We start from the raw sequence: 144,179 nt of genomic DNA, 5'->3' as shown, positions 1-144,179 counted from the left end.
ATACATTTTAAGATAACAGGATTATTCAGAATGTAGAGAAAAAAAGATGTTTGTCCTTTCCTCCTTCTCAAGAGCCCCAGACCTCTCTCTCCTCTTCAGGGACCCCGGGCTTCTTATCAACCTGCCTATGAATTGACTCTCTCACTTCCTAAGCCATCAGTAAAGCCCAAAGTAAAGAGTTTAGGTAGAATGTGTGCATATGGAGAAATGAAGTGAAGGAGACCCTAATGCAAGCTATGAAGTTTAGTTCATAATAATGTATCAATACTGGCTAATCAATTCTAACAAATATGTAATAGGGGAGAACCTTTGTATTCTATTATAAGTTAATTATTAAAGGGATGCTGCCTATAAACTTAAATTATACATAATGGCCCTGGGAATCTCTGGGAACCCTGCCTCCTGGATAATCTTAAGCTAAAATACTTTTGTTTAGCTCCACAGGAAGCATTTTAACCATGCTCACCCTTCCTGCAGGATAGGAAGAAACTAACATATCCCTCCTGAAGACTGTCTAGAACCAGGAAATGTTTGACTTTACTTCCTCCCCTTTTAGTTTGAAAGAAGCAGAAATTCTAACTCAGGCAAGATGGTTCTTTGGGACATGAGTCCACCCTCTTTTGGTCTGCTGGCTTTCTGAATAAAGTTGCTGTTCTTTGCACCAACAAATCGTCTCTCAATTTATTGGCAAGCAGAATAAGCTTGGACTCAGTAACAAACACACTACATAATGTAAAATGTTAATAATAGAAAAAAACTAGGGAAGGCAGAGGAATTTTATGGGAACTCTCCATGCTTTCTGCTGAATATTCTGTAGACCTAAACACTGTTCTAAATAATCACCTAATAATAATAATAATAATAAAAAGACAGTGAATCATGGGGAGGAGAAGTGAAGTGAAAACAATTGAGTTAATTCTGTGCAGTGTTTCACCTGTTCTGGTAAAGAATCAAGTACACATGCACCTCTGAGCTGTGAAATATGAATTGTGTCTTTTCAGAGATTCCACATGTGAGCTCAGTGTTCTTACATTTGCATTTAAGACTGAAAATGCACAATGTAAACTTGAACAAAACTCACACCGATAATTTAACATTCTGATTTTTCTTTACTTAGAACAACATTAAATAGCAAGTAAAAACCATCATGATAAACTGAGATTGTGAAAGAAAGGAAACATTTTGTATTTTAGTACATTACAAAGGCATTTTTCTGCTGTGTTTTTTGCTTTTTGGACAAAATTCCCACATTTTCATTTTGAACCAGATACTATAAATTATGAAGTCAGTCCTGAGAGCAGAACTTGACTGAAGAGGAGTCTCTGAATTCTCCGGGCTCCAGATGACAGAACAGGGGCCACTGAGCAGGGATAAAGGAGACAGATTTGGTGGCGATTCTGAAAGTCCTTTGAAGAAAATAAGTGATTCACAGTGGAATGAGTATCCATGACTTAAATAGTGGGGCCTCTGGTTCTGGAAGCTTCTAAGCAGAAATTAGAAGATCTCTATAGGGAATGTAGTAGAAGAGATTCTGGACATGAATATGAGTGACTTTAGAGACTTTTTTTAAAAGAACAATTATGCAAACTTTAAGATTTTTAGTTGTGGGGGGAGAGGCTCACAGTCCCTTCTCTGAAACTCCTGTGTGACAGAATAGGAAATAGACAGTTTTTGACCCTGGCTCCTGACACGGAGCTTCTAAAACCTTTGGAATTTCCTGAGTGATAGGAATGCCTATTGTTATCCATAACCTTACCAGACTTTATGCTAATGAGGTGACTCTTGGTAGACTCTTTGTGATCTCAGGATGGGGCTGGTTGCCAGAGGAACTAACTATGTGACTAGAGGATTGAACATTCAGCCTCACCCTTGGACCACTTGGTAGGAGAGTGGCTGGAAATTTAATTCAGTCACCAATGGCCAATAATGCTGACAAAGTGGAATCCCCACAAAACCTTTAAATGACGGACTTGGGGGAGCTTCTGAGTTGGGGAGCACATCCACATGCTAGGAAGATTGTTGCTTTTATTGTTGTTCAGTCATTAAGTCATGTTTGACTCTTTGCGACTCCGTAGTCTGCAGCACATCAGGCCTCCCTATCCCTCACCATCTCCTGGAGTTTGCCCAAGTTCATATTCATTGAATCAGTGATGCCATCCAACCATCTCACCCTTGGCCACCTCCTTCTGCCTTCAATCTTTCACAGCATCAGGGTCTTTTACAAATAGTCAGCTCTTCGCATCAGCTGGCCAAAATATTGGAGCTTCAGCTTCAGCATCAGTCCTTCCAATCGGTATTCAGGGTTGATTTCCCTTAGGATTGACTGGTTTGATCTCCTGGCAATCCAAAGGACTCTCAAGAGTCTTCTCCAGCACCACAGTTCAAAAGCATCAGTTCTTCAGCATTCAGCCTTCTTTATGGTTCCAACTCACACAACCATACACGACTACTGGAAAGACCATAGCTTTGACCTTTGTCGGCAAATCGATGTCTTTGCTTTTTAATATGCTGTCTAGGTTTTTCATCGGCTTCCTTCCAAGAAGCAAGCACCTTCTAATTTCATGGCTACAGTCACTGCCCACACTGATTTTGGAGCCCAAAAAGAGAAAATTTGTCACTGCTTGCATTTTGTCCCTTTCTATTTGTTATGAATGATAGGACCAGATTCTATGATCTTAGTTTTTTGAATGCTGAGTTTCATGCCAGCTTTTTCACTCTCCTCCTTCACCCTCATCAAGAGGCTCTTTTTAGCTCCTCTTCACTTTCTGCCATTAGAGTGGTATCATCTGCATATATGAGGTTGTGGATATTTCTCCCAGCAATCTTGATTCTAGCTTATAACTCAACTAGCCCAGCATTTCTCATGGTGTACTCTGCATGTAAATTAAATAAACAGGGTGACAATATACAACCTTGATGTACTCCTTTCCCAATTTGGAACCAGTCAGTTGTTCCATGTAAGGTTCTAACTGTTGCTTCTTGACTCTTATACAGGTTTCTCAGGAGATAGGTAAGATGATATGGTATTCCTATCTCTTTCAGAATTTTCCACAGTTTGTTGTGATCCATAGTCAAAGGCTTTCCTGTAGTAAATGAAATAGAAGTAGATGTTTTTCTGGAATCCCCTTGCTTTCTCTACAATCCAACGAAAGTTGGCAATTTGATCTCTGATTCCTCTGCCTTTTCTAAACTCAGATTGTACATCTGGAAGTTCTCAATTCAAGTACTGCTGAAGTCTAGCTTGAAGGATTTTGAGACTAGCCTCACTAGCATGGGAAATGAGTGTAATTGCCTGGTAGTTTGAACATTATTTAGCACTGCTCTTCTTTGGAATTGGGATGAAAACTGACCTTTTCCAGTCCTATGGCTGCACATATTGAGTACAGCACTTTAACACTATCATCTTTTATATTTTAAATAACTCAGTTGGAGTTCCAACACTTCCACTAGCTTTATTCGTGGTAATGCTCCCAAGGCTGCCTTGACTTCACACTCCAGGATGTCTGGCTCTTATGTCCTAGAGTGACATAACCTCACACCATCGAGGTTATCTTGGTCATCAAGACCTTTTTTGTACAGTTCTTCTGTGTATCCTTGGCAAATGATTCTGAAAGCTCAATTTCTCTACACCAGTGCTGAATCATATCTCAGAGACAGAGCTATGGGTCAAGTAGAGAAGTATAGTTTTATTTCTTTGTCCAGGGGGACACAGCATGTTAATGCCCTCAGAACCATCTGTCCCAATTTGAGGAAGATAGTGAGAAAGTTTTATAGTAATTGTTCAAACAGCTCATGGACACTCTTCTGATGGGTTAGTGGTGAGGTAAGTAGAAGTCAGCATCATCAACCTTCAGGTCTAACTGGTTTGGGGTCTGCATGCTTGTGGGGTCTACATGCTTAACTTCTCCCACCTGGAGGAGGTTTCAGTATCTGCAAAATATCTCAAAGATACTGTTGCACATATCCATTGATGGGTAAGAAGGACCTTGCCCCATGGCTGCTCTGGACTGTTTGTTTCTCCTTGATCTCGCATCCCCTTCCCTCCCTAATTAACAACTGCTTGAATCTGCCCATTGGAACTCAGGGAAGGTCATGGAGGCTGAATGAAGCCTGTTTCCTGTAATCAAAAAATGAGGGGCACAGGCTTTGTGCCCAGGAACCCCACCAGGTGTGTGCAGTATCCCAAACTCTACGGGAACAGAAACTCCTGTGCCCAGGATTATTTTAGATAGACCTTGTCCTGCATACATCTTCATGTGGTTTTTCATTTATATCCTTTTTAATATCCTTTAAGATAGACAAGTAATGGTAAGTAAGGTATTTTCTGAAGTTTTTGTGAGTTGTTTTAACAAACTATAAATCTAAAAGGGAGGGAAATTGTGGGAACCCTGAACTTGGTAGCCAAGATGGACAGAAGCACTGGCCACTTGTGACTGGCAATTGAAGTGGGAGCAGTCTCATGAGACTGAGCTCTTAAACCTGTTGGTCTGAGGCTGATTCTGAGCCACTGAGCCACTGAGCTCAGAATGGAGCTGCATTACAGGATACCCTGTTGGTGTCTGGAAAGGTAGAGAATTGTTTGATGCGGGGAAGAAAGCCCACATATTTTGTGTCAGAAGTTGTAGTAACTGATTCCTCCTTACCCCTTTTCTGCCATTCCTTGTGGCTTGCAGGATCTTAGTTCCCTTACTGGGGATGAAATCTGGGCCCCCTGCAATGAAAGCATGAAGTCTTAACAACTGGAGCACCAGGGAAGTCCTCAGAGGTGTTATAAATCGATACAGCTCATCCAGGGATCAGATTATTCCAGAATTCAAGACTTTCCAGATTTTTAGAAAAGAGACACTGTGCATATGACATACATTATGTAATACCTTTAGGCAAACTTGAGAAACTCCCTAAAATGAAACACTAGTATTTCTGGAGCCAACCATATGATGATAATAAATAAACCATGAAGAGACTCACATCAAGATTTGTTGAGAAAGGAGCTCATGCAGGTCAAATCATCCCACCAAATATGGGATGTCTTTTGGAATTCAGAGCTTTCAGACTTGGGCTTTGCAAGTGAGGGACTGTGAATATGTGTGCACTCTCGGAACATTTTATTTTTATTTAAATTAAAAAATTTTTTATTGGAGTATAACCGATAAACAATGTTGTGATAGGTTCAGGTGAACAGAGAAGGGACTCAGCCATACAGATCCATGTATCCTTTCTTCCCCAAGCTCCCCTCCCATCCAGACAGCCACATAACATTGAGCAGAGTACCATGTGCTGTACAATAGGTGCTTGTTGGTTATTCATTTTAAGTATAGTGTGCATGTCCATCCAAAACTCCCTACCTATCCCATCCCCCTTCAGAATACTTTATTGACTTGAAAACAAAACTGCCAAACAGCATTTAATTGGAGGCATCTGAGCCATTCTTAAATTTCATGATTGGAAGAGAGAAATCAGCCCCTGTACAAAGGTTTAGACCTGAAGAAAGTACATACCAGAGGCTCCACTGTGTGTTTGATCCTCATGACAACCTGCTGAGGGTGACCCAACATCCTCCTCCCTTAGCAGATGAGGAAACTGAGGCCAGCCTCACATAGCCAGTACATGTTGGTGCCTGCATGGGAGTCCAAATGCCAAACTCTCTCCATATTCTCAAAAAGTCCCCACTGGTGCCCTGTGAATGCAGGTCAGGCAGCAGTGCTATTCAGCCAGATGTCCCAGTACAGCTCTGATGGATGTTGGACTTCTTCCTTATATGGTGACAATTAACAAAGACTGTAAGCGTCCCAAGGCCTCCTGCCTTACTCTGCTGCCCCAGCTCCTCCCCTGGAATCCTGCAGACTCCAATGTTGCATCAACCAAAGGGCAGACATAGGCTGGAGCAGTGGTTCTCTGGCATCCTGCTCCAGTTCTAGAGGCCAGAGTCTGCCTTTGGCTAATCATACCTCTCAGAGGCGTGCTAAGGTTGATTATCCAACTGCCTCAGGGGGTCAGAGGCCCTGAGCATATTGCCTTCTTCCAAGAACAATGCTCCCTTCTCCAGAAAGTTTGGGGACTCTGCACAATGCACCCTTGGACTAAACCCTAGTTTAGTCCTTGGTTTCCTGAACATCAAAAACCATCTAGTTCCTCAGTTGTGGCTGACTCTTTGTAACCCCATGGACTGCAGCACGCCAGGTTTCCCTGTTCTTCACAATCTTCAGGAGTTTGCTCAAACACACGACCTTTGAGTCAATGATGTCATCCAACCATCTCATCCTCTGTCATCCCCTTCTCCTTCTGCCTTCAATCTTTCCCAGCATCAGGGTCTTTTCCAAGTGGTCAGCTCTTTGCATCAGGTGGTCAAAATATTGGAGCTTCAGCTTCAGCGTCCGTCTTTCCAATGAATATTCAGGACTGATTTCCTTTAGGATTGACTGGTTTGATCTCCTTGCTGTCCAAGGAACTCTCAAGCATCTTCTCCAGCACCACAGTTTGAAAGCATGGTTTTCAACACTCAGCCTTCTTTATGGTCCAACTCTCACATCCATACATGACCACTGGAAAAACCATAGCTTTGACTATACAGCCCTTTGTTGGCAAAGTGACATCTCTTCTTTTTAATACGCTGTCTAGGTTTGTCATAGCTTTTCTTCCAAGCAGCAAGCATCTTTTAATTTCATGGCTGCAGTCACCATCTGCAGTGATTTTGGAGCCCCAGAAAATGAAGCCTCTCACCATTTCCATTTTTTTTCCCATCTATTTGCCATAAAGTGATAGGTCCAGATGCCATGATCTTCGTTTTTTGAATGGTGAGTTTTAAGCCAGCTTTTTCACTCTCTTCTTTCACCTTTATCAAGATGCTCTTTAGTTCCTCTTCACTTTCTGCCATTAGCTTGGTGTCATCTGCATATCTGAGGTTATTGATATTTCTCCTGGCAATCTTGATTTCAGGCTGAGCTTCATCCAACATGACATTTCGCATGATGTACTCTGCATATGAGTTAAATACTTCAGCATTCTCACCTTGAGAACCCCATGAACAGTATGAAAAGGCAAAAAGATTTGACACTGCAAAATGAACCCCCCAGGTCAGTAGGTGTCCATATGCTAGTGGAGAAGAGCAGAGAAATAGCTTTAGAAGGAATGAAGAGGCTAAGCCATATCAGAGACCATGCCCAGTTGTAGATGTGTCTCATGGTGACAGTAAAGTCCGATGCTATAAAGAATAATATTGCATAGAAACCTGGAATGTTAGGTCCATGAATCAGGATAATTTGGACATGGTCAAACAGGACATGGCAAGAGGGAACATCCACATTTTAGAAATCAGTGAATTAAATGGATGGGAATGAGTGAATTTAATTCAGATGACCATTATATCTACTACTGTGGGCAAGCATCCCTTAGAAGAAATGGAGTAGCCATCATAGTCAACAAAAGAGCCTGAAATGCAGTACTTGGGTGCAATCTCAAAAATGACAGAATGATCTCCGTTCATTTCCAAGGCAAACCACCTGGAGCTCTTTGTAAATCACCAGCTTCTAGGCCCACCATGACCCACTATAGGCAGGGACCCAGGACAGTGTATCCTGCACAAACTCTTCAGCTAAGTTCCATGATTGAGAAAATTTGGGGATCACTGCACCATTCCATTGATTTTGGTAAGAAGGCCTGGCTCATTCAGATTTGAGAGTGTAACAGTTAATAACTAACTCTCTCTTGTTCTCACACATGAGCAAATTTATAGACAAAAATTCCCAACTCTAATGATTTCCACTTCTCTACAGCCACTTCCTCCCTTTGTCTATATATATGTGTACGTTTCCAGACTTCCGGTCCTACCCCACTTCCTGCAATGGCCTCTCTGCTCAGTCTCTACTGGATGGTCGCCGAGCATTCAAAGGAATTCAGTTGAGTTCAGCAATTCAGTCTCTCATTTCTCTGCCTTTTCCTACCCCATTGTTGGGATCTTGGAAACAGCAGGCTGTCCTGCAGGCATGCAACCCCAGAAGTCTTCATTGTTGAGCTCAGTCCCAAATTTGCTTGTTTTGGCAACGATCTGATAAAGTTTCTAAATGCAGGGAATTTTTCCTTCTGTTATCTTGCCTGGATTTTTTAAAAATATTTATTTATTTAATTTATTTTTGACTATGCTGGGTCTTCACTGCCTTGCACTGGTTTTCTTTAGATGCGGAGAGCAGGGGCGACGCTTCGCTGTGGTTCGCAGGCTTGTCGTTGCTGTGGCTTCTCTTGTTGTGGAGCACAAGTCCTAGGGCATGGGGGCTCAGTAGCTGCCGCTCATAGGCTCTAGAGCTCAGGCTCAATAGTTGTGGTACATGGGCTTAGTTGCCCCGCGACATGTGGAATCTTCCCAGACCAGGGATTGAACCCATGTTCCCTGCATTGGCAGGTAGATTCTTAACCACTGGACCACCAGAGAATCTTGCCTGAATCTTGAGATTGCTACTCAGGGACAGGTAGCATAGTTACAGAGACAAGGCAATTTTTCCTTCTCCCCGGAGGCTGTGACTACTCACAAACATTGTAGCTGCATCCATGGACACTCACGTGCTTGTGTATCCCAAACAGCTCTTGTAAACAAACTGCTTGGGTTTTTATGTTCTTCTTTTTCTGAAGGATGAAGAAATGTGGGGCCAAATGGAATATTTGGAGGGAAAATTCTTAGTTCGGATGCTGCCAGAGGAAGTGAAAGTTTCTGTTTAGGTCTCAGGAAATAATCTATCACATTTGAAATTGTTTCAGAAATATTTACTGCCCATAAACTTCCTGTTCCTTTTTCTTCCAATCGGTTGATCCTGTAACATTACAGAAAGAAGGAGTAATGGTTTTGACAGCACGAAATACTGTCAGTTCAGTTCAGTCGCTCAGTCATGTCCGACTCTTTGCGACGCGATGAATCGCAGCACGCCAGGCCTCCCTGTCCATCCCCAGCTCCCGGAGTTCACCCTGACTCACGTCCATCGAGTCAGTGATGCCACCCAGCCATCTCATCCTCTGTCGTCCCCTTCTCCTCCTGCCCTCAATCCCTCCCAGCATCAGAGTCTTTTCCAATGAGTCAACTCTTCGCATGAGGTGGCCAAAGTACTGGAGTTTCAGCTTTAGGATCAGTCCTTCCAATGAAATCCCAGGGCTGATCTCCTTCAGAATGGACTGGTTGGATCTCCTTGCAGTCCAAGGGACTCTCAAGAGTCTTCTCCAACACCACAGTTCAAAAGCATCAATTCTTCGGGGCTCAGCCTTCTTCACAGTCCAACTCTCACATCCATACATGACCACTGGAAAAACCATAGCCTTGACTAGACGGACCTTTGTTGGCAAAGTAATGTCTCTGCTTTTGAATATGCTGTCTAGGTTGGTCATAACTTTCCTTCCAAGGAGTAAGTGTCTTTTAATTTCATGGCTGCAGTCACCATCTGCAGTGATTTTGGAGCCCAACAAAATAAAGTCTGACACTGTTTCCACTGTTTCCCCATCTATTTCCCATGAAGTGATGGGACCAGATGCCATGATCTTCGTTTTCTGAATGTTGAGTTTTAAGCCAACTTTTTCACTCTCCACTTTCACTTTCGTCAAGAGGCTTTTTAGTTCCTCTTCAGTTTCTGCCATAAGGGTGGTGTCATCTGCATACCTGAGGTTATTGATATTTCTCCCGGCAATCTTGATTCCAGCTTGTGCTTCTTCCAGCCCAGCATTTCTCATGATGTACTCTGCATATAAGTTAAATAAGCAGGGTGACAATATACAGCCTTGACGTACTCCTTTTCCTATTTGGAACCAGTCTGTTGTTCTATGTCCCGTTCTAACTATTGCTTCCTGACCTGCATACAAATTTCTCAAGAAGCAGAAATACTGTAAGTTCCTTAAAATGACTGCCTACATTTTGTTGAGGCAAAGTTTGGAACTGGAGCCTGGCAGCTCTCTCTTTTACTGGCTGTGTGACCACAGAAAAGTTACTTAACTTCTCTGAAACTTGGTTTTCTTTTGCTATATAAAGGGAAGATAATAACTGTGGTAGATTAAAAAATGGTCACAGTCCTCCACCTCTCCCCACATCTCACACTTTCCAGTGTACTCTGTCGGTCCTCCCATCAATAAAGTATCCATTTCCCACCCCTCTGAATCTGGTTTCACCTTTTAATTTGCTTTGGCTAAGAGAATGGTGAATGCTAGTTTCAAGGCTCAAGAAGCACTGTCCACTTCTGCTCCATCATGGAACCCTGCTCAACTGACATGTGAGCAAATATATGATATCCTACTGGAAGATGAAAGGCATATGGGGCAGAAATGAGCCGCGTGGGTGGAGGCCATCCGAGATCAGTCAGTCTTTAGCCTACCAGCCATTGAGCAGAGAGGCATAAGTGAACATGGTTTTGGCGGCAAGAGGACCTTGGTCTGTATCTTCTTTAAAGAAAGAATTCCACAAACAGACAGAGATTGTACTGCAGGCACAGCGTATGTTAGAAGCACAGTACATGTGCTCCTAACAGTTTTCTTTAGGGCAGAAACTAACATTACACACTTGGGGAAGAAGAGTGTGGGCATCCTTGCTAGTGAGGAGTGTATGATGAGGGCAAGCACCATTTTCAATCTTTCCCATGAACGTCTGAGCAAAACCCATGCGGGTGGGGGTGACGTCAAAACTTCAGTGCTGCTGATATTATAAAGATATGATAATGTGGCTAAGGTTACTGGGGGACACCTTGAGACCCCCTCTGTGCATGAGACCCCCCCCTCCGCCCCGTGTCAGGCTGGAAAATATCCTTGACCACAAGAATGAGGAGGCATGGTGGGCTGTTTTGTCTTTCCTCCGATTATCGGCAACGTGTGCATTTTTCTCTGCACTTGTTCCATGGTTCTCAATGTCAGTTTCTTGCTCAGGTCCTACGAGTTTTCGTTTTCAGTGCCATTCCTCCCTGTGTCATGGCCTCATTAAGTGTCGATTCACTTTGTTGTACAGCAGAAATTAATACAACATTGTAAAGCAACTATTTTTCCAATAAAAATTAATAAAAAAATTTTTTAAAGGGACACAGCTAAAGATGAGATTCCCCTTGACCACCCTTACCTCTGCTTCCTCTCTTTCATTCTAGAGGTAACCATGGTTAACGGCTTGATGAGTATCCTTCTAGAGCTCTCTCTCTCCATTTACACAAACTTATATGTGCTCACGAAAATAAAATAAATACATCTCCCTGAAAACATCTGACAACAACATACATGCAATGTTTTAAAAAGAACTTATATAACTTAACTATCATCCTACTGCCTCTAAAATCAGATGCAGTACAGTGTGCACACTGCTGTATTTAAAATGGATAACAAACAAGGACCTATTGTAGAGAACACAAAATTCTGCTCAATGTTACATGGCAGCCTAGACAGAACTGGAGTTTGGGGGAGAATGGATATGTGTAAACGTGTGGCTGAGTCCCTTTGCTGTTCATCTGAAACTATCACAGCATTGTTTGTTAATTGGCTATACTCTAATACAAGATAAAATGTTTAACAATAATAATATTTGTAAGTTTATGTTTGAAAGAAAAGTATTTAATTTTTACAAAATTTCCACATTTTTACATTTTATTGGTACTTATTTTGCTCTCACTAACCAAAAAAAATAAAAAAAAATCAGATGAAGTCCAAATGCCTTAGCAGGACTTGCAGAATCTTTCAAGGTCATGAACTAGCTGCTGCCTTCCTTTCTGCCTTCCTGCTACTCCTTGTTATCTTCAGCAGGTCATAAGCAGGCATATCTCTTTTTATCGAACTTTAGTTTATTGTACGTCACAAATACTGCGTTTTTTACAAATTGAAGGTTAGTGACAACCTGTATTGAGCAAGGCTACTAGTGCCATTTTTCCAACAGCATTTGCTCACTTCATGTCTTTGTGTCATATTTTGGTAATTCTTGAAATACTTCAAACTTTTTCATTATTTTTATATTTGTTATGGTGATCTGTGGTCAGTGGTCTTTGCTATTACTATTATCCGAAGTCTTTGACTCTCCGAAGGCTCAGATGATGGTTAGCATTTTTTAGCAATAAACTGTTTTTAAATTGGGCTTCGCAGGTGGCACTAGTGGTAAAGAACCTGCCAATGCGGGAGACGTGAGAGATGTGGGTTCCATCTCTGGGTCAGGAAGATCTTCTGGAGGAGGGCATGGCAACCAACCCCAGTATTCTTGCCTGGAGAATCCCATGGGCAGAGGAGCCTGGTGGGCTACAGTCCATGGGATCACAAAGAGTCAGACACGACTGAAACAACTTAGTGCATGCAAGCATGCATTTTTAAATTAAGGTATGTACATAGTTGTTTTTTTTTAAGACAAAGCAATATTGCACACTTAATTGACTTCAGTATGGTGTAAACATAACTTTTATATGTCCTTGGAAACCAAAAATTCGTGTGACTCATTTTTATTGTGATAGTCATTTTATTGCAGTGGTCTGGAGCCAAACTCCCAGTGTCTCCGAGGTCTGCCTGTAATTGACTCCAAGACATTCATTATGTAAAATGCCTGCTGGTTTGTCTCCTTAAGGAAACAAAAGTCTCACAAATGAAATCTATTTTTAATCAACCTATCGGAGTATAATTTACATACCACAAATGTACAGTTGGAGGGATTCAACAATTGCATACACCCTACACCATGTCAGTCAAAATAAATGTATTTCCAGCTCCACATAAGTGTCCTTTGTATCTATTAAGATGATCACTTGGCTTTTCTCCCCATTCTATTGATCTGAATTATATTGACTGATTTTTTTAAAATAGGTTTAAGTTACAAATAACTTTATACTTACATGGAATTCATCTCTTTCAAGTACACAACTCAATGATTTGTATTAACTTTACTGAATGGTGTGACCATCCCCACAAATTAGTTTTAGAGCATCTTTGTTCCCCTCATAAGACCCCTTCATGCCCATTTCAGTTGATCCTTGACCCCCCCTTTGTTCCTGGGCAACTACTAATCTACTTTCTCTATTCATACATTGGCCTTTCCTGGACATTTCATATGTAAATTGAATTATACAATACATGGTGTCTTGCATCTGGCTTCTTTCACTTAGCATATTGTTTTTCATTTTTACCCATAATGTAGCATGTTTCAACAGTTCATCCCCCTTTTAACTGCTGAATAGTATTCCATTGCCTGGATATAGATAGATAGATAGATAAACTCATCACTGATGGGCATTTAGGTTGCTTTCAGTTTTTAGCTTTTCTGAACAATGCAGTTATGAATATAATATGTGTAAGCATATTAATTTCCCTTGGATAGATACCCACAAGTGGAATTGCTGGACTTTATAGTAGTTCTGTGTTTAACTTTTTGAAAAATTGTCAAGCTGTTTCTCCAACTGGCTACACTGATGGATTTTCTGAATTTGAAATCAAACTTTATGCCCTGGGATAAACCTCCTTTGATCATGATATAGTATACTTTTCTTTTTTACTCATATTGTTAATTTGATCTGTTAATTTTTTGAAAGATTTTTGCATCATATTCATGAATAAAATTGATTTGTGCTTTTCTGAAAATGTCTTTGCTTATTTTGGAATCAAGGTAATGTTAACCTTATAAAACGAGTGGAAAAAAGTTTCCTCTTGCTCTATTTTCCGAAAGAACTAGTGCAATACTGGTATGATTTCTTTTTGAAACATTTAATATAATTCACCACTGAAGCAATTTGAAGCTGGAATTTGTGTGTGTGTGTGTTTTATAACTAATTCAACTTCTTTAATAGATACGTAGGGTCGTTACATGATCTACTTCTTCATGAATCAGTATTGGTAAACTGAGTGCTTTGAGTTATTGGATATATTGGCCCTACATTTTTCACAATGTATCTTAATTTTCTCTAAATGTTTGTGGCATCTGAGGCAATACTGTGGCTCAGACTGCAACAAATCTGCCTGCAATTCTGCCTGGAGACTAGGTTCCATCCCTGGGTTGGGAAGATCCCCGGAGAAGGGAAGGCAACCCACTCCAGTATTCTTGCCAGGAGAATTCCATGGACAGAAGAGCCTGGTGAGCTACAGTCTATGGGGTCACAAAGAGTCGGATATGCCTGAGTGACTAACGCTTTTGGCATCTGGAGGGGATGAAACTCTAAGATCGCCAAGCACCACTCACCTGGGGTGTCTTAATTCTGCTCTCAACCCCACAGCAGCTACTACCTGGAAAAATTGGGTAGTCTCAGCCTGCACATATGCAGCCAAAACTCATCAGAGGACTTGTGAGTGAAACTGCACAACCCAGACTGGGACTTAAATCTATAGACTGGGACTCAAACCCAGTCAAAACACAGATTGGGACTTGAACCAATTGTTTTTTAATTGAGATCACATACCTGGTCTCAGAAATTAATAGAGTTCAGGTTCTTTGTGTCTGATCACAGAAAGAATTCAGTAAGATAAAGAGTGATAGGTAAGAAATGGATTTATTTAAAGACAATACTTTGGCCACCTGATGTCAAGAACTGACTCATTGGAAAAGACCCTGATGCTGGGAATGATTGAAGGCGGGAGGAGAAGGGGACGACAGAGGATGAGATGGTTGGATGGCATCACCAACTCAATGGACATGAGCTTGAGTAAGTTGGATGGACAGGGAAGCCTGGTGTGCTGCAGTACATGGGGTCACAAAGAGTTGGACACGACTGAGCGACTGAACTGAACTGAACTGAAACATTTCATAGGTAGAATGCAGTCTATCTCAAAAGATGAGAATGGCCCTGGAAGAAACATACTCCACAGAGTGTGGGCCATCTCAGAAGGTGAGAGGTCCTGAAATGTGGGGTAGCACGTTTTATGGGTTCATTTCATAGGCTAATGAGTGGGAGGATTATTCCAACTATTTGGGGGAAGGGGCAGAAATTTCCGAAAATTAGGCCACCGCCCACTTTTTGACCTTTTATTCAGCCTTGGGACTGTCTAGGTACCTATAGGTGTATCATTTGGATGCTAATGTGCTGCATTGAGCGCATGATGCGGCTCAAGGTCCCCTGGAAGTCGAATCTTGGACGTAGCTGGCTATGACACATCTCTGTTATATCCTCAAGGGCTATGTCATTCTTTGAGAGGTTGTGCCCTGCCCCCTCCCCTCCTGTTTCACGAAGACCCCAAATACAGGCTTAAACCCACCCCTCTGCACAGTCTGCTCCTCCGTGATGCTCTGTCCCACAGATTCCAACCACTTCAGCTTCTCTGAAGGCTGACTCTGTTTCCTCAGATCAGAGGTCCTACGTGGATTGTTTAGTCTCCAACTTGCTGTGACAGTTGGGAAAATGTCCCCTTGGAGAAACTGTTATTATAAAAAGGCCCATCCTGGAAGTTCTCTTCTTTCAGAACCAGCATTCTCACACTGCTTGAGGGCAAATGCTGACAAGCAGTTGCTTCATATATTCTGTTCAGCCCTATGGTTGATTATGGGGTTGGTAGAGTTACTCCATTGTGGCCAGAAAGCAAAATAAGCTTTTAAATTTTAACTTTTTTTCTCATAAGTAAGTGAAAATATCTTCATGTGGTCATCATAATTGTTTAATGACTATATCTTCTTTCACTTGTTTGATGTACCATGTTTTAATGATTCATCTCATAATGCACATTGGGACTGTTTTCAGGAATCAGCCTCTGGTAGACAACAAAAAATGTTTGTTCATGTAGCCTTTGGCTTTTGTTTGGTTATGTCTACGGAAAAAATTCTTCAATGTGAAATTTTTGAGTCAAAATTATGAACAGCTTCACAGCTCTTTACATATTTTCATATATTATTTTATGTATATAGTTTATATGTTGTCTTATATATATATTTTATGAATTGTTTTCTGGAACACTCTTAATGTCACCACTTTATTAACATTGAGTTGTTTTCATTTTTTTAAGTTTTGTCCATTTTATATTGATTTCTAGTGGAAATGAACACGTTTTCCCCCCTTTGCTATGTTGTTTGAGACTTTAAGTTTGGACGAAGCAGACACTAAGATTTCATTTTTTCCTTTTCACATTATGAACTAAAATAATACCTGCAACATCAGTAAACAACGGATGCTGCGGTTATCAAGTCTTCACATTACCGTCACCCAGACAGTGAGCCCTGAGGAAACTCAGGATGAGAAAACACAGGATACTGGCCCCAGATAGCGGAGGAGCACATCAAAGGAATGATTTCAGCGAGCCCAGACTCTTGCATCATCCCATACAAAGAAAAAGTCCTTAATTCCTTAACTCGAGCTGTCTGGATTTCTTTTGTTAATGGGAATCTTTTGAAGTTCCGACAACCTGGTCTTTTGTTGCAAAAAAACAAAACAAAACAACCTATATATCTTAATTCCTCCCTTGCCTCTTTGAAATGGTCTCTCAGAAATATCTGAGATACTGTCCCGAACTTAAGTCCTCAGTTTTGTTTACTGAATGAAACACAAGTTCCAACTTTTAGACTGGGCTTTTTTTTTCAGTTAACAATATCCACCTTGTTTAATTTCTGCCTGCTTTTGTTATATCCTCTCTTAGAAAATACACTTTTCTTTAACTCTATGGCCATTCTAAACAAATTTATTTTATAGTCTTATCATATGTGGTGTTTCATAAAACTTTTTTCATCTAGAATGAAGAGGCTTTTGCTCAGCATATTGATTTCTTTCTTTTGTTTTTCATGTATTTCTGATATTTGGTTTACAAACTCAAAGTAAATTTGAGTGTTTTTTGGATTTGCATCTTTTATGCTTCTCACTTTCCTTATCTATGTGCTTTTTTAAAAATTATTATTCTGTTGCTTCCACCTGGTCCATGGACTGTCAGAGTAAAACCTGGACCTACATTGGGTTTTGGAGCTCTTGCCTCTTGTTGATACTAAGGATACCACAATCCAATTACAGAGATAGTGAGATAAAAGTTGTGATAAAGCTATAGTCACAGGCAATGGGCCATTTTTTCCCCCAACTCCTTCTGAATTGAGCCCTCCAGGTCTGTTCCCTCATCGCACCACCCTCAACCCCAAGCCCTGGCTTTAGCTTGTGAGTCTAGCTCTGAGCTTCTTTTTATTACACTGAATGTCATTCAGTGCTTTGCGTGTCTTGTTCTCTTTCTAGTAAAAATGTGCTTCTCTTTCTTTTGCATCTTATTATGTCTTCTTTTGGAGAAGGCAATGGCACCCCACTCTGTACTCTTGCCTGGAGAATCCCATGGAGGGAGGAGCCTGGTAGGCTGTAGTCCATGGGGTCACAGAGTCGGACATGACTGAGCGACTTCACTTCACTTATGTCTTCTTTGGGTGTCTCTTTCTTATATTTTCTTCTCTTGTTGCTACCCATCTGGGAGTGATGTTCAAGCATGGACTCCCCCATCTCCACCGAGGACCCAATGCTTAACCTGACCCAGGTAGAACTCATTCTTCCAGAAGGTTTGTATGCCACGCCCCACCCTAACTTGGTCCAAAACCCAAGCCCTTTCCCCCTGGGATACTTAGCACAGGAAATGGTGTTTGTTTGCACAATCTGGCAAACCCGATAATTCAAGTCTGCCCTTTTGTTTCCACATGGGATGACTTCAGTCATTTGAAATCAAGAAATGTTTATTGTAGGCTACTATGTTTGGTTGGCAGGATTCAGGCCTAAAACACAACAAAAAGTTCTTTTAAAGCTTGTCGACAGCTCCTAATAAGGAAAGGTAACAGTTACACGATTTATCTTCCCCAAATATAAGCAGCTCTTTGCTGGAAATCGCCCTCAGCCAAAAGCCCCTTTCTTATAACTTTAGCAAAGCTATATTGTAACTAACTTTTAAACCAGACACCTCCATGCTCTATTCATCTCCTGCCCAAGCACACCTTACAAATCTTTTAATCACACAATACCTTGCCTAACTTGTTGGTTCTTTCTGTAAATCAAAATAGAAATGAAGAATAAGTCATTAAGAGATGACCAGATCTCTTTCCTAGCTTCCCTTTAAGTAATCTCATGAAAAAAAAGGGAGTGAGCAGACTGTGTGAACAAGATGGCATCTAGAGGAAGATTGTCAACAGGCGGCCAATGAGCCTCATAGAAGCCTGCACATGGCAGGAGTGGTGATGACGATGACTGCCTATCTCAGTGATTAACTGAGATTAATTAGTTCAGTTAGTTTAGTTCAGTCGCTCAGTCGTGTCCAACTCTGCGACCCCATGAATCGCAGCACACCAGGCCTCCCTGTCCATCACCAACTCCCAGAGTTCACTCAAACTCACGTCCATCGAGTCAGTGACGCCATCCAGCCATCTCATCCTCTGTCGTCCCCTTCTCCTCCTGCCCCCAATCCCTCCCAGCATCAGAGTCTTTTCCAATGAGTCAACTCTTCACATGAGGTGGCCAAAGTACTGGAGTTTCAGCTTTAGGATCAGTCCTTCCAAAGAAATCCCAGGGCTGATCTCCTTCAGAATGGACCGGTTGGATCTCCTTGCAGTCCAAGGGACTCTCAAGAGTCTTCTCCAACACCACAGTTCAAATGCATCAATTCTTCAGCATTCAGCTTTCTTCACAGTCCAACTCTCACATCCATACATGACCACTGGAAAAACCATAGCCTTGACTAGATGGATTTTTGTTGGCAAAGTAATGTCTCTGCTTTTCAATATGCTATCTAGGTTGGTCATAACTTTCCTTCCAAGGAGTAAGTGTCTTTTAATTTCATGGCTGCAGTCACCATCTGCAGTGATTTTGGAGCCCAACAAAATAAAGTCTGACACTGTTTCCACTGTTTCCCCATCTATTTCCCATGAAGTGATGGGACCAGATGCCATGATCTTCGTTTTCTGAATGTTGAGTTTTAAGCCAACTTTTTCACTCTCCTCTTTCCTTTCCTTTAAAACGTTCATGGCCAAACAGAATCTTTGGAGGCAGTTTAGGGGGGATTTGAGTCTAACATCTCCTTAGATTGACAGCATTCTAATGAAAAGTACCTTTCCTTTCTATCAACATCTGTGAGTATTGATTTTGTAAGCAATGAACGGCAGGATCCAATTCATTCAGTCACTCAAATGGCACTTCATTTGAAGTCTTTGGTGGCCTCCAGAAAACCTGCTGCTTCTTGGCACTTCATAATCTCACTGCTTGTCCAGACTTCTTTCTCTTTACTCCCTAATCCAACTATACCTATCTCCTTCTACCATGGTTAATTTCTGCCTCTGCTCCTTGGCTCCAATCTGTGAGATTTTTGCCTGTGAACTGACAAGGCAGGCTGTTGGATATTCCAGTCTGCACTTAGGGAAGTCATGTGAGCTGGGGACATGTATTTGGGATCTTCGACATAGAAATCTGTGTAGGTTTGCTAAGGCTGCCGTAATGGAATATCATAGACTGGGTGATCTAAACAACAGAAATTTGTTTGCTCACAGTCCTGAAGGTTGGGAGTCTGAGATCAAGGTGACACCAGGGTTGGTTTCCTTTGAGGTCTCTCTCTTTGGCTTGCAGACTGCCACCCTCTCACTGCTTCTTCACCTATTCTCCCTATGAACACAAACCCTTGTGAAACCGAGCAGGATCACGTGGGGCTCCTGGGCGTGGAAGCTTTTCTGTGTCCCCCATTTCTTATTTGCAGGGAATAGACTCCAGCCTCCATGACCTTCCTGGAGTTCCAAAGGGCAGGTTCAAACCATTGCTGATCAGGAAAGGGAGGGGAGGCAGAGACAAGGGAGGAGCAGCCAAGAAACAATAGTGCAGCCTTGGGGCAGGGTCCTTGCTCTGCCTCAGGGATACACAGAACAATATCCTTGAGATCATCTGCAGAAAGAAAACCCCCACCACGTGGAAGATGTTAACTTCTTGATGAAGCACTCTTCCTTCCAGAGAAGGTCACAGTTTGATAACCTTGACAAGCTCATCAGGAGACCACCTGAAGCCAGAAGAAAGGATGCAGGCCCTGCACACACCCTGATCCTTATCAGCAGCCTTGCCCTTGGACTATTGCTATAAGGTGGAGTGAAGTCGCTCAGTCATGTCTCTTTGCGACCCCAGGGACTGTAGCCTCCCAGGCTCCTCTGTCCTTGGGATTTTCCAGGCAAGAATACTGGAGTGGGTTGCCATTTCCTTCTCCAGGAGATCTTTCCAACCCAGGGATTGAACCCGGGTCTCTGGCTTTGTAGGCAGATGCTTTACTGTCTGAGCCACCAGGGACACTCAGTGTTAAGGAGCACAAGCCTGCTGTATCCCCTTTTGCCTGTCAAAACAATAAAGCTATTCTGTTTTCCTTCACCCCAAACTCTGTCTCCAAGATTCAATTCAGCACCAGTGCGCAAAGCCGAGTTTTCAGCATCACTTGGTGTCTCTCTCTGTGTCCTGATCGCCTCTCCCTATAAGGACACCAGTCATGCTGGATTAGAGCTTGCACATATGACCTCATTTTAATGTAATTGCCTCTTTAATGGTTCTATCTCCAAATACAGTCAAATTCCGCACTAGGGTGGTATGGCTTCAACCTGAATTTGGGGGGAGCCCAATTCAGTCCATAACAAGGTGGTAGCTGAAGTCATGGGAATGGATGATCTTACTGAGATAAAGGTAAAGGGTAAACAGAGGTGCACACTCAATGGCCTAGAGATTAATGAACAAATCAGTACTAATAGTAACCCAATAGCATCTCAAATTATACTTTTTTAACATAGGGACATTTTAATTTGACTGCATTTTTTTTTTAAGTCATTTTCACAAGAAAATGTTCTCTTTGTTAGTTTTCTTGAAATCAGCTTCCCTTCTGGTATACCTTCTGGCTTACAACTTTTGATGGAGGCCTTAGAGAACAATTTCTCTATCAAAAGGAAAACAACGCAGCAAGCAGATACAACTGAGGCATAATCTGAGCTTCCGGGACACGGGAGGGTGTGGCAAGGACGTGAAGAGCCAGCAGAACACACAGCATCTAAAGCGTCGGCCACTTGTCAGATCCTGTAGACTGTCACCCTGTGGAAGGGCTGACCCAGCACAACACACTCACATTTAAATATTGGGTCAGGGCTTCCCTGGTGGCTCAGTGGTAGAAAATCTGTCTGCCGGTACAGGAGACACGGGTTCAATCCCTGATCTGGGAAGATCCCACATACTCTGGAGCAACTAAGCCTGTGTGCCATGGCTATTGAGCCTGTGCTTTAGAGGCCAGAAACCATAACTAGTGAGCTCCTGCCCTGCACTACTGAAGCCCACATGCTCTAGAGCCTGTGCTCAGCAGCAAGAGAAACCATCGCAATGAGATGCCCACATACTTCAACTAGAGAGTAGCCCCGGCTCACCACAACTAGAAGAAAGCCTTTGCAGCAATGAGGACCCAGCACAGCCAAATAAATTATTTTTTAAAAACATATTGGTTCAACTGTTTAAAAAACAGCACTAATTTTAAATGCAATACATCCGCAGGCTATATTCAGAGAGTGAGACACCAATGTCTAACATTACATATAAATGAGGCACAAAAACTCAGCTCAAGGCAATCCTGTCTTTTAAAAGATCAGCGGGAATTTTGCAACCTCCCATGACCTAGTTAAGAGCCACCATTGGATGTTAAAAGCATCAAGGTTAATGAGGGATTTCGTATGGGGAGACATAACCCTACTCACCTTACGTGTTTCTGGTAAATGATGCAATAGGAAATACCCAGGACCACCTGTGAACTCTTTCTGCAAAAATCATTCAACCTGAATATAATCACGCATCCAGACTAAAGGTCCAGCTCACAGGAAATCCAAAGATTAGAGGAAACCATTAAAGGAGATTACAAGGAGGTAGGAAATTCTACTGGACAAATGGCCTGATTTTCCAGAGAGGAAAGGGGAGAAAGGAATTGGTATAGCGTCAAAGAAGTTTAAGAGACACATCAACCAAATGCAATGTGTCAACTGCATTTGAATCCTGATTAGAACAATAATGAGACACTTGGAGGAATCTGGACCTTGGCTATGTATTAATGGCTATGCTTAGGAATTACTTTTAATTTTATTACATATGACAATAATTTTTTGGTTGTATATTTTTAAAAGCCTTATCAGTTGGTGATACAAAGAAGTATTTATGGATGAAACAATATGATATCTGGGATTTGCTTTAAAATACTCTGGGAAAAGAGACGAGGATGAAATTAGATGAGCTCAATGTGGATAATTATTGAAGCTGGTGATGGAGAGATCATTATATAACTCACTCTACTTTTATGTTTATTCAAAAACTTATAAGATAAAAAGAAAACAGAAGCCCAACATAGAGCCCAGGTAAGCAGGGAGCCCTTGTGACAGATGGGAGGAGCCCTGGGCAGCTGCCCAGTCTGTCTGCTCCCTTCTCTGGCATCTGTTCAACATCAGGCTTTGACTCTCTGCCTTGACATGCAACATGCTCTTGCAGGGCCAAGCCAAGAGTATGGGCAGCTAGTGTTCCAAAGGTAGCAACGTGGGCTACCTTATTCTATCTTTTCAATTTATCCTTTTAGCAAACTCATTGAGCTCTGCTATGTGGTAGGGCTGGGAAATAATTGAGTATATATATATACATATTACATATAATTTTAGGATTCCAATTCCAATGTGTGAGTTTTTCTCCCCACATCACCATACAAGTCTCTGACACCAGCTGGGTGTGTTGCAGTGAAAAGGACAAAAAGAGGAATGAGTTTTTTCTTTCCCTTTCCCGAGAACAAAGAAGATAAAGAGAACAGTGAGCAGGCCTGAACATTTCTAGGTTTTGTTTTTTTTAACTGCTGCCAACTCTGCATGTCTGTAACTAAGTTTGCTTTTCTGCCCCCTGACTCTGCAGGAGCTACACTTTGCACCTATTTTCCTTGGACTCTACGCTAGATACATCCCGCATCTGGTGTTTACCCTTACAACATGCTTCCCCTTGTAGTTCCATATCAGAAAGGAGGTCACAGAGCCACCCGACTGCCAGACTCAGTTACTGGGTTACTGATGCCAGTCTGTGACTGTCTTTGAAACAATGCAAGAGAAGGAAACCAAGATCCGAACACCTTGGTTGCTCACCGCCAACTCCTGACTGCGAGCCCTCATCGTACGTAAGTCCCTAGACTCCTCGTGGAGGGGAGGGCCCAGTTCCTGAGGCATGAGCTTACTCCGTGTCCCTCTCCGTCAGCTGAGAATTAAAGCCACCTTTCTATTTTCTCCAAGCTAGGTCTCCGTATTTTTCATTTGACTTCAGTGTCAGAGAAAGCCAAGATTCTGGCTGGCAACAGGTGTCCTCCATTTCAACTTGGTCCTGACCTTGGAGATAGCATCAGATCCCATGTGGTAAAGGCCCCACTCTAATTCCACCACCACCACCCTCCACTGATTCATACAGCAACTGCAAGTCCAGGCTTTCTCCTGTGCTTGTGGCCAACTGGCTACAGATCAGAGGTTTTAACTGTTACTGAATCAAACTTAGGCCCACTCCCTGCCGGCTGTGCAGCACAGCCGGCCCGCTGACACTGTGTGTGGGGAAGGGAAGTACCGCTTTGATTGCAGGGCCAAGCCAGGAGTATGGGCAGCTAGTGTTCCAAAGGCCTGAACTCCCCCAAGGCTTTTAAAGGCAACATTTGGGGGTGAGGGCTGCAGGGTTCATGACTTCCCTCTGCTTGGTGGGTGATGAGATAACAGGGTGATGTTTCAGGAATCTTGATCATCAGCCTTCTGGTTTGATGGAGGTTTGGTTTCTGTGTGCCTGTATTTGGCATGCAGTTACGATCCTCCACCTGGATTGGTGGGGGTCAGGGGCTTAGTTTCTGCAGAACAACTGAAGGGTACATGTCACATTGTTAAGTATATCCCCTGAGGAGGAACTTGGAGCCTGCTTCATTGCTGAACTCTCATTTCTTGACTGCTGCTGCTACTGCTGCTAAGTCACTTCAGTCGTGTCTGACTCTGTGCGACCCCATAGACAGCAGCCCACCAGGCTTCCCCATCCCTGGGATTCTCCAGGCAAGAACACTGGAGTGGGTTGCCATTTCCTTCTCCAATGCATGAAAGTGAAAAGTGAAAGTGAAGTCGCTCAGTCGTGTCCGACTCTAGCGACCCCATGGACTGCAATCTACCAGGCTCCTCCGTCCATGGGATTTTCTAGGCAAAAGTACTGGAGTGGGGTGCCATTGCCTTCTCCGATTTCTTGACTACTTTCCCTTTGTTCCTGCATCCTCTCACTTCCCTAATTAGCAACTGCTTCACTCTGCTCTTTGGAGCTCAGAGAAGGCCCTAGGAGACTAAAGCCTTTATCTGCAAACAAGAGAAGAGATGGCACAGAGGGGCCTTTGTACCAGGAGGTCCCATGGGCTTCTGTTTGTTTTCAGCGACATTCTTTAGTTGGCACACCTCAGTAGTTTAATATGGAAGCCAAGTTGGTTAGGGGCTTATTTATCCAAAAGCTGTAAAGACAAGCAAGAGATGCCCATGCAGCACAGTCTGAGTTGTGATGGGAGAGGGAGTGACTTTCTTCCCAAACTGAGGAAGAGGAGCAGAATACGCCACCCCCCAAAGATGCCATTTTGCAACATTAATTATTTTGAATTGTAGGTACTTGAGAAACAGCAGTACAAAAGGATACCCTGACCTTCCTTAGTGTCCCAAAAGCAAGAGATAAATCTTTCTTGTGAAGGTACCCTTCCTATAGTAGGAGGGTTAGAGCTATGTTTATCACCAGATACAGGGAATTTAAGGCCAAGAATCCTATATAAACAAGACTTGTCACTTATTCAGCAATTTACTACTTTGAGACCAAACTCCTTTGTCTTTTCAGTTCTTCTTAAATTTATTGTTTCTTTGTCTAAAAGATATAAAGGCTTCTTGCTTTGATCATTTCTTTGAGTCTCATATTTTTATGGGGCTCCTATATATACATACAAAATTAAATTTGTTTTCTCCTTTTCAATCTTATGTCAAATTGATTATTCGACCAGCCAAAGAAACCAAGAGAAAAATGGGGAAATTTTTCCACCCCTACACTGATACCCCTGACAAAGCGTGATTTCTCTAAGACGTTCTTGAATTAATAATGGCAATGGTTCTCCCAAGAGGAAGGTGTTTGTTACTAGTATTCAGTGTAAAGGGAGGCTCTGGAGAGCAGATGGTAGGAGTAAGTTTTCTGTCTTTGTTGTATTTCTTGCTGTCTGCATGTGGAACTGTGAAATCCTTCGGTGTCAGGGATGAGGCATTTCATCTTCATGTCCACTGTGTCTTGCACTTAAAAGTGTCTACGAAAAAGAAAAAAGATGCACAAGTGGGAGCTTCAAATTAAATTTTACTTGGGGCAAAATGAGGAGTGCAGTCTGGGAGACAGCACCTCAGATAGCTCTAAGAGACTGCTCCAAAGAGGCAGTGGGGGAAGGTCAATACATGTGATTTTGGTGAAGGGGAAGTTCATATAACCAAGCACTTATTTCACACAAGGTCTTCTGCTGGTATGAGGAGCTGATGTCAGCATGAAGGGATTTAGTGCTTTTCTAGATACAAGGATGTGAAGAACTGACTCATCTGAGAAGACCCTGATGCTGGGAAAGATTGAAGGCAGGAGGAGAAGGGGATGACAGAGGATGAGATAGTTGGATGGCATCCCCGACTCAGTGGACATGAGTTTGAGTAAACTCCGGGAGTTGGTGATGGACAGGGAGGCCTGGCGTGCTGCGATTCATGGGGTCGCAAAGAGTCGGACACGACTGAGTGACTGAACTGTACTGAACTTAGAAACAAGGAGGTGCAAGGATTGGGATCATGAAATCGGTTTCTGAAAATATCTAACTATCCAAAACCTGTTCCACCAGTTTCCCTGGAGCACAAAGTGCCTCATTCTCCATCTTGAAGCCCCTTTAGGCCTTGTTGATGTACAACAGCTGCAGTAAGACAAGATTCAATCAGAAAGAGAAAGTGTCAGTCCCTCAGCCGTGTCTGACTCTTTGCCACCCCATGGACTATGCCTGCCAGGCTCCTCTGTCCAAGGGGTTCTCCAGACAAGAATACTAGAATGGGTAGCCATTCCCTTCTCCAAGGGATCTTCCCAACCCAGGGATCGAACCCAGGTCCCTTGCATTGCAGGTAGATTCTTTACCGTCTGAGCCACCAGGGAAGCCAGTCTCCACTACCGTCTGAGCCACCAGGGAAGCCAGTCTCCACAGAGACAGATGCAAATGCCCTTGGCAAGCACCGATTTGTAGTTGACAAAAGGTAGAAGAATATGCCATCCCAAAACATGACTCTCTGACATAAGGATTATTTTGAGAAATGGAAGATACAATAGAGGCTCTGAAAACAGACTAGTTGTCACTCTTTTGTAAGGAACATTTACATTTAAAGGAAATCTCTACTTCTAAGCATGTCTGTCTCTTGCTCTGTGCCAGAAAGAGAATGGCTATAAATCCCTACAAACTTTTATCAGTGGAGAAAGCTTGACTTCAATCTGCATGACATACCCTTGACCTCTTTCTGATCACATTCTATGACTGTCCCCACTCACACTTTTCTTTGTCTTTTGTTGAAGATGATGGTATTTAAGCTGGTGGTTTAAGTCACCTTGAGAAATTTCTTATTTTTTCCCTGGATATTTGCATGTACACATGAAGTATACATGTTAATAAACATCTGTTTATCTTTCTTTTATTGGGGGCTTCCCAGATGGTACAGTGGTAAAGAATCTGCCTGCCAATGCAAGAGACTCAAGAGACACAGGTTCAATTCCCAGGTCAGGAAGATCCTCTGGAAAAATAAAAGATTTCTTTCATTAATCAGTCTTTATTAAAAGAGGTCTCAGCCAGGAGCTCACAAGTGTAAAAGAAAAATTAATTTTTCCTCCCCTACACTCCTCACAGCACTTAGTAGGCACTCAGGAAATGTCCTTTGAACAAATGAGAGAGAGAAGGTGCTCTTGCCTCTTTAGTGATTAGTGTGGGGATCAGTGCACAGTAGGTGCTCAAGGAATGCTGATTCAATGGGAGGCCGAAAGAATGATTTTTCAGGAAATTGGAAATTGAGAAGCATTTGACTTGAAAAAGTACAGAAAGGGACTGATAAAGAGGCTTTCAAATACCTTCCATTAGACCCACTGCTAACAGACTTGCTTCCAAATTGTTAATTTCCCCTTTGATACAGGGCCTCTCAGAGCAGATTAAGATGTTTATCAGCAAATCCCTGGAGGAATCCTGCAGCCAGCACCCAGGCCCTTGGGAGAGAGCCCAGGAGCTCTGAAGTGTTTGGCCTGGGGCAGGTGGCGGCCCCATGACTTTGGGTCTCTTCTCCCACTGCAGCCAAGTGGGATCCTGTAGAGCACTCCTGGCTACAAAAGCCCGTCTGAGCCCCCCATTTCTGGTTTGCAGAAAAAGACTTCAGTCTCCTAGGCCTTCCTCGAGTTTCAAATAACAGACTCATCAGTCCTTAGGGAAGTGAGGGGAGGCAGAAACGAAAGAAAAGCAGTCAAGAAGAAATAGCTCAGCAATAAAACGGAGTCCTAGTTCTTCCCCAAAGAATATACTCAACAATCTAATGTGTGTCTTTGAGTCCATCTGCAGAAACGAAGGCTTCCAACCACGTGGGAGATGAGGACTACAAGTTGAACACCATCATGCAGACTGATTGGAACCAGAAGGTTGATGATCCATATTCCTGAAATATCACCCTGTTACCTCACCACCCACCTATCAGAGGAGAGCCTTGCACTCTGTAGCCCTCATCCCAAATATTGGCTTTAAACACTCTTCCCTGAAGACCATGGGGAAGTTCAGCTCTTTTGATCAGGAACTGCCCATCATCCTTGCTGGGCCCTGCAAACAATGCTGTGCTTGGCTTCACCACAATGCAGTGTGAGTACATTGGTGGGCGAGGGCCCCAGTTTCGTTTAGCACCACTGCCTTCTGCATCTGTCAGCAGGGAAGAACATGAAATTCTGCTGACCATTTATAAGGATGACCAATATAAGGATTATTCCCTGAAGTATCTAATTTAATGGGCTTCCCTAGTGGCTCAATGGTAAGGAACTCACCTACCAATGCAGGAGACGTGGGTTTGATCTCTGGGTCGAGAAGATCCCTTGGAGAAAGAAATGGTATCCTACTCCAGTATTCTTGCCTGGAGAATCCTATGGACAGAGGGATGCTTGTAAAGAGTCAGACACGATTTAGCAACTAAAGAACAACAACATATCTAATTTAATCCATATAAACAGGTGGAGAAATGTTTCCTTTCTCCCATCTCTGTTCTTTGGCAGCTCTAATAATTAAACTGATATAAGGCAGATTAGCAGGAGAAAAATACATGAAAGTTTAATAACAGGTATACCTCGTATACCCAGAAGATACTCGGAAAGACTGAGTGACCCCCCCAAATGGCCCAAGCCTTCACCATAAATACCACCTTCAGCTAAAGACAGCGGAAGCTGTTGCGGTGGAGTCAGTTACGGAAGGCGACCAGGAAAACACAGTAACCAAGGGCATGGCTGCAATGCAGATTGAGGTCCCTTGATGAGAATTTCCAGAGATTTAGAGTCATCCAGATTTTCCTGGTACAGGAAGGGAGATACCCTTACAAATGGAGATTTCCTTTATAAACGTCAGTGTTTCTTACAAAAGTGAAACTCCTTCAGAACCTCTCTCAAGTCTGATGCTTCTTTCCCTCTGGGTACATAATTTTATTTTAGATTAGGAGAGAAGACTTACCTTTTTTTTCCTAGCAGGCTCTGAATACCAGCTTCTAATCTGGCCAACTTTTGACTTTGCTGTTGTCAATAGTTGCTAAGTCATGTCTGACTCTTTTGTGACCCCATGGACTGTAGCCCACCAGGTTTCTCTGTCCATGGGATTTCCCAGGCAAGAATACTGGAGAGGGTTGCCACTTCCTTCTCCAGGGTTCTTCCCAACCCAGAGACTGAACCTGCGTCTCCTGCACTGGCAGGCAGGCTCTTTGCCATTGAGCCATGTGGGAAGCCCATAACTTTTGACTTACAGAGCTACGAAAAGAAACCAAACCTTTAAAATATATAATCTGGTTAGCTTTCAGCTGGGACAAAGAGTAAATATTCAAACAGTATTAAACAATTTCATAGACCAACAAGGCATCCTCAAAGAAGCTGTAAAAGTTATTAGCTTCCCAAGATCCAGAGTCACTCTCAAGCAGAGACAGAAGAAAGAAGCAACAGCCTGCATGTCCCAGGGAGGTGGAAAGCCAAGCCAAGCTCGACACAAAACGAAGAAAGCAAGAAGGCAGTAGCTGTCCCTGGGGGAGAAAGGATCAATGACCAATGGATCTGGATTTGGAAAGGGAGGAACAACATGAAATTTTATTTTCCTTTCCCGACTGGGTGCTGAAGACAGATTTAGGGAAGCTGATTCTGGCTACAATTTTCACTCTTGGCCAGTTTCGGTCAGCTCTCTCCAGATCCCCTCTGCAGGCTCCGAGTGGGGTTTAAGGCAGAGAACACAGCTTTGATATTTACCAGAGATTGGCAGGATTTAAAAAAAATTTTAAATTCTAGTTTCCCCCGGGGTGTTTAAGGGAATATTGTATCCACTTACTAGAGAATTTCTGAGTCATCGACCCTGGGAGGGCCCCAAATGAGGGCCTTCCTTTGAAGCTAGACATCCGGGTATCTGTGAGGCTCTTAGTTTGGTGGATTTTTGTTTCAGGTCTTGTAGTCTCTAAGCTTTTATTAACCTTTTGTAGCAATATTTTAAATGAAGCTATTTGGGGATTTTGAAGCCTTTTAGAAGGTTCTGCTGATAAAATAGGTATCCCATTCTGTTTGTTTAATTGGGGAATTCTTACTTTCAAATGCACTTCTTATGACATAAATGAACTTATCTACAAAATAGAAACTGACTCACAGGCATTATGAACAGACGTGTGGTTGCCAAGGGGACGGGGGATGCAGAGAGATGGAGTTGGGATTAGCAGATGCAAACCATGACATACAGACTGGATAAGCAAGGTCCTACTATATAGCACAGGGAGCTGTATTCAGTATCCTGTGATAAACCATAATGGAAAAGAACATGAAAAATAATGTGTGTGTGTGTATATATATATATATAACTGAGTCACTTTGCTGTACAGTAGAAATTAACATTGTAAATCAACTATTTTTTTATAAAAACATATTTTTAAATGCACTTCTTATATGATGGTATCTAATTGGAACATCGCTTTTAATGGCCATTGTAACTCTAGGTTGTTTTTAGTAATATTTGGCCATTTTTGTAGATATTTACAGCTTCTGGGATTATAGTTCTTAGATATAAAATAAGCAGGTGTGCCAGAAAGTGGTGCCCTTGACTGTTTTGAATTAAATATCTCATCTCTTTTAGTTAGACCTCATCTGCACAGAACAAAACAAACACACGTGTGCGCCGTAAGCAGCCAGCAGTGACCAGTTACCGCAGCCTGTCCAAGAAAAAGGGCGTCTGCACACCACCCACAAGTCCGTAGATCAGTGGAACCTGGGACTGGGGAAGGGATTGAACCAGTAGACCTCAAGCGAGGCACCATAGCTGCCTGCGAGGGCGCCCAGTGTGGAATCTGGGACCAGAATGAAGGGCTGGAATTTCCAATCCAATGGGGAATGTAGTCTAAACTAGCAGAAGCTCCCAATGTGGAACTAGTGATTCCAGACAAACAGGGAACTGACTGGAAAGCCAATGGTATAAGGAGCTCGATGCAAAGACAGCAGAGCTCAGAACCAAGAGGAACTTACCTACAGCCCTCAGGAATGGTGAGAAAGACAGTGAATTCAAAAAAGGCTTGGTGGGTACCACGCCTGCCCTCCTCATTGTCCCTGAACACCATCAGAAGTTTACACCAGCCACCTCTGTCACTGCCACCCATCTGTTAAAAAACAAAATTCAACTGAGTAAATTTTAAAGATCTAACTGTCTTTATTGAATGATTCATAAGTCAGGCAGCATCCCATCCAGTGAGTAGAAGGGAGCTCTCAAGGGCTACAGAAAGAGAAAGGCTTTTAAAGGCAATACAAAGACATCATAAACAAAAAGGGTTTCAGGCTTGGGTAACCTACCCTTGGGGACCTAAGTGGCAGATGACCTCATCTTCCTTTGGGAGATGGAAAAGATGACCTCACTGGTGCTGATCAGAATATTCCACACTGACTGGTTAGGATTACATTCCTGGGGATGGTTATAGCTGCAATAAGGTTAAGTATTAAGCCTTGGATTTAGCACAAGTGACTCCATCTTCGGGCTTCCTTGGTGGCTCAGACGGTAAAGTATCTGCCTGCAATGCAAGAGACATGGGTTCAGTCCCTGGGTGGGGAAGATGCCCTGCAGAAGGGAATGGCAACCCACTCCAGTATTCTTGCCTGGAGAATCCCATGAGAGGGGCCAGGTGGGCTACAGTCCATGGGGTTGCAAAGAGTTGGATATGACTTAGAGACTAAACAACAACAATCAACAACGATATGAATCTTGGGGGATGGGGGCACATAGTTCAGCCCAGAGCAGAAGAGAACTAAGAATGGTGGCATTTGAGACATCTGCAGGGGAGAGTTTGCGGGTGGGGTATCAGCTTCCTGAGATCCCTGGAGAGAGTCCCTTTTCTGAGCCCTGATGCGTCTGATTCTTCATCTATAAAGTGAGATTATACACCTTCCTGGCAGGGTTGCTATAAGCAGACAAGAAAATATACCTAGAATGCTTAGTGCAGGGCCTGGCACACAGCAGCGGTTCCTATTATTAGAAAGGTGAAGTGGAGTCTATTTCCCGCCACTTGAACATGGGTTGGTCTCAGGGCTTTGGCTGATGGAATGTGGTGGAAGCAACACTGAATTTCAGGGCCTTGAGAGGCATGGCTGCTTCCACTGTGATTCTCTTGGACTTCAGACACCCCCACGAGAATAAGCCCGAGTTAGCCTCTTGGAGGATGAGGGCCAGGCCAAGGAGCTCAGAGTTGTCACACTGCAGACACACGAGTTCAATTATTCTGGACTATCTGGCTGCCCGCTGACCAGACTCGTGGGCAAACCCAGCAAACATGAGCCTGGCTGGCCTAGAGCAGAATCATCACTCAGCTGACCCACAGGTTTGTGAACTAAATGCAAAGCTTGTGGTTTTAAGCATGGCACTTTGGAGTTGTTGTTTTTTAATCCAGTAAGATAAAGAGTAAGGAGCAGTGCTATTATCTGCCCATCTGAGTGGAGCGTGGGGATATGTAGTTTCTATGTGGCAATCAGGGTGTTTGTCTCTATTGTCAAACTAGATAATGAAATGACATCTGAGCTGGTATTGAGGTGTGCAACTTGGGAATTGTTCTGTCACCTTGTTTTCCTTCCCTTCAAATGTTTAATTGACACAGATAATCCATGCATAATTCTCTTTGTAAAAACTGGAACATTGGAGTCTGTGGGCTTTGACCACATCTTCCCTCTAGCTTTCTTTCCAGAGGTAACCGTGGTTACCACTTTTGTGCATTTGCATTTATATCGAGGGAGCCAAGAAGACTGGACTAACACTGTCATGTCACACTTGTTTTTTTACAGCTTGTTCTTTTACCCAATGCTCGCATCTTGGAGATTCTTCACTTCGGTGCAGCTAAATCCCCTTCCTTTTTAAAACTGTTCTTCTTATATCGTGGATCAATAGACAGCGGTTCCAGTTTATTGGTATTTCAAGCCATGCTGTAATAAAGTCTCTGTGTGAATCTTCTGTGCATACGTGCAGAGATTTCTCCAGAGTAGATACAGCTGGAGGTGGAATTTCTGGGGGACAGGGCTGTAAACACATTTAAAAGTTTCACAGCTCTTTCAAATCTGTCCTGATAGGTGACTTTAATTGTGTTCACATCTCATTGCCCATACCCTTCACAATGTATGATATTATCCTTAATCTTTGCGTGTGTGCTGTGTGCTCAGTCACTCAGTTGTGTCTGGTTCTTTGAGACCTCATGGACTGTAGCCCACCAGGCTCCTCTGTCCATGGGATTCTCCCAGCAAGAATACTGGAGTGGGTTGCCATTTCCTCCTCCAGGGGATCTTCTCCACCCAGGGATTGAACCTGAATCTCCTGTATTGCCTGCATTGGCAGGCAGATTCTTTACCACTAGCACCAACTGGGAAGCCCCAGTCTTTGATTTTTTGGCTCGAATTCCAGGCATGGGAGGAAGCTTTGCTATCTCACCGGTTCAGCCAGTGGCAAAATGGACCGGTCTTGCTTTTCTCTTCTTTGTCGTATCCACAGCGAGATGAGCTTATTTCTTTGTGCCATGTCTGTCTCCCTGTCCAGGATCCAGCGCACAGCACATGCTCAGTAAGTCTCTGTGGCAGGAACTCCCACAGCATCACCATCCCTGCCTGAACCACACCTGTGCCTCCCAGGTATGCACAGTCCTGTCTCCAAGGTTAACTGCTTCCCCATCACCCAAGAGCTCCTGAGAGGAGTCCCCTATGCATGACCCTGGCAACTCTTGGGAGAAGGAGAAGAGGGATTTTGAAGCCCACAGTCATTGCCATGGTCACTAGGATGAATGTGCTTGCTGAGGGTGGGGGAGCAGAAGGGCAATATCAGCATTCAGGGGAGGGGAGTCTGGAAAGGCAGGGAGCTCACCTTCAGAGGACCAGAGTTCTGTTCTGCCTTGTCCTGATCTGGGCTGGGGACATCTCAGGTGCTCTGGTTTAGGTCTACATGTAGGTGGTGCCTATTATAGCTTTGAGGAAAGTTTCCTTTTCCTAAAGGAAATCAACCCTAAATATTCATTGGAAGGACTTATGCTGAAGCTGAAGCTCCAATACTCTGGCCACCTGATGCAAAGAGCTGACTCTGATGCTGGGAAAGATTGAGGGTGACAGAGGATGAGATAGTTGGATGGCATCGCCAACTCAATGGACATGAGTTTGAGCAAACTCTGGGAGATAGCGAAGGACAGGGAAGCCTGGCATGCTGCAATCCATGGGGTCGCCAAGAGTCAGACACAACTTAGCGACTGAACATCAACAGTAGTTCTGAGGATGGGATTGTGTCTACCTGACCTGAAAGCCAGGCACCCCAGACTCCTGTGAGTACATGGTGAGTCCCACCTCTTCTACTGTGGTCTTCAGCAGTTAGACTTATGCAGCAACCTGGTCACTGCATCCACACCTGTTAGATGCCACACAGCCCATCTTCTGCCTGGACTGTGTTTCCACGAATCAGTCACCCTGAGCCTGTGAATCTGAAGGACATGAACCCCTTGGGGATGCTTCCTCCTCTCCCCTTTTCCCCTCCTTCTCTTCTTCCCTCCATTCTTCAAAACAATATTTACTGAATGCCAAGTGTATATCAGGCACTGCAGTGGGTACTGAGGATTCAGATGGATAAAGCAAAGATCTACTCCAGGACACAAACATCATATGTAGTTTGGTTTTGGTCACAGCCTGTAACACAAGAGGGAAGGGAGCAGCAACACCTACAAATCAGCCTGTACAGACGAGGTGGTCAGGATGCCTGGACAGGGCCTGCCGTGGTACCCCAGAAGGAAGAAGGTTCTAGGCAGAGGGGCTGAGGCCAAGCAGAACTGTCTGCATTCACAAGATGGCTCCCAACCCCAAATAAAGACACCTTTCTGGAGGACAGTCTGGACCCTATGGGAGCCACAGTGGGGTGGGCTGTCTTGGGGCTGAGGGCTGAGTCAGGTGACCAGTTGTCCTGGTCTACCCAGACTCAGGGGCTTCCCTGGACACGGGGCCTTCAGCACTAAAACCAGAAGGGTCTCCAGCTAACCGGATGAGTCAGTCACCCTGGGGGCTGGGCACCGTGCAAAGCCGCTGGGGGAGGGAGGGCTGTGGCTGGTCCAGGAAGGGGGTGGGGCTGAGCCAGCAGAGGGAAAGCATGCGTGGGTGACTCTGTTCCTGCATCCTGCGTGGTTTGTTTTTGTAGGGACTGGCCCGGCCTGCCGGCCACCGATGACCAGTCTGAAAAAAACTTTTGCTTTCCTCTGGCTTGCTGCACTTGGAACTTTTTACACAGGCTGTTGCATGTCAACAAGGACTTTATTGCCATCCTGGCCCACCTTCCATGGTTTGGCACCTCTGGAAAGGGCTAGGGGATGTAGTTACTGTCATCTCCACCATCCGGCTGTCTGTGCCCTCCTGTCCTTCCTCACACGGGTCAGAGTTCACCCCTTATCTTCCCAGAAGCTTCCTGGGATGGCAGTCATCCCCAGGGTCAGGAGGAGCAGCAGGGAAGGGAGGGAAGGTGGAGGTGAGGAGGCCTGGTTATCACTACAGTGTCAGCAGCTCCCATTACTGAGTTCCACGTGGTACCCCCAGGTACTGTATGTTTAGGGTGCTGTCTCTTTCATCTTTAAAACCATCCCCTGAGAGAGGTGCTTGTGTGAGTCACCTCTGCTGCCTGTAAAAGATCAACATACCTTTAGCAGCTGAAAGCAACACAAATGTAAGATTTTACTGTTCTGGAACTAGAAGCCCAAAACCAGTTTCACTGGGCTAAAGTCAAGGTGTTGGCAGGGCTGCCTTTTCCTGGAGGCTCCAAGGAAGAGCCCTTTGCTTTGCCTTTTTCAGCTTCTCAATGCATCCACATTCCTTGGCTTGTGGCCCCTTCCTTGTATCCGTCCTTCCTCTTGCTTCCCTCTTCCCATCTCTTACTACTCACTCTGATCTGCCCTCCTTGTATAAGGACCCTGGGATTATATTAGGTCCCCTGGACAATCCAGGATCATCTCCCATCTCAAGATATTTAATCACATCTATGCAAGGGCTTCCCTGGTGGCTCAGTTGGTAAAGAACCTGCTTGGAGTGCAGGAGACCCAGGTTTGATCCCTGACTCAGGAAGATCCCCTCGAGGAGGAAGTGACAGACCACTCTAGGATTCTTTCCTGGAAAATCCCATGGACAGAGGAGCCTGGTGGGCTGCAGTCCAGGGGGTCACAAAGAGGCAAGGCACGACTTAATGACTAAACCACCACCACCACTCAAGGCAACATAGGTGTAAGTGTGAGGGGCAAGGATGAGCACATATTTGGGGGCCTTTATTCAGCCTATCATAGTGCTGCTCCTTTTGCCATTTATAGATGGGGAACCTGAGATTTGGACAATGTGTGTTCTCTTGCTCAAGGTCAGGCCTAAGACTGCAATCACAACCCTGGCTGCCACCGAAGCCACCACTCTGGCTCATAATAAGAATTAAAAAGTGCCCTCTTCTCTGGACAGATGTAGCCCATGCCAGGCACACGGCTTGGTGAGTGGCCCAAGCTGGATATTAACACACCAGATGCCCCCTAGGCCAAATGCCTTCATTTCATGATAACCTGTGCAGCCTTATGTGGCCACCAGGGTTGCCTCCATGGATGTTCCCTCTTAACCCAAGGACTGGTGGGTGGGTTATTTGCGGGAAAGATGGAGGAGATGGATGTGGGGTCACCTTCCCTTTGCCAGTTGAGCACAGATCTCCCAGTCCCAAGGTCCCAGGAGTAGCTGCCCCCAAAGATGGCCAAGAGGAGAGGCAGGAGCTACGGCTGTGCAGGCATTTTGTAGCTGTTATTAACGTTTGCATAGTAGATGCCAAGGAAAGCAGATTGCCCTCCATAATGTGGGTGGGCCTTACCCAATCAGTTGAAGGCCCTAAGAGCAAAGACTGAGGGAATCTTTTCCCAGGAGAAGAAGAAATCCTCAGGCTGAAGCCTAGAGACCCTGCCTGAGTTTACAGCCTGTTGAGTTGCCCGATAGATTTTAGACCTGCCACATCCCACAACAGCATGAGTCGATGCCTTGAAATAAATCTATCTATATTCCCTTGCTTCTGTTCGTCTGGAGAATCCTGACAGAGTCGACATGGCTCTGTGCTAGAACACAGTCTCCAGGGAGAGTGGGCTCTGGCCTGAGGCTTGTACCCACTTCCTACCCTCCCTCAGATCCTGCACATCTGAGTTCCAACCAATGCCCCTCTGTTCATCTCACAGGCAATTGCCCTCAGCAACTGGGTCCTGAGTCCTAAGGCTGCAGACCCAACCCTAGGTCCTAAGGGTGCAAACACCTAAGAAGGCAGTTATCAGCAACTCTCACCACCCAGACCTAGCAGAGAGCACAGAGTCCTGGGGTCCCAAGCCAGGAGTGTGGTCTATGAGGGAGAGTGGGGGCTCTAAATGGACAGGTCTCTTTGGACCCTTAATCCTACAGGGCATGCAAAGGAGAACAGGGAAGGGCTTTTTGTTTTGTTTCATTTTATTTTTACCGAAGTATGGTTGGTATACAATAGTATATAAGTTACAGGAGTACAATATATTGATTCACAACTTTTAAAGTTTATACTCGATTTGTAATTATTCTAAAATATTGGCTATGATCCCTGTGTACCTTGTAGATTATTTAAAGCCTAATGTTGTGTGCCTCTAACTCCCCTACCCCTATATTGGCTCCCTCCTCCCACCATCTCCCCACTGGTAACTAGCTAGTTAGTTTTCTGTATCTGTGAGTCTGTTTCTTTTTTGTTATATTCATTAGTTTGTCGTATGTTTTCGATTCTACTTATAAGTGATATCATATAGTATTAATATTTGTCTTTCCTCTGTCTCACTTGGGCTTCCCTGGTGGCTCAGAGGGTAAAGCGCCTGCCTGCAATGCAGGAGACCCAGGTTCTGTCCCTGGGTCGGGAAGATCCCCTGGAGAAGAAAATGGCAACTCACTCCAGTCTTCTTGCCTGAGAAATCCCATGGACAGAGGAGCTTGGCAGGCTACAGTCCACGGAGTTGCAAAGAGTCAGACACAACTGAGTGACTTCATTCACTCACTCACTCACTCACTCTGTCTCACTTATTTCACTTAGTATGTTGCTAACTGCTACTGCTAAGTCACTTCAGTCGTGTCCGACTCTGTGCGACCCCATAGACGCAGCCCACCAGGCTCCCCCGTCCCTGGGATTCTCCAGGCAAGAATACTGGAGTGGGTTGCCATTTCCTTCTCCAATGCATGAAAGTGAAAATTGAAAGTGAAGTTGCTCAGTCATGCCCGACTCTTAGCAATCCCATGGACTGCAGCCTACCAGGCTTCTCCATCCATGGGATTTTCCAGGCAAGAGTACTGGAGTGGGGTGCCATTGCCTTCTCCGACACACACTCACTTAGTATAATACCCTCCAACTCCATCTATGTTGTGGATATATGCCCAGGAGTCTGAATATATGCCCAGTAACTAGATTATATGGTAACTCCATTTTTGGTGTTTTGAGAAGCCTCCTTACTGTTTTACACAGTGGTTGCAACAACTTACATTCCCATGAACAATGTATGAGGGCTCCCTGTTCACATTCTCTCCAACATTGTTATTTGTGTTCCTTTGGATGATGGCCATTCTGATATGTGTGAGTGATATTTCCTTGTGGTTTTAATTTAGGAATGGGGCCTTTAAAATGTGGGCTCAGGAACAGGTTCCCTCTTGCCTGGCCTAGCATGGGGGTACTGGCACGAACTGATATGTGCTCACCTCCTTTGAAGTCGGCAGCCAACCTCAGTTCATCCACCTCTTTTTTGTCAAGAAATTCAGATTTTTCTATTGCTGTTGTTGTTGGCAACTAATTACATTGAAGTTTACAGCATGGTGCAGGCTGAAGGGGTTCCTGGATGAGCTGAGACCGTTTGGCTTACGGGACCTGAGTCTTTGATTTATGTGTGTGATGACCTCAAAAATTCACTGAACTGTGTGCCTATGACACGTGCATTTTCTTTGTGTGTATCATACTCCAATATAAAACTTTATCAAAACAGAGCCATGCCCGGGCACATCAGAAGAGGTCTGCTGGCTAAGATCATCTGAAGGTCCACCATTTGGACCCTGGCTTTAACGTCTGCTTGGCATTTGCAGGGCAAGGTCTGGGCACAACAAGGTTTGATCAGTTTCCTCCCTGTGGGACAATAATCTGCTGAAAGGTACCAGAGTTCCTGCTGGCGCTTCCTGCAGGCATGTTTTCTCACACGGGTCTTACCCACAAAGCAACAGACACGTACCTGGAACCCACTTGCCCAGCTGGCCAGTTCCACCTGCTCACATCCCTAGAGCTACACTGCCCCCTGCTGGTCCCAGCTCACCGCGTTTATCCATCTTTCCAGGCCCCACAAACCTTGGTGCCCTCTTGGGGCAAATTTGCAGAATGAATTCAGTTCACCGGAGTTTTCTGGGCAAGGCAGGATTTTGCATGGGTTTCCAGGGTGTGGAAAAGTAAGCATTAATACAGGTATGGACACACATACATACTCCCTTTCCATAGGAGGGTCTCGCAGGTAGGGGAAGGGAGAGGTACTTATGGCTCTTGCCAAATGCTCCTCTGAAGACGGCCAGAACTCCACAAGACGCTCCTTGCCCCTCCAGGCCGAAGTGTGTGATTAAGAGCTCAGATGCCACCACCTCGGAGCCTAATGGCCCTCAGGGCCCTCCATCACTGTGCCTGATGCCCCAGTGCAATTAACAAGGGTCATCACAGGTTCATTCTGTGACCTCAGCTGAGCTAGTCACACTGCACTTTCATCCTCATACTTGACAAATAATGCCTCATCTCTCCTTTACCTTGCCCCACTCATACTAAAATAACCCTAAGGAGGGGAAGTCTTGAGTGGACATAAGGACAACTTTGCAAGTGACTTTGTTCAGTTCAGTTCAGTTCAGTTTAGTAGCTCAGTCGTGTCCGACTCTTTGTGACCCCATGGAACGCAGCACCCCAGGCCTCCCTGTCCATCACCAACTACCGGAGTTTACTCAAACTCATGTCCTTTGACTCGGTGATGCCATCCAACCATCTCTTCCTCTGTCATCCCCCTTTCTTGCTGCCTTTGATCTTTCCCAGCATCAGGGTCTTTTCAAATGAGTCAGTTCTTCGCATTAGGCGGCCAAAGTATTAGAGTTTGAGCTTCAGCATCAGTCCTTCCAATGAATATTCAGGACTGATTTCCTTTAGGATGGACTGGTTAGATCTCCTTGCAGTCCAAGAGACTCTCAAGAGTCTTCTCCAACACCATAGTTCAAAAGCATCAATTCTTCGGTGCTCAGCTTTCTTTATAGTCCAACTCTCACATCCATACATGACTACTGGAAAAACCATAGCCTTGACTAGACAGACCTTTGCTGGCAAAGTAATATCTCTGCCTTTTAAAATGCTGTCTAGGTTGGTCATAACTTTTCTCCCAAGGAAATTAAGTGACTTTGTACCCAGCATCTTTCCCCACCCCATGTGCTATGCTGTGCTTAGTCGTGTTCGACTCTCTGTGATTCCATGGACTGCAGGACACCAGGTTCCTCTGTCCATGGGGATTCTCCAGGCAAGAACACTGCCGTGGGTTGCCATGCGCTCCTCCAGGGATCTTCCCAACCCAGGGATCAAACCCAGGTCTCTCTCATTGCAGGTGGATTCTTTACCGACTGAACCAGCAGGAAAGCCCAATGAAAGTAAGTCTTTATTAAGTAAATTTAACATTAGAAAATGTAAGCTCATAGTAAGTCTCTCTACAGCAAATATATATTATCAGTGCTTTGGCCATCTTAAGTTAAAGGCCCTTTGTCTTAAAATTGCTGTTGTTGCTTAGTCACTAAGTCATATCTGACACTTTGTGACCCATTGGACTCTAACCCACCAGGCTCTTCTGCCCATGGGATTTCCAAGGCAAGAATACTGGAGTGGGTTGTCATCTCCTTCTCCAAGGGATCTTCCCCACCCAGAGATCCAACCCAAGGCTCCTGCATTAGCAGGAGGGTTCTTTACTCCTGAGCCACCAGAGAAGCTTGTAAAATATATGGTTTTAAATTTTACTCCAATTCATAATCCCTTTGACTTCCCTTCCTATACACAACAAAAGAGAGTAAGAAAAGTAGCAAATTCCAAACTGTATTTATAATGTATTAATCTTGCTGCTAAGTCGCTTCAGTCATGTCCGACTCTGTGCGACCCCAGAGATGGCAGCCCACCAGGCTCCCCCGTCCCTGGGATTCTCCAGGCAAGAACACTGGAGTGGGTTGCCATTTCCATCTCCAATGCATGAAAGTGAAAAGTGAAAGTGAAGTCGCTCAGTCGTGTCCGACTCTTTGCGACCCCATGGACTGCAGCGTACCAGGCTCCTCCGCCCATGGATTTCTCCAGGCAAGAATACTGGAGTGGGTTGCCATTTCCTCCTCCAGGGGATCTTCCCAACCCAGGCATTGAACCTGGGTCTCTTGTGTCTCCTGAATTGACAGGCAGATTCTCTACCACTGCGCCAAATGGGAAGCCCATACTTGGGGCCATCAGAAGCCATAAAAAGGCCAAAGGCAGAGGCTATGATTAAAGCCAGAAAAGTCGAACCTGTGGTTAGATTCAGAGTGCAAGATGCTGGAGGCAGGGGATGCTAGAGTGGGAGCAAGAATGGACTGAGGTAGCAGCAGGGTAAAGAACACAAGATGGTTGATGATGAATAAGACAAGGCCCCTGGAGCGCCCACAGGGCCAGCTCTCATGGGAGTTAAGGTCAGCGTGCACCGAGGGAGTATCAATCAAGACTCTTTATGTTACAAGGGGAAGAAACCCAACTCAAACTCATTCAGACAAACAGAGAATGTATTAGCTCATGCAGCTGAGAATCCCAAGGGTAGGCCTTCAGGTGTGGCTTGATCCAGTCAGACCCATGAGGAGCCAATGTTTTCCTTTACATCCCTGGGCTCTGCTTCCTCTGTGGCTCCATTCTTAGACCATTCTTCCATTGCAAGATGGCAGTTCCACGGCAGGCTCACATCCCCATGATTTTCTGCCCATCCAGCAGAAATAGCCTCCTCTCAGTGTTCTCATGCAAGTCAGGGGATCGTCCTGCCTGCACCCACTGGGTTGTGTAACCGTGCCTGGCCCAGTCACTGGTGCCAGGGGGGTGGAAAGTCATAGGTGGCCAGGCTAGGACCACGTGCCTGCCCTTCACACTGTGGCCACTGAGCCTGGGAAGGACCAAGCACATAACTGAGGGGAGTGGGTCCCCAAAAGAAGATGGGTGCTCTAGCAAAAGGGGGGACAACAGGTGCTGAAAAGTTCTAAGACCAACACAATCTGCCTCAGAGCCCGGAAGCAAAGCCTGAATTCTAGAGATGCTAGATCCCAGGGGAACACCCACAAGAGTCATATTGGGGTGCCTTTTCCACTTAGCAGAAGGGACCAACATACCACCCCGCCCCCCCGCCAACCCCTGCTATGCCCCAAGGACATCAGTTCCCTACCAGTGTTTCCCCAAATATAGACCCCTGCTGGGAAAAAATACCTTCAGAGTCTTCATCTAAGGGGAGAGCTGGGTCATGTCACATGACCATCTCTGAGCAGGTCTTGAAAACTAGAGAGTAGGACTCTCGGGTCCAGGAACCGAGTCCTGCTCCTGTCTGTGCAACTCAGAGTGGTGCATGCATGCCAAGTCGCTTCAGTCGAAACTCAGTGAATGCTTGCTGGTTGAATGAATGAATGATGCTATTTCCAAAGGCAATTTTGGAACAAGACAACACTTTGTGAGAACTGGGTACAAAACTCCTCCCCACCCAGCTCCTTGGGGTGGCTGGGCGCTTCGGATCTCCTCTTTGAACTGTCATTCTGGGCTGCACCAGCAACCCCCTCCTCCCCAACCTCCCCAGGGAGCAGAAGGCTGAGAACTGCAACTGTCTCTCTGCACATGCCAACCGCATCCAAACCCCGGCTCTCAGACACCTGACCAACACCAGCAGGCTGCCAGCTGCCTGATGCTGTGTCCCCGGCATGACCCAGCCCGCTCCGAGTGAGTTCCTGTCCGGAAATGCTCCCAGCAGGCAGAAGAATTTGCCATTTTTTTTCTAGCTAACACCTCCTGACTTTTCTTAGATTGCTGTCTTTAAAAAGGCTTAACAATTGTGAATCCTCCATCTGTCCCTTTGAGAGGTCTGTAGCCCTCTTACAACACAGGAGGGTCTTTCTCAAGGAAGTAAAATGTGATCTTCAGGACGGAGGGGGCTTCTGTCCCCCATTCCCTGGGTTGAGGGGAGATTGCATAGAATTGCCAGCCCGTGGACACCGCTGGCCTTGGTGCATTTACCCTGATCCCTCCTTTGTGGATTTTCACTTCCATGAGCCGCCCACCCCCCCCAACACCCTGCTTGTCCCTCGCCTCTCTCCTCCCCCTCCCCCTCGCTTTAGAAGCTGTCACCTCTGGACAAGTCAGAGGGTCCCTGTGGCCCGTCTTACTAAAGAAGCTCTGTTCTCACAGCTTGAACTCCTGCCAGCTCTGTTTGTCTTTGCCAGTTTCCTGACAACTCTCTCTCTAAACAGCCTGCCTTTTCATCCTAGCCCATCCCTAGCTTTATTTTTTTCCTATGACACTGAGTACCATTTGATCTTTTCTTTAATGTTTATTTAAAATATATTTTATCTTTTATTATTATTATTATTATTTTTGGCTGGGTAGAATGCCATGTGGGATCTTAGTCACCTAACCACAGATCGAACCTGTGCCCCTCTGCAATGGAAGTGCGGAGTCTTAACCACTGGGCCATCAGGGAGGTCCCTGCACCATTTGACATTAAAGGGAAATTGTTCTTCCACTTAAAATACTTCTGATACCAAGTGTATGGGGCTATTTTCCCCATGCAAAATGACTCTTAGAACCTACTGGGTATCCAGTCTTGTAATTTAATTCAATTCTGACACTACCTAGGTTTAGTGTCAAATCCCAGATTTAATGGCTCAGTCCCAAATACTGCCCCCACTGCAGACACCAGTCACAAGTACCGGGTCCCCAGGCCCTCCATACTTCTCTCTGGCTGTAAATAGGGGGTTCCCACCACCGCCTTCCGCAGGTTTGATAGTTTGCTAAACAGTTCAATGGCACCCCACTCCAGTACTCTTGCCTGGAAAATCCCATGGATGGAGAAGCCTGGTAGGCTGCAGTCCATGGGGTCGCTAAGAGTCGGATACGACTGAGCGACTTGACTTTCACTTTTCACTTTCATGCATTGGAGAAGGAAATGGCAACCCTCTCCAGTGTTCTTGCCTGGAGAATCCCAGGGACAGGGGAGCCTTGTGGGCTGCCGTCTATGGGGTCGCACAGAGTCGGACACGACTGAAGTGACTCAGCAGCAGCAAACCGTTCACAGAATAACATTTACTGGTTTATCATAAAGCACACTAAGCTTCCCAGGTGGTTCCGTGGTAAAGGATCTGCCTGCCAACACAGGAGAGGCAGATTCCATCCCTGGGTCGGGAAGATTCCCTGGAAGAGGAAATGGCAACCTGCTCCAGTATTCTTGCCTGGGAAATCCCATGGACAGAGGAGCCTGGTGGGCTACAGTCCATGGGGTTGCAAAGAGCTGGACACGACCAAGTGGCTGAGTGCACCCCCACACATAAAGAATGTTACAAAGGATCCAGATGAACAGTTGGATGAACAGGAGCACAGAGCAAGGCCTAGAAGAGTCCGAGGAAGGAGCTCTGTCCCTGTGGAGTTTGGGGTGCACCCCTCCTGGAACATGGATGCGTTTATCACCCAGGAAGTTTTCCCACCCCAGTTTGGGGGTGTTTACAGAGGCTTCACCGAGTAGGCAGGATCGATGATGAACTGAGGATGGGGTGGGTTGGAAAGCTCCAAGCTTCTGGTTATGGCTTGGCTTTTCTGGTGATCAGCCCCCATCCAGAAGTCCACCTAGAAACACCCCACTAGAACAAAGGATGCTTCCATCACCCAGGAAGTCCCCAGGGATTTAGGATCTTTGGATGAGTTGCTCTTATCACTCAGGACGTGACAAGGGTCTTAGGAATTCTATGTCAGAGACCAGGGACAGAGACCAAATATATATTTTCTTTTATTAAAAACATATCGGGTTGGCCAAAATGTTCATTCAGGTTTTTCATATGCTTTTCTGGATAAACACACACCCATGAAACCATCACTACCATCGAGGCCATAGAATCCACACCTCCCAATGTTTCCTTCATCCCTTTATTATTATTGTTGTTGTTCTTAGTGTTAGAACACTTAACATAAGATCTACCCTCTTAGCAAATTCTAAGTATACAATGCAGTGTTGTTACCGAAAGGGTGTTCTGTGGTCTGGCTGCAAGAGCTCAAAAGCCACACAAGCCAGGCTGGTGGAAAGGAAAGCTTGTTTTTTGCTTTATTTCAGATGCCGGCAACTGGTTGAAGGGGGTTGTCAGACATCTGTCCAGAGGCCGATTCCACCCCCACCCCTGGCTGACAGGCTGGGGTGAGAGCTTTTACAGAAAGATTAGGAAACAGCACAATCAACCCTGACAGTTGGTCAGACCCTGCTGGTCTGACCAGCATCATCTTGGTCGTTTTAAGTCGTTTTAAGTACGGTTAGGGAGAAGGCAATGGCACCCTACTCCAGTACTGTTGCCTGGAAAATCCCATGGATGGAGGAGCCTGGTGGGCTGCAGTCCATGGGGTCACTAAGAGTCAGACACGACTGAGTGACTTCACTTTCACTTTCCACTTTCATGCATTGGAGAAGGAAATGGCAACCCACTCCAGTGTTCTTGCCTGGAGAATCCCATGGACGGCGGAGCCCGGTGGGCTGCAGTCTACGGGGTTGCACAGAGTCGGACACGACTGAAGCGACTTGGCAGCAAGTACGGTTAATCTTCAGTTCCAGGGTTTGTTTATTTGTTCCCATTTCTTTGAGGCCTGTTCTCGGAATCGTGGCAGCTCAGGTCATGGGTACAGTCTGGTCATCACGCAGTTAACTTCTCCAGAATACTGATGTTCTAGCATCTGTAAGACAGCTCACAGGATATGGCTCAGAATATTATCTACAGCCCTTGAGAAAGAACTAAAGGTCCTTGACTATGATTAATGACGACATTCTTATTTAGTCTCCTCTGACGGTTTTCCTTTCATTCTGTATTTTTCACTTCTGTGATTAAGTTTATTCTTTGACTAAAGTTTTCCACAGACCAAAGGCAGGCCCAGGACCTGGTGAGGGGCCAAGGACCACGGGTCCTGCTCCGTTTCAGTATTGTTAGCTATAGACACAGATATATTTCTTATGATGTCACAGATCCATTATTTAACTATTTCCTTATTTGTTTCTTATCGCCCATCCCCATGAGAGGGTGCTAGAGAGACCTTGGTTTGGTCACTTCAGCACCCTCTCTGTCTAGAATAGAGTCTGGCCCACAGTAGGTGCTGGAGAAGGAAATGGCAACCCGCTCCAGGATTCTTGCCTGGAGAATCCCAAGGACTGAGGAGCCTGGCGGGCCAGTCCATGAGGTTGCAAAGAGTCGGACATGACCGAGTGACTCGGCAACATAGAAGGTGCTCAGTCATTAATGATCGAATGAATAAGCACATGAACTTCAGCTTTCTTTTCTAAAAACTGGATCTCGGCCTCTTGTCTGGGCTGCCAGCCTGGTAAGGAGACCCTCCTCTGGCCGCCCCTTCCCCACAGGCTTCCTACAGTCCACACGTTCACACTTTTGTCTTCAGCTGATCCTTTGTACCCTCCCATCCCCCCAAGACAGAGTAGGGGCCTGGCCTCATTCCAGCCCAGACAGGAACCAGGTAGATGTTGGTTGGGAAAGACCCATCCAGAATCGAGGCTGGACTGGAAAGTGCTTTGTCAACCTCCAGGGCAGCACCTCTGGAGTGCTGGTTGCCATGGTAGTTAATGTTATTTGTTCAGTTTGCAGAAAAGGCCCCAGCAGCCTGGCTTGTATAAATATTAATCATGGGGATATTTCTGCTGCCCGGGTCAGGCCAGCACCCAGCTGGAACCTGGGCTAACAGGGGCCTGGCGGGGCCAAAGGAAAGATGCCCGCAGAGGGTGGGCTCCTGAGCTCTGTAAACAGGCCAACCCTCCCGGAATCACTAGAGGGCCCTTCTGCTTTCCTCGCTTTCCTCCACCCTCAAGGCTCTGATAGCTCCCCAGGTGATGTGGGGTGTGGCCCTCCTGCCAGGCACCCAGGTCCCATGGTGTTTTTCATCCCAGCTCTTCTGTTCATTTATTCGCCCATGTATGTGGAGGCATGGCACTGTCCCCACTGGGCCCCGTAGGAGACACAGGGGAAGCCCACAGGAGCTTTTGTCCTCCATGGAGACGGGAGCATGACAGCCCCCCTCCAAAGCACGCGGCTCCTAAGGAAATGGAGGAGCTGTGGTTGTTCAAAAGGTTATTTCTTTACAGGCTCAGTGTTGCATCTGGACATTCTGCCCCAGGAAACGCATTATCAGACCATTAAACTATCAAGGCTGATTGGTAGCAGGCAAATAGAATGTGAACAGATGTATTTATCAACCAAATTTGTAAAACCAAAAGTTTACTATACATGCTGGTAGGGATGGGTAGGCAGCGGGCAGTGGGGGCATTTTTTGGTGAAGGCTGGCCTGGCTGCAGGCTTCCCAGGTGGCTCAGTAGTAAAGAATCTGCCTGCCAGCACAGGAGATGCAGGAGACGTGGGTTCAGTCCCTGGGGTGGGAAGATCCCTTGGAGAAGGGAATGGCTACCCACTCCAATACTCTTGCCTGGAGAATCCCATGGACAGAGGAGCCTGGTGGACTACAGTCTATGGGGTCGCAAAGAGTCAGACACAACTGAGCAACCGACCATGCATATATGGCCTGGCTGCTGCCTTTTAAAATGGAAATATAGCAGCTTGGACTGTGGCTGCCTCCTTCACTTGAAAAATCTTGCTGCCTGCCTTCTTCCTTATTTCAAAGTGACGCTCATCCATCTTGAGAACACGGTGTGTTGGGTTGTGTGAAAACCGCTGCTGTCCTCACAGGCTGCACCGTGGGGAGGAAGGCCCCAGGCTACTGGCCCAAGCTGGGGGAGCAGGAGGTGCTGAGGAGATGGTGGGAGGTGCAAGTTTGAAGTCAATTCAGGAATCACTTCCCAGCATCTTGGGAATCCCCTGGTGGCTCAGAGGTAAAGAGTCAGCCTGCACTTTGGGAGACCTGAGTTTGATCCCCGGGTCCAGAAGATCTGCTGGAGAAGGAAGTGGCAACCTATTCCAGTATTCTTGCCTGGAAAAATCCCATGCACAGAGGAGCCTGGCGGGCTACAGTCCGTGGGGTTGCAAAGAGTTGGACACGACTGAGTGATTACACTTTCTTTCCTAGCATCCTTGTTCCCTCCTTGTTTAAGAGGCTGTGCTCTTCTCTCTGAGGACCAGACCTGCTTGGGTACAGCCGATGGCAGCCCACAGCCTACCATGACCCTCACCCTGACATTCTGGGCCCTTCAAGCTGGCTTGATGACCATCACAGCCTTGACCTCCAGGCTCAAGCCTGAACTCTCACCCCCACCCCAGGATCCATGGACCCCTCTGCTATGGACCTGCTGCTTCAGACTTTAAGCTTGGTTGAATTTTGCCTCCTCCAGGCAGCCTTCTGTGATTTATTTGGCTTTGCCCCCTTAGGAGCCTGTGCAGACTTACATTTGGAACCCCTTTTTTCACTTGGCTCACTCAGCTGTGGGGCAGTTGACAGGCTGTCGGCTGGGACAGAGGGGTGCCTGGGCTCTGGGCTCCCCTCCTCAGGCAGGCTAACCTCACTCTGCAGGGTTCCCAGGTCATCAGGAGAGAAAGCTGTAAATCTTCCCGAGGCCCATGCCCAGGATTGGCCCAGTGTCCATCCTATCAAACCCTCCTGGTGGAAACAGGTCACAAGGCCAGTACCTAGAGTCAGATGATGGGGAGACAGGGCCGAATATGGCAGCTGTGAAGTCACACTGGGAAAGGAGCTGGCATGCAGGCATGGGAATATTTCCTGGCCCTTTCTGCATCTCCCACAAGCAGTCAACATGAGTTTCCCTGAAGAGCAGCCTGGAGGAGAGGATCGCAGTGTGGTGTGAAGCGAGTTAGTCTGCCCTTTCCTCCCCTGGCTGCGGGGTTCAGAGCAGCAGTGGACAGGCCCGCCTGGTGGGCAGGTAACCCGTGTTGCCAAGCTCAGAAGGGCCCCACACTCGGTTTTATGCCCCGCAGTCGCCATCTTGAAATTCTTCATAACTCTGAATAAGAGCTCTGCATTTTCACTCTACAATGGGTTCTTCAAATGAGGTAACTGGACCTGAGAATGGCAGGTGTTGGTTATCTGCTCAGCACTGAATGACCCTGCTCTGGGCGGGCTCCTCCTGCTAGACAGAGACTAGAAGAGCTGGAACCAGTCCAGGGTGATGGTTGAAGGAGGGGGATACTCTGCAGCCCAAGGCTTCCCAATCAAAAGAGCCTGAAACTTGAGTCATGAATCTTTTGACTGGTCTGCCCCCTCCTGTGACGGCCCCATGGGTAGCCCCTCCTATATTTTAGGCTGTCTGGATGACCTCGATGCATGCTCAGTCACTCATGTCTGATTCTTGGCAACCCCATGGACTGTAGCCCAGCTGTCCATGGAATGGACTCTGTCCATGGAATTTTCCTGGCAAGAACACTGGGGTGGTTTGCCATTTCCTACTCCAGGAGATCTTCCTGACCCAGGAACTGAACCCTTGGCTCTTGCATCTCCTACATTGGCAGGCAGATTCTTTACCACTAGCACTACCTGGGAAACCAAGAAGCCACTGGAACTGTTCCCAACTGTGCACCCCAGGAGACTCAGGATGGAAAAAACCAGAATACTGACCCTAGACAGCTGAAGTTCACATCAAATGAATGACTCAATGCACCTAGACTCTGGCATCTTCCAGTCCATAGAAAAGTGCTGAATTTATTAACTTGAAATGTCTGGTTTTCTTTAATTAGCATGAATCTTTTGATGTTTGACTACCCGGTTTTCACAGCAAAAATTCCTGTTTATCCTGGCTCTCCCCTCACCTCTTCAGAGAAGTCCCTCCGGGTATCTTAGAGGCTTTCTTCCAGGCTTGAGTCCTCACTTTTGTCTGCTAAATAACACATACTTCTCAACTTTTAGGTTGCACATTTTTTTCCAATCGACAAGGTAACAACAGTACCTACTTTAAACAACTGCTGTGGAGATCAAATGAGCTAATATACATGGAAGGAGCTCAGAACTGCACGGAACACCTAGTCAGTGCCGCATGTTTGCTGTTACCAGTGAAGGAATGAATAAAGCTGCTATATAACTGCACACTCACTGTGCCAGGTAGCGCTGAAATTTCCTGGGCTGGTCCTTCACATACCATTCGTTTATTACCGGCATGTCTGTTTCGTGTTTACCATGAGCCTGGCACTGTGCTAGGTGTGGGGGATAAAAAATTGAGTACGATAAATTTTGCTCACAGATGACTCAGAGTGGGGAAACTGATGGGTGAGTGAATGTAGCTTCTGTGATTTGCTTCACGTGATGTGATGAGGGGGAGGTGTGGGACAGAGGAGGAGGGACTCTGTTCGGCCTGGGAAGTGGCGGGAGGCAGAAATGCTTCTGGGATGGGGGGGCTCCGAGTAGCTCCAGTCCTTTATGTTGCATCACAGAACGAATTCAGCAAGAGGCAAAATGATACATAAGAAGTGATTCATTAGAAAAGGATGCTTGTGCTTTCCAGGTGGTGCAGTGGTTAAAGAATCTGCCTGTTGATGCAGGAGATGCGAGAGACATGGATTTGATCCTTGGGGTCAGGAAGATCCGCTGGAGAAGGAAGTGGCAATCCACTCCAGTGTTTTTGCCTGGAGAATCCCATGGACAGAGGAGCCTGGCGGGCTACAGTCCATGGGGTCACACAGAATTGGACACGACTGAGCACACATACCCATGAGGTTTATAAGGGGGTGGGCAAGAGACTGAGGCCCTGAGAACTTTGTGGGCTATGGTTTTATAATCAAAGGAAAAGTGGGGAGAAGGAGAAGACCACCTCGCCCTCCTTCTTGAGCAGACGTCACCCTTCCAGAGCTCACCATTCCTCATCAGCTCCTCCTCCCTGTCCTCCTTGTTTCTTGTCTCTACAAGGTCAAACTGAGTCTGCCATGGCACAGTTCAGTTCAGTTCAGTTCAGTTCAGTAGATCAGTCATGTCCGACTCTTTGCGATCCCATGAATCGCAGCACGCCAGGCCTCCCTGTCCATCACCAACTCCCGGAGTTCACTCAAACTCACGTCCATCGAGTCGGTGATGCCATCCAGCCATCTCATCCTCTGTCGTCCCCTTCTCCTCCTGCCTTCAATCTTTCCCAACATGGCACAGTGGAAATGAGCAAAAAGGCAGTGGGCTGGGCCCAAATCGTGAGTCGTATGGTTTCAGTGTAATGTCACCTTTTGCTTACACTTTTGTTTTTAGTTTCTGCAGAGAAGCCTGTCCTAGGAATCATTAACTTACTGGCCTCTTGGGCAGGAGGTGGGTCTCAGGCCTCTATCGTTTTACTCTTCCGGGGGGCATGCCTCCTGCTTCTGTTGCATAGTGTTGTGGTTTGGCAAACCTGCTTTCTTGAGTGATCATTAGTTTACAGGGGTCTCCCATACTTTTTCCTTTACCTATGATCCCTTAGTGGTGTTGACTATGTAATCACCTACTTTGCCCCTTTACTCTGTCCCTATGAGAAGGAGCACAAGAAGGGAGGAGACGCTGGTGGTGAACCTCTCAAAGATGAGTCAACAGCATCCTTCAGACAAAGCACAGGTTGGATTCAGACACAGAGGAATTAACTGTTTTCTTTTTTTAATTATCATAATAGAAAATGACAACACCAGCAACAATGCCAACGGTCAAAGGGACACAATTCCACGTGGCCACATTTTTTACATCCATTAAGGTTATAGGTTTTGAGTCAAAAGAGCACATGGAAGCCCTACATTAAGAAAAGAGCCTTTTCACTGTAGTAAAAGTAAGTGATCCCATTGTGAAGCCCAGGGGGCTTCAGTAGCAAAGGCCTAAAAGAATAGTTAAAATACCTTTTTATTAAGTAAACTACTTACATGTACAAGTTGAATATGAAAACATTAGTAAGACACAGAAATATTTCCGATTTTCTCGGCATGAAGAATTGGCATCTGGACGGTGGCTAGTTCCAAGAATAAGGTTTAAAACTTTAAATAGTAGAAACTTTAAACAGTAGAAAGAGTGTTAGTATGGTTTCAACTGGGGGACACAGGGTGAGAAAAGATCAGAAACAAGCGAGGATGTAGATTTGTCCGAGTCTGTTAGCCAGCTCCCCCATCTCCACCCCCTCTAAGATTTTCCCCGAGAAGCATCTCTCAGATAGACTGACGAGGGGTCGGGTGCCTCAGGGTCCGGAGACTCACAGTTACTGGCTGAGGGGGGACACGGGACAAGTTCAGCCGCACTGTCACATCCACTTTGTAGAGTGCCCCAGCCAGGGTGACTCCCCATGAAAGCCCAAGACAATGGAAAGCAAGAGGACGTGGATTTTCGAACAACTTGCTAGATTCCAGTTCACTGTCTTCCAACTGGAATTTTTTTTTTTTAACTTGAGGCAGCAACCCTGATCACTTCTGTAGCTCAGAAGACCTTTGATTTATTCAATGACTCACAGCTGGGGAAAGAGGTGCTTTGGAAGATTCCCGTAGCTGGGAACTAGAGAAGGCGTGGTGCAGTGCTGGCCTTCCCAACCTCAGCATGATCAGCACTTGGGGGGATGGACACTTCCTTGTCCCGGGGCTGGTCAGCGGCACCCCTGGCTTCCACCCACTAGGTGCTATCAGAGCACACCCCCCCCTCCCCATGTCATGAAAATCAAAACTGTCTCCAGACATTGCCAACGGTCCTTTGGGAGATGAAACTGCTCCCAGATGAGAACCACAGTCCTAGTGGTTGAGAAACTTCATAGATAGAAGCCTTGGGCTCCAGACCCCACTCTCCTGGTCACCAGGGTGGCCTGGCAATGTTCCCAAGCCTCTGGGAGACTCTATTTCCTTTAGAAAGTGTGAAAGTGTAGAAGCTCCCTTTCTGCCAGCTTACAGAGCCCGGCTCAGAACCATCTGGATTGCTGGGACAATACTTTAAACCACACTGATGTTGTTCAGTTGCTCAGTCGTGTCTTGACTCTTGGTGACACCACCAACGGTGGCCTGCCAGGCTCCCCTGTCCTTCAGTCTCCCGGAGTTTACTCAACTTCCTTCCATTGAGTCAGTGATGCTATCTAACCACCCCATCCTCTGCTGCTCTTTAACCTATACACGTGGTGATTCTCTGGTTCATGACATTGGGGGAAAGAGAGCTGATGAAACTGACACTGAGGCCCCTGGTGGCCGCTCACCACGTGGAGGGGGCTCGGTGGCGGGGAGGGCTCTGGATCCCCCCAGTAGTCACAGATTCCCTGTGGATGTGCCTCATACATCTGTCAGGACTTCTTCCCAAGGCGGCAGGGGTCTCAAACCTCCTCCTGGGAAGGCGGGAGGCCCAGGAGTAGATCAAAGGCTTCACCAGACAGCTGGCTGGAGAGGTCTGGGCAGGCATGAGTGTGCACAGTGGTCAAAAAGCAGGTGCCCGCACATCCTGGGAACTGGGCAGCCCGACCAACCTCTCCAAGGGCTTTCTCTGCCTTTATTCTCTATCTTGACAAAAAATATACGACTTTTACCACGACTCAGAACAAGCCATGCGGACTTATACTCCAAAATTTACATAGTCACTTTTAGGTACTCTTAACCATTCATTCTGGAGAAGGCAATGGCACCCCACTCCAGTACTCTTGCCTGGAAAATCCCATGAATGGAGGAGCCTGGTAGGCTGCAGTCCATGGGGTGGCTAAGAGTCGGACACGACTGAGCGACTGACTTCACTTTCACTTTTCACTTTCATGCATTGGAGAAGGAAATGGCAACCCACTCCAGTGTTCTTGCCTGGAGAATTCCAGGGATTGCGGAGCCTGGTAGGCTGCCGTCTGTGGGGTCACAGAGTTGGACACGACTGAAGCGACTTAGCAGCAGCAGCAGCAACCATTCATTCCATTGCAGTCCCAAGAGCTGCTGTCTTCTCACCCTGGGAGGAACGTTCCTCCCTATAGTCACTATGGTCTGCATTGTTTTGCCCCTGCCCACCTCCATCCTCCCATTCAAAAAAGGGCAAGAAAACGCTCAAGTTCTGATCTCCAGAAGCGACTTGCTGGGGACACCCAGCCACCGCTGAATAATTCTGATTTCCTGGGTTTCTTGGAGGGGCTTCTTTTTCCACTTGGAGATTTTTGACTCCAGCCCCATGCACTCCCAGTGCTCTGTCCCCTGGCTCTCCTCCACCCTCTCACTGCTGACCAAGACCAGGGCCCCGTGGAGCAGGCGGGGCAGGACGGGTGCACACGGGACAGCCAGGCTCCCGCTGCTCCCTCAGGCCAGGGGCACAGCTCCCAGGGCGTCTCCATCAGGACAGCCCAGCACATCCAGGACTTGCTCTGTGTGGGGTGTGTGTGTGTGTGTGTGTATGTGTGTGTGTGTGTGTTAGCTGCTGTCATGTCCGACTCTTTTCAACCCCATGGACCATGGCACACCAAGCTCCTCCGTCTATGGGATCTTCCATATTTATTTTTTTGGGCAGACCCAGATACAGAATCTCCCAGTCAATGGGTATAGCTGTTTCAGAGCTTCTAGTGCTCAGGGACAGAATTCTCAGAAGGGTGACTAATTCCCCAGCCCTGCTTTACTGCCCAGAAAGATGCCACATGTTTGCACTCCAGGGATCAGAGCTTTTCCTTCCATTTGTAAAGGCTTTTGCTCCTGAGACTCGGGGAGGGGATTGGGGGGAAGTGAGGAGATGTTAGGGTGGTGGGTTGCTCCAAGGCAGGGCTTGGCCCTGGATATGGTCCAGAAGATCGATGTCCAGGCCATCCAGACCCTTCCAGACACGTTTACAGGCTGATATGCTTTAAGTGCCAGAGCTGGCTTTGGCAGCTATTGCTATTGTTTAGACTGTAGCCCACCAGGCTCCTCTGTCCATGGGATTTATCAGGCAAGAACACTGGAGTGGGGTGCCATTTCCTTCTCCAGGGGATCTTCCTGACCCAGGGATCAAACCCGGGTCTCCTGCATTGCAGGCAGACTCTTTACCATCTGAGCCATGATGGAAGCCCCAGAGGACAGTTAAAGGGGCAAAGGGGCCAGATGACAGCTGGCTGAGAACACGATGGATGCCCATCCCAAGGCTGGGGGCAGGCAATCTGGGTTCCCTCAGTGATCCCGGGTGAATGCACGAGACCCGCAGCCTGGCATCCATCCAGGGGCCTGTGAGCTCTCCATTAACTTACAGCCTGGCCCCAGCTGACCTCCCGAAAGTCCTGATTAAACACTCTCTAAGGCCTCCAGCTGCTGCGAGGTTCTGAGACTGACAAATACCTGTGCACGGCTGTCTGCCCCTTTCTAGGACTTCTACTGAAATCCATGCTCTAGGACCAGCAGAGCCCAGCCTCAGAGGCCTATCGAGGTTGCTCCATCCCAGAGGGCTCATCACAGAGGGTGTGGATGCAGGGAGACGTGAGGTAACCAGCAAGCCTACAGTCTGATCACAGCTCCTCAGCCACACAGCCTGGCCTCAGCTTCCTCTACAAAAAAAAATGACAATGATCCCCGTGCACCTCTCTGCACCCTCACCCCTGCCGAGGGATGATTGGAGAAGTAAAGGAGATATGGCTCACAGCACAAGGAAGGTGTGTAGGCTGACAGCAGGAAAAATAATCACGGTTAATGGTATCACTATTAATAAGGAGAGAAGGTCAGTTTCCTGCAGGAGGAGAGGACCGTTTGTCTGGAAGGAGTCGGGCTGCAGTGCAGACAGCGGCCAAGTCTCTCCAGTCTCCAGGGACAGCTTCCAAGGGATGCTAGTGGGCCGGCAGGCAGCCAGGCCTTCCATTTAGAACAAGCTGGAAAGTGGCCTGTGTCTCTCGAGCCCAGCGGTACTTACTAGCCAGTTCTCCCCTTGGATCCCCGGGGACTCCCTAAAGGAGAAACGAGCTTCTTTCTCTGGGAGATAGATGGGTAGATGGGGCCAAGGGAGCCTCATTTGCCTCTTGACCTTGGACCCAGGGAAAGGGCAGCGATGACAGAGCGGGAGCCTGCAGAGCGATCGTCTCCCCCAGGGCCTACGAATCCCCTGGGGACATGCCCGGCTCCAGTGTCCTCTGGCTTGGCTGCTCCTCAAAAGCTCCAGGGACCACAACTCCTGCCCTCCTAAATCAAGTGTTGCTGTGTGCGGTGAGACGCAAGCACCCGCAGGTGTGGGATGTGGGATGCTCACAGCTTGCCGAGGGGAAGTGGAGGGGCAAGGGGAGAAGCAAGTACAGAGAACATTCCAGAAAAGGTAGGACGCTTCCTCTGAGGAGCAGCCACTGAAGAGGCAAATCCCTCCTTCCTCACCATGGGCCTGTCAAGCCAGGGTGGGCTCAGGAGCCAGCCTCACCCGGGAGAAGCCAGAACGGGAGCCCCAGAACAGGGTCCAAGGGAGAAGCATCCATCCCCCTTGCTCAGGAGAGTCTTGGCGCTCAGCAGAAGGCCTGAGCCCGGGGTTGGGGCCCAACCTGCAGTGCCGACCATCCCAGGATTGTCCTTATCAATTCTGGCTGTGTGAGCCCCTCCTCATGTGGGCCCCCCTGTGGGGCTCTGAGTCAGGGCCCTTCTGTGTGTGTCCTGAGAACGCTGGTCTCTGGGCGCTTCTCTGGCCAAGGAAAGAGACTTGAGTTCAACTTAAAGAGGCGGGCAGACAATAGGGACCCCCTTCCCAAGGAGGCTGAGCATGTCCCAGCCCAGGATGGTCAGACACTTCCACCTGCAGAGGTCAGAGCCGGCCAGGCCATACCACAGCGAGGGGGGGAAATGGCCTCTAGAGACTCAGGGCCTGGTTTAAAGGTGCCTGGAGATGCCACACAGCTACTAAAGGCTGCACAGCGTTCCAGAAAGAGCCTGGCTTTGGGACCAGATAGTTCCGGTTCATCTTGACCGTCACTTTGCTGCTGTGGCCTCAGGCAAGTTATTCCACTCCTCTGAGCTTCTGGCCCCTTATCTGTATATCGGAACAATGATGTAGAGTAATGCCTACATGCTCAGTCACTTCAGTCATGTCTGACTCTTTGCAACCCCAGGGACTGTAGCCCGCCAGGCTCCTCTGTCCATGGGATTCTCCAGGCAAGAATACTGGAGTGGGTTGCCATGCCGTCTTGCAGGATGTCTTCCTGACCCAGGAATCGAATCCTCATCTCTTAGGTGTCCTGCATTGGCAGGTGGGTTCTTTACCACTAGCGCCACCAAAGGTAATGGTGAAGATTACATCTGTGCCTGTTAACAGGGCACAAGGCTTGGACAGACTCAAGCAATACGGCCTTTACTTAACATCAAAGACAGGACCCCTTCTGTGGCCAGAGGGAGAAGACAGCGCACTCTGGCTGGAAATTAACAGGCACGTCAATCCCCGATGTTATCTGAGTAAAGTTGGAAAAAAATAAACAAAATCATAGGAGATGGAGTGGGCTGACCCTGGGTAAGACACTGCGATCTGTATGGATGTCAAGTTTGCACAAGAAGGTCCCTGAAACTCCTGATCATCTCTGGCCCTGACATTAAGAAGAGAGAGAGACTTGAAAGTTGAATTTAACTAACATTCTCGTCAGGGGAAAGAAAACCTTCATAGGGGAGACTCCCATGCCCAGAAACACCCAGTGAATGTGGGGCCCCCCAGGGCTGCCCTGGAAGGTTGGAGGCCTCCTTAGAGCTAAAAGTCAACCTTTCCGCTCTTCCCCTCTCCTCCCTGAGTTACCAACATAGAACCTTCTCTCCCAGGGCCATCCCCACAGGCCATTTGAGTACAGGGAGCTGCTACCTACCTCGGACAGGGCTGCAGGCTTCCAGGGAACGTGGGTTCAGAAGGCAAAGAATGGGGGTGTTTGGACGGGAGTGAGCCCCATGAAGACAGCTTGTCTCCCCAACCCTGGCTCTGGACTTCACTCCTTGGGTTTGCTCATGAAGACACGTGTCTATTTTATGAAGACCTTGCTCACGGGGCAGGCAGGGCCCAGGCCTTGACAAAGAGAAGGTTACTGGAGAAGCATCTGAGATGCTGTGCTCGAAATGGCCACCACCGAGCCCTGCCTCTAAGCTGGTCCTACCTGCAGACAGCGAGGACCGCTCCGCTCAGCGGTTCCACAGAGTCCAGGGAGGCGGTACAACATCCCTTCTCCCAATCCCCAAAGGCCACGCTAATGCTCAGCGCTCATGACCGCCACTTGAGCTGAAGGTCAAGTGAAGGTCAAAGCCATCTGGAGGTCAGGCTGGTAACCCCATTAATGCAGCAGCTCGGGGCCAACCTCCCAGAGACAAGTGGCTGCCTCCGGACATTTAAGATGTCCCTTCGCCTGTCATCAAGAACATTCCTTTTCTCCTGACACCACAGTGACGAATTCAGCCTTCTTTTTTTTTTAATAATTGTCCCCAAATACGCATGAGGGCTTCTTTACCAGTCTTTGAAGTTTCTCAGCCACCTAGAGGGAGTTTATGCCATCTATTTCCTTTTGTACAACTGCAGGCAGGAAGCAAGGAAAAAGCCACTCTGGGCTTGTGGGCAAGCCAGCCTGTGTCCTAGCTCCCCCTACTCTTGGGGGGACAGGGAGGGCTGTCTTGGGGAAGGGGGGCGCTTTTCCATGAACTTTCCTAAGGATGGAAGAAAAGCGAGTCCTTTGCTGTGTGAATCTCCTCTAGCACATAGGTGCACTCAAAAGGCCAACAGGCCTGTGGTCTTAATAAGAGGGCTCCCAGGCTAGCCAGAATTCCCCAGCCACTGATTTTTAAGCATATCAGGAAACTGACTCAGGCAGATCACAAGAGTCCATGGTAGCCTAGTGGAGTTTAAAGTGTGGGTGCCTTAACGCCCTGCCCACCCTGCACACAGCTTCAGAACCATCTGAATAGTCTCTCCCCACCCAGGGCAGCTGAGAAGGCAGGAATGTACTCAAGAAAGGGCTGAGGTGGGGCAGAGACAGCCTTGAATCACAGTCAGGAAATGTCTCTCCTGCTCTGACCCCTGCCGTTCCATACTCTGGGACCACAGGCAAGTCACGCCCCTCTCTCTCCCACCCACCAATTCACGAGATGCACAGACCTCATCTCTAGAGTTCCGTAACTTCTGAGAGAAGAAAGAGCCTCTTGAGTGGGTAGCCAGCATCCACCTGGCAAGTCTAATTTTTAAAGGCGCCTTCTCTTCTCTTTACAAAGGTGAGAAAGTCCATCCAGCAGATAAAAATCACCATCACTACCACCCCTGAGATCCACGTCACCAGGAATTCCCCCATTCTTGGGTTTCATAAGGGGTCAGGTGACTGGCATCAAAGAGGCCATTTCCAAGTTAAAGGAGGAATGTTCTATGACATTTCCAGGGACCACCACGGATATTCCAAGGGGCCGAGTGAGAAACCAGATTGGGGTGGAAACACTCGGGTCCTGAAGGCCTCCCTTGCCCCAGCACCCCACAACCCGGGTGTGATATTAATAGGTTTGCTTAAAAACGAGACACGTGAGTGATGATTTAGTGCCAGCAAGGGATCATCCAATCATGTCTGTATTTTAAACCAAACTTGACTGCTCCCTCCGGTCTCATGTTGGGGGAATGCAGTTTCAAGAATTTTCCAACCTGTTCCCCGAAGGTTTTGCCTTGTCGTGCCTCCAGGGGCCGGATGCCCAGGCTTCCACATTTTCTGGATCAGCAGAACCACAGCAGAGGGTTTTTGAAATCGGGGCTGCTTGGGGTAAATTCCGGATGCATGGTCGCTCCGCTTGAGAGGCTGTGCTCCCGGTCAGAACTCATGGTTCTAGAACATGGGTGCGGTCACAGGCCAGTGGGGACCGCGCCCGCGGTGCGCCCAGCGCAGGCGGGCCGGCCCGGAGCTCCCGTGGCTCAGAAGGTGAAGGCGTACACCACCCCCACCACCACGATGTTCCCCAGTGTCGCTATGATGGCGATCCAGAGCAGCACAGCGTCGTTGGAGGACCTGGGCGGCTCCTCCGGCTGCCCTTGGCCGTTGGAGGCCGCGTGCACGTTGGTGGAGGAGTTAAAGAGGGAGTACTCGGTGCTGAAGTCCTCATTGGGCGAGTCCATGAAGGCTCCTCCCATCATGGGTAGCTGGGAAGAAGGAGAGAGAGAGAATTAACCAGGGCCTGGGGCTGGAGGGCCGCCCGCAGAGGGGAGGGTGGCTGGTCCGGCAGCCCCGCGTGAAGATACAGCCCTAAACCGGGATTTGCGTCTGGCCTTTAAATAAACGACAGCGCGTCTTTTCAGCTAGAAAAAGGAGCGCTCACAGCAACCTTTTGAGGCAGACGTTCATGGCAACCTTGCAGGTGACAATCCTGCAAGCTGGCAATTCACTAGGACGTACAGACCCTCCCTCTCTAAACACCAGCCCCCAGCCCCCCGACAGCACACATCCGCACATGTCTTTATTCTTCTCCTAACTGTAAAAATAATATGGGCTCAGCACAGAACATTAAGAAAATACAAAAGGAGAGGAAAAAAGAGAATCGCAATTTTACCACTTTGGGATAAACAATATTGTGAAATTTTCCTTTCCAATTTGTGTGTGTGTGTGTGTGTGTGTGTGTGTGTGTATGAGAGAGAAAACATTTAAACATGTTGTTTTATACTCCTGTATTAAAAAGCCTATCAAAATGCGATTTTACAGTTGTATAATATTCTATCCTAAATACAAGCCATAATTTAATCATTTCCCCAGAACTGGAGATTTAGGAATTTGGATGTTTTCCTATTATATATGGCAAACCTAGACAGTGTGTTAAAAAGAAAAGATATCGCTTTGCTGACAAAGGTCGGGATAGTCAAGGCTATGATCTTTCCAGTAATCATGTAAGGACGTGAGAGTTGGACAATAAGGAAGGCAGAGCGCCGAAGAATTGATGCTTTTGAACTGTGGTGTTGGAGAAGACTCTTGAGTCCCTTGGATAGCAAGGAGATCTAACCAGTCAATCTTAAAGGAAATAAACCCTGAATACTCTTTGGAAGGACTGATGTTGAAGCTAAAGCTCTAATACTTGGGCCATCTGATCCAAACAGCTGATCATTGGAAAAGACCCTGATGCTGGGAAAGACTGAAGGCAGGAGGAGACGGGGGTGACAGAGGGTGAGATGGTTGGACGGCATCACTGATTCAATGGACATGAACTTGGGCAAACTCTGGGAAATGGTAAAGGACAGGGAGGCCTGGCGTGCTGCAGTCCATGGGGTCACGAAGAGTTGGACACGACTTGGTGACTGAACAGCAACAACAACATCCTTGTTCATACACTTGGGCATCCACACAGGCTTGCATGTGCATATTTATTTTTTGGAGCAGACCCAAATACAGACATTTCCCAGTCAATGACTGTTTCAGAGCTTCTAGTACTCAGGGACAGAATTCTCAGAAGGATGACTAATTCCCCTCAGAAGGATGACTAAAGTAAAGGATGCTTTACTGCCCAGAAAGATGCCACATGTTTGCACTCTAGGGATCAGAGCTTCTCCTTCCATTTGTAAAGGCTTTTGCTCCTGAGACTCGGTGACAGGGTGGCAGGGGAGGGGGGGTGTTGTGGAGGTGGGTTGCTCAAGGGGAGGGCTTGGCCCTGGATGTGGTCCAGAAGATCAATGTCCAGGCCGTCCAGACCCTTCCAGACACATTTACAGGCTGATACGCCTTAAGTCCCAGAGTTGGCTTTGGCAGCTACTGTCATTGTTTAGACTTCAGTCTACCAGACTCCTCTGTCCATAGGATTTCTCAGGCAAGAATACTGGAGTGGGATGCCCTTTCCTTCTCCAGGGGATATTCCCGACCCAGGGATCGAACCTGAGCCAGCCACATTGGCAGGTGGGTTCTATATCACTGAGCCACCAGGGAAACCCCTTGGCAACTTTTAGGCCCATAATAAACTTTTTTCATGGCACATGAATGAATGAGCACTAGACAGTTAAGCCTTCCGTGGATAACATTTACCGAGCAACTACTACTGCCCATACAGAGACCCAGCTATTGTCAGGGAATGTGCTGGAGATCTTAAAACACTCTCATTTAATCATTTAGTTCTCCAACTGCAGGGTACCATGGTATCCCTATTTCACAGATGGGTAAGTAAAGGTCAAGACCACTGCACTCATCTGTGCTGGGGTCAAGTCTGAGACCAGTCAGACACACTGGTCTGGGGCCAGGGTGCTTCCTGTTATATCCACAGCCTTCCCCATTCCTGGATCAGACTCAGTACTGGGTCCCGGCACAGTCACTGCCCCCTGGGACCACGCTCCAGCGGGGATGTGTGTACTGCCCGGGGGGATGATGGGAGCAGAGCAGGGACTGCCTCATTCAGCCATTCGTCTGACTTGTACTGCTGCTGCTGCTAAGTCGCTTCAGTCGTGTCTGACTCTGTGTGACCCCATAGACGGCAGCCCACCAGGCTCCGCTGTCCCTGGGATTCTCCAGGCAAGAACACTGGAATGGGTTGCCATTTCCTAGGGACTATTAATTAGGGGCCACAGTTCTAGACTCTGCAGCAGTAAGCCAGATCGGGGAGGCCCCTGCTTCTGGGGGTCCACGTTCTGGGCTGGGGATGAGAGCACGAAAGGAGAAGGAGCAAAAAAGAGGGGCAGGAGGGAAGGATGGAATAAAAAAGAAAGAATGTCTGAGAGGAACCCAAACCATTAGCAAATTCACACAGAGAGGCTACTTGCAGGCAGTTCCGTGTGCGGCCTGCTCCAAATCTCAGTGGCCTCTTTTTAAAGGATGCCCCATGACTGGGGCAACGGGTGCTTTTGAGCATCTGCGTGGGCTGCAAAGAGCAGCCTTTGACTGGCTCACGCTCAGAGGAGCTCGGCATTTCATCCACAGCACAGCTTGGTCCTTTATTTAGGTGGGGACCAGACAGGTGTCAATCTGGGCCTGGAAAATCCCATGGACAGAGGAGCCTGGTAGGCTGTAGTTCATTGGGTCGCTAAGAGTCGGACAGGACTGAGCGACTTCACTTTCACTTTTCACTTTGATGCATTGGAGAAGGAAATGGCAACCCACTCCAGTGTTCTTGCCTGGAGAATCCTGGGGACGGGGGAGCCTGGTGGGCTGCTGTCTATGGGGTCGCACAGAGTCGGACACGACTGAAGCGACTTAGCAGCAGCAGCAGCAGCAGACAGGTGTCAATCTGGGAGCTGTAGTGATGAACACAGGCCACCAGGGGGCGACCAGGAGAGGCCTCCTGCTGATCCTTGAAAGGGGCGGGCGGCAGGGTGGCGCTGCAGGTCACAGAGGTGAGTTCACTTTGTGAGAATTTATCTGGGGCTGCATTTATACTCAGGTCCTCCTTTCTTAGACCTTGCAGTTCTATTTCTAGAACTTTATCCTAGGGAAACAATTATACCAGAGATACACAAAGATGTTGTCTAAATATTACACAAAATGTTCAGTGGAGGGAATTAAATAAATTCTGGTGTATCTATCCAGCAGATTACACAGTCTTAATGATACAGACCTATATGCAGGTCAAGTAAAATACAGATAACACAATAACATTATACATGGTATTAACAGTATGATATTTTTGTAAAAATATTTATACATGTATGTGTGTGTGTGTGCATTAGTTGCTCACTCATGTCCAACTTTTTGCAACACCATAAACTGTAGCCCACCAGGGTCCTCTGTCCATGGGGATTCTCTAGGCAAGAATACTGGAATGGGCTGCCATTCCCTTCTCCAGGGGATGTTCCCAACCCAGGGATCGAACCCAGGTCTCCCACATTGCAGGCAGATTCTCTACCGTATGAGACACCAGGGAAGCCCTATACGTGTACATGTGCATCAGAAAAATCTGGGAAGACACTAGATGTGAACTGGTTAACTGAACAGTGGGATTAACTGACATGATCTTTTTACTTATGCATATTTCTTTCTGGGCTTCCCTGGTGACTCAGTGGTGTAGAATCCGCCTGCCAATGCAGGAGACGTGGGTTCAATCCCTGGGTCAGGAAGATCCCCTGGAGAAGTAAACGGCAATCCACTCCAGCATTCTTGTCTGGGAAATTTCATGGACAGAGGAGCCTGGTGGGCTACAGTCCATGGGGTTGCAAAGAGCCAGACACGACATAGCGATTAAACAGTAACCTCCTTACATGTGTCTATTATAACAGTGTATTAAATTATTAAATTAGTGTATGTTATACTAAGTATATTTTAATAGATAGGATGACAAACACAAATGAGAACAATAATTAACGTATCTTCTATTAAAAATACAATCAAAAGTTTAAATAGAAGAGCTATGACCTTGTTTTGCCCCTCAGCTGGTGATATAGATGAGACGGGTTACAGATGAATCACGCACATCCATTCTAGGGGGTCAGCAGAGGCAGTGATCGACTGTCCTGCAGGGAGGGGCCCAGACTTTCCCGTGAAACCTACTCACCCTTTGGATCTTAGCTAATGGTCCTGTCCACTATAGCCTTCCATCCTGTGTACCCCCAAGACCACAACCTCTCCTTGGGGGCTCCTGTCTCAAGATGCAGTTCTTATCTCGGCCCCCCCAGAGGTCTGGAAGCTCTCAGCGAGGAGCAGACAAGTTACTTCTCATCGTGGAATTTCTAAAGCCTCGCCCAGATCATCAGCACAGTGCTGCCTGATAAATCCTGCTGATTGAGAGATGAGTGACAACCACCCTCAACCTAGACCGACAACACTGTTGGCCGATTCTACCCCTCCAGCATATCCCCACTGATCCCACCCCTACCTGGGGGAGTACCGTCTCCTCCAGCAGCCCTGACATGGCACCACCCTTCTCTAGGGTCTTCATCTGACCCGCCCACCCTTACTTCAGGTGAAGATGAAGACACTGTTAGCTGGTGGCCTCTTAGAAGGTGGGGCTCAGGCCAGGCCGGAAGCTGAATTTCTCCCTCCCGAGCAAGCCTGGACTTCAAGGTTGGTTTAGCCCCCTTTCCTGACACCTCTGCTGCACGCCCCTCCCCGGAATTAATCACACACCCGTTGTCCTCTGCCCAGCGACCATCTCAGCTTCTCCTTCTCCCAACCCCCAGGGCCCTAGGTTCTTAGACAGACCACTCCCTGCCCCCTGACTCCACTTCTGTTGAGATCTCTGGACGTTAGCCTGATCCCTCCTCTCCTCTCTTCAGGGGATATGGAGGCACAGTGGGTATTTTCATCCAAATCGTTGGGGGAAAAGGCGGGGCACTGGCCAGAGCCTTTGGTTGGTGGGGGGAGGAGAGAGCAGCTTCCCAGGCTGACACAGCCCTGCCACTTACTTGCAAAGGGGCTGCTAACTTCTCCTCCCAGAGGCCTCACCTGTGCCCCTCCCTATCCAGTTCTGTGGGTAGTTAATGTCGTTTAAGTTTCCTATTGCCACAAACTCAGTGGCTTAAAACAACACACATTTGACTTCCCTGGTGCTCTAGTGGTTAAGACTCCACGCTCCCCCTGCAGAGGCCATGGGTTCAATCCCTGCCCTCCCTCTCCCCCCACCCCCAGTCAGGGAAGTTCCATGGGGCACTCGGTATGGCAAAAATAAAAAATTAAAATGACACGCATTTATTATCTTACAGTTCTGGAGGTCTGAAGTCTGACTGCACTCATTATACTGGGCTCCCTCGGGCCATCTCCCATCTCAAGACCCTTAATCTTCCTCATGCCTGCAAGGTCTCTGGCCATGTAAGGTGCCTACCACAGGCCTGGCTGACTGGAGGTGGATCTCCCACCACACGGGGAACTCTTGAAGGCAAGGCCACGGCCCTCTCATCTCAGTCCCCCTCACCTCCATTTGTAACAGAGAAAGTGACAAGGACGACCGTGTGGAATTACTGAACTTGAAATCAGCCGACGGCCGATTTCCTACCCCTGATCCCAGAGCTCCCGGGTGATGGGACAGCTCGTTCTCCATGGTGAGCCCCTCTCTGCTCTAAACCTCAGGGTCACAGCCCGTGTCTGATTCTGCCACCTCAGGGTGTGGGAGAGGGGTGGGCTCTGGTGTCAGAAAGACTCGGGGGTGAACCCTGCTTTGTTACAGAGAGTATAGCCGAGTGAATCGTTTACCCAACTCGCCCCCATCTCCTTCCCTGTAAGTGCCGGCGATAATACGGTAGAACCACTGGATTCTCCCAAGGAGGGAATCAGGTCATCTAGGATAAATAAAATGTGGCACCGGTCACTCAGTCATTCCGAATATTCTTTTCTTCTCCTGTTTGTGTAGTAATTCAAAACCGAGAGTATTCTCGGTTATTCAGCTGCTTCAGCTAAAGTGAGGGAGTTGAGAACCTGGCCTTTCCGGGTGTGAGTTTTTGTGCGATCAGTTAATCAGATGCTCCTTTGTGAGTGTACAGACCACCCTCCACATCCCCACAGGTTTTGTTGAGACCACCTGCCAAGAGATGCTCTGAGTCCAATCAGCACTGTTGCTCAATCCACCGCCTCGGGTTTGTTGGTTTTGACGGTTTTTTCCCTTTGTGAAACAGAGTCTACTTCAAAGTGCCAGGTAAGACATGAAAATAACTATAGACAGCAAAATCCCATGAATAGAAAACCAAAAAAGGTTGGCCTCAATTCCACCATCTGGGAGTTGGGAAGATCTGACCAGAAACTGACTCCTGGTAAGAACGAGGGAATAACGGCTAAAGTCACTTCAGTCAGGTGACCCCAGAAGCCTCTGGAAGGTCTTTCTGAAAGCCCCATCCAGCCGGCCAGGTCTAATTTTAAGCTGCTTTCGGAACTGACCTCTGGATGTCACAGTCTTATGGAGATGAGTAACTGGGCCTTCTCATACCCGTGGGCAGGTGTCGTCACTGGACCCCTGAGGAGGGGATGAGTGGCCTGGATGAGTTCACGGCTCAGATCTGGGGGTGATGATTCCTAACTTCAAACACCAGGAGGTCCATCATGCAGAAAAGAGCATGGCTTGAGGAGAAAGAACAAGAAAAGAAGTCTTCTCTTGCTCAGTCATTTAATTGCTAAGTTATATTCAGCCCTCTTGCGACCCCATGGACTGGAGCCCGCCAAACTCCTCCGTCCATGGGACTTCCCAGGCAAGAATACTGAAGCAGCTTGCCATTTCCTTCTCCAGGGGCTCTTCCCAACCCAGGGATCGAACCTCCGTCTCCTGCTTGGCAGGTGGGTTCTTTACCACTGAGCCACCCAGGAAGCCCCTTGCTCAGTTAGATGCTAGCAATCAGAAGGACACTGCATGGGGTGAGGATGGGGCTGGGAGCAAGGAACTCATTTCCTCATCAGGGATGATCTTGTCAAGATCAGAAAAAGTCTTGTTGGCTTATTGAAGCGGGGACAGCAGAACAGAGTGCTGAAGGTCTATGTTACCTGAAAGATTTCCTGACCATAACTGCCAGGACAGTGAGGACCTTCCCCCCTTCCCACAGCATCTTGGAGCCTAGAACAGGGCAGACACTCCAAACTATAACACTTGGTGAGTGAATGAACTCCAGGGCCATCGGCCAAGAATCCCACAGGCATGCTGAGATTTGGGCCTGGAGCCAACGTTTCCCTTTTTGTGGGCTCAAGACCCATTTCTTAACCTGAGGTTCAGATTTTTCATTTAAAACTGGGGAGGGGCTTCTCTGGTGGCCCCATGGTTAAGAATCTGCCTACACTGCAGGGAACATGGGTTTGATCCCTGGTCCGAGAAGATTCCACATGCTTCGGAGCAACTAAGCCCATGCACCCAACTCCTAAGCCTGTGCTCTAGAGCCGGAGAGTCACAGCTACTGAAGCCCGTGTGCCCTGGAGCCTGTGCTCCTCAACAAGAGAAGCCACCACAATAAGAAGCCACAATTAGAGGAAGCCCGCACACAACAATGAAGAACCGGCACGGGCAAAAAGAAATCAATTCATTAAAAAAAAATTAAGACGGGGGAAAAAAGTGTAGACAGCCTCAAAGAAGAAGGGAGATGCCGGGAGGGCCTTATACTATGTGAAAAACACTTTTGGGGAGGAAAAAGCGAGTCTCGAGATAAACTTAGCTATCATCCCTGAAATTAAAAACATGCCTTAAAAATAATCCTATATATTATGCATGGATCCACATATATGTAAATGTACAGACAAGGACGGTAAACATATCAGCCAGATTTACAACAGCAGCAGCAGCTGTAATTTATCTGAGAAAGGAGGATATGGCGGGAAGGAGACTGATTCTGTTTGTAATATGTTATTCTAAGAAAAGAAAGATGAGGAAGCATGATTAAATATTGAAGGGGTCTGTTCTGGTTGGTGGGCATATGGATGGTGTTTTAAACTTCATCACATCAGTTCAATGCTTTCAACACTGGAGAGCACCACACACGAGATGCTTAGGACCAGACCCCTCGGAAGCCAGGGTGGTGCCTCCACCTTGGGGTGCCTGTCCTTCCATGTTGGGGTCACTGTGTGGCATGTGTGGCCCATTATGGCGTGGAAGGGCTCCAGGATGGCGTGGCTGTCATGGACACTTGGGCCCCGTCCTCCAGGGTCCACGCAGTGCCCACCCCACCCCCTACAGCAGTGCTGCTCCGTGGAGGCAAGGCCTCCAGGTCCCATCTGTTTCTGCCAAGGAGTCAGAAGTGACATAAATCTCCCCTAAGCTGGGCCCCTCCAGGGGAAGGAGCAGAAGATGCTTTCAAAAGAAAATCTTCAAAGAGCGGTCACCATAGCCCAGCCAGACACTTTCCTGAATAACGAGCACCTTGCACAGAAGGGGACGTTTGTTGGTGGTGGCTGATGAAGGGAGCTTACTGGCTATATACCCTGGGCTCCACCAGACTCTGCCCCCTCGAAGGCCCTCCTCAGGGCCCTGGCAGTGCAGGGTTCTGGCCCAGGCACACGTAGATTCAACTAGACTCTGGAGGATGGGGCCCCAGTGCCCACAGCAGCCACGCCCCCCTGGAGCCAGTCCACACCACACTTGGCCATGTGTGCCGCACAGTGACCACAACAGTGTGGATGAAAAAGTTAAATTTGTACTAGAGTAAAAACATTCCTGGTAGCTCAGACGGTAAAGAATCTGCCTGCAATGCAGGAGACCAGGGTTCGATCCCTGGGTCAGGAAGATCCCGTGGAGAAGGAAATGGCAACCCACTCCAGTACGCTTGCCGGGAGAATCCCATGGACAGAGGAGCCTGGCGGGCTACAGTCTATGGGGTTGCAAAGAGTCGGATACGATTGAGCAACTAACACACAAAAACATTCCTATTGTTCTACATCCCTTTGGGGCCAGGAGACTTGGGGTCTGGCCGCTGCAGCCCTGCCCCTCTTTCCAAACCTCATTCACCAGGGAGGAAGCTCAGATAAGCCATCCCTAAGGTTCAAGCCCAGTGCTCAGAAGCCTGCCAGACACTAAGAAGCCAAGAGTCAGTTATAAATGGCTGTAAAGTGAGACCTGAGTGGTGAGATCATCAGATAATCACTCAGATAAAGTCCTCAGAACTAATAAGGACCTCCTGCACAGCACAGGAACTTGACAATATACTCTGTAATAGCCTACATGGAAGAAGAATCTTAAAAAAAGAGCAGATATACATATATATATATATAACTGATTCATTTTGCTGTCCTCCTAAAATGAACACAACATTGTAAATCAACTAGACTCCAATAAAATTTTTAAAATATTCCTCAGACAAAATACAGGGCCCCCAGTTAAATGTGAATTTCAGATAAACAACAAAATAATTTTTTTTTGTATAATAGTAGTAAAATACTCTGGGAGCTGATGATGGACAAGGAGGCCTGGTATGCTGCAGTCCATGGGGTCGCAAAGAATCGGACACGACTGAGTGACTGAACTGAACTGAGTAAAATAATTTTGTGTATGTGTCTGTGTGTGTGTGTGTGTGTGAAGTCACTTCAATAGAGTCTGACTTTGTGACCCTGTGGACTGTAGCCCACCAGGCTCCTCTGTCCATGGGATTCTGCAGGCAAGAACACTGGAGTAGGCTGTCATGCCCTCCTCCAGGGGATCTTCTGGACCTAGGGATCAAACCCGTATCTCTTCTGTCTCCAGCATTGGCAGGCGGATTTTTTTTACCACTAGCGCCACCTGCTGCTGCTAAGTCGCTTCAGTCGTGTTCTACTCCGTGCGACCCCATAGACGGCAGCCCACCAGGCTCCGCCATCCCTGGGATTCTCCGGGCAAGAACACTGGAGTGGGTTGCCGTTTCCTTCCCCAATGCATGAAAGTGAAAAGTGAAAGTAAAGCTGCTCAGTCGTGTCTGACTCGCAGCGACCCCAGGTACTGCAGCCTACCAGGCTCCTCTGTCCATGGGATTTTCCAGGCAAGAGTACTGGAGTGGGGTGCCGTTGCCTTCTCCCAGAAGGCCCCTGCTGCTGCTGCTACTGTTGCTGCTGCTAAGTTGCGTCAGTCATGTCCAACTCTGTGCGACCCCACAGACGGCAGCCCACCAGGCTCCCCTGTCCCTGGGATTCTCCAGGCAAGAATACTGGTGTGGGTTGCCATTTCCTTCTCCAATGCATGAAAGTGAAACGTGAAAGTGAAGTTGCTCAGTCGTGTCCGACTCTTAGCGACCCCATGGACTGCAGCCTACCAGGCTCCTCCGTCCATGGGATTTTCCAGGCAAGAGTACTGGAGTGGGTTGCCATTGCCTTCTCCGCAGAAGGCCCCTAGGAAGCCCTAAATAATTTTCGTATATCTCAAATGTCGTATTAGACATATTTTGAGCAAAAAAAATTATATGTGTAGTAAAAAATTATCTGACATTCAAATTTAACTGGGCTAACAACCACAGCTGTGTTCTGCCCACCTTCTCTACCAGCCGTGCCAACCAGCAGATGCCCCACGTGACCCCAGACACGTGCTTGCTCTGATGCAGGCAGAAACTAAGAGCTCCAAACAGACCTGCTTTGGGCTTCCTGGAAAGTGGGAAATCCTTTTCGCCTCAGCGGGAGGGCTCTGCCTCCTTCCCCAGAAGCTCAGGGTCAGGATCAGCACCAGGGCTAGTCTGCAGTGACCGCCCCCAGCCCCAGGCTTTAGGCGTCTTGTCTAAAACCACTAATGAGCATCACACACCTGGGACTGGCATCCAGGCCTCCGGACCACCAAGCCCACGGGCTGTCTCATGAAGTCACGTGACACCTGGCGATGCTACCCCGGCAGAGAACTGGCCTCCACACTTGGCTCTTTTGTTCAAAGAGCACAAGTCAAAAGAGCAGTCCTGCCCTTCCATCAAACTTGAGAGCGCACAGGCAGCCACCCACCTCCCTATGTGTTTCTTCTGTGGAGGCTGAAGTTAATGGCAATATTTGCCACTCCTGTTGGCTAGTGTTTACACACTGAAGACTTTTTAATTAAAGACAAAGTGGAGGAAATAAAAACAGTAGCTACCATTTATCGAGAGCCTGCTCTATGCCAGGTATGCCCTGGGCATCTTATGGGCATGGCTGCATTTTATCATGAACAACGAACCCCTTGGGTTGGGTACCATCATCGTGTATGTGAGGGGTGAAGCCTCACCCCACAGCCAATGTATGTGGATGCTGACGCTGTGCAGGACCAAGAGGAGAGGTGCTTTATTCCCTCAAAGAGAGAGGGGAGCCATGCGGCACCCCCAAATGTGACCAGGCAGAATGCCATTCAGGCCAGTGCTGAGTGCACACAGAGAACATTTTTTTTTAAGATTTTTTTTTTTTTACGTCAGCGATTTTTAAAGTCTTCATTGAATTTGCTACACTACTTCTTCTGCTTTATGTTTTGGCTTTTTGGTTTTGAGGCGCGGGGGATCTTAGCTCCCTAACCAGGGATCGAACCTGCACCTCCTGCACTGGACGGTGAAAACTTAACCACTGGGCCACCAGGGAAGTTCCGACACGCTGAGAACTTTTAGAGCAACCTCTGTGTTTATTTGGTGCCTCCCTCGCAGCATGGGACCACTGTGACATTAGTCTTGTGCAACGGTGACTCTCAAAAAGTTTCCTGACCAGGGATGGTGATGGGTCAGATCCCATCAACTGCAGGGGCCACACTGTCCTTCTTACTTACCCCTGAGCTCTATGTTCCATGCATTTTCACGAAGCTGCCTCATGGCTCAGGCTGCTCACCTGCCTACCTGTCCTCCACCTGGGCTCATGTCCTCTCCTGAGGCTCTCCTGAGCATTCAGGGGCCCAGCAGGGATGAACAGGAAGTCCCAACGAAGAGCTATTTCACCCTCACACCAGCCCAGCACCAGGGGGCTGGCTCGGGGCTCAGAGAGGGGCAGTCGTTTCCCTGAGCTTACACAGCTATAAGTAACTGATCAGAAACCAGCAACATCTGCCAACTCCTAACCCCTACTGTCACTCTAGGCTGTATGGCTTTCTCCCACACTAATTCATTCCTACAACTGATGAAATATTTATTATGTTACATTACATTTATTATACTATATTTTATTTATTGTATCATGTTGCATTACATTATATTATAGTTAGCAATGTACTAACATTACATGAGGGCTTCCCAGGTGGCGCTAGCGGTAAAGAACCTGCGGGCCAATGCAGGAGACGTAAGAGACGTGGGTTTGATCCCTGGGTCTTGAAGATCCCCTGGAGGAGGGCATGGCAACCCACTCCAGTATTCTTGCCTGGAGAATTCCCATGGACAGAAGAGCCTGGCAGGCTACAGCTCACGGGGTCAAAAGAGTTAGACACGACTCAAGCGACTTAGCACACAAGACTTAGCACATTACATCATGTTACATTACATTATATTATAGTTAGCTCTGTACTTGGGTTACATTATAGTATATAATGTCAAGTTCACTATACTATCAGCACACTGTATTAGGGCTAGCTGTGTGCTTGTATATCTTTCTTAAGGGCTGAGCTTTTTCAGGACACAAGCTGAGTTTAATTTCTCTTTGAATCCCTGGTGCCAAGCACATCAATTCACACAGACTAGATGGTAAAACTTTTTTTATTAAAAAATATTTTCTCAATTACTTGCTGCACCTTGCACTCTTTGATACAATAGCTGCCTGGTGGGCGCGGTGGTTCTCCTTGTTGTGGCTGAATATTTCTAGACCCACAGAATGCCTAGGAAAATAAGGATATTTTTGGAAAGCCTGGGAGCATTACAGAATTAAGAGGAAAAATCAAATTCACCATCTTTGAAACTGTTGCCATAGAAACTCAGCACAACGCAGCAGGAGAAAACACTGTCTCGTCAGAACCCATCATCTTTGATTACGAGGAATAAAGAGAACACTTGCCTTGGAGACAGAAAAGCCAGACAGCAGTGTGGGGGTCCAGAGTTCCAGGACCCTGTCCACAGTGAGAACGCAGAGGCCATCACTTGTTTTTAGAGGAAGCTGGCTAAGAACCTTAAGGAGAAACAGGGAAGACCAGTTCAAGTTGATGCTACCTTACCGACTATTTGCTGAGCAAACACAAAAACAATGGGGAGTTTTGAAATTCTCCCTGAGGGAACAGCAGGCAAAGGTTGTCATAAATTAGTACCTATTCTGTCCCAGTGAATTCAATAGCATCTTCTGAGTAATTCCATAGCATCTCAACAACCAACTGAGCATCCCCTGTGGCAGCCCACATCCTTTCCTGAGGGGGCCTTTATTGTATCAAATTCTCTTTATCCAGTAGAATAAAATCTCAGGGCCTGAGGGTCATGGCAAGAAACTTATGCCACTGTTCATTCATTCATTCACTGGCTAAACAAGCATCGACTATTTGCCAGGGGGCAGGGGTGAAAGCCTGAGGTGCAAAGAGAAAAAACATGTGATCCCCATTTTGGAGGAAGAGAGAAGGAGAAAGGGAAAGAGAGAGAAGCCGGGAGAAAGAGAGGGAGGGAGAGAGGTGGGGACAGAATTAACTAATGAAATAAAATTTGAATAGAGCGAGTTCTACATCAGTGGGCGTGTGCATACCAGAGAGCAGGTAAGACGGGGCGACAGTACACCAGCGTCTTTACCCCCCCAAGTGGGTCCTCTTGGGTGATTTTTAAAACCTCCCCTCCTCTATGTGACAAAATGACAAAATCATTTTCAGAGTCACAACAAGAAACAAATAACAACATCCTTGGCAGGAGACACTGGCATCTCCATGGAATGTTTCTAATGTTTTAAGACACCAGAGTCTCCTTCAACCTATAAAGGTCCCGGTGCATCGCTGCACCCCTCCTCCCCAGGGACACCTGTGTGTGCAGGAAAAAGGGGCAGACACTGCAAAAGCAAGGCATGACCATTGTCCTGGGAAGCTTCCAGAAGGTTTTCACGAGGAGCTGTCCCTTGATACGGGTCCTGATAGATGGACAGGGAGGAGTCTGTCAGGCAGAGAGAAGGGGTTGATCTGTCCAAATTCTTCTGATACTATGAGATAGGACCTAGTTCATAGCAATCTCAACCCATCCTTCATTGGCTGTGTCGGGTACCATCTTGGAAAGAAGCCGCAATGACAGGTGTTCCTGTATGAAGACAAAGACTCTTCTGGTCCATTGAGAAGCCACGTCGAAGCCCCCTGCCTGGGCACAGGAGAGAAGGAGAGCCCAGTGTGTTGTCAAGAAAACAGGGCAGAGAAGATATAAGAAAGTGAATGTGAAGTTGCTCAGTTATATCTGACTCTTTGCGACCCCATGGACTGTAGCCCACCAGGCTCCTCCATCCATGGAACTTTCCAGGCAAGAATACCGGAGTGGGTTGCTATTTCCTTCTCCAGGAGATATTCCCGACCCAGGGATTGAACCCGGGTCTCCTGCACTGCAAGCAGACTCTTTAACCTCTGAGCCACCTGGGAAGTCAAAGATATAAGAGGCTGAGGCCAAATGCCTAATTCCTTCCAGCAAGCACAGCAGTTCCAGAGATGGCCTGAACAGAGTCCCAGAGTGCCAGGAAATCAAGTCAAGACCCAGGTGTGACTTCTATTATTCCCCCAAAGTCCCCACCGTCCTGTTTTTGGATCAAGAGGACTTTTTAAGAAGTAATTGCTCACAAGGACGCTTAATCCCTGATCAACTGGCATGGCCAAGAGGGCTACTCCATCGTGATTCTCTGTCCCCGAGGGTAACATCCACCATCTGCAGGCTTGCAGGGACCAGCAGGGCTGCGACCTTGTCCACAGCTGCAAATCAACAGGTACTTAAGAACCTCTCTGGCCTCAACTTAACAAACAAGCATCTCTCACCTCCTGACCACCACTTCATAACCTCCCAGATGTTTTTTGTTTTTTTTTTTTCCAAACAGTAGATTAAGTTTTTTTCTTTCTATGCGCTAACAGTCATGGTTTTACTGTGTACTGACACCCTCTTGTTTTGAGATTCAGAAGCACTTGTGCTATCTTTAATTCTGAGTCCTTTGCACATAGTAGGTACTCAATAAATACTCACTGACTTGTTTGGGCAAAATCAAGTCTGTATTACGCGCCACAGGAAATCTCTCTGTTGGAGAGAAGTCATCTTAGAAATGAGGTTGTATTCTTCCCAAGAGTATTTAAGGACACTCCAAGGCTAACAAGGACTGGGGTGGCCCAAGAAAGCATTTCAGTCCTCCGTGGAAAAACCCTGGTTCAGTTTCAGCTGAAAAGCTTGGGAAAGGGATCTGGGCTTATTTCCTGCAGAATCTGACAAAGATGCCATTCTGAAGATTGGGGTTAAGAGAATCTGATTGTCACCAGCAGCTGGAGGCAAGGGAGGAGGGAGGGAGGAGGAATCTGCTCTAAGAAGAGGCAGAAAATGCCTCCTTTTCAATCAGAAAAGACAGTCCTCTTGTTTCAAATGAGTAAAGTACAAACACACACAGGTTCATGTGCTCAGTCGTGTCCGACTCTTTATAACCCCGTAGACTGTAGCCCGGCTCCTCTGTCCATGGGATTTTCCAAGCAAGAATACTGGAGTGGGTTGCCATTTCCTTCTCCAGGGGATCTTCCCGACCCAAGGATCAAACCTGTGTCTCCTGCAGCCCCTGCATTGGCAGGTGGATTCTTTACCACTGAGCCACTTGAGAAACCTAAAGATACCCATGGGTGACTGTAATCTCCATGTCAGCTTTTGCAACATGCAGGCAAGAAAGAAGGGCAGATAAATGAAAGGGTGAGTAAGACAAAGAACCACTGGTCCTTTTGGCTTTCTGTCCTGATGAATTGGGAGCAAAGACCGTGACACTAATCACATAAGTGAAGTGGGAAGAAGGGCTGGGGTTCCGGCCAGGGTGCAGATTCAGGCTGTGTCTCCCATGGAGGGTGTGGCCATAGGCATACCACCTCTCCCCAAGCCCATTTTCTTCACCTGACATGTGTGTGGGGCAACCCCTGGACTGCCAGCGCATGGGGAAGTTCAGAGGTGATGTGCACACAGCAGGCACTTAGTAAGGGAAGCAACTTGTTGGAGAGAAGCAGTAAGCAGATAAGAAAGCTGCCTGAAAGTGCTTTTGATTTCAAAAGGTGCCAGAGGTCCAAGACAGATGGAGAGAGGATTTATCATCAGGAATTTTCCCTGATAGCTCAGTTGGTAAAAGGATTCGCCTGCAATGCAGGAGATCCTGATTCAATTCCTGGGTCGGGAAGACCCGCTGGAGAAGGGACAGGCTGCTGCTGCTGCTGCTGCTAAGTCGCTTCAGTTGTGTCCGACTCTATGCAACCCCATAGACGGCAGCCCACCAGGCTTCCCCATCCCTGGGATTCTCTAGGCAAGAACACTGGAGTGGGTTGCCATTTCCTTCTCCAATGCATGAAAGTTTAAAGTGAAAGTGAAGTCGCTCAGTTGTGTCCAACTCTTAGCGACCCCATGGACTGCAGTCCACCAGGCTCTTCCATCCATGGGATTTTTCCAGGCAAGAGTACTGGAGTGGGGCGCCATTGCTACCCACTCCAGTATTCTTGGGCTTCCCTTGCAGCTCAGCTGGTAAAGAATCCACCTGCAATGTGGGAGACCTGGGTTCCATTCCTGGGTTGGGAACATCCCCTGGAGAATGGAAAGGCTACCCACTCCAGTATTCTAGCCTTGAGAATTCCATGGACTGTATAGTTTATGGGGTCCCAAAGAGTCGGACACAACTGAGCGACTTTCATTTTCACTTTTCTCATTAAGGAGATGTGTTGTTACCGAGATAGACGACTCAGTGGCGGAGGAATTACCTCTTTGAGAATGAGTGAGAAAGCTGGGGAATTGTGCGAGGCGTTTATTTCCTTAAATCTTGCTCACCCGCAGGCATCATCTGTTATACACTGGTTATACTGTGGCTAACACAGTATACTTAAAAGAAAACACAGTAAATTAAACACACACCCACAAGCATCACATTTGCCACTGCAGCTTGGATAGTCCTCACACCAGCCTGAGCGGCTGCTCTCGGCCATCCTGGTGGCCCCGTTTGCTGTCTGTCGCTTAACCAAGAGCAGGCAGCTCTTTGAGTGAACTCACCGACTTAAGCCTGGGGCGACAACACACATGCCCAATGGCAACAGATTATACCAAACCCCAGCTACCCCAACAGAGAGAAAGGGCAGGACAAGGGGTCGGGCCGTCCGGATTTCAACACCTGACTTGGTTACTGCAGAGCTGTGTGACCAGAGAAGAGTCCCTCACCCTCTCTGAGCCCTATTTTTCTCAGCTGCAAGATGGGACCAATGAGAACACTTCCCTCCTTGGGATGCTGTGAGGACTTCATGAGCTTTCAGATGTAAAGACCTGAGCTCAATGCTTGGCCCAGGGTGTTAAGCACAGGGCCTGGCACCGCATGGTTAATAATATAATAAGCAACCGACTTTCTAGCAATGATTGTTATCACTACTATTATCAGCAGTAGTAGTTGATGGTTCTCTCCACTTTAGTTTTAGTACTTTAAGATGGTGCATCTCTGAAAAGAACTTTTTCAAACTCTGGAATTAGGAGCTCAGTATTTTCCCTCCAACTCTAGAATCTGTAGCGAACAAGCAATGAGCTGGGGAAATGGGCTGAAGGGGTGTGCTGGGGCATCCGAGAACCCTTGGCTCACTCCCTCCCCCAGAGAGCATCTTGGACCCTCTGATGTTTGGGGGATGGACGGGATGGAGGGCTTATTCCTCTTTGGACAGATGTGTGTTGATGGGCTGGTGGTGGGCAGATTCCCTGGGGCTGGCGGTGAGGGGGAGGGAAGAGATGCCTGGCCGGGGAGGAAAGTAAGTGTGTGGGTGAGGCAGGAGGAGGGGAAGAAAGAGGGTGAGCCGAGCCCCGAATTCCCAGCTCACAGCAAGAGGGAATGCGGGGGATGCAAACCAGCTGCTGGAATAAACTCAACCTACGAGAAACATCAATAACCTCAGATATGCAGATGACACCACCCTTATGGCAGAAAGTGAAGAGGAACTAAAGAGCCTCTTGATGAAAGTGAAAGAGGAGAGTGAAAAAGTTGGCTTAAAACTCAACATTCAGAAAACTAAGATCATGGCATCCAGTCCCATCATTTCACGGCAAATAGATGGGGAAACAGTGGAAACAGTGAGAGACTTTATTTTCTTGGGCTCCAAAATCACTGCAGATGGTGACTGCAGACATGAAATTAAAATATGCTTGCTTCTTGGAAGAAAAGCTATGGCCAACCTAGACAGCATATTCAAAAGCAGAGACATTACTTTGCCAACAAAGGTCCATCTAGTCAAAGCTGTGGTTTTTCCAGTGGTCATGTATGGATGTGAGAGTTGGACTATAAAGAAAGCTGAGCGCCTAAGAATTGATGCTTTTGAACTGTGGTATTGGAGAACACTCTTGAGAGTCCCTTGGACTGCTAGGAGATCCAGCCAGTCCATCCTAAAGGAAATCAGTCCTGAATATTCATTGTAAGGCCTGATGCTGAAGCTAAAACTCCAATACTTTGGCCACCTGATGCGAAGAACTGACTCATTGGAAAAGACCCTGATGCTGGGGAAGATTGAAGGCGGGAGGAGAAGGGGACGACAGAGGATGAGATGGTTGGATGGCATCACCAACACGATGGATGTGAGTTTGAGTAGGGTCCGGGAGTTGGTGAAGGACAGGGAAGCCTGGCGTGCTACAGTCCATGGGGTCGCAAAGAGTCGGACATGACTGAGCGACTGAACTTACTTACTGTTTATCCACGAGACCAACAAACATGTACAGCACTGGAAGCTTCTACACCTTGCAAGGCGCGTCTCCACTGGCTCTGCTCATTCAGGGCTCGCGGTGTAACACGGCCACTCTCCGTCGGTACTGGCCAAAAGACTGCCGCTCTGGGGTACAAGGACTTGCCTGAGGGCCCCAGTGAGCGCGGTGGTGGGGGGCGGTGCAGCTCAGAACCAGATCCGCTACTTTCGCCTTCACGCCATCCCCATGCCCTGCCCTCGGGACAGGCTGGGAAGAATGACACAGTCTGGGCCACGGGGGGCTGCCCCCAACGTCTGCCTGCACCGATGCCAGCCCAGCGATGGGAAGGAGCAGTGCTGAGAGGCTGGAACAGGAGAGCACTGCCTTGGCCCCCGGGGTTCAGGGCACCTGGCTTCCCGGAGACGGGGCTTGAACCTGGCCTTGAAGCAGGGGGCATTCTGGGGAAAGCACAAAGGGTTTGGGCAGCATCTGGTTGAAGCAGGGACCAGGAAGATGCGTGTGAGGGCCCAAGTGAGAGAGGCCGCCTGGGTCTGCTCTTAGGGACGGAGGGTCAGCCCAAGTATTGGGATGTTATCTCACGGGCCAGTATTTCCAGCATCACATGGAAATCTCTGCAGCGTGCTTGAGTGCTGCTCTCTGTGGGAAAAACTAAAAGTTAACTTTGATTAAAACCTGTTCTGATAAATCCTGCTTTGCTTTAAAGTGTTCTCGGAGCAAGTAAAGTATTAGAGCCTTTTAAGAAGTCTCACGGAGAAGGCAATGGCAACCCACTCCAGTATTCTTGCCTGGAAAATCCCACGGACGGAGGGGCCTGGTGGGCTGCAGTCCATGGGGTCGCTAGGAGTCAGACACGACTGAGCGACTTCACTTTATTTTTTCACTTTCATGCATTGGAGAAGGAAATGGCAACCCACTCCAGTGTTCTTGCCTGGAGAATCCCAGGGACGGGGGAGCCTGGTGGGCTGCCGTCTATGGGGTCGCACAGAGTCGGACACGACTGAAGCGACTTAGCAGCAGCAGCAAGAAGTCTCAAGCAAGGAGACGAACATTTAAAACCCCGGCAGCATTTTAATAAGTTTCATAGTTTTCAATAAACCAATATTCAAGAGGCTTTTAAAAGTCAGAAGGGAGAATTAAGGGTTGGGGGTCAGGGGAGAGGCAGGCAGCGACGATGTCATTACGGAACCCTCTTCCAGTGGATAAAGCATTACTGGAACAGGGCACAGCGATTTCCAGGAGACAAAAGATGTGAGCAAGCTGTGTGCAAACAAAGGGGGCTAACTCTTCTGTGTGAATCAGAGATACAGAGGAGTGGTCGCGTGAGAAGGATGTACACCAAGAACTACTGGCAGAGACTGGGGGACAGTGAGAGTAGTGGGGGCACTAACTGGGAGAGGACATAAGGAAAAGTCCCACTTCTTGATCTGGAGGACAGTTACAGGGGTGTCTACATATGTATGTTGCAACCCCCAAGAGCACCCCACTGTTGTATGTTGGGGTCCCAAAGAGCAACCCACATTCAGTGATTCTCTGGGAGGAGGCATGGTCCCCACTTACTGCAGCACAGGACACAACGCCAAACCAGCGAAGGGAAAGGGCACGTGGAGTGAAGAGGTCACGGGAACCAGGCACAAGCTGTGAAGCCTCCCTCTCAGTGGAGTCACACAGGACGATCCTAGTTCCCCAGCAACAGGTTGTGATGAAACATCTAAGATGTAGCCAACTCAAGGTAGTGCCCAGGGTTTTTACTGGGGGCTGGCCGGTAGGCACCGTCTGCCAGTAGGTACCCAATCCCGGACTCTCAGGAGGAAGGCGGGTACTCCACACAAACCATATTATTTGCACGAACAGCGCAGGCACAGAGAACCATTCTTTTCAGTCAGAATCTTGGGAATCCCGGCCAAGGGCCAACCTGGTAAGCAAAGCTTTTCCAGGATGGCAATCAGGCTTGCTATGTAAATTATCTGCACGATATGTAGATACATCGGCCTGGACACTTGAGTCGTGTTCTGTATTGCCTGTAAGCTATCCTTCAATTAAAAAAATAATAAAATAGAATCTGCAGCTACGTCTACATGCAATTTGAGAGATACTGGGTTTCTAATCGTGGTTTACACAGATAAAAGATTATCTAATATTTATGTAAGTTACGATAACATTTAAGTTAAAACTGTAGCAATCTTGTATCTTGTCCTCAAAAGGTCAAGCTTCTATTTACCAAGAAAAGCTACCAGCTTTGCTGTTATAATGACCCTTTTGCTTTCACAGTTCTAAGGACTGCTGACTTATAACCTTGAGTCCATGGATATTTGTTATCATTTTGTTAGAATATTTGCTGTAGAAAACTCTGGGCACCTAAGGTTATGAACTGTTTGCTTCAGAAGGATTTTTTTGCACCAACCCGGCTATATGGTTGCTGATGGCTAATTCCCTAAACTGGTAAGAATGAGCTCCATGGGGATGGTGCTGCTTGAATTAAAATCAGGACCACAGCTAACAGCTTTTGCTGCCTGGCACACAATTATTTTGCAAGTAAAACAGTGTGGCTGACGAATGAGCTTTCAAATGCAATGTTGATTCTCGCCCTTCCACCCAGCACCACCCGTGACCTCCAGAAGGAGCTGAAAAATGGAAACTGATCATGGTATTTAAGATGATGTTCTGGGAGGAGGGGCTGGCCTGAGTAGGGGGCAGCTGGGGTCAGGCTGGTCAGAGGGAGCAGAGGGCAGTCAGCAGGTCCAAGCGTGGGTGCCGGGTGAGCCCGATGCTATGGGTTTGTATCCTTGGAATAGTGATGGAACACCGCCCCTCCCATCCCTGGGCTTCCCTTCCTTTGTTTTTCTGTTGTTCAAGTCGTGTCTGACTCTTCGTGACCCCATGGACTGTAGCTCGCCAGGTTTCCCTGTCCTTCACTCTCTCCTGGAGTTTGCTCAAACTCATGTCCATCGATTGAGTCAATGATGCCATCTCATCCTCTGTCGCCCCCTTCTAGATAACGCTCACCCCCAGGTCTATGCCAGGAGCTGGACCCTTGATCTTCCTCATCCGCACTCAACCCTTCCAGACCAAAGTCATTTGCTCAGCTGTGCAGGCAAGGAAACAGGTGTGGAGCCTGAGGCGGCTCAAGGCACGCACCAGCCTGGATGGTGGAACCAGAGTTTGAAGGCTGGCGTGTCTTCCTCCAAAGGCAGAAGCCTAGCTGGGACAGGGAACGCAGGGGAGCAACATGTTCCCCCAAACCGGAGGCTTTTCAGGGTTCTATGAGCATGGGACCATTGTTAAGGTTGACGACAGAAGATAGAGGAGGGGCAGGGGGCCTAAGGCAGCACCTCTTCTAGAGGCCAGTTCCCACCCAGGGTGCACACCCTGCCCTGGGCTCGTCCCTGCAACCCCAAAGCTGTCGCCTGCAGGACTCGTGTTGGCTCTGCGGACGCAGCCCCCAGGCCAAGCCACTCCTGGGGCAGCAGGATGCACGCAAGTGTGTGATGCACGACCCGAGCCCCCGTCTTACTCTCCCTCTTCGCATCTCCTGCCTGACTGGAGAACCAACGCTCCCAGGTGGCAAATGCCCCAGAGCAGACACCCAGAGTCTCAGGCAGGAGCTCAGGCCAAGTCCAGAGTGAATCTGGCGGGCACGGGGGCCCCCGAGCTCAGAGCTGGCCTCTGACGGTGCATTACAGAGGGGGACGGCGAGGGGGACAAAGGAAGCGGTTCTGAGCCTCGCCGGGTGGGAGGAGAAGATGGGAGGGACAACCCAGACCTCACCTCTGTCCCGGCCTCCCCTCCCTCCTTCCTTCCTTGCTGAGGAGCTCTCACTGCCCCAGTGTCAAATTTTGGGTGCTCCAAACCACACTGAACCTGAACGAGCTGGAATCCAGAAATGACAGAACTCAGGGACCTGCCAGCCTGTTCCCTCCAGAGCCTGTGACCATGTCAGGGCTGTCGCCACCTATGAGGAGGGCTCCGGTGAGCAGCAGCAGAGCCGCAGGAGAGGAAGCCCTGTAATGGCAGGCTTGAGATGCTACCTCCTCCAGGAAGCCCTCCTGGAGGCTGTTTGTGGTGCCCCTGCTCTGTGGCCCAGCCCACCCTTCTCTCCGAGTACTGTCAGCTCGCTTGGCTCCCCCGCTACCCCTCCAAATGGCTGGCCTTGCTAGCAAAGACTGTCCTCATCACCTCTTCTCTCAATTCCCAGCAGGGAGCCAGCCAAGCCCGGGGGATGACCGTTGAATGAGTTAAGTGGATTAAGGAACAAAAACAAGGCTTGGCAGGAAGCCCTGAGTGGCATCTTCTGCTTATTCTGTGGTCTGAGTGCCTTTGCTCTGCAGGCCTGGGGACTCATCTGAAGGACCCATACGTGTCCTGCCTTGGTCTTCGGTGCCGCTTTCGTCTGCCAGCCCCCTTCCTTCTCTGCACGCAGAGAGCACCCTTCAGATGCGGCTCAGGAACCTTCCTGGGCACTCGCCAGACGTTTCCTCAGCTCCCACGGAGCGGCTCCCTGCATGTCCCACCGGCTTCCATTACTATTCCTGTCTACACCCTTCAGAATGGCCGGGATCCAGCCTGGCCTGGAGATTGCGTCCTGTGTGTCTAGCGGGGGCCCAATTCTCCCCAGCAGCACCTTGGTTTCTGCTTTGAAAACAAAGGTGGTAACCCCTGTTCCCATCTCTCTGTACCCCAAACTCTATGTTGCAAATCACGGTGGAAATGTGCTGCTGCTGCTGCTGCTAAGTCGCTTCAGTCGTGTCCGACCCTGTGCGACCCCATAGATGGCAGCCCACCAGGCTCCCCCGTCCCTGGGATTCTCCAGGCAAGAACACTGGAGTGGGTTGCCATTTCCTTCTCCAATGCATGAAAGTGAAAAGTGAAAGGGAAGTCAGTCGCTCAGTCGTGTCCGACTCTTAGCGACCCCATGGACTGCAGCCTACCAAGCTCCTCCGTCCATGGGATTCTCCAGGCAAGAGTACTTGGAGTGGGGTGCCATGGTGGAAATGTGAGGTCACCTATTGCTACCACACTCTAATTCTCTGCAGACGCTGAGCTCAGATCAAAAAACCAAGCAGGCCAACTGCAGAGCTGCTGAGCCCAGGGAGGAAGCCAAGAGAAAGAGTCCATGGCTGCCTGGTGGCCAGTTCAAATCCCAGTCTGCTACTTACTTCACCTCCCTGAGCCTCAGTTGCTTCATCTGAAAAATGGGCAGAATTGGAATTTCCACTTGAGACTTTGATGGTGAGGCTTGGCTGTTTTGATCCAGGTAAGGCTCTCAGCAAGAACCTGGCACCTGACAAACAGCAGGTGTTATCATGGTCAGGACAGTCACAGTGACCCAAGGGACTACCAGATCCTCGATGGTCCATTCCTCCAGCCCAGGTCACATGACTCAAGAGACAGAAAGAGCCTCCTCTGGAATGGATCCAGGATACGGAGGCCACATGCTCCCCCACTCCCCAGAATATCCACTTAATTTCCCCAACCGGAAGTATGAAAAATGGACTTCACTCCCTACAGACCCAGTAAACATCATTTGTCAGGAGTTGAGCAGATTTTGCTTTTGCAGAAATGCCACTCCTCCCCATCTGCCCATGGGAGGGTCCACCTTGCTTGCCACTGGGGTGCCATGAGCTACAGGGTCCAGCAGCCTGAGCTACTCTAGCAGCTCCGAGAACATCCCAAGGACTAATCCCTGGGTCAGGGACAGAACAGGCAGTTCCATTCATCAGGACTTGCCTGTAGCCCACTTTAACAACCCTGTGTGCTCCTCTGGCCACCATCCAATATCCCGTGTGTGTTACGCCTATATTTGCTACACCTTGCATGCGTGGGGTGCTCTCTGAAGCCAGCAGCCTTGCTGACTGACAAGCTGGGAGCTGGGAGGGCCCTTGAACACCGACCAGGGTCCTGGGCCAGGCATGGTGTTGAGTGTTTTCCCCGAACATGGCAGAGAGAGGTGTGATGGGTTGGTATCACTCGTGGTGCAGTGCAGAGAAGTAATGCGACTTGTCCAGGTCACACACAGCCAGGAAGGCTAAAGAGAATTTGGACCAGGATCCCTTGACCATGATTCCAGAGTCTTCCATCCCTCCACCTAGTAAGAGATTTTGTGGTCCTACCCTCCCACCCCATTTTTCTAGACCAAGAAACAGAAAATAATGCAATGTCATAAAAGGCACCATTTCCTGGCCAGGCTCCACATGGCCTTGTCTGATCCTCCCAAGGATCAGACTCCTCAAAGCAGGAAAGGCCACCATCATCCCACTTTAGAGATGAGGAAACTGAGGCTCAGGAAACCATATGACATGCTGGAATCTTCCAGCTGGTTTCAGGCTCAGGATTCAAACCCGGGTCTGCCTGACTCTGCATCTCAAACCCTTCACCATCAAGCTACACTGAGTTCCTCAATGGAGCCCAGAGAGGGGGTGTTAATCACCCCGCCCCAGGGTCACACAGTAGGTTAACAGCCATTGCCAAGGCCAGAGAGCAGGTCTCTGCAGTTCCAAGCTCCTCAACTCTGGACCCACAGAAGGATGCCTTGGGGAGTTAGTTCTGTACTCCCTGCGGGAGGCAGAGCACAGAGGTTCCTGCCCCCATGAATATGGCTACTGAGTGCTGCAGGCATGCTGAGCGATCTGCAAGGAGCCTGCAAAATAAGCTCACACTCCCCAGCCTTCTTTGTTTTGCTTTTCCTAATCAGCTCCCTCCAAGGAGCAGCTGCAGGGGCTGCTTTGCTCCCCAGGCAGCAAGCTCCTGTCTTCAGCCCCGCACTGTGCTTGGCAGTCTCAGGCTACTGAAACAAAAAGGCATCCTAATGGCTCCACTGAGCGCTTAACACATGTGTTCCATACACTCTGTTTATCATCTCCTTTCATTCTTCCTTCAGTCCCGTGAGGTGGGTTCTGTGCTACAGACGAGGAAGCTGAGGCTAGGACACTAACCCATTCGGGTCCCGGAGCCCTGATGTGATCCAGGCTCTGCTCTCTCTGTCCCAGAGCCCCGCTCCCCAGCTTCCCAAGTCCTCACCACTGGCTGATGGCCTCAGGGCCAGGACAGCGTACTCTATCCCATCTGACTGGAGCCCTGAGGACTAGGTCGGCAGTGGGGGATGGCAAAGATGCAGGGGGAAGGAAGACCTCCAGATAATGGTGACTGCGGATTCAGTGACTTCTCTCAGTGGTCTGCTCGATACCAGGCACAGCAAGGGTGCTCCGAGGATATTACTACAAAGAATTCTTTAGAGCACTCTGGGAAAGTAGGAATTATGCCTTTTTCTGGCTATAGAAACTGAAGATCAGAGAGGCTAGGAATTCGCCCGAGGTGGCACAGCAGCTCTGGAATGGCCAAGGGAGATGCAAGCCCAGATCTGTGCAGTTTCTAGGGATAAGTGTAAACACATTGCTGGGAGACAGTTCTTGAGTCTTCAAGTTCTGCCTACTTTCTCAGTAAAGGCATGCCAGCTCTTGTTCTGGACTATCTTTTCAATGTCTGTACAGCAATGATGTTTGGACAGCAAGCTTGATCTCCTAAGAAAGAGACAACAACAGCATCCCCCTGGGGGCAGAGAGAACATTTGTTACCCGACCAGGATGATTATCCCCCGAGACAATAACATCTCCCTCTGAGACGAAGGACAAAGGTTAAGCAGGTTCGCTAACGGCTCCCTTTGAAAAAGCAGGGTTTCCTAAGCATGGAGTTGCTCACTGTTACACAAACCCATGGCACAGAATCCACCAGGGCTCTGCCCAGCCCCTGTGGGCCTCGCGGGGTACTGATGTGAACGTGAAGGTCATGCTGTTGACTGTGCTGTGAGCAATTAAGCCCCCTGTCTGCAAGGCTCACATCTTGGGTCAGCATCTTTTACATCGTGGCAGGCTAGCTTGCAAACAAGGTAAAATTTCAGACCCTTCACAGCTCTTGACATATCTGTGCTGAAGTTCATAAAAATCAGTTGCACAAATTCTGGGAGAACTGCTGAAGAGTAGCACTCAGGAAATATGGACCTGTCATTCAGTGTCCAGTGGCCATATTAATGGGTATATCAGAGCTAGATCCAAGGAGGTCATAGATTCTTCTAGAGCATCATGTCTTGTTCTGAGAAGAAGACAGACTAGACTCTGACCTTGTGAAGATTCCAGAGAGATAAGTCATTTGGAAAAACAGTTGAAGGAAATGGCCACATTTAATTAAAAAAAAAAAAAAAAAGGATGATGCAGGAGGAGGATTACAGGATGATGGTTCAAACATAATAATTATTATCGGGACTTAAGTAATTCTGTACAGTTTTACATTAATCGTCTCATTTCATTCTCCTGCCTATGCTGTGAGATAGGTGATACTATTCCCATTTAACAGACAGAAAAATCGAGGCTCTAAGAAGTTAAGCATCTCGATGCAAGTCATGAGGGGCGGAGTCAGGCCTGGAATTCGGGCATTCGGCCTCCCCATCTCAGATGCTCTCTGTGGCCATAGACAGTCACAGAACACGCTACCAAGTGCAGATAGGATTAGACTCTCTTTCGAGGACCAATGGGCAGAATTAAAGGGAAGATGATTTTTGACTCGAGAGGAGGTTCATAATGAGGAACGCCCATTTACTGACCCCTTACCCGGTGCCACATTACCATACTGAAGTCTCAAATCATAACTTAACACAATGACCGTCATCCTGCTGCACAGCTGAGAATGCCGGGGTTTCGGAGAAATGGAGTGATTTCCCCAGATGCACAGTGGCAGGGCCACGTTTGAGCCCAAGGCTACCTGCCTCCCATGGAAGTTATCACTGCCTTGTGAGGTGGTGTGAGCTCCCCGTGATGAAGATACACAGAGGGTGACTCAACCTTCCCAGGAATGCTGGGGAGGGAAACTGGCATTTCATGGCAGATCTGCCCAGGTTACCTGGCCAGGGTTCTAGAGTGATGCCAACACACGAGTGAGAACTCATACACACTCAGCTGAGGCAGGAGGCGCCCTGGGGTGGAGGAAGAAGGTGGCAGATGTACTTGAAGATAAATTTGAGCACGTGCTGAGGGTGCTTGATGCTGCACAAGCCCTCTGTAAGGGCCATCACACATGCATTTCAGAGAGGGTAGCGAGGCTCAGAGAGCCCGAGGGTCTGGCCCAAAGTCACCTAGGCAGGAAGGGCTAAGACAGTTTATCTTGAGCTGAATGAAAAACCCTAGTCCTGGGCCCCACAGGTGGCAGACACTCTGCAGGGGCCAAGGGAGGGTGCTGGGGCCTGGGAGTTTGAAGGACGAGGTGCAGGGTGCAGCGGCAAGATTGGGTGTTGTCAGTAACTGGCACCTTCGGGGAAGGCGCGATGCAGCCAAGAAGCAAGGGCCCAGAGGCTGATGCAGCACATGGTTTTCTACCCAGCTCAGGCTTGTATTGATTCCTTGCTCTCTTTTGATTCATTTATTATTTATTAACCAGCTCTGGCCCTGGGACTAGGCAGCAGCAACCCTGGCATAAATGAAACACAAACGTTTGTCTTCAGGGAACCTCAGACACAGGGATGCTCTGATGGAGACCAGGATGGAGTCTCAGGGGCTCAGAAGAGGAAAGAGGGCTGATCCCTTCCAGAGGGAGCAAGCCTCCCCTCCCCAGCCCTTCGCAGGCTCTTTCAGCCTCCTGTGGGCTCTGCCTTCGCCTCTGGTGCCAGCCTGTTTGAGCTCTGGAAGAGCTTGCTTCAGCCACAATCCACTCTGCCCACACAGGCCCCAGGGAAGGAAGACCCAGGCTAATAGCAGGCTGGGCTGCAGAGGTTTGTGACACAGACTTACACCTGCTAGGGGCTCGGGTCCCTCTCCACTTTCCGCTTCAACACTCTGCAATCCATCAGCTGCCACTCAGCATTGGCACCCAGGCCCTGGGCTCAGATCCAGTTTGTCTTAGTCCTTCCTGCCTAGTGACTTTGGGCCAGACCCTCAGGCTCTCTGAAATGGGCACGTGATAGCCCTGCTCTCATAGGGGCATCACACCGCACAGATCCTGGCCCTCAGCAGGTGCTCAAGTTCACCAACACCACCTGCCCCTTCTTCTTCCACCCGAGGGTGGATCCTGCCTCACCTGTGAGCCTGAGACTGAATGTGAAAGACTTGTGAAAGCAAAAGTATTAGTCGCTCAGTCATGTCCATCTCTTTGCCACCCCATGGACTGTAGCCCGCCAGGCTCCTCTGTCCATGGGATTCTCCAGGCAAGAATACTGGAGTGGTTGCCATGCCCTCCTCCAGGGGATCTTCCCTATCCAGGGATCAAACCCGGGTTCTCCTGCATTGCAGGCAGATTCTTTACCATCTGAGCCACCAGGGAAGCCCATGTATTTAATTCATGCTCACATGATGTTGGTGAGGGTGACAGAGATGACAGAGGCTGGTGACAGCTTCTTTTTGGCTCCTTGACATCCCCCAACACAAGATGGGAGATGTTCCAGGCATGCTGCCTGCATCCCACCCACCCCCTCTACCTGATTGATGTGGTTGCTGGGATACGCAGCGGGGCCCAGGTGGAATCTCTGGTGGGAGTGAAGAAGGGCTGGCAGGATGTCAGGGAGCAGGCAGGAGATGCAGGCGGCAGAGCCTCAGCTCAGGGCAGAGAGGCGGGGGTGCAGGGGGCTGGGGAATGCATTAGTCACCTCCCTGAGGTCCCCCTCAAAGCTGCTGGAAGCCAAGCCTTAATACATTTCTAATCACCTCCCAGAGCTCCGTGTTGAGGAGATGGATAAGGAGCTGTAATGGGGTCTGGAGAGGACTAACAGTTCCGGCTGCTGGCTGCTACCCTGGGTGGGCCTGGGGCTGGAGCAACCTGCTCCCCACCCCCTCACTTTCATCCTCCCAGGGAAGGAGGCTCCTCCAAGTCTAGGTCCCTGGGATGGAGGCGAGAGGGAACTGGCCCTGCTCATTAGGCTGCCCAACTCCCGGCTGCGAGACTCAAGCCCTGGATGACAACCTGGCTCTCTCAACATCCCGTGGAGTATTCTGTCACAGGACTTGCTGAAGGAACGTAAGCGGCAGTGCGGTGCAGAAAGGAACTAACTGGGGCAGTCCAGGCACGTTCTGGCGAAGTCTGGTATCAGAGACTCACCTGTGAGGTTACATTTTACAGCATTCACAAGAGAGATGTGCAGATCAAGGTTCCACAGCGGGGACCAGATTCAGACTTAGCACTATATTACTCTTCCCCCAATGGGAGGAAAGGAGTAGGGGTGAAACATACTTGTCAAAAACACAGGGGTAAGAAAATTCTGCTTCCATCCAAGATGGAGTAACAGGGACTAGACTTACCCTCCCAAGGGAAACAATAAAAAAGAACAAAACGCAGGGAAATGTTTTTCAAGACACTGGATATCAGGCAGTGAGGGACAGTGACCTTGAGAGACGGGAAACAAGGCAAGAAAGCCCTGCCTTTGACTGTGTTTACTGCCTGGGAAGTTTCCAGGCAGCAGAGCAGGAAAGGGGAATCCAGGTGGAGCCTGGTGGACTCCGGCATTGAAGAGATGGGACTGAGCGTCTGGGGAGCCTGGGGGCAGCTGGAGGACCAGGAGGCAGAGGGTGGAGAGGAGAGAGCTGGACAGAGATCTGTAAAAAGACCACTCAAATATTTAGCAGAGGACTGGTGAGCACAGGTGTGTGACGAAAACACCCAAGGCAGCAAAAAGAATCACCAGAAAAGATGACAGGGAATAATGCCTGGCATTCATACAGGCCAGAAATAGTATCTGTTTCCACCAGCCATTTTGAAAATTCTCATAATTCACAGGGTATTGAGAAGAACACTCAGAGCAGCCTCACCTCGGGAATGGGAAAATATTACTCTTGGACTAAAAATGGCTCTGGTCCTGCCTAACGCATCTTAAAAGCAAGACCCAAAAGGATCAAACTGTTTCCAAGTAATGTAAGTGCATCTCAGAACAAAGCTTGAGAATATTTACAGGAATACGAAAACATCTAGCATCCAACAAGGGGAAATTCACAATGTTTGGCATCCAATCGAAAATTATCAGGCATGAAAAGCAGCAGGAAGATGTGATTCATGAGAAGGAAAAGCTATCAATCAAAACCAGCCCAGAGCTGAAGCAGATTTAGAACCAGTATATGAGGACATTTGAACATTGTTAAAATGGTATCCCATATGTTCAAAGGGCTGAGGGAAAAACTGAACATGTTCAGAAGAGGATGAAAATATTAAAAAAAAGACCCAAGTTAAACCTCTAGACACGAAAACTACAATGTCGGAGGTAAAAAATACACTGAATGAGATTAGCAAAGATTAGATATTAAAAAAAAAATGTTGGTGAACTTTAAAGATACATCAGTAACAATTATCCAAAATGAAACACAAACAGAAAAAAAGATTTAAAAAAAGTGAACAATCATCAGGGAGTTGTGAGACTATATTAGTTAGCATAATAAATGGTATGGACCTAACAGAAGCAGAAGATATTAAGAAGAGGTGGCGGGAATACACAGAAGAACTCTATAAAAAAGATCTTCATGACCCAGATAATCACAGTGGTATGATCACTCGCCTAGAGCCAGACATCCTGGAATGTGAAGTCAAGTGGGCCTTAGGAAGCATCACTATGAACAAAGCTAGTGGAGGTGATGGAATTCCAGTGGAGCTATTTCAAATCCTAAAAGATGATGCTGTGAAAGTGCTGCACTCAATATGCCAGCAAATTTGGAAAACTCAGCAGTGGCCACAGGACTGGAAAAGGTCAGTTTTCATTCCAATCTCAAAGAAAGGCAATGCCAAAAATGCTCAAACTACTGCACAATTGCACTCATCTCACATGCTAGTAAAGTAATGCTCAAAATTCTCCAAGCCAGGCTTCAGCAATATGTGAACCGTGAACTTCCTGATGTTCAAGCTGGTTTTAGAAAAGGCAGAGGAACCAGAGATCAAATTGCCATCATTTGCTGGATCATGGAAAAAGCAAGAGAGTTCCAGAAAAACATTTATTTCTGCTTTATTGACTATACCAAAGCCTTTGGCTGTGTGGATCACTTCAAACTGTGGAAAATTCTTTAAGAGATGGGAATACCAAACCACCTGACCTGCCTCTTGAGAAATCCGTATGCAGGTCTGGAAGCAACAGTTAGAACTGGACATGGAACAACAGACTGGTTCCAAATAGGAAAAGGAGTACGTCAAGGCTGTATATTGTCACCCTGCTTATTTAACTTATATGCAGAGTACATCATGAGAAATGCTGGGCTGGATGAAGCACAAGCTGGAATCAAGATTGTCGGGAGAAATATAAATAACCCATAGGCAGATGACACCACCCTTACGGCAGAAAGTGAAGAGGAACTAAAGAGCCTCTTGATGAAAGTGAAAGAGGAAAGTGGATAAGTTGGCTTAAAGCTCAACATTCAGAAAACGAAGATCATGGCATCTGGTCCCATCACTTCATGGGAAATAGATGGGGAAACAGTGGAAACAGTGGCAGACTTTATTTTTGGGGGCTCCAAAATCACTGCAGATGGTGACTGCAGCCATGAAATTAAAAGATGCTTGCTCCTTGGAAGAAAAGCTATGACCAACCTAGACAGCATATCAAAAAGCAGAGATATTACTTTGCCAACAAAGGTCCATCTAGTCAAGGCTATGGTTTTTTCAGTAGTCATGTATGGATGTGCGAGTTGGACTATAAAGAAAGCTGAGTGCTGAAGAATTGACACTTTTGAACTGTGATGTTGGAGGAGACTTTTCAGAGTCTGATGGACTGCAAGGAGATCCAACTGGTCCACCCTAAAGGAGATCAGTCCTGGGTGTTCATTGGAAGGATTGATGTTGAAGCTGAAACTCGAATACTTTGGCCACCTGATGCCAAGAGCTGACTCATTTAAAAAGACCCTGATGCTGGGAAAGATTGAAGGCAGGAGGAGAAGGGAACAAAAGAGGATGAGATGGGTGGATGGCATCACTGACTCAGTGGAGATGAGTTTGGGTAACTCTAGGAGTTGGTGATGGACAAGGAAGCCTAGCGTGCTGCGATTCACAGGGTTGCACAGAGTCGGACACGACCAAGTGACTGAATTGAACTGAATATACATATAAATAGAACCACCAAAGGAAAAAAGAGAGAGGGAGGAACAGAAAAATGTGTAAAAAATAATAGAAAACTCAGAACACAGTAATAAAAGAATAATAATCTAATTAAAAATGAGCAGATGACCCGAATAGGCATTTTTCCAAAGAAGATATTCAAATGGCTAACAGGAACATGAAAAGGTGTTTAACATCACAGAGCATGAGGGAAATGAAAATCATTTCATTTCACCACAGTGAGACATCACCTTGTGCCTATTAGAATGACTAGTATCAAAAACAGAAATAACAAGTGTTGGTGAGGATGTAGAGAAAATAGGTTACTTGTGCACCTCTAACGGGAATATAAATTGGTTCAGCCACTATGGAAAACAGCATAGGGATTCAAAAATTAAATTAAAAATTTAATTAAACTAATTAATTTAATTAATAAAATTAAGTTGTATATTACTACTACTAAGTCGCTTCAATCGTGTCCAACTCTGTGACCCCATAGACGGCAGCCCACCAGGCTCCCCCATCCCTGGGATTCTCCAGGCAAGAACACTGGAGTGGGTTGCCATTTCCTTCTCCAATGCATGAAAGTGAAATGTGAAAGTGAAGTCGCTCAGTTGTGTCCGACCCTCAGCGACCGCATGGACTGCAGGCTTCCAGGCTCCTCCGTCCATGGGATTCTCCAGGCAAGAGTACTGGAGTGGGTTGCCACTTCCTACTCCAGGGGATTTTCCCAACCCATGGATCAAACCCACATATCCTGCATCTCCTGCATTGGCAAGTCAATTCTTTGCCACTAGCACCACGTCCGAAGCCCCATGTGTGTACATATATTATTAGTAATATAATTATATATATATATATATATAATTCAGACATTGAAAAAGAAGGAAATCTTGTCATTTGAGACACATTGGAAGGACTTGAGGGCATCATGCTAAGTGAAACAAACCAGATAGAGAAAGACAAATACTGTATTCTCTCTCTTATACATAGAATCTTGAAAAAAAAAGAAAACACTTCATATAAACAGAGCAGACTGGTGCTTTCCAAAGGCAGGTGGTTGGGGAATTGGATGAAGTTAGTTAAAAAGTACAGACTTTCAGTTATAAGATAAATAAGCTCTGGAGATGTAATGTAAAGGGCAGTGACTATAGTTAGCAATACGGCATTGTATATACAAAAGTTGCTAAGACAGTAGATCTTAGAAGTTCTCATCCCAAGAAAAAAAGAACTGTAAATATGTGAATTGACAGATGTTAACTAAACTTCCTGTGGTAATCTTTTTTGCAATATATACGTGTATGAAATCATTGTGTTGTACACCCTAAAATTATGCAATGTCATATGCCAACTATATCTCAATAAAACTGGGAGAAGGGGAGAGAAAGAATGGCAGAGAACTTTCTAAACCGTGATGAAAAGTATAAACTCACAGATACAAGAAGCTCCCAAACCCTAAAGATGGGCAGCATGAAGAAAACTACACTAAGGTACATTATAATGAAAGCACCCAAAATCAATAAGGAGAAAACCATGAACGACCAAAGGGGCGAAAAAAGGCACATTATGCTGGAAGAAATAGGATAAGGATGGCAGCAGATTTCTCAGTGGAATGAGTGGAAGCAGGAAGATGGTGGAACAATATTTTTAAAACACTGAAAAACTGTCAACTTAGAATTCTATGCTCAGTAAAAAATAAGTATTCAAATATGAAAGCCAGGGGATGTCCCTGGTGGTCCAGCAGCTAAGACACTGCACTTTCAGCGCAGGGAGCCCTGGTTCAGTCCCCGGTCAGGGAATGAGATCACGTGTGCTGCAACTAACAAGTTCACAAACTGCAGCTACAGATCCTGCATGAGGCAGCAAGCATCAAGGATCCCACACGCTGCAGCCAACACAGGCTCAGCCAAATACACAAATGCATTCAAACAAATATGAAAGCCAGAAAAAGACATTTTTCCCCAGACATACAAAAGCTGAAAGAATCCATCACCAGCGTTTTGCACTACTAGAAATGCAAAAGTCTTTTAGGCAGAAAGAAAATTGATAACGTATAAAAATATGGATCTACACAAAGCAATAAAGAGCACTGGAAATAGTACCCATATGGGAAAATATTTAAGTTTTTTCCTTACTATTTAAATCTCTTTAAAAGGTAACTGACTTAAAAAAATAATTACAATGTAACATGAGGTTTAAAACACATGTAGAAATGAAATGTGCAACAGTTAATTTAATACCACAAAAGCTGAGAGGGGAGAAATAGAAGTGTATTGTTATACAGTTCTTACACTGCATGTTAAGTGGCATAATACCACTTGTAGATGGACTGTGATAAGCTAAAGATAAATCTTATAAAAGCAACCACCAAAATAACAAAATGCTAAGTCGCTTCAGTCGTGTCTGACTCTGTGCGACCCCATAGACGGCAGCCCACCAGGCTCCCCCGTCCCTGGGATTCTCCAGGCAAGAACACTGGAGTGGGTTGCCATTTCCTTCTCCAATGCATGAAAGTGAAAAGTGAAAGTGAAGTCGCGCAGTCATGTCTGACTCTTCGCGACCCCACGGACTGCAGCCTACCAGGCTCCTCTGCCCATGAGATTTTCCAGGCAAGAGAACTGGAGTGGGTTGCCATTGCCTTCTCCAAAACAACAAAATACTTACAGCTAATAAGCCAAGAGAGGAGATGATATGGGGAGAATTAAATTTTCATTGAATCCAAAAGAAGGAAGAAAGAGAGGGAAAGGGAAACAAAGAACAGATGGGACCAATAGGAAACAGTGAGATAGACAGGAAATTTAAACCCGACTATGAAGACAATCGGGCTTCCCTGGTGGCTCAGATGGTAAAGAACATGCCTGCAGTGCAGGAGACCTGGGTTCAATCCCTGGGTCCAGAAGATCCCCTAGAGAAGGGAATGGCTACCCGCTACAGTATCCTTGCCCAAAGAATTTCATGGACAGAGGAGCCTGGTGGGCTACAGTCCATGGGGTCACAAAGAGTCAGACACGACTGAGTGACTAACACTTCCACTTTTCATATAGACGATTACATTAAATATAAGTGGTTTGCACCCACTCCAGTCAGAAGGCAGAGATTATGAGACTGGATTTAAAAAAATAAGCTGAAGAGGCACAGAGCTCTGAGTTTGAATTCTTCCAGTGGCCCTGGGCATGTGACTTTGCCTCACTAAGCCTCAGTTTTTTCACCTATAAAATGGATCTTAAAATGGCCTATTCCTTGGGGCTGTCATAGGATTAGGAAGTGAGATTCTACGTCTTATTCAACCCAGGGTCTGCCTGGTACTTCCTGACCATTTGATAAAGGGCAGCAATGTAAAGCAACTGAGTACAAGTTGAGAAGGTACGGTGACATCTTGAGAGAAGAGAATGAGGGTGGAGTAAACAGAGATGGGTTTCCATCATCTCAGAGTAGAAAGAGCTGGGTTCAGACCCCCCAAAGCTGGGCGGAACAGACAGCAGGTGCTCCACAAACACTCAAGTGTTCAGTTGGAAATGTGCAATCCGTGTCCAAATGTCCTGGCTCTCTTAGCTCTGGGAGGTGCAATTGTTTCAAGTCAGATGGACTATCCTGACTCTTAACACTCTATCTAGAAATTTGGTCTACAAAACTTATTACAGATTTTTACATCTTCCTTAACTTCTCATTACACTGCTGCAAAACTGTAGCTCTATATGCTCTCCTGAGGCAAGTCTAATTAAAATGATAAAATATTTAAATCTTTTAAATGACAATTCAAAGCACACGAAGACAAGCCCTTTGGTTAAAAACATCTGAGATAATAGACAATTTGTATTTTAATGATAATTCTTGCTTAAAGAAAAAAGAGCAGTCACTGGCTGGGGAAAACATTTTCTAAGCCAGACTCCCTAGAATTCTCTGGGCAGCGCGCTGCCTCCTCTGGGGAGGGGAAACATCTGCTGGCTTCCTGCAGATCTTTCAGAATGCTCCCTCAGGCCTTTGAGTACAGCTACGACCATTTCAAGAGATAACAGATTCATCTCTTCAGCTTGACCAGAAGCCTTTTGTGGGTTTTTTTTTTTTTCCCCCTTCAGTGAAAAATGATTAAACTACAAACTAACTGTGAGCATCTCCAGGTCCCAGGGGAGGCAGGGTGTGAGAAGAGGGGATGTCAGTGGATGTATCAGCATCTCAGCTATGATTAGATCATGCGTCTGTCTTCTAGAAAGACCCACCCAAGGGAAGATCCATCCAGATGTGACTGTGTCTTCCCACCAGCAAGGACAAGCTTCTAAGAACTGGGCTACGGAGGGAGACAGCGGTGGGGAGGCCCGTGCTCCTCAAACCCAGGAAGCCCCCTCAAGTCTCCCCAGCAGGCAGTGACCCTCCTTTCCTAGGTTTCACAGCCCTTTGCCCTCCATAAAGCAAAAAACTGACTGTCACTTGCAGCAACGTGGATGGACCTAGAGGCTGTCACACTGAATGAAATAAGTCAGACAGAGAAGGAAAAACAGTGGACAAGGTCTCTTATACGTGGAAGCAAAAAAAAAAAAAAAGTGATCACGAACTTACAAAACAGAAAGAGACTCACAGACTTAGAGAACAAACTTATGGTTGACTGGGGGAAGGATGGGGGTAAGGTATTGTAAGGGAGTTTGGGAAGGTCATGTACACACTGCTATGTTTAAAATGCATAACAACAAGGACCTACTGTAGAACACACAGAACTCTGCCCAGTGTTATGTGGCAGCCGGGATGGGAGGGGGTTTAGGGGAGAACGGATACCTGTACATGTAGGGCTGAGTTCTTTCACTGCGTACCTGAAACTGGCACAGCATTGTCAGTCGCTATACCCCAGTGCAAAATAAAAAGTTAAACCATTAATTTTAAAAATTAAAATAAATATATAAAATAAACTTAGCATGTAATTAATATCAAAACAAACCAAAATAACTTACTGTCTTTCTAGTTAGTACCTAATAGGCTGAACGATAAGAAATTGTCACTTTGTAGGTCAAAATGGTCAAATATCAGCAACTTCATACGGTTCAGCCTGATAAAGTTTTGGTCTAGCTCCTTAGCAATAATCTACTTCTCTCCTGGGCTTGGAAATGTACAAGGTGTTGCCAAGCTCTACACACATCTTTCTAGTCCAGAGATCCTTACTGCACTGGCGGTCCCAGGATGAATCCAGTCCACAGACCTATTCTGTTTGGTCCGGGTGTAGCCTGCCTCCAAAGATGTCTGCCATCCATCCTTCCCTCCCTGGGTGTGTGTGCTGCTTTCTGCATGAGAGGTGGACTCTGATGCTCCTGTCCTTCAATCTGGGCTGCACTCAGGATTTTCTTGACCAAATGAATGTGCAGTTTGTGACATTCTGGGACTTCCAAATCTGGAACATAAGAAACTTCATAGGGTCCCCCTGGGAATGCTCATTGGAGAGGGAAGGCAGTACCAGGCAATGACCCCGAGACCACCATATGGGGAGGGGTGGGGGGAGCCCCACCTGCCTAAAGAAACATTTGCAGGATGAAAGTCCAAGTGGAGAGAAGGGTCAGGCTGCATAACGGTGTTAGACACACAAGGAAAGCTGTGATGCACGTCTAGACTTCAGCCCCGCGGCCCCAGCTGACACCATCGGAGCACAAACTGCCCAGCCCACTTCTTCCCAAATTCTGGTCCCATGAACGAAATGATTGCTTTAAGCCACTAACTAGCTGAAATTATATTGAAGTGAAAGTCGCTCAGTCATGTCTGACTCTTTGCAACCCCATGGACTATACAGTCTATAGAATTCTCTAGGCCAGAATACTGGAGTGGGTGGCCTTTCCCTTCACCAGGGGATCTTCCCAACCCAGGGATCGAACCCAGGTCTTCTGTATTGCAGGCGGATTCTTTACCAGCTGAGTCACCAGGGAAAGCAATAAGTAATTAAAACAGATCACTTCGTGGTTGGTCGGTTGAATTGGGGGATTAGGCCTGACATAAGCAAGAGTATTGGAGTGGGTTGCCATTTCCTTCTCCAGGGGATCTTCCTGACCCAGGGAACGAACCCAGGTCTCCCGCATTGCAGGCAGATACTTTACCCTCTGAGCCACCAGGGAAGCCCAATAAATACACTACCATGTATAAAATAGACAGAGAGTGGGAACCTGCTGCCTAGCAAGTAGTACCAGTCCACAGCCCGTTAGGAATTGGGCTGTATAGCAGGAGGTGAGGTGAGCGAGCGAACCTTCACACCTTCATCCGCTGCTCCCCACCGCCGGCAGCCTCCCCGTCTCCCACCCCACCCATGGAAACACGGTCTTCCACGAAGCCAGTCCCTGGCCCTGTTGTGTGCAGCACAGGGAGTTCAGCTCGGTGCTCCGTGATGATCTAGAGGGGCGGGGCGGGGAGGGGAAGGAAGGGATATATGTACATATGTAGCTGATTCACTTCAGTGTACAGCAGAAACTAACACAACGTTGTAAAGCAATTATATTCCAATTAAGAAAAAGATTTTAAGTAGCTGTCAACATTGGAAAATCCAGACTGCTTGGAAGCATCGGAGTTTTCCGTTTTCTTAAAACACCCACAAGCACCTGCAGCCCCCAGCCTGCGTGTCTGCACGGCACGAGCACGCTCCTGGAGCTCAGGGCTGCTACCTGGGTGCCCTCCAGGCCAGGCCCCTGCTCCCCGGGTCACCGCAGTCCCCCACTCCATCTTGCTCCACTCCATGAGTCCACCCACCTGGCCCCAGTGCCCCCCTCCCTGCCCGCTGGCTTTATCTCCACTACCCCACGACCTGCTGCTCGGCCCAAAGGAATAACTGCTTGTACCCCTCATTCCCAACAAGAGACACCGTTCAAGTCCCATCCATGTCATGTCACTGCCCCAGCCTGGAGGGTCCTCACTCCTTTGTCTACATAACCCACTATGCATCCTTTAAATTCAGCTCTATTCGGACCTCCGGAAACCTCCCTGGACCCCTAAGCTGGGGGAGATGCCTCTTCTGGGGTACAGGGCAACTGCATTTACTCCAGCCTGTCACATTATCACACGGCAGGGCCTGTGACCCTCTGCCCCTCAGCACTCCAGAGGGAGGGCCTGCCACGCGGGAGATGTTTGCTGAATGACTAGATGAACAGTTCCACGAGGAAGGCCATTTTGTCCCCATTTCACAGGGGAGAAAACTGAGGTTTAGAGAAGTGATCTGTCCACTGCCTCTCAAAGACCAGCGGTCACTAACACAGGAACCAAGATCGCACTCTTTAGGGATCTTAAGACCCTATTTTAGGGCTTCCCTAGTGGCACAGAGGATACAAATCCTCCTGCCAATGCAGGGGACATGGACTCAATCCCTGGTCCAGGAAGATTCCCACATGCGGGGAGCAACTCAGACCATGGGCCACAACTACTGAGCCTGCTCTCCAGAGCCTGCAGGCCACAGCCACTGAAGCCCATGTGCCTAGAGCCTTCTCAACAAGAGGAGCCACCACAATGAGAAGCCCAAGCACCACAAGGAAGAGTAGCCCTACTTGTCGCAACTAGAGAAAGCCCATGCAGGAACGAAGACCCAGTGCAACCAAAACATAATAAAATAAATAAAAAATTTAAAAATATGCTATTATAGGTTAAATTATGCCTCCCCTAAAGATATAGTGAAGTCCTAACTCCCAGGACCTGTGAATCTGAACTTACTTGAAACCTAGACAGCATATTCAAAAGCAGAGACATTGCTCTGCCAACAAAGGTCCATCTAGTCAAGGCTATGGTTTTTCCAATAGTCATGTATGGATGTGAGACTTGGACTATAAAGAAAGCTGAGCTCAGAAGAATTGATGCTTTTGAACTGTGGTGTTGGAGAAGACTCTTGAGAGTTCCTTGGACTGCAAGGAGATCCAACCAGTCCATCCTAAAGGAGATCAGTCCTGGGTGTTCATTGGAAGGACTGATGTTAAAACTGAAAATCCAATACTTTGGCCACCTGATGCGAAGAGCTGACTCATTTGAAAAGACCCTGATGCTGGGAAAAATTGAAGGCTGGAGGAGAAGGAGGTGACAGAGGATGAGATGGTTGGATGGCATCACCAACTCAATGGACATGAGTTTAGGTAAACTCCGGGAGTTGGTGATGGACGGGAGGCCTGACGTGTTGCAGTCCATGGGGTCACAGTCAGACACGAATGAGCGATTGAACTGAACTGAACTGAACATAAGATCTATGCAGATGCTCTCAAGTGAAGGTGACATTAGTAGGGTGGGCCCTAGTCCAATATGACTAGTGTGCTGAGAAGAGGAAGAGAAGAGACGCAGAGACATGGGGAGAGGGCCAGGTAACCACGGAGGTAGAGACCAGAGTGTGGCTGCCAGCCATGGACACAGTGATTGCAGACCACATCATGAAGCTAAGAGACAGGCTTGGGATTGTCCTCCTGGGAGCCTTTGAAGAGACCATAGCCCTGTCAACACCTTGACTTTGGACTTGGAGCCTCCAGAACTGGGAGAGATTACATTTCTGTTGTTTTAAGTTACCCGGATCGTGGTCATTTGTTACGGCAGCCATAGGAAACAAATACAGATTTAAGAACTTGTTTCAAAATGTATCTGATCATGATACTTCATGTTCCTTGGAGGCTTGATGATTCTCTGAAGCTGATCCATGGAGGGTCTTGGGTCCCCCTTGTCCCCCAGGATCTGGACTGCTCTGGGAGGGGAAGGACAGGCCTGTGGTCAGCAGACGAGGCTCCCCTCCTGGCTCCCCTGCCTGTCAGCCGAACCACTCTTTCTCTCCATCTCCTCCCTGCCTGTACCTTGAGAATAATAAAGGCACCCACTCTGGCTCCAAATGTCCCACCTGCGGCAGGGGTGGTCTGGAAGAAGGGAGAACCTCGATTTTAATTTTTCTTCTTTTAAATTTTATTTACAATACTGTGTTAGTTTCTGCTGTACAGCAAAACGATTGAGATATACATACACAGATAGATAGATAGACAGATATCCTTTTTCATATTCTTTTCCATTAAGGTTTATAACAGCGTATTGAATATACTTCCCTGTGCTATAACAGTAGGACCTCATTGTTAACCCATTCTCTGCATAATAGTTTGTATCTGCTAATCGCAAACAAGGATCTCTATTTTGGAGCAAGTTCCCATTATTCTGGGCCTCAACATTTGAATTTGCTGAATTGATACTGGAGTGACTTCCAGGGACAACACGGCTTTTTATGACCTAACAGGGACCAGAGAGCCAAAGATTTGCTCCATCCAGAGAGGTGGGAGGGGAACAGCCCTACAGTGTGGGTTTCAGGTCCAGGTCTCAACCTTGACTGCACACTGGGAGCAACTAGGGGATGAAAATAAAGTACTGATGCTGGCTCCCAGCTCCAGACTCGGATGGGAGTGTCTAGGGAGGGACCTGGGCAGCAGGACTCTTAAAAGTTTCCAGGTGATTCTAATGGTCGCAACATTTGGGAATTCTGGGGTTTAGAATCGTCACCGTAGGGACAACAGAAGACAAAAATAAAAGTGAGTTCTTATGCCCTAGGCCAGTTTTTTTCTATAGGGGGTCACAACCTAGAAACGTGAACAGGGCTCCTTGTACCTCTAGTTCATTCCTTATGTTGGCCCAGCACACAGTAGGTCCCTTAAATGTTCCTTCCCTTTCCTCAGTCTGGCTGTCTCAGTATCTCCACATTTCATGCATGACGGAAGCTCACGGACTTACTCCAGAGCAAGCACTCCAAGAGTCCCAGGTAGAAGCTGCAGGCTTCTTACAAGCCCATTTCAGAATGTCACTCACACTACTTGTCTTGGTCAGAAAAGTCACTAAGCCGGGCTCAGATCAAGGGGCGGGGAATCAGATCTCCCACCCCCTAATGGGGAGCCAGCAGGCGCCTCCAGGAGGTAGGGACGGAGTGGTTGGGCCGTTTTTGGAGACAGGCTATCCCACTGCCAACGCAGGGCTTTGAGGATCGGTCCTCAAGATCTGTGCTTCTCCCCTCCTCCCGGGTCCCAGGGGTCTGGGTAGCCTTGCTCTTCTGGCCATCTCTGGCCATAGAAAAACATACACCCCTGTTCACCGTTCAACCTTCTAGAATCTCCAGGGACCCAGGGACTGTGTAGAGAGGGGTGGCATGTTTTCAGGGTTGGGGAAAAGGACAGCAGAGTGCCTCCAAGGTTCAGGAGTGAGCTGAGTCTTTATATCTTCAGAACCCACAGCATCTTCTAAATCCAGACCCACAGCCCCGTGTACATGCACTAGGGAGGGTGCATGTGCATAAGAGGATCTGCTGGATAACTGATGTCCACTCTTGTACATCCAAGAACAGTGTCTTCTTGATGCTTAACTTCTGAGAGGGGTGTTTATCTAAAATGGTGTGTATCCTCCAAATATTTTTTAAGCCACAAAGAGAAATCGTATTTCACAACTTGGTGAAGAGAGAGAGACTTGGGGTTTGGAGTCACAAGGACGTGGTTTCTTCTACTCCATCAGTGAATCAAACAGGTGTGCGCTTTCTTCTCCATCCATCCCTCCAGCTCTGGGCTCTGCTGAGGCTGAGGTCTTCCCAGGGCGCTGTTCAGTTAGAGACCGTTCGCACTCAGTCACCTGCCATGGCTCCCACTGTCTCCTGCTTCAGTGTGAACTTCTCCTCCCAGGCAGTCAGTACCTTCTGCCACCAGGTCCTGGCCTCTCTCTCCCAATTCTACGATGCCCCCTACCCTCCAGCTTCCTGGAGGATTCTGTGAATACATTCTGGGCTTTCCTATCTCCATGCCTCTCTGCTTTTTTTTTTTTGGTCGCACTGCATGGCTTTCAGGATCTTAGCTCCCTGACCAGGGATTGAACCTCAGCCCATGGCAGTGAAAGCGCCAGCTCCTAACCACTGGACCACCAGGGAAGTTCCGTGCCTCTCTGTTTAGAATACCTTTATTCCCAGGCCCACCAGGGGGAATCTGCCTCTAGTTCTCATCCATCAGAACCCCCAGGCTCAAGAACTGATGAGCAGGTGTTCAGGGGCGGGGGCATGTGGCACCTCCAATTCACTGTCTTTTCCTGTGATCATCTTTTCAAGTACATACATCTTGTCTTACCCTCTTCCAATCATCTCACAGATGCTTATGGAGGGTCTACTATATGACAGGCATTTTGGTTGCCCTATCTGGGAATGGCCTGGTCTGGCATTCTCCACTGCTCTCCAAGGGTACAGAAAGAAAATGTACATCCTATTCAACTGCCCCCCCCCCCCCCCAGAATCCCTGTCCCAGTGCCTGACATGGAGCTTGGCATCCATCAGGCCAGCACTCAGCATTAGCCGAACAAGTGGATGGAGGCATTCACGTGTCTCTGTCCAACTGCCCCTGCTGATGTGTGGGGACAGCAGCTTGGTCACACACATACCCACCTGGTGGTCACTGCACACCCACAGCTTGTGCTGAGCACGCACTGTGGCCAAGCATAAGTGCTGCGGCTGTTGTTGTTTAGCCGCTAAGCTATGTCCAACTCTTTTGAGACCCCATGGACTATAGCTTCCCAGGCTTCCTCTGTCCATGGGATTTTCCAGGCAAGAATACTGGAGCGGGTGGTCATGCCCTCCTCGAGGGGATCTTCCCGACCCAGGGATCGAACCCATGTCTCTTATGCTTCCTGCATTGGCAGGTGAGTTCTTTACCACTGAGCTACCTGGGAAGCTTGGAGAAGAGAAGAGCCATCTGTAAATATGTCTGCCTAGTCCCTTATTTTGTGTCTTTCTCAGGGGGAAGGAAGCAATAAGGTGGAAAATCTAGCAGCTTTGCAAATCCTCAGAGCCAGGTTTGAAACCCATGTTCCTCCTTGCTAATGATGTGTCCTGGGTTACTGCTAACCCAATGAAATTGTTTTTTAAATGAAGTTGCTTCATTTCACTTAAGTGTGGTATCCCAATCTATAAAATGCAGATAACAATACCAACGTCATAGACTTGTCAGACGTGTTAGAATTTACTATAATCAAGTATGCAAGTGTCCATGTCTGGCACAGAGCAGGTGCTCAGTAAATGTCTTTCCACATTTGATGGCACTTCATGTTTCTGTCCTTGCAGCTAGCTCAGGACTGAGCATGTAACAATGCCCAAACATCTGTCCTCAGAAATAAACTGACCACATTAAACATGAATTGTAAACAAAAAAGAAAAAAACAGAGCTCAACCTCTGAGCAGGCTCTGCCTGTAGGTGTTGAAAAGCCCAGTTTATTTTGTCAAGTTACCATAGCAACTCCTAAAGCTTCAGCCAGTCCTAGGGTTAGCAGTAATCAATTTATCCTGTAACCATGGCAAGGTCAGCTGTTTGGTGGGCTCTAGAGGGGATCAGTCGGTAAAGAATCTGCCTGCAGTGCAGGAGACTGGGGTTCAATCCCAGGGTTTGATCCCGGGATCGGGAAGATCCCCTAGAGGAAGAAATGGCAACCCACTCCAGTATTCTTGCCTGGAAAATCCCATGGACAGAGGAGCCTGGGGGGCTATAGTCCATGAGGTTTCAAGAGTCGAACACGACTTAGCAACTAAACCACCAGAGGGGGAGGCAGAGGTACATTGTGTGAGCCCCTCTCCCCTGCAGAAATAAACGTGGTGAAGTCTCATCAGTCACCACAAAGCTACCATCACCACTGCCTAAAATGATGTCCATGAGACAATATTTCTAAACATGCATTTAGAAATAAGAGATAGAAAATTAGGCAAAAAAAGGCCAGCATGGCTCATGAAAGCAACTGGCATTATGGAAAACCTGTAAAGAGGCTGCCAAGAGCTGGAATCTGGGTTCCCTTTAGCCAACCTGGGGAATTCTGCACCCATTATCACCTGCATTGGGGACTCACTGTCCCCACAGCCTAGGTTGTGCTGTTACTTTTTAAAGAGGCCTCCACCAGGGTGAAGTTTGGGGGGAAAGGGAGATATCCTCTGAAACGCCATTCCCTGGAAAAGTAAGCAGCAGCCAGCGGGGCTCCTGCCACATACCCAGGGGACATAGAGAACCTGGGGGTCCTTCTTGCCACTGGACTCTCAACATAACCAACCTGGCAGAAGGTGCAACGTCTGAACTCGGTACATGGGGACTTACTCCCCAACCCAAACGCGGTGAACCTTCCCGAGAACCAGACTGCAACTCCGAAAGGCCACAGACAGCTCTGGAAAGCAGGCGTTTGCCTTTGTTCTGGCTTCACAGTTAAGGCACCAAACGACACTCCACGATCAAGGCTCCGGGGGATTCTCCTGGAGCAAAACCAAGCGATGAGAGGTCATCTGTTTTGTCTGCCACTGGGAACCTGTTTTGTGCCGAGGAAAGAACAATCGCGCCCGGCACTCAAGGCTACAGACTCAGCACGAAGCAAAACAAGGATAGAGCCGCTGCGGTACTCTAAGCTCTGGCTCTTGGCGGGTCACATAGCGGGTCTCGCCGCCTTCCTCGGGCTACAGTCTGTGGTCTCCAACAAAGGCGAGAAAAGTGAGGTGGGAGGCGCCGGAGGTCAGAGCAAGTGGCAGGTTACCCGGCGCCTCGGAAAGAAACAGAATGGGGAAGAGCCAGGTTGCCTGCCCAACCCGGGCTCGCACGGATCTGGGGCTGCCTCGCCTTGAAGGGCTCTGGGGCAACGGAAGGAGGACCCCGCAGGTGGGGGATGGGCCGGGAAAGGACCGCTGCCCAGGCCCCGAGCTCAGGTCGACGCGGGGAGCTCAGGCCGGCCCCACCCCTGGGAGCCGCGCTCGCAGCCCCAGACGCGCGCACCAGGTGGCGATGCCAGCTCCAGACAAAGGACCGGGACTCGGATCGCCGGCGGGCGCCACCTCCTGGCCTGACCCCTCCCGGCGCGCCCAGCCCGGAGGGGAGGGCGAGACCGTGGCCCCGAACCTGCTCAAACTTGGCGGCCCGAGGCGCGCGTGGAAGGCGCCCCCTTACCTGTGCGGCCATAAAGGACAGATCCATGGTGTCGCTGCTGCCGCCCGCGCTCGAGTCCTCGCTGTCGCTGCCGCTGCTGTCCAGCCGCCCGCACAGCTGGCCAGAGAAGGCCACGCAGCGAGCAGGGGTTCTTGAAACCGCGCGGCACCCTCGGCAGCTGGGTGGTGGCGGCCGGTCCCGAGCCCGCGCGGTGCCCTGCTCTGGCTCTGAGCTCTCGGCTGGTGGAGGGCGGGTGGGGGGCTTGGAGCCTGGGGGCGGGGCGGGGCTCGGGCTGGGCGGGGGAACTGGACGCCCCTCCACGTGACCACTCCCAACCCCGCCCCCGAGGGCGGGACTCGGCGGAACCCCCGGAGCGCTCCCACTCGCTTCCCTGCGGGGAGGGGTGCGGAGTAGTGGGCACAGGGGCCTGCTGAGGCCCAAGGTCCCGTGTCTGGTCCTTGCAAGAGCCAGCGCTGAATCCGAGTCCAGCGCCCTGGGCACCCTGCCCCGTGCTGTGGCGCCCAAGCCCCAGGGGCGGCCAGCAGGGCTTTTATGGGGCTGGCTCGCCAGGGTCAGGGTTAACAGACTTTTGTGCCAACCCTGTGCCCAGAGTCCAGTGTCCTGGGGACTCTGAAGCTGGTCAGAAGGAGGTTTAAATCATAGCTCTGCTTTTGCCGTTTGGGCAAGGGAGTGGCTCTCTGAGCCTGGGTTTCGTCGTCTGTAAAAGGAAGAAAACAAGCAGAGAATTTAATGAGATCATGTATCTAGGACATAATGTCTTCAATAAATGAGCTTCAACGTGGCTAATAGCAGAACGGAGATTCAGCTGTGAATGATGCCTTCTAGAATTGCACAGTGTGCACCTTGCATAACTGATACCTTACGGCTCTGTTTCTATCTTTCCTTACCTTCAACAATATCCCAAACTGAGCCGATGCCATAGTTCAGATGAGGATGGTAGCAGAGATGCCAGAAGGGGCTTATCCCTTGTGTGTGCATGTCTGTGTGATACCCTGACCTGGTGGCTGGAACACAGACGAGAAGGTAGGAGTTTTGTCCTTCTCAAAGGGCTCCCTGGTAGGGAATAGGCTGTGTGTTACCTGTGCTGCCACCTGTGTCGAGTCCTTGCTGCTGCTGGTTCTGGTCCAGCTGCCTGCACAGCTGTCCTGGAGAAGGTCATGCAAGGAACAAGCCTCCTCCCCCCAACACACACACACCCTGCCACCCCCGACCCCCAACCCCATGGCGGTAGCACAGACCACAGTTTAGCAAGGGAATGGGACCAGCGCCTTACTGACAATGTTCTGTGCCACCAAAATTCATCCTAATCCCCAATCAGATAGTATTTGGAAGTGAGGGAGAAGCAATTAGGTCACTTGGACATGAGCATGGAGCTCTCATTATGGGATTAGTGCCCTTATAAGAAGAGACATAAACACAGTTCTTCATTTTAATTGAGTTTATTAATACTTAACTTTAGAGTTGACCCTTGTGGAAGAAATGCCTTCCCAACTTGAAATCATAGAGATACTCTAGTTTTTAACTTTAATTTTGTGTTTTCATATTTCAGCCCTTTTCTTACTGATTATTTTTTGGTCTGGGTTAAGGCAGCAATTTCACCTTTCCCATGTTAATAACCTATTATCCCATCCCTTTTATGAACAAGTCCAGTCTTTTTTGATTGGTGATGATCGGTGACACCAAGTTTGTCAAGTTTTCAGTCCAGGTGTGGGCTTGTTTATGGCTTGTCTGTCCTAGTTATTTTACTGCTGTTCAGTCTGACTCTTTGCAACCCCATGGACTGTAGCATGCCGGGCTTCCCTGTCTATCCCTCAGATCAGATCAGATCAGTCGCTCAGTCGTGTCCAACTCTTTGCGACCCCATGAATCGCAGCACGCCAGGCCTCCCTGTCCATCACCAACTCCCGGAGTTCACTCAGACTCACGTCCATTGAGTCAGTGATGCTATCCAGCCATCTCATCCTCCGTCGTCCCCTTCTCCTCTGGCCCCCAATCCCTCCCAGCATCAGAGTCTTTTCCAATGAGTCAACTCTTTGCATGAGGTGGCCAAAGTACTGGAGTTTCAGCTTTAGCATCATTCCTTCCAAAGAAATCCCAGGGCTGATCTCCTTCAGAATGGACTGGTTGGATCTCCTTGCAGTCCAAGGGACTCTCAAGGGTCTTCTCCAACACCACAGTTCAAAAGCATCAATTCTTCAGCGCTTAGCCTTCTTCACAGTCCAACTCTCACATCCATACATGACCACAGGAAAAACCATAGCCTTGATTAGACAAACCTTTGTTGGCAAAGTAATGTCTCTGCTTTTCAATATGCTATCTAGGTTGGTCATAACTTTTCTTCCAAGGAGTAAGCGTCTTTTAATTTCATGGCTGCAGTCACCATCTGCAGTGATTTTGGAGCCCAGAAAAATAAAGTCTGACACTGTTTCCACTGTTTCCCCATCTATTTCCCTTGAAGTGGTGGGACCGGATGCCATGATCTTCGTTTTCTGAATGTTGAGCTTTAAGACAACTTTTTCACTCTCCACTTTTACTTTCATCAAGAGGCTTTTGAGTTCCTCTTCACTTTCTGCCATAAGGGTGGTGTCATCTGCATATCTGAGGTTATTGATATTCCTCCCGGCAATCTTGATTCCAGCTTGTGTTTCTTCCAGTCCAGCGTTTCTCATGATGTACTCTGCATATAAGTTAAATAAACAGGGTGACAATATACAGCCTTGACGTACTCCTTTTCCTATTTGGAACCAGTCTGTTGTCCCATGTCCAGTTCTAACTGTTGCTTCCTGACCTGCATACAAATTTCTCAAGAGGCAGATCAGGTGGTCTGGTATTCCCATCTGTATTGCTATTCTGACCACAGCCGTCAACTTCACTGGGCCATAGGATGCTCAGATAGCTGATTAAACATTATTCTGTATCAGATTTTGGGGAAATTACACCTTTAGTATGTTAGGTTTCCAGTCCATGAAGACAGTATGTGTCTCCATTTATTTAGACCTTCTTTGATTTTTTTCATCAGTGTTGTAGAGTTTACAGTATACAAAGCCTGGATATGTTTGCTAAATGCACACCTAAACATTTCTTCCTTTTCTTTCCTTTTTTTAGTGATTGTAAATTTTTATGTATTGTACTTTTCATTTTATTGTTCATGTGTTCATTGCTAATATATAAAGATATCATTGATTTTTGTGTGTGTGTCTGTCTGGTATCCTAGAACCTAGAACGTATTAGTTCTCGGAATTTTTTTGTGTATAAATTTCTTGGGATTTTCTGTGTAGACAATTATGTCATCTGCAAATAGGAACCATTTTACTTATTCCTTTCTGATGTGTTTGTTATTTCCTTGCTTTGTGCTTTATAGCCCTGACCAGACATCTAGGTTCAGTAAGACTGCTGGGAGCAGACATCCACATTTCCATGTTCTCATGAGGACCCCAGGAGGCGAGCAAAGCAATGATGAAGGTGGGGAGATCAGCACGAGGTGGTGCCAGCTGGAAAGCGGGGCTCACACTCCTGTACTGTCACTGCTCCGTGATGACGGTGTACTTGTGAAGCAGAACAGGGCCCTTGTGGTCCTTGGCCCTCCATACCATATTCTCTGCCTGCCTTTTGTCTGTGGTAAACTTTGGTCAAAGAATAAATTTGATCAAGAGAAGCGAGAAACAGGAAAACAAAGGAAAATGTTCAAAGGAGACTAAATAATAATAACATAGTCATTAAGCATAGTCAAGGAACTTTAGTTCTTTCCAAGGGTTATAGATAATATTCTGAGCCATATCCTGTGAGCTGTCTTATAGATACTAAAACTCCAGGTGGAGAAGTTAAGTACATGATGACCAAACTGTACTCAGGACATGAACTGCCGCAGTTCTCAGAACTGGCCTCAGAGAAATGGGGAAAAAATAGACCCTGGAACTGATGATTAACTGCACCTAGAACAACCAAGATGACGCTGGTCAGACCACCGGTGACCAATTTGAAGATGACTGTCAGAGATGACTGTGCTATTTCTGCATATAGCCCGCCCCCCACACTCTGTCTATAAGAGCTCTTACCCCGCTGGTTGCCAGGTGGAGGGGAGTCGGCCTTTGGACAGATGTCTGCCACCCTCCCCCTCCCCCAGCTGCCGGCATTTGAAATAAACTTTCCTTTCCACCAGCCTGGCCTGTTTATTGGCTTTTGAGCGGTGAGCAGCCAGATCCACACACTCTTTAGGTAACACTTGGACCGGCGGCTCATCTAGAAGATGCTCTACAGACAGAAGGTTTGTGCAGTTACCTGTAGGCGTGGCCTTGCTCAGGGGAACACAGACCTCTCCCAGGATTCGGCTCTGAAGAAAGAGATGGGACACCCTGTAGTCCATACCTACGTCAAGTGTGTCTTCTCGGATGAGTCTTTCCTGCTCTCTGGGCCCTAGTCCCTTCATTTCTAATCAAAAGAACAGGTACGGGCCCACCAATCTTAAGTCCGTTTTTTGATTGTATTTGTTAATTATGATTTGTGGCTGTGCCTGGTCTTCGTTGCTGCGTGTGGTCTTTCTCTAGTTGCGGTGTGCAGGCTTCCCACTGTGGTGGCTTCTCCTGTTGGGGAGCATGGGCTCTAGAGCACGGGGCTTCAGTGGTTGTGGGGGGCAGACTCAGTAGTTGTGGTTTTTAGGCTCTAGAGCACAGGCACAGTAGGTGTGGCACACGGGCTCAGCTGCCTCAAGGCATGTGGGATCCTCCCAGACCAGGGATCAAATCCATGTCCCCTGCATCGGCAGGTGGATTCTTAACCAGTGGACCACCAAAGAAGGCCCTCTTGCGTCCATTTTTAACACCCACCATGCCCTGGAGGTGAACAGAACTATTTAATCACCCTGTGCTTTAACAAAAGAAAACATTCTTCTGTTACCACACTCATAGTGACAAGGACGACCAGAGGATGGGTAGTCAGCAAAAGCCCGAACTTTTCAGTCAGGCTTTTTAAAGTGTTTTTAAGACACTCTATTGATGTGTAACTTACATAAATGTACCCAATTTATATACACAGGTTGATGAATCTTGATACACACCCGTGCAACCAGAACTATGATCAAGATATAGAACATTCCATTCTCCCCCCAAAATTCCCTCTTGTCTTTTTGCAGTCAACCCCTAGCTCCCAGCTCCAGCCTCAGGCAAACACTGATCATGTTTCCATAATTGCAGGTCAGATTTGTCTTTTCTAGATTTTTCTACAGATGGTATCTTACAGATTGTACTCTTTTCTTTGTTGGACTTCCTTCGTTAAGTGTAATGTTTCTGAGACTGATTCATAGTGTTGCATGTATGGGTAGTTCCATTTTTTTTTCTGAAAAGCATCTTATGTATGGATGTATCCCAGCTTGTTTATTCATTCTTCTTGGCTGAGCTGTGAGCTGTTATGAATAAAGCACCTGTGAACTTCTGTGCACAAGTCGCTGTATAAGCATTTTGTTTTCATTTTCTTGGGTAAAAACCAGAGAATGGAACTGCTCAGCTGTATGTTTATAATTAGCTGCCAAACTGTTTTCCAAGTGTTTCACACATTTTGTGTTCCCACCAATAGTGTATGAGAATCCCAGTTGCTTCATGTTGTCACCATCACTTGATATTTTCTTTTCTAAAGAGATATTTATTTTTATTTCTTTATGTATTTGGCAGCACTGGGTCTTAGTTGAGACACACAGGGTCTTCGATCTTTGTTGTGGCACTGAGGATCTTTAGCTGTGGCCTGGGAACGCTTAGGTGTGGCATGTGGGATCTAGTTCCCTGGCCAGGGATCGAACCTTGGGCCCCCTGCATTGGGAGTCTTAGCCACTGGACCACCAGGGAAGTCACGATACTTGATATTTTCATCATTTTTAACTTAAACTGTTCTGTCAGTTATAAGGTGGTACTTTATTACAGTCTAAATTTGAATTTCCTCAATAATGTTGAACCTCTCTTTTACTTACTAGTTATTGGCCATTTGTATATTTTCTTTTATGAAGGGTCTATGCTAATCTCTGTTTTAAAAAATTGAATCAGTTGTCTTTTTACTGTTGTCGTTGTTCAGTCGCTGAGTCGTGTCTGACTCTTTGCGACCCCATGGACTGCATTGCGCCAGGCTTCCCTGTCCTTCACCGTCTCTGGGAGTTTGCTCACACTCATGTCCACTGAGTCTTTTTACTACTGAATTGTAAGAGTGTGTTTCGGGTACAAGTCCTATGTCAGATATATGTACTAAACATGGTTTCTCCCAGCCTGTGATTTGTTAAATTTTCTTAATGATGTTTTTCAAAGAAACATTCTGAGTTTTGATAAAATCCACCTGGTCTTTTTTTTTTTTTTTCCTCAATTATGGTTCATGCTTTTTGTGTTCTATTTAAGAAATCTTTGCCTATCTCAAGGTCATGAAGATTTTCCCCATTTCCGCCCCACCCCTCCCCGCAAAGATTTTATAGTTAAAGCTTTTGTGTTTAGGTCTATGATCTAGTTTTTTGTTTTTACGTATGGTGTGAAATAAAGATTGAGGTTCCTTTTTATTTCGTTCCCAAATGAATTTTCATTTGTGCCAGCACCACCAACTATCCTTTCTCTATTGAATTACCCCAGACCAGGATTAGATGAAAGAAGACACAGAATTTAAGGTGGCATGTACTCTCACGTGCCAGCTTTGTACTTGTGGGACCTTGAGTGGATCTCCTTAAATTTTAATTCCTAGGCAGCTTGCTGGCCTCACCCACTGATTAAGCATCTCACAGGTAGGTCTGCACATTAGAAATATCACTCTATAGCTCTCCCTGGGCGACTGCATCCAGGCATGTAATGATCCAGTGAGGACTCCCAGACTTCTGTCCTGAGCTCCAGATGGGCCCATCCAACTGTCTATTCAGCAACCTCTGAAAGTTGAAAGTTAGTCACACAGTCGTGTCCAACTCTGCAATCCCATGAACTGTAGCCTGCCTGGTCCTCTATCCATGGAATTCTCCAAGCCAGAATACTGGAGTGGGTAGCCTCTTCCTTCTCCAGGGGATCTTCCCAACCCAGGGATTGAACCCAGGTCTCCCGCATTGCAGGTGGATTCTTTACCAGCTGAACCACAAGGGAAGCCCAAGAATACTGGACTGGGTAGCCTATCCCTTCTCCAGCAGATCTTCCTGACCCAGGAATTGAACCAGGGTCCCTTGCATTGCAGGAAGATTCTTTACCAACTGAGCCATCAGGGAAGCCCCTGGGTGGCTAATGGCATCTCAGGTTTAACCTGGCCAGCACTGAGCTCTGATTTCCACTGGGCTCCATCACAAGCAGGTAATGGCTCTACCCAGGTCCTCCATGTACTGTTCTGCATGTTGCACACTGCACAAGAGTGCCAAGCAGAGAGGCAGGTGGGGTTAAAATCCAGCCATGTTCCTCTTGTGGAATCCTGTGCTTGGGTCAGAGGCCACATCTGTCCCAAGGAAGGAGTGCCTTTGCTAATTTCCCCGAAGGCCTCCTAGTACATTCAGGAGTTGTCCTTCAGTCCTCTCTTCCTTGTACTTCACTCTCAACCCACCAACCCTCTTTTTCACTGTGCTCTGGCCACACAGGCCTTTTTTTAAATTATTTCTGTCTTAGCAACAAACCAAGCACATTTCCCAGAGGGGCATAGTCTTTGCTATTCCTTCTACTTGGAACTCATTTTCTCCAAATCTTTCTTTTGATGGTTCAGGTTTCATTTCAAAAATCACCTCCTCTGGGAAGTCTTTCCAACCTTAAGTAACCCATCCTTAAAATAAAAACAGCTTTTATTTTTTCTATAGCATCTCTCTCTTTTTGAGTGCATTTATTTGCATCACTTCATGGCAGATAGATGGGGAAAAAGTGGAAACAGTGATAGATTTTATTTTCTTGGGCCCCCAAATCACTGCAGATGGTGACTGCAGTCACAAAATTAAAAGACACTTGCTCCTTGGAAGAAATGCTATCACAAACCTATACAGCATACTGAAAGCTGAGACATCACTTTGCCGACAAAGGTCAGTATAGTCAAAGCTATGGTTTTTCTACTAGTCATGTACAGATGAGAAAGTTGAACCTTAAAGAAGGCTGAGCACGGAAGAATTGATGCTTTCTATCTGTGGTGTTGGAGAAGACTCTTGAGAGTCTTAAGAGTCCTTTCCAATCCTAAAGGAAATCAACCCTAAATATTCATTGGAAGGACTGATGCTGAAGCAGAAACTCCAATACTTTGGCCACCTGATGAGAAGAGCTGACTCATTGGAAAAGACCCTGATGCTGGGAAAGATTGAGAGCAGAAGGAGAAAGGAGTCATCAGAAGATGAGATGGTTGGATGGCATCAGCAACTCAATGGACATGAGTCTGAGCAAGCTCTGGGGATGGTGAAGGACAGGGGAGCCTGGCGTGCTGCAGTACATGTTGCAAAGAGCTGGAGATGATTTAGCAGCTGAACAACAACTTGCTGGGAGAGGCAGTCTACCATGGGCTCTGAGAGTCCTGAGCCTCAGGCCACCTGCCTGCTCTTGGTCCTGGCAGCTTGGCATGGGAACAAGGGTAGGGGATGAGTTTTTGCACAGAACTCTTAGAGGATTTGGGTTCCAGGGATAGTCTCCTGGCTGCTGTTCTGCCAAGTACTGAATGCATAATTCATGAGCACAGAGAACTTGGGATCCTGTGGGGGAGGAACATTCCGTTCCTTAGAAGACTCTCGACTTGGAGGCCACACCAGGGAAACTGACCCTGTCATTTTGCTTCATCTGGGACCCAAATGGAGAGGGTAGGGGGCCAGGAGACCCAGATGCCATTTTTCCTGGGAGACCTTTACAAACGGTTTAAGAATTCATGAGCTTCTTACTAAGCTGCCTGATAAATTATTTACAGCACATCACAGGGGTGAAGATGGCCCGGGACCCACCTCTTTATTTATTTTTGTTATTTAAAAAATGTTTATTAGAGTATCGATGCTCTACAATGCTATGTTAGTTTCTGCTGTACTGCAAAGTGATTCAGCTACATGTTTACATGTATCTCCTCTTTTTTTGGATTTCTTTCCCATTTAATTCAACACAGAGCATTGAGTCGAGCTCCCTGTGCTAAACAGTAGGTTCTCATTAGTTACCTATTTCATGTGCGTGAAGTTACTTCAATCGTGTCCCACTCTTTGTGACCCTATGGAATGTAGCCTGCCAGGCTCCTTTGTCCATGGGATTCTCCAGGCAAGAATGCTGGAGCGGGTTGCCTTGCCCTCCTCCAGGGGATCTTCCCGACCCAGGGGTTGAGACCATGTCTCTTAAGTCTCCTGCATTAGCAGACAGGCTCTTTACCACTGGCACCTCCTGATGGCCATGGCGTAGTCACTAAGTGGGGTCCGACTCTTGCGACCCCATGGACTATAGCCTGCCAGGTTCCTCTGAGCCAGAGTTTTTTCCTCTCTAAAAGTGGAGTACTGACTGAGACCATGGAAGGAGCGCCTAGCACTGAACCTGCAGATAGTAGGTGCTGTCCATGGAAGGAGGGAAGGAAAGTTAATTCAAGTCCATGGGGAGACGGGAGCGTGTTGGTTTGATACAGCAATTGCGCGTTTGTTTATGTTTATTCTAGTTAAACACATGTTCTGCTAGAACAAGTACTCCAGGGGATTACAGAGAAGGAGAGAGGGGAAGAATGGTTTCTTACTTATCCACGAAATGCACCAGCACCTAGCAATTGCCTGGCTTAAATCAAGTGCTTTGGGAATGTTTCCCAAATGAACAAACTAATGCGCTAATAAGCACTTACGGTTGAATAAATGAATGGATGAAATTTAGGAGGAGGAAGTAGGAAGTAAAATGTCTCCCCATATCCCCTTACCTGCTTTCCTTTGCCCATGCATATATATCAGGGCTGATATATACAATGAGTGATGGCCAGATGCTAGAAGCTCAGCTGCCAGGGGCTTCTACAGCACGGAAGAAAAACCTGGAGTTAGATTCCTGGGCCGTTGCTGCTTCCGGAGAGCTAGAGACTCACTAGCAGCACACTCCCAGCATCACTTCTGGTTTTGTTTTTTATTTTTTTATTTTTTATTTTTTTGCCTTGCCCTGTGGCTTGCAGAATTTTTGTTCCCCATCAGAGATTAAACCAGGGGTCACAGCTGTGAAGTGCCAAGTCATAACCACTGGACAGCCAGGGTATTCCCCTGGTATCACTTCTTAATACAAAGGCAGAGAGACCTTCCTAAATTCATTCACTCACTCCAAAACAATTCCTAAGTTCCTACCAAGGGCCAGGTCTATGCAAGGCTCCCTGGAGGGGTGAACCACAGCCTCACTGGGCCATAGTTCCACGGGAGGAAAGTGTACCAAGTCCGTAAATGGAGACAAGACCATCACCCAGTGAGGCACAGTACAGACTTGCACTATCTAATATGGTATCTACTGACCACATGTGGCTGCTAAACATTTAAAATATGGTCAATATGAATTGAGCTATAAGTATAAAATACAGGATTTGGGGGACTTAGTATTTAAAAAAGTAATGATTTTTATATTGGTTATATGTTGAAATGACAATATTGTGGCTGTTTTATGCTATACCGGGGCTTCCCAGGTGGTGCTAGTGGTGAAGAACTCACCTGGCAGTGCAGGAGACATAAGAGACGCGGGCTCGATCCCTGGGTTGGGAAGATCCTGTGGAGGAGAGCATGGCAACCCACTCCAGTATTCTTGCCTGGAGAATCCCCAGAGGAGCCTGGTGGGCCACACAGTCCATAACGTCACAAAGAGTCGGAAATGACTAAAGCGGCTTTGCACACAGATACATTGGGCTATATTATTAAAATCAATTTCACCTGTTTCTTGTGGACTGTGTGTGTGCTACTAGAAATATTTAAGTTGCTTGCATTGTGGCCTTTTAAATGTTAAGTTGTTTGTGGGTTGTATTCTATTTCTTTTAAATGGCACTGGCAGAGAGTTCAGAGCAAAAGCTCACCTGTGATGCTGGGGTGGAGTGTAGGAGGCTGAAGGGATCTGGGCCAGCTTTGTGGCCTTCAGGGATGGGCTGGTTTGAGGAAGGCAGGCAGAAAAGGGGGCTTCCCTAGTGGCTCAGTAAAGAATATGTCTGCAGTACGGGAAACCCAGGTTCCATCCTTGGGTTGGGAAGATCCCCTGGAGGAGGGCATGGCATCCCACTCCAGTATTCTTGCCTGGAGAATCCCATGGACAGAGGAGCCTGGAGGGCTACAGTCCATCGGGTCACAAAGACTTGGATACGACTGAGCGACTAACACACACACAGGCAGAAAAGGAGACAAAGCGTGCCAGCCAGGGGACAGTTTTAAATCATTCTCCTCTTTCCCAAGCAGAAAAGCAGAGAGGCGTTTCATGATCTGGAGAAGATAACAGCCTGCTCCACCCCAGACCAGGGACCTTGACAGGGAGCTGGGGTGTGGATGGCTTAGCCTCAGAAATCCCATATTCCCCCCTGCCCCCAGAAATCCACGCACACCTGCCTGCATCCCCCATACACGGAGAGGAAAGTACGTCCCTCTCCCCAAACACCCAGCTGAATTCTTCCACAGCCACCCACACTTGCTTCTCTTCACAGGAAACTTCCAAGGGTCCAGGCACGGTCCCCAGAAGGTAATTGCTGTTTTTGGTTCTTTTGTTGGCTGCTCCTCCAGAGTCTGATGAACTCATTTTAATTAAAGGGCTGACTGCATCAGGAGGAAACCGTTGGGGGTGTTTCCTGTGCAGGTCTGCTGGGGAGGGCGGCAGGGCTGTGACGCAGGGAGAGCCTTCCTCCTCCAGCTCTGCCTGCCCAGGTCAGCCATGCCCACTGATCTACCTGTAACAACTGCAGTAATGATGATGCTGATGATAGTCATCCTGTGGCCGCCAGGTGGCTCTGGTTGTCCTGCACGCTGATTTCCCAAGCCCTTTTGTACCCACCTCTTGGCCACTTTCAAGGGCAGCCCTGCCAGGGCCATGCTTCTGCATGTTAGAGTCACTGTTCAGAGACATGCACCTTCCCTCAAGTCACGAGCTAATGAGCAGAAGGACAGGACTTGAACTGAGCATCTGGCCTGGTGATCTGTCCCCTGTCACTGCCTCATATCCCAAGTTCCAGGAGTACAAGGGTCCCTAGGGGACTTCCTAGGGACAAAGGTTCATATAGTCAAAGTTCCGTGATACTGGGTATCACAGAAAAATCAGTATCACAACCAAAATCACAGATGTGAGAACTGGACCATAAAGCAGGCTGAGCACCGAAGAACTGTTGCGTTCAGCATGGTGCTGGAGAAGACTCTTGAGAGTTCCTTGGACTGCAAGGAGATCAAACCAGTCAATCCTAGAGGAAATCAACCCTGAATATTCATTGGAAGGACTGATGCTGAAGCTGAAGCTCCAATACTTTGGCCACCTGATGTGAAGAGCAGACCCACTGGAAAAGACCCTGATGCTGGGAAAGATTGAGGGCAGAGGGAGAAGGGGGAAACTGAGGATGAGATGGTTGGATGACATCACCAACTTGATGGACATGAGTTTGAGCAAACTCCAGGAGATGGTGATGGACAGGGAAGCCTGGTGTGCTGCAGTCCATGGCGTCATAAAGAGTCGGACACGACTGAGTGACTGAACTGAACTGAACTGTTTATCCATGAGACCAACAAACACGTAAAACTCTTGGTTCTTTGTCTTTTTTTATTTAAGATTTTTTTTTTTGATGTGGACTGGTTTTAAAGTCTTTATTGACTTTGTCACAATACTGCTTCTATTTTATGTTTTGGTTTTTTAGCCTAGAGGCACGTGGCATCTTATCTCCCGACCAGGGATAGAACCCGGGTGCCCTGTACTGGAAGGTGAAATCTTACTATCACTGACTTCACAGGACAGTGGAGAATCAATCAATTTCAGCCACTCTATTGGGACCCCACCCTTGTGTTCCCACAGCTCCTGGTGATGCTTGAGACAAGAGTGTGGGCTGCTCACCCTGGCTCCCCCACCCTCCCACTTCTGCCCCAACCAGCTTCTTCAGCTTCCTCTTCCAACTTCCCGCCTTGACACCTCTGCCCTGGCCACGCTGAACTTGTCTGCCAGATCCAAACAAGCCGCATTCCCTCTCTCTCCCCTCTCTACCCAGCATCTCCTTCTGCCTGGAACACACTCCTCCCTTCCTGTCCCTGTGCTCCTGCCTGCATCCTCATGATCCCTCATGGCCCCATGCTCTCTTCTGCTCCCCCAGGAACCTGCCCTGGCCAGGGTAGTGCTGACTTTCGGTGATCAACCTCATCAGCACCTTCACTGATCACCACACTGACCATGTATCCCTACACTGCAAAGCCCCTGGGAGGTACACACCAGGCTTCCCCACCGCTGTGACCCCAGGAGCTGAGACTAGAGAGAGCAGGGACTCAGGAGCCAGGCCTGGCTTGGAGGCTCCCTTTCAAAGGTAGGCTGAAGTTTAACCCCAGTACCTGTGATGTGACTTCACTTGAAAGTAGAGTCTTGAAGATGTTTTACATTAAAATAAGGTCATTGGGCCCTAATCCAATGGGACTGGTGTCTTTATAAGAAGAGGAGAAGAGACACAGAGAAACACATGGGAAGAGGATGGTCACGTGGTGATGGTGGCAGAGACCGGAGGGGGGCAACTACAAGCCAAGGAAAGACAAGGATTGGCAACCACACCACGAGCCAGGAGGAGACAAGGAAGTGCTCTCTCCAGAGTGTCAAGGAAGCAGGGCCCTCCTGACGCCTTGATGTCAGACTTTCAGCTTCTAGAACTCACAGAACAAATTTCTGCTGTTTTAAGCCACCCAGTTTGGGGTTCTTTGTAACAGTACCCTTAGGAAATTAATCCAGATACCCAGCTTTATAACTAACTAAATCATTAGCTCTCTGCTTCAGTTTCATAAAATGGTGATATAATTATAGCACTTACCTTCTAGAATTGTGAGATTTTAATGATTTAAGGGTGAATCCTGGAAAACAACAGATGTTATACAAGAATTAGATGTTAGAGGGGTGGGATGAGGGGGTGGGAGGGAGGCTCAAAAGGGAGGGGATATATGTATACATACAGCTGATTCACTTTGTGGTACAGCAGAAATTGACACAGCCTTGTAAAGCAATTACACTCCAATAAAAAACAATAAATTCAAATAATAAAGATTCATAACAAGGATTAGCTATTATTATTTATAATAACAGGTGCTCAAAATCTATGTAGGAAAAATGAGCAGATGAAAGACACACAGTAGGTGTCTCAGAACTGTCCATTCCTTTTTTCTTTGTTGTTGTTGTTGTTTTTTTTTTTCTGGAATAGCTGCTTTTAAGTCTGGAAACGTACAGTGCATGTGTCTTCTCTGTCCCTTGCCATCATCCCTTTTCCTTCCTCTGGTGACAGTGTCCAGGTGTCCTTGGACAACCCCTAGTCTCAGCTCTCTATCCATGTGACTCAGCTGGAGCTGTGGCTACTTCCCACTATGAAGGAATTTAATTCAGAGGAGGACATGGAATCCCAAGTTGGCTCAGGGAGCGTTATTCTTGGAATTTTAACCGGAAAGAGAAGCTGTCTTTCGGTGAGGTCACCAAACTGGTAGAATGTGACTCTGCAGTCGCTAGTAGCCATCTTCCTACAGAAGCCAACCCATAGGGAAAGCAGAGCTGAGAGACGAAGAGAGAAAGTTCCCAATATCATCATTTGAGCACCTGGATCCAGTGGTGCCTGAAGGTACATCTACCTCCGGACTTTTCAGTCCCTGGAGAAAATAAACTGGAGTTCTAGCCCCTGAAACTGAAATATCTGACTCAATATTGAAATTGGCACAGGAAGTGGGATGTTGTGATGGAGCCGAAAACGAAGGATCAACTAAATGGGGAATGGTGTGGAATAAGAGGGAGGCTGGCAGCCCCATGACCGACTGGCTGAGAGCCACTTGCCTGTCTTGGGGATGGGGCCATGTGCCTGCAGGTGCTGGATTTTAGGAGAAAAGGATCCTAGAGCATGTTGGCTGCTTCTTGTGGATTTCAGTAAGTTCTTACAACAAAGAGATGAACTTTGATGAACTTTGATGAACTAGCACATTCAAATGATTAGTGAGAATAAAATCTGATTTCCCTAAAAGAGGTTTGTGGCTTCCCAGGTGGCACTAGTGGTAAAGAACATGCCTGCCAATGTAAGAGACGTAAGAGATGTGGGCTTGATCCCTGGGTTAGGAAGATCTCCTGGAGGAGGGCATGGCAACCCACTCCAGTATTCTTGCCTGGAGAATCCCTAGGATAGAGGAGCCTGGCAGGCTACAGTCTGTAGGGTCACAAAGAGGCGGATACAACTGAAGTGACTTAGCACACAAAAGAGGTTTATTCTGCCTGTGGTCATTAATCCAAGTTGACTGAGTCAGGTGAGAGCTCCCCTCTCATTGTTGTTATTTTTCAGTCGCTCATTTGTGTCCAACTTTTTGTGACGCCATGGACTGCAGCAAGTCAGGCTTCCCTGTCCTTCACTATCTCCTGGAGTTTGCTCAAACTCATGTCCATTGAGTCAGTGATGCCATCTCATCCTCTGTTGCCCCCTTCTCCACCTGCCTTCAATCTGTCCCAGCATCAGGGTCTTTTCCAAGGAGTCGGTTCTTCTTATCAGGTGGTCAAAGTATTGGACCTTCCACTTCAGAATCAGTCCTTCTGATGAATATTCAGGGTTGATTTCCTTTAGGATTGACTGGTTTGATCTCCTTGCAGTCCAAGGGACTCTCAAGAGTTTTCTCCAGCACCACAGTTCAAAAGCATGAATTTTTCGGTGCTCAACCTTCTTTATGGTCCAACTCTCACATCCATACATGGCTACTAGAGAATTAGAAAAGCCAGATCTGCCTCCAGAGGAAGTTCATTTGGGGGAAAGAAACAGAGCAAGCCATGTAGGAATCCTAAAAAAGCACGACACCTCCCCTCCTCTCCTGATCCCTCCCAAGTACCATCTTTGTGTCCTGCGTGTGCCACCGACAAGGGTGAGCCCTATCCTGGGGTAAGAAGAGAGCCCTGGGATTCAGCCTTTGTACAGAGCTAGTGAGCACATCTATCTGCCTAGGCTTTGTTGGCAAGGTTACCTGGCTAAAATGGGGTATACTGAGAATGGAGGGAGGCTTGTTTCTAATCTGTAGAATTTCTCCAAGCCTCCATATAAGAGCCTCCCCACCCCTACCCCGCTTCAAGCAGAGTTCTGGCTCTGGATGCTGGTCCAAAAAGTTGTCCTGAAACAAATAGGATATTTTAAAATTATGATATAATTGATTATATAATTTTCAGGTATACAGTATAATGATTTGATATTTATATATATATTGCAAAAGGATTGACACAGTACAACTAGTTAACATCGATCACCATATATTGCTATGGACTTGTTTTTCTTGTGATGACAACATTTAAGCTCTAGTCTCTTTAACAACTTTCAAGTATAAAATACAGTATTATTAACCATAGTCACATGCTGTACATTACATTATCATGACTTGTTTATTTCATAAGTTTGTACCTATTGAGCCCCTTCACTCCTGCCAACCACCACTTTGTTCTTCAAATAGAGTTTGGGGTTTTTGTTTTGTTTTGTTTTTTAGATTTCACATATAAGTGAGATCATATGGTATTTGTCTTTCTCAGTCTGACTTATGTCACTTAACATAGTGACCTCAAGGTCCATCATGTCATTGAAAAAAACAAATTTTCCTTCTTTTTTTAATAGATGAAAAGTATTCATATGTATACCGCTCCACCGATGGACGTTTAGGTTGCTTCTGTGCCTCAGCTGTTGTAAATAATGATGCAATAAGCATATGGATGCATATATTTTTTTGAGTAAGTATTCTCATTTTCATCACTGCAGATGGTGACTGCAGCCATGAAATTAAAAGACGCTTACTCATTGGAAGAAAAGTTATGACCTACCTAGATAGCATATTGAAAAGCAGAGACATTACTTTGCCAACAAAGGTTCGTCTAGTCAAGGCTATGGTTTTTCCTGTGGTCATGTATGAATGTGAGAGTTGGACTGTGAAGAAAGCTGAGCACCGAAGAATTGATGCTTTTGAACTGTGGTGTTGGAGAAGACCCTTGAGAGTCCCTTGGACTGCGAGGAGATCCAACCAGTCCATTCTGAAGGAGATCAGCCCTGGGATTTCTTTGGAAGGAATGATGCTAAAGCTGAAACTCCAATACTTTGGCCACCTCGTGTGAAGAGTTGACTCATTGGAAAATCCCTGGGAGGAATTGGGGTCAGGAGGAGAAGGGGACGACAGAGGATGAGATGGCTGGATGGCATCACTGACTCAATGGACGTGAGTCTGGGTGAACTCTGGGAGTTGGTGATGGACAGGGAGGCCTGGCGTGCTGCGATTCATGCGGTCTCAAAGAGTTGGACACAACTGAGCAACTGAACTGAACTGAACTGAACTGATTATCATTTTCTTTAGATAAATACCCAAAGTGGAATTGCAGGGCCATATAATTGTTCTATTTTTAATTTTTTGAAGAACCTCCTCAAACGGTTTTCCATAGTAGCTGTACCAATTTACATTCCCACCAATAATGCACAAGGATTCCTTCTTCTCTCCACTCTTGCCAATGCTTGTTATTGCTTGTCTTTTTTTATAACGACCACACTAACGAGTGTGAAGTGATATCGCATGGTGGTCTTGATTTGCACTTCCCTGGTGATTAGTGAGCACCTTTCCATGTACCTGTTGGCCATCTATATACCTTCTTTGGAAAAATGTCTACTCAGATCTTCTGACCATTTTAAAATCAGATTGTTTTGTTGTTGTTTTGGGTGTTTTTTTGCTATTGAGTTGACTAGAATCTTAATGAGATTGTAATGTCATTGAATTCCTAGAGAAACTCCAATCTGGGGAAAATAAAAGCCTGAGCTGCTCAACTCTCAAGGGAATCATGAAGCCTCATACCTACACCAACAGAAATTAGATTGCCAAGGACATATAGCTTCCCAAGGAGCATCCTTCATGATCCAGCAGGGGAGGTAAGATATGAGGGGGATTTTCTCAGGTAGGCTCCCTGATAGCTCAGTTGGTAAAGAATCTGCCTGCAATGCCGGAGACCCAGGCTCCATCCATGGGTTGGGAAGGTCCCCTGGAGGAAAGAAAGGCTACCCACTCTGGCCTACTCACTATTCTGGCCTAGAGAATTCCATGGACTGTATATAGTCCATGGGGTCGCAAAGAGTTGGACACAACTGAATGACTTTCACTTCATTTTTTCTTAGGTGGTAGAAGCAGGGCAACCCCAAATGACTGACCAAGGAGCTCATCTATCACCAGAAATTAGTTCTTGCTATTATCCAAAAGTTGAATACCATGACAGTGAGAGTCTTGTTTCTCCTTACCTTCTTTTCTTAAAGTGATTTTTGTTGTTGCTTTTCTTCTTCTGTCTCCAATGTTGAATAAGTGATGTGTTATGTGAGGGAGTTAATTTGTCATTCAGCCACAGGCTGCTGCACCTATAGAAACTATACTCAGATCCAGTCCAGATGAATGGAATTCACCCAGGGATCATGGATTCGGATTTGGATACAGACATGCCTTTGAGTTGTCTCTGTTTTGAGGGGTTGGAAGTGGGGGGAAGGCAGTGTTTGGTTTTACTTGATCTTGTTGCATTTTATTAGATAGAGGCATTTTTGAAGGGATGCTATGTGGAATTGAGTAGTCCAAGAGCAGGATGCAGTCAACATCTATTATTTTATTTGTCCAACATCCACTCTTGCCTTTCTTGCTCTCAACACCCTGTTTTTACCTTGTGGAACAGACCTTCTCAACTGCTGCCCAGAAGGATTAGAACAAGTTAACACCTTCTTCACCTCCCATTTTTTTACCTTAATGATTACTTTCCAATGACGCAAACCTGGATGATCAGTGATTACAGTCCACACTCCATTAGGGATAGACATGCTTTTCGAAGGGACTTCCCTTTAGCTCAAACATTAAAGAATATGCCTGCAACGCAGGAGACCAAGGTTTGATCCCTGGGTTGGGAAGATCCTCTGGAGAAGGGAATGGCAATTCATTCCAGTATGCTGTGCTAAGTTGCTTCAGTCATGTCCAACTCTTTGAGACGCCATGGACTGTAGCCCACTAGGGTCCTCTGTCCATAGGATTCTATAGGCAAGAATACTGGAGTGGGTTGCCATTTCGTCCTTTAGGGGATCTTCCCAACCGAGGGATCTAACTCGAGTCTCTTATGTCTCCTACTCTGGCAGGTTGGTTCTTTACCACTATTTTAATGAGAATCAAGCCAACACATTCTCTGGAACTACCAGGGAAAAAGAGATGCCCTCTACCTTGAGACTATGAAAGTGGCAGAAGGCAAGCCCGGATTTGCTGGTAGCATCTTGCTCCTATGAAAGGAGAGATTTTCTGGAAGCAGAAGTATCAGAATTGACAGCCTGAGTATGACAGACTTATGGCAACACCTCCTGGACTCCTTCCAGGGCACTCTGGAGCCCTAGAACTTGCAGCTAAGTGAGCCAATAAACCTTTTCTGCTAAGCCAGTTTAAACTGAGATTCTGCTATTTGCAGTTGAAAAGCCTTGACATAGAGGAACTAGGGTGTGATTCTTGGACTGAAGGTGGTTGGCGGTAAGAGCATTGGGAATTTTGGCTCAGATGGTAAAGAACCCACCTGTAATGCAGGAGACCCTGGTTCAATCCCTGGGTCAGGAAGTTCCATGGGAGAAGGGAATGGCTACCCACTCCAGTGTTCTTGCCTGGAAAATTCCATGGACAGAGGAGCCTGGTGGGCTACAGCCCATGGGGTCGCAAAGAGTCAGACACGACTGAGTGACTAACACTTTCATCTTCAGCATTTGCCTCCAACTACAAGTAAACGACTTGGGGAAACTCCCCATCACCAAATGCAGGATTCCCATAGCTGTGTGAATCCAATAGAAAAGTGGACCTAGTTAGCTACTGAGGTGTGGAAATCTTACTGTTTGAATTTTGCTTTTTTTTCCCCTTCCATATTGGAGGTAGTAAATGAGTATAGTTAACTTTGGACTTTATTTTGATATGTAATTTCAAAGTTGCAATAAAGCTCCCCATATGCACTTCACCCAGATTCACCAATTACTAATACTTTGCTGCATTTGCTCTATCATTCTCTTTCTATAAACAAATATTCAAATTAATAATTTTTTTCTGAACCATTTGAGAATAAAGTTGCAGGTTCCATGCATTTTTACTTATAGTTATTGTGTATTTTTTAAGAACAAGAATATTTGTCTTAGAATACAATGACCAAACTCAGATAATTTAACATTGATATAATACTATTATTTAATCTCTTTGACTTATTCAACTTTTACCAATTGTCCCATAATGCCCATTATGGTCATGTTTAGTATAATCCAAGACCTAATTTGGGATTAAGCGTTGCATTTAATCTTTGTTACTTTTTAGTCTCCTTTAGTCTGGAGTGGTTCATTAGTTCATCTTTGTTTTTCTAGATATTGGCTTTTTTTTTTTTTTTTTTGTAGAACACTCGTTAGTTGGTGTCTGAGTTGTTTTGGGCTGATGTAACAAAATGCCATGCACTGGGTGGCTTATAAACAACAGATCTTTTTTCTCACAACTCTGAAGGTCCACGATTAAGGTGCCAATAGGTTCTGTGTCTGGAAAGGGCCCACTTTCTGGTTCATAGATGGCTGCTCTCTTCTGTGAAAGAGAAAGCAAGTTCTTTCCTGTATCTCTACTTACAAGGACACTAATCCCACAGGAAGATCTCCCCCTCACAACCTCACCTCACCCTAATTACTTTCCAAAGGATTTTTCTCCAAATACCATTACACTGGGGTTTTGAGTGAGTGAGTGAGTGAGTGCTCAGTCGTGTCTAACTCTTGTGACCCCATGGACTGGAGCCCTCCAGGTTTCTCTGTCCATGGAGTTCTCCAGGTAAGAATAGTGGAGTGGGTTTGCCATTTCCTTCTCCAGGGGATCTTCCTGACCCAGGGACCACGGGGTTGCAAAGAGTCAGATACAACTGAGCACCTAACGCTTTCACCGCCACCACTGCTTACTTTTAAGACAAAATTTGAGGTTATAGACCCGTCTCATACTTTTTCTGTCCCAGCCTGGGGACTAGACATTTTTCAAAGAAGCCTTGATTTCCTTCACTGGGACTGATGTTTAAATCAAGATCCCCCAATTGTTGGGCTTTTGAACTTACAGAGGGTCAACACTGGAAACCCTGATGAGCTTCTCTGAAAGCTCAGACATCTTGAGAAAAAATGCAGGCAATTTATGTAAAATGCAGACAATTTCCAGCTGTTTTAACCATTCTATTTCTAGCTATGGTATGTTGCTCAAAAAACACACACACACACACACACACACACACACAACAAAAACAGAAAACCCTCATATATGTGGCAAAGTGCCTGTTTGAGAAATCAGTTGGTATCTGGCTTCTCTGGTTGTTCAGGACACTAAAGGAAGAGTGAAAAGGGATTGGTCCCCTCCCCTGTCCCAGGAGGGTGAGCAGCCAGGCTTTGAGTTCCCAGTTGGGTGCTCTCTTGCCTCAAAGAGGATTGAATTTCTTTTGCATCTCAAGATTAAGTTTGTTCTTATCATGGAGGGAGGGGAGTTCATTTCTGTGATTTGAAAGGGGGTATGGAGTGGCCTGGAGCTTGGAAGGTACCTGATTTTGCATTTACTGGTGTGGAAATGACACTGACCTGGACCCTGGTCCTCCCTCAATAGAAATTGACTAGAGGCCAGGTAAGAAATTCAGGCAAGGCTTTCTTAGGCTACAAAATCACTGCAGATGGTAACTGCAGCCATGAAATTGAGAGGTGCTTGCTCCTTGGAAGAAAAGCTATGACAAACCTAGACAGCGTATTAAAAAGCAGAGACATCACTTTGCCAACAAAAGTCCGTCTAGCCAAAGCTATGACCCATTAGTCATGTATGGATGTGAGAGCTGGACCATGAATAAGGTTGAGTGCCAAAGAATTGATGCTTTCGAACTGTGGTGCTAGAGAAGATTCTTGAGAGTCCCTTGGACTACAAGGAGATCAAACCACTCAATCCTAAATGAAATCAACCCTGAATATTCATTGGAAGGACTGATGCTGAAGCTGAAGCTCCAATACATTGGCCACCTGATGTGAAGAGCTGGCTCACTGGAAAAGACCCTGATGCTGGGAAAGATCGAGGGCAGGAGAAGAAGAGGGAGACAGAGGATGAGATGATTGGATGGAATCACCAATTCAGTGGACATGAGTTTGAGCAAACTTAGGGAGATAGTGAAGGACAGGGAAACCCAGCATGCTGCAGTCCACAAGGTCACAAAGAGTGGGACACAACTGAGCTACTGAAAACAACAACAGGAACTGAAATCCAAAGAATTCCCTCGTTTGTATAGTATAAACATTGTAGTGTGTCACAAGGTTGTCATGAAAGTTAAATGAGATGATCCATGCCAAGTACTCGGCTCAGTACCTGCCCACAGGACATACTCAGCAAAATAGGCTGTCATTCTTAGCTCACTGGTCAATTGACTTACTCTTGAATTCATTCATTCCTTGTTCTTTTCAGTGTGTCCTTAAAGTATCGACCTGCTCGACTTACTTCTTGGCCTTTTACTTGGAATGTCCCAAGAACAAAAGTCTCAAGTCAATATTGGCCCAGGTCACCATAAATCATTATCACCTTGAGATCCTCCATAGGGTCCTCTGTCTCACACTCCACACATGTCAATCAACCTTGGCATCAACCAGGTGAGAGGGGTGGCCTTGGGCATGTATGTCTGGGTCACTGGCATTGCCAGAAAGGCTCCTGCTTGTATTATTTTGGGAGGAGTCCCCTGCAGCCCAGTGGGGCATAGCTGTGTATTATAGGCATCCTGCCTTCTCTCAGCATTGTATACCCCAGGAGGTCTGGCAGCAGGAGAAGAGAACTCCAGTTCAATGAACTTAGTTTCTGGTAATGGATATTACACTAATTAGGCAGTTGTTTTCCAAGCTAAAAATCATCACTTTGGGGATATAGTGATGTGTTCATTTCGAGCGAGTCTGTGTTATCATCATGATGCCTTCCTGGGCCTGCCAACCAGACAGCACATCTGTGCATTCCACCCTGGGGGGAACTCGGAAGGCATTAGAAGGAGACCCTAGCAGATGTTCTGAAGCTAATGAGGCCAAAGATAGCTATGCTGAGGGCCCCTGTCCACATCACACCATTCAGACTCAATTGAAAACCGTTTCTGAATTGCCCCAGTGGTGATAGAAGGCTCAGAGGCAGTGCATGGGGCGAGAATGGCAGTTGAGACCTTCCCTGGTGGTCCAGTTGTTAAGACTCTGTGCTTCCAATGCAGGGGCCATGGGTTCAACCCCTGCTCGGGGAACAAAGTTCCCACATGCCAGATGGTACAGCCAAAAAAAGAAAAGAGAAGAAGAGAGGCAATTTAAGTTAAAACACCTTCCCAGGTGTTTCCTCCAGACACCCTCTGGGGAGCCTGGTGTGGTAGAAAGATCACCAGCTGGACGTCAGCAGGTTTAGGCTGTTGTGTTGCTGTACAGCAGCTGGTGAAGGGACTTGCCCTCTCTGGTTGGCCTTGATGAGAGGTCTTCAAGCCTTTCAGAGTTGATGTAGGGTTATAGTTAAGAACCACACCAGTTCTAGGGTTGTGTAGAAGAACTACAACATCAGGCATGATGTTGTCCCTTGGTTTTACCTCTTACTATCTGGGCACATTGGTCTGCCTCTCTGAGCTATACTTTTCTTTCTTATAAATGGAGATGATCATAGTACCTGTGTCATTGATGGTAGTGAGGACTAAATGAGATGATAGATGGAGATGAGTTGCTCACACTTAACTCTCAGGAACTTTATCTACTTTGTCTTTTATGCTAGTCACGTGGGCTCCACACATGGTCCACACTGTTCTATGGAGAAGATCAGGGACTGTGTTCTTTGGCTCTCCTGGAGTTGCTAATCTTGTCCTTTCTTTCCACATTCCTTTCCTGGAGATCCTGCTTCATCCTCAGTCCTGAAAAAAGGGCATCTCTGGCACCAGGCGTCCTTGAAATCCTGCTGGTTGCATACTGGATGTCTGGCTAGAAGTGGGCATCCACTTCCTAGTCTTAGGAATTCAGCACTGAGATGTGAAGCCTGGGTGATCAATCATGGGAAGCAGGGCTGTATTTGCACCAAGAGAGAATACAGGAGGCAAGCAGGGAGCAAGATATAGGAAACCACACAGCCCAGGAGAGAGAAATACAGAGACGAGGTTCAGGTAGAGATTGAAAGGATGGGGAGTGTAGTATTTAGGATCTAAGTTTAGCTGCTGTGGTAGAAAATCAAGACTAACGTGCATTCTCTATCACAAAACAGTCCAGGTTGGTTTACTGGGCTTTACCCTACAGAGTTACTTGGGCGCAGGCTCCTTCTATTCTTGTTACTACGCCATCCCTTGGTGTTTCCCTTGGCCCCGTGGTCCATGAAGCCCCACTTCCTCTCCAAATCTGCACACTGGCCAGTTCCCAGGAGGAGGCTTGCATACTTCCAATTTCCAGGGATTCCTAACACTTGACAGCCATAAGTTTCTCTCTGACATTTCCATAAGCCCATGTGTATTTGAGCTCATATAAGTAGATTTCCTTGCAATCAGTATGTCTCAGTCACATCCTAATTCTTAAGGAAAAAAAATAAGCCAGTGGATCAAATTTTATTACATTTAAATTTTCCTCCCATAATTGAAACCAGAATCAGAAATGTACATGCTGTTGCTAGACACTCATCACAATTGAGCATCTTAGCTCAGACATCAGGCTCACACTATCCATTACAGAGTTGTGGGAAATTGACACTATTTTTCCTTATCCTGCCAAATAGAATGGCAGGATAGCATTTTCATTGTAGGTAATCCCTTTTTACCCTACCGACTTTCCACCACCAAGAGTAGATGAGGTAGCTGAGGCTTATGGTCTCTGGAGAATGACCCATCTCTGAGAGAACAAAGTTATTGAGTTTTTAAGTACGTTATTTTTATACACATAGTCAAGACCACAGTCATGAAAGTCAAAGTTTCAATCAATTGTAAAAGCGAGAATCTTGTTTAGTTTTCAACAGTTTGTCATTGAACATTACAAGCCAAACCCCAAAGGACTTGAGACTTAAAGTTTCTCATAAGCAACAGAGTTTGGAAGGATGTAGAATGATTTAAGAGCTAGCTTCTAGAAAAAAGCAGACAAAAAATTAATTGGTGAGGAAAAGAGAAGAGAATCAGGGAGGTCATAACCAGATATTGACTGAGGCTTGGGAGTAGAATATCAAAACTTCAGGTAGGTTTTTGAGGGTCCTAGGATTAAAGGGATTAAGCCTGGCTTCCCAAGAGGTGGCCCAGGAAAGTGCCAAGTCTTGAAGAGATGGTTTTGGAGTGGCAAAGCAGCAGTGGCATTGGGTATGTACCATGTAGAATTGTCTTATTCAGTCCTTATGGCAGAATGAAAGTGAAAGTCACTCAGTCATGACTGACTCTTTGTGACCCCATGGACTATACAGTCCTTGGAATTCTCCAGGCTGGAATACTGGAGTGGGTCGCCTTTCCCTTCTCCTGGGATCTTCCCAACCCAGGGATCAACCCAGGTCTCCCACATTGCAGGCAGATTCTTTATCAGCTGAGCCACAAGGGAAGCCCAAGAATACTGGAGTGGGTAGCCTCTCCCTTCTCCAGCAGATCTTCCTGACCCAGGAATCGAACCAGGGTCTCCTCCATTGCAGGCGGATTCTTTACCAACTGAGCTATCAGGGAAGCCCTATGGCAGTATAGTTAGTCTCATTTTTCTCAAAGAAAATTGAGACTCATAAAGGACTTCCCAGGTGGCACTAGTGGTAAAGAACCTGCCTGCCAGTGCAGGAGACACAAGAGATGACGGTTTAATCCCAGGGTGGGGAAGATCCCCTGGAGGAGGCAATAGCAACCCTCTCCAGTATTCTTGCCTGGAGAATCCCATGGACAAAGGAACCTGATGGGCCACAGTCCATAGCATCACAAAGAGCCAAACATGACTGAAGCGACTTATCGTGCACACATGCACACACTCACGCACACACACACGCACAAAGGTTAACTACCTCACCAGTGTCTCTGTATCAATCAGGATAGGCTAGGTTATGCTGCAGTAACAGAGTTTCAGCGGCTTAAAACAAGTATTGTTTCCCATTCATGCTGGGTACTCATAGCAAGTTGGAAGGGGTGCTGTGCTTATCACAGACAAAGACTCAAGCTGATGGAGTGGCCGCCATCTTGAAAGTTTACAACTGACATGCCGGAGGAAAGGGAACATCGGAGAATCTCACACTGCTCTGGGACCCTGCTCACAACTCATTGACAGGAAGCAGCTCCACATCACCATCCAACCACCATCCCACAAGGGGAACACAAAAGACCACAAGGGGTCCAGGGAACTGTGCTCTATCAGATACACAGAGGAAGAAGCCAACCGGGTGTCCATCAGTATCAGCCACGGCCATCACAGTTCAAAGATTATTGAGTGGCCAAGTAGAGCATCAAAACCCAGATTTGTCGTCCATCCGATAAATACTTGAATGCTGTCTTTTCCTCCTCCCTTTCTCTCTCCCCTCCCCCTCTTCCTCCCTCCATTCCCCCCTCTTCCTTCTTCTTTCTCTTCCTTCTCCTTATCATTCTCTTCCAATTACTACATTTTTAATACCTACCTGGAAGGAATGGCAGTAACTTCTGGAAACAAAATGATTAAGAACGTAACTCTGCCCTCATGAAGTTCATCGTCAAGTGAAAAACCCAGATAAGGAAACACGTCATTAAGAGCTGTGGAAAGAGCTAGAATATGCCAGCTGTTATGGGAACACAAAAGACAGGCAAATAACCCAAAATTTGGGAGATAGGGAAAGTCTCTAAGAGAAAGAAATATCTGCGGAGACTGAAAGACAAGAGCAGAGAGGGAAGGAGGGAGGGCAGAAGGGTAAAGAGTGAGGCTGGAGATCCAGACAAGGGACAGATCAAAGCCGGCCTGGAAGGCAGGTGAGAGAGTTGGGGCTTTATTCTAAATACAGTGTTGAAGTTTCATCAGGCGTCTTTTAAGAGATAACACTGCCAATTGGAGATTAGTGTGAAGGAGGCACAGATGTTAAGAGACAAGTTTGAAACAGGTTGTAGTCATTCTAAGACACAGACCGGACATGGCTGTGATGATGAGATAGATAAAACCAGCAGGTTCCAAAAGCATTTATAAGAGAGAGTTAGGAGGTGGAATCAACAGGACTGGAAACTGACTGGGTGTGTGAGAGTGACCACATATGCCCTGGTTTCTGCTTTGACCAACTAAGCAGGTGGTTTTTGCCATTTTCTGAAGTGAGGACACTGGAGGAAATGGAGACAGGAGGAGACTTAGAGTCCATTTTTAAGCATGTTGCAGTTGAGGTATATCATGATTGGCCATCCCAGTGGAAACATCTGGTAGGTAGACAAGCATGTAGTTCTAGAGCTCGGAAAAGAATCTTGGAGTAGAGAAGGCAATGTTGGAGTCATGGGGCTTCAGGAAGCAGAGGCTTGATTCAAAATTGTGTGTGTGTTTGTGTGTATACATACTCAAATAGGCCGGCTGGATTCCACTGAATGACCTGGAGGGATTTTATCCTCAGCATTTACTTTACACCTACTACATGCCAGGCACCGAGCTAGACAGTGAGTATTCCATAATGAATAACTTCATCCCCAGTTTCTTCCCTTATGGGTGTAGTGGATCCCTCCAAGTTTCAACACTCCATGGCTAACCACATGTATTGTAAAAAAAAAAAAAAAGTAGTACTTTCATCACCTTGAAAAACCAATGCTTCCTAAGGATTTCCAATTAGACACCAAAAAACCTGTGTGAATCATCTGTGCATATTAAGAAAGCCATCGATTGTAGTAATTAAGGCTTTCCAGTATGGCTTTAAAAATATCAGTATTGTGCCCCCAAAATGCTAGGTAGGTTTAGAATCAAATCTATCAGCCACCTCCTGAAAAACAGATTGAAAGCAAGATAAATGAGCCACCGAAGGGAAATGTATCAGCCAATTCAATGCACCAAACAGCGGACAATCTTTGAATTAAAAAGTAACCAACCCTTAGAAAATGAAACTGAGGAGCAGCGCTCAATATTCAGCTCCATGTTGGGCTGTAGAGGATCGACTTGGCACGGGAATCCCCAAAGGTTCTCTATGTTCAGCGGAGCACCAAGACATAGCAACTTCATGTGTAGATGTGTGTCTTAGAGAAATAAAAACACACGGTTTAGAGAAACAAGTACAGAATATTTATGGAAGTGATGCTATAATAGCAAGAAAAAGAAAGGAAAAAAAAGAACTAACCTCAGTTATCATCAATTAGGAAATGGATAAATAAGCTATGATATATCCACAGTGTGGAATGCTATGTAGCTCTCTAAAAGTGGAGTGGTTTTCTAAATACTGACATATGAGGGTTCTATGATGTTAAAGAAAACTATTGCTCACGTTTTAAGTGAAGGTATAAGGCACGTAGGGCTTCCCCCATGGCTCAGCAGTAAAGAATCTGCCTGCAATGCAGGAGACACAGGAGATGTGAGTTCGATCCCTGGGTTGGGAAGATCGTAGGGCTATCATTCTTCAAGATCCATAATTCTTGCCTGGAGAATCCCATGGACGGAAGAACTTGGCAGGTTACAGTCCAAGGGGTCGCAGAGATTTGAACATGATTCAAGCGACTTAGCATGCAAACAAAGTTCGGGGCCCTCTGAGCATGGGCTCCATGTGATGACACAGACCTCATGCCTGTAAAGCCATCCCTGCCTCTGGTAGGGACTGAGGGGTTGGGGCGTTGTTCTGACTAAGCCTCAGTTTTAGGCAAGAGCTCTGTCGCCTGATCCTGGAGATACGGTTTTCTCAGTGATCTTGCCCACCTCCAGCTGTGGGCCTGGCCAGTGCACAGAGGCCATGCACCTTCCGTGAAAGTAGAGGGCATTTTTGGTCCGCTTTCCCTTGGGTTTTCACCAGTGCGCTGAGGGTGACAGGGTTTATCGACTTGTGGCAATAGTCATTCCCTCTCTGACCTTGGTTCTCTGACGGTTCAAGAAGTTATGAATTTACAGATTGTCTCACATGCTTATTGTTGTAAAGGTGGAAGCAATGCTCTTTCCATTCTCCTACATCCTAAGTGGAGCCTGGAAGTCTGTGAGCATATTAAAAGATTTTTAGCATGGAAAACTGCAGTACAATGACCCTCATCACCCAACTGCAACAACCAAGACCCTTCTTGTTTCGTCTCATTTCATCCTACTCCAGGGGATTATTTTGCAGCAAATCCTATACATCATGAAATTTCAAACATAATATGTCAATAAGATACATTTTAAGTCAATAAATATATCACAGCAGTGAATTACCAATTTAATGTGAAATCATTTGTGTTCAAATAAAAATCTCTAGGCTTTCAAATTCATGGAAATCATGAATCAGCAAACTGGTATAAGCTTTTCATCCTTGAGAGAGGAGTAGGTTTGGGCGGGAGTCAAGGGTGACTGACATATGTTTTATCTTGAATGTCTTTATTAACAATGAGAATGTGTTCTTGCATTATTTGAATCTAAAAAAATGTAAAAAGGAAAGAAAATAAAAGAAATGAAAGGAATAAAAACAGACTTCAGAATCCAACATGGGCTTGAAGCCCAACTCTCCTGTCGACCATATGTGACCTTTTATTTATTGATTTTGGCTGTGCTGGGTCTGTGTTGTTTGCGTGGGGTTTCTCCAGTTCTGGCCAGCGGGACCTCCTCTCTAGTTGTGGTGTGTGGGATTCTCGTTGCAGTGGCATCTTTTGCTTCAGGGAGCATGCTCCCTGAACACATGAGCCTGGAGCACGGGCTCCAGGGAGCACGGGCTCAGTAGTTGTGGTCCACGGGTTTAGTTGCCTCTCGGCATACGGAATCTTCCCAGGCCAGGGATCAAAACTGTTCCCCTGCATTAACCATTGGACCACCAGGGAAGTCCCATATGTGTGACCTTGGACAAGTTACATCACCCTTGAGACCGAAGAGTGGATAGGAATGGGGTGGCATTGGGGCACGGATAAGAATCCCTTACATAGACTAGATGAGTGTCGACTACAAATTGGCACTTGCCAAGAGCATTTGCCAGCGACTGGACAGTAACAAGGACATCTGCTACCTGCCTGTGCTGCTGCAGCTGCTGACCTTTGAGTTCAGGGTGGACAGTGAGGCACTCTGTGCTCCAGGGAATCTGGTGGAACAAATCTTTAGATAGTTAAATATTTTCAGGAACTGATTTCATGATTACGATCCTTGCATCTCCTCATATCTAGGAAAGCATTAAATCCCTTCATGGTGACATCAGCTCTTCATGACTAGAAGACCTTTTGTAAAATGAGTACTTGGTTGCACTGAACTCCCCCGTCGCCAAAATCTTGTATATTGGCTTTCCCCGACTGCCTCTTTGGAGCTGCCTCTCAGAGCCATCTGAGGAGATGTCTCCTGGGTTACAGTCCTCATTTTGCCCCAAATAAGGCTTAACTCACAACTCTCATGTTGTACATCATTTTAGTTGACATGATTAACTATAAATATTCTGGCACATAGTAGGCACTCAATAATGTAAGTGACCTAATTTCCTTCCATGATTTTACCCAATGTGGAAGTATGAACGGGCTTCCTCAGTGGCTCAGCATTAAAGAATCTGCTTGCCAATGCAGTAGACATAAGATATGCGGGGATATACAGTCCACGGGGTCGCAAAGAGTCAGACATGATTGAGGAGACAGCACAGAAGAATGAACAGGAACAAACTCGTTGAGGATTAAATCCTAGTTCTAATGGGCCTCTTCTGCCCCTATGTGGTGTGTTTAAGTTATTGCTAGGATTTTCCTAACTCGGGGAAATCAGAGTTAACATTCTTTTCCCCTTAAACTGGGATTCATCTCTTTCACCTCTTGACCTCCAAGACCAGTTATGCGGTATTTTATTTAGGCCTCTATTACTATTGCGTGCATGCTAAGTCGCTTCAGTCATGTCTGACTCTTTGCGACCCCATGGACTATAGCCCGCCAGGCTCCCCTGTCCATGGGATTCCCCAGGCAAGAATACTGGAGTGGGTTGCCATGCCCACCTCCAGGGGATCTTCCCGACCCAGGGATCGAACCTACATCTCTTATGTCTCTTGCATTGGCAGGCGGGTTCTTTACCACCAAGCGCCCCCTGGAAGCCCCTATTACTAATAAATGCACACAGTTTCTCTTTCTCCCACTAGCTTGTAAACTCCTTGAAGGGAGGAACTTCTTTAATTCTTTTTCTTTCTGTTTCTGCCTCCCCTCCCCTACTCTCTTTCTCTCAATCTTTATTTCTAAACAACAACAAAAATGGGATAACACAGTATCGAGCCTGCATGGCTGTTGTTATAATTAAATCACTTCAACTCTGTGAAGAAGACATTTTGTAAATACTGACTGCTTTTCAGATCTGCTCCTGTGCCCATCCACAAACTCGTGTTAACAAAGCCTGCAGCTTCCCCACGATTTGGAGAGACAGCTCATTCCCTTGAAGAACCTGTAGCTTCTGTTGATGGTGAGAAAGAACAATTGACAAAAACTAGAGAAGGAAGAGTAACTTTGCTGGGGACAGAGGAGAGAGAACAGTTTATACAGAGGGAATTTAGGCTGCGGCCTGAGGTCTCAGAAGCTGTACATTGTAGGGAGAAAGAGGATAATGAGAGAAAACCTCAATCACAAATACAGCGGAGTGGGGACAGGGAGACCCTGGAGGCCCATCTCAGAGTTCTGTGTGGCTGTACTATATGGGGTATGGCTGGAGAAAAGTCTGGAATGGTAGCCTGTGCAAGAGCATGGAAGGCCCTTGGATGCCGAATCAAGGAATGTGGCATAGAGAACAACAGAGCTTAGTCTGGTGCCTTCCAGATGGCAGAAACTCAACAGTCACTTGCGAAATTGAATCAAATGGCTGTGACAAGATGCTTCATTGTTTCTATCTTCAATAGTCTATTGTCTCTTACTTGGAAGTGATTTTCAAAGTTTCAGTTCCACCAAGTCTATTTTAACAACAGCCTTTCTCAGAACACTTTTACTGTAACCAACATGTGAAATTTATATTCATTATAAAGAAAAGTCTCATGTCTTGACAATGTGATTTTTTGCTCAGAAGGTAATCCTTAAGGAAAAAAACAGCTTTTTAAAAAGAGGCTAGTACACAAGTACATTTTTTTGAGATGCAAAAGATTTAGTAATCAAATCCAGATTTTGGAACATCTCAAAAGGAGCTAAGTGCCTTTTTGCTAGAAGATCGATTTCTCTCAAAAGAGCTTGATTATCATTTTAGCAGTTGACAGCTGGCATTCATCAAAGTTGTTTTCGGGGCTTTAAAGAAAAAGGAAGAGAGTGGGATCAAAATGCAGCTGGTTGGGATGGAGGGTAAGCAGAAATGAGGATGTGATGCTTTTCTGTTCTTAGGAATATTTAAAGCTTTATAATTAATAGTGATGGGAGACAACGTCTTCCACTCAGAATTTGCTCTCACATTACCTTTGTTGATTGGTTGTGATCCAACCTCCTACTTTATAGAGAAGCTAAACTTAGTTAATAGAAAAAAGAGCAAGGATTTGACTAGGCGTGTCGCATTAGATGGGGGAAATTAGTAAATAAAGGAATTAAAAGATAACAAAACTATTCCATTTTCTATTCTCCAAACTGGCAACTATTTTAAAATATTCATCAATACTACTGCCAAGGATAGGATTGTTACTGAGGCCAACCTTGTTCTGCTTGCTTCACAAGAGGCCAATGAATCTGAGAGACAGAAGGAGGTGTTTTAAGGCAAGGAATAGGACTTTCTTCAGGAAGCTGGCTGATCTTGTCGGGGTCTGAAGGCCAGGTTCTTTTATGGATTAGAGATGGGAGAAAAGTGAGGAAACAAAGTAAAAAGACCATTAATCTTATAAATATCTCCTAGAAAGGCAAGCCTCAGGCAGGCGGGTGTGTCAATTTCTTCCTTCCGGCCTCCTACTGGTGGACAGGATTCTGAACAAAGGCATTCTAACGGTCAGGCAGAGGGGCAGGATTCTCTGAGGCAGGCCATATTGTACGATTGTAACAATGTACGCCATAAAAAGCAAGTCAAAGAAACAGGTCCAACATGGAGTCAGAATTGGCTTCTCCCTGCAACAGGATGACATGGGCACAGACAAATACTGGTGTGGTGGATACTGTGGAGTGCCATCTAGATTCCCAGGACAGAGGCACCCATTTCCCCAGCTACCAGGAGGGCTGCTCGTAGATAGCTCACAGCTGACTCACAGCTGGGAACTGACTCCCTAGGGCATGGCGCATCCAGTGTCAGGCCTGCGTCGGAATGCCAAAGGCTGAGCCCTTTGCCTTGATCCAGGACAATTGGAGGCGCTCTCCCAGCTCTAGAATTCCCCGTGTGGACAGCTCTGCTGCCCTTGCACTGCAGTTCAACTTTTCTCTCTGCCAATCTTGCTTGTCTTACTTCCTCCCTGACAAGTGTGTGTGTGCGCATGCGTGCACGCGCTAGTTGCTCAGTCGTGTCCAACTCTTTGAGACCGAATGGACTGTAGCCCGCCAGGCTCCTCTGTCCATGGGATTCTTCAGGCAAGAATACTGGAGCGGGTTGCATTCCCTTCTCCAGGGGATCTTCCTGACCCAGGGACTGAACCCGCATCTCCTGCACTGCAGGTGACTTCTTTACTGTCTGAGACACCAAGACAAGTGAGAGCCCTTTCCCAATAAACCAAATCTCCAACTGTCGACTGAAAAATATAGCCACAACTTGAAAGTAAAGAGTTATTTTATCTGATGGGGATGTTAAGGACTCAGAGCCAGAGAGACAGCATCTCAGTAGCTCTGAGAAGGCAGGAGGCAGGAGGGAAAGTCATGCTATTCAGAAATTTGCAACAAAGGGAACAGGTAATCTAAACATCAAAGATCAGGTATCAAGCTAAGGAATTTAGCATCATATGTATGGGGCAGATGCAAGTTTCTGGACTCACTGAATTCTTTCCTGTCATATACACCTAAGATATGTGGGGCCAGTCCTGTTCCCTTGTTCATCTTGCTTCTTGCATTCCCCCAGCTCCTCAGCAGTCACCATGGGGGTTGGGAGTATCCACTGGATTGCAGTTTTGGGAGACCTCATTCACATCTGGAGGCCAGAAATTGCTGATGGCTGTGCCATTTCGTGTTTATTAATGTAGCAGGAGATATTTTCATTTCACACGTCCTCAGTTCAGTTCAGTCGCTCAGCCACGTGCAGCTCTTTATGACTCCACGAACAGCAGCACGCCAGGCTTTCCTGTCCATCACCAACTCCCGGAGTCTGCTCAAATTCACGTGCATCGAGTTGGTAATGGCATCCAACCATCTCATCCTCTGTCTCCCACTTCTTCTCCCACCTTCAATCTTTCCCAGCATCAGGGTCTTTTCAAATGAGTCAGTTCTTCGCATCAGGTGGCCAAAGTATTGGAGTTTTAGCTTTAGCGTCAGTCCTTCTGATGAGTATTCAGGACTGATTTCCTTTAGGGTTTACTGGTTGGATCTCCTTGCAGTCCAAGGGACTCTCAAGAGTCTTCTCCAACACCACAGTTCAAAAGCATCAATTCTCTGGCACTCAGCTTTCGTTATCATCCAACTCTCACATCCATACGTGACTACTGGAAAAACCATAGCCTTGACTAGACGGACCTTTGTCAGCAAAGTAATGTCTTTGCTTTTTATTAGCTATCTAGGTTGGTCATAACTTTTCTTCCAAGGAGTAAGCATCTTTTAATTTCATGGCTGCAGTCACCATCTGCAGTGATTTTGAAGCCCAAGAAAATAAAGTGTATCACTGTTTCCATTGTTTCCCCATCTCTTTGCCATGAAGTGATGGAACCGGATGCCATGAGCTTAGTTTTCTGAATGTTGAGTATTAAGTCAGCTTTTTCACTCTCCTCTTTCACAATCATCAAAAGGCTCTTTAGTTCTTCTTCACGTTCTGCTATGAGGGGGTGTTATCTGCATATCTGAGGTTATTGATACTTCTCCCGGCAATCTTGGTTCCAGCTTGTGCTTCATCCAGCTTGTGCTTCACACATCCTACATCTATTTTAATCCAAGACAACAGCCACGAGAAAATGAACACAGTTCTGCTTGTCAAATCTATTAAAGTTTTCTTTTGTGAAGTCTTGTCTTGGTTCTGCATTTATAAAATATTTTCCACTATGAGACAAATTAATGTGCATCTTCTAATTCTCTTGAAAGTGAAAATGAACGTGAAAGTCGCTCAGTCGTGTCCGACTCTTTGCAACCCCATGGACTATACAGTCTATGGAATTCTCCAGGCCAGAATACTGGAGTGGCTCGCCTTTCCCTTCTCCAAAGGATCTTCCCAACCCAGGGATCGAACCCAGGTCTCCCACGTTGGAGGCAGATTCTTTACCAGCTGAATATAATTCTTTCAGTGCTCCATATTTTTATGTCACTCTTTAATTCATCTGGAATTCATACCAGTGTAATGTGTGAAGTCGAAGCTAATTAAATCCTCTCCACCACCCCCTCCATACTGTTGACCTTCAGCACTCATTATAGAATAAACCACCTTCAGCTCCATGGATTTTTAATGACATATGATTTGAGTTCACGAGTAGAAAGTCTGAACATCTTAAACTGGGAACTTTCTAACTTGGTGGGTCCAAGGACCAGCAAGATTCACCTGTAGCCAGCAGGGGGCTCTGGTGCACAAGAAATGGACCTATGCTAACTTGCTGAATTTCCCCCTCTCCCCTCCAAAGAGTTTGCTTTATATGAACAAAATGAACTCGGATGAAGAAAGAGCAATGCTCCCAGTTTCTGGCTGGGATCCAGGGGGAGAGGCCTCTTTCTGCTGCCTAGAGTATAAAGAACAGAGCCTAAAGAGTCTGGTGGAGGATGTGGAACTCCACTCTCAAGCATCCCCACGCGGAATAGTCTGCATTAAATAGTGAGTTTCCTGTTATTACGAGGGCTCAGACAGGGGTTCCAGGAAGGTTTCCATTAGCCTTTCAAGGACCCGAAGTCCAACCGTCACTGTCACTCCAGGGTCCTTTATATAAGCTCTGTACTTGAGTTTATAAAATGCACAGCACTTAACGCCATCAAAGGATGCCATTAAGCCATCAGCTTCCCTCTGATTATTAAGGCTCCCATGTGGATGCCTTCACCCTTGAACATTGGAGCTTGTATAAAACCAAGCCCCTGCTCTTGAATTCATGAGCTGAGACCATATGTCTTCTCAGCAGTGACCTGCTAACTCTTCTGTGTAGTGATTTGAGGCTTGGCAGAAGGACCTTACCTGTCCCCAGCTCTCCCTTGTTGCAGCACCTATGTTGACATTGCCACAGATTCATTTCATTGGCTTCCAAGGGTGCTTTATTCAGTGAAAATGCCCTGCAGGAAGAACAGCAGGGGCTCCACCAGCTGACCAGTCCTGGGCCTTAATGGTCAGCCTAGAACTTAGGACCCCAGATGACTATTCTGCCATCACACTTCTGTAGATAAAGGGCCATGGCCATGGCAGTGCAGGCAAGGAAGGAGGGTGGCTTCTAAACCCAGCTTTTCCACCAGCAGACACGAGCTGCAGCTGCAGGCAAGGCAAAGTGGGAAGCTGAAATGGGAAGGGGACATTGACCATCTGGGCCTTTATCTCACATTCGGCTGAGATCAGCTTCGGCAATTTAGATGGTGCAAAACCCAGGCAGTTGGTCTTCTTGCCCTTTGTTTTTCACACCTCGGTCATCCCGGATTTTCCATGGCACACAGTACCTGACACACAGTAGGCAGTGGGACGATGCTGACTGACGGAGTAGGGAAATTAGAATAGTGCAGAGCTGCGTTTAACAGGGAAGGCATAAAGCAGCAGCTACAAAATGAAACTGCAAATAGCATAACCTTTGGAGTCTGACCAGCCTGGGTTCAAATCCCAGCTCTGCTATTTGCTGTGGTTCTCAGGCCAGTCACTTAAACCTCTTGGAGCTTCAGATTTGGGAAGCTGAGTTGGGAACCTCAACCAGATGAGTTGACTGGACTTTGTTTGTAAAGTGTCTGGCACAGAGTAGATGCTCAATAAATGGTAGCCTTCTTTGTAAAGAGCCTTCTTTGTCTGTGTGGATGCCTTGGTGGCTCAGACAGTAAAGAACCTTCCTGCAGTGCAGGTGACCTGGGTTCAATCCCTGGGTTGGGAAGATCCCCTGGAGAAGGAAATGGCAACCCACTCCAGTGGGTTCTTGCCTAGAAAATTCCATGGGAAGAGGAGCCTGGAGGGCTACAGTCCATGGGGTTCCAAAGAGTCAGACAGTACTGAGTGACTCATCACAGTGGCTACCTTCACCCTTGAATATCAGAGCTT

General features: G+C 47.1%; 1 protein-coding gene across 1 annotated transcript; it reads right to left on the bottom strand.

Annotated features, from left to right (window-relative positions):
- Positions 1–51,558: 51,558 nt before the first annotated feature.
- C19H14orf132 (chromosome 19 C14orf132 homolog) lies at positions 51,559–111,117 on the bottom strand. Its single transcript, XM_055555902.1, has 6 exons — positions 111,033–111,117; positions 107,834–107,899; positions 107,642–107,758; positions 107,409–107,451; positions 106,755–107,124; positions 51,559–59,892 (listed from the first exon to the last, which is right to left on the bottom strand). The coding sequence occupies exons 1-6, from the start codon at positions 111,115–111,117 to the stop codon at positions 59,668–59,670; spliced, it is 906 nt and encodes a 301-aa protein (XP_055411877.1). The 3' UTR covers positions 51,559–59,667.
- Between the last annotated feature and the right edge of the window lie 33,062 nt (positions 111,118–144,179).

This window comes from Bubalus kerabau, chromosome 19 (genome assembly GCF_029407905.1).
Source record: "Bubalus kerabau isolate K-KA32 ecotype Philippines breed swamp buffalo chromosome 19, PCC_UOA_SB_1v2, whole genome shotgun sequence".
In the NCBI taxonomy this organism is placed as follows: Eukaryota; Metazoa; Chordata; class Mammalia; order Artiodactyla; family Bovidae; genus Bubalus; species Bubalus kerabau.
This window is presented reverse-complemented; position numbering and strand designations above follow the sequence as displayed.

What these genes read in the sequence shown, in the direction of transcription:
- C19H14orf132 (XM_055555902.1), bottom strand. Translation starts at nt 111,117, where the DNA reads ATGGACTACAGGGTGTCCCATCTCTTTCTTCAGAGCCGAATCCTGGGA. An exon ending in GAGCAAGGCCACGCCTACAG is followed by an intron (nt 107,900 to 111,032) that starts GTAACTGCACAA and finishes GACCTTCTCCAG; the next exon opens with GACAGCTGTGCAGGCAGCTG. An exon ending in TGTCCTTTATGGCCGCACAG is followed by an intron (nt 59,893 to 106,754) that starts GTAAGGGGGCGC and finishes CCTTCTTCCCAG; the next exon opens with CTACCCATGATGGGAGGAGC.